The sequence below is a fragment of the Phyllostomus discolor genome, chromosome 9, assembly GCF_004126475.2.
Source record: "Phyllostomus discolor isolate MPI-MPIP mPhyDis1 chromosome 9, mPhyDis1.pri.v3, whole genome shotgun sequence".
Taxonomy (NCBI): domain Eukaryota; kingdom Metazoa; phylum Chordata; class Mammalia; order Chiroptera; family Phyllostomidae; genus Phyllostomus; species Phyllostomus discolor.
This window is the reverse complement of record NC_040911.2, coordinates 89,827,365-89,948,628: the sequence shown is the minus strand read 5'-3', so window position 1 is coordinate 89,948,628 and position 121,264 is coordinate 89,827,365. Positions and strand designations below refer to the sequence as shown.

At 50.4% G+C, this 121,264-nt stretch overlaps 2 protein-coding genes across 2 annotated transcripts; both read right to left on the bottom strand.

The window, feature by feature from the left end:
- Positions 1-6,068: 6,068 nt before the first annotated feature.
- FAM83D (family with sequence similarity 83 member D) lies at positions 6,069-23,599 on the bottom strand. The gene is made up of 4 exons (XM_028524334.2): positions 23,097-23,599; positions 13,427-13,594; positions 9,570-9,694; positions 6,069-7,496 (listed from the first exon to the last, which is right to left on the bottom strand). The coding sequence occupies exons 1-4, from the start codon at positions 23,571-23,573 to the stop codon at positions 6,524-6,526; spliced, it is 1,743 nt and encodes a 580-aa protein (XP_028380135.1). The 5' UTR covers positions 23,574-23,599; the 3' UTR covers positions 6,069-6,523.
- A 2,380-nt stretch (positions 23,600-25,979) lies between these two features.
- On the bottom strand, positions 25,980-115,296 carry PPP1R16B (protein phosphatase 1 regulatory subunit 16B). The gene is made up of 11 exons (XM_028524601.2): positions 115,167-115,296; positions 87,118-87,468; positions 43,654-43,724; positions 39,647-39,792; positions 37,565-37,668; positions 35,916-36,040; positions 34,529-34,654; positions 33,916-33,991; positions 33,051-33,180; positions 32,790-32,958; positions 25,980-30,737 (listed from the first exon to the last, which is right to left on the bottom strand). Exons 2-11 carry the CDS (start codon positions 87,365-87,367, stop codon positions 30,228-30,230), a joined length of 1,707 nt encoding a protein of 568 aa, XP_028380402.1. The 5' UTR covers positions 87,368-87,468; positions 115,167-115,296; the 3' UTR covers positions 25,980-30,227.
- Between the last annotated feature and the right edge of the window lie 5,968 nt (positions 115,297-121,264).

The following is a 121,264-nucleotide window of genomic DNA, read 5'->3' as shown; positions in this document are numbered from 1 at the left end:
AGTTTCGGCCCCTTCGTGGAGCTTCTGTTCAAGGTGGAGGCGACAGTGAATAGTAAATAAATACGTGCTCAGTAAACAGTAGTATTTATTACTATCAGTAAAGAAAACAATGGTAAACGGTATGGAAGGAAGTCTTCAGGGGACTTAAAACGAGTAATGCTGAAAAACGGGGATAAAAAATGGTTTGGACTAAGAGGCTTAAAATGCGTAGACCAGTTGGCTAGGACACTAACCCAGTGTTTCTTACAATCTGATTGGTCATATGATTTGAATGCTAGTTTAAAATACAAGTACTAGTCCCCAGTCCGTTCTTGAGTCAGAATCTTCAGGAGCAAGGCCTGGGAACTTGCATTTTAAAAAGCCCCTCAAATGATTCTTTTTAATCAACAAGCTTGAGAACGAGTTCACTAATGAGAGCTAATCAACTCAAGTAAAGGAATTATTTATGGGTAGGCAACTAGTTGGAAGGGAGAAGCTTCAGAATCTATGCATTTTCAGAGCTAGGAAGAAAATTATGCACTCTTTCAGAGAAATGACATAGCCATGGAAAGATCAAGGGTTGGAGACAAGCAGACATGAATTGGAATCCTAACTTTGCCATTTCCTGCCTCCAGGTTGTCATCTAGTATTTTAAAAGATTGTATTAAAAAGATAACATGTAAAGTACCTAACACAGTATAAATCCTGGCAGGTATTCAATCCATGTTAGCTCTCCTTAACGCAAATAGACCAAATTCACCAAGGCAAATCTAAATTTAAATGCATCCATTTATTTTCCAAATATCTATTCTATTTCTATGATAATGAAAATAGTATGCAGTACCTGATAATCCCTCTGCCTAGAACTCTCATCCACCCTTTAACACATCCTCATAGTGGTCAGCTCAAATTCTCTAAGCTCACTATCTGGCTTAAGCAGACCCAGAACCTGTGTGCTCAATGTATCCCTGCGTGATAAAGCTTGCTTAGTGGAACTACAGTTAATCCCCACTGTTACACTGCAGGCTTCTTAAGGACAAAGACCATGTCACATTCATATTTCTAGCCCAATAACAAAAGTGCCTATTGAGTAAATGTATATGTGAACACATGCTTTATACTTTTTTAAAGTTCTTCATAACATTGATTCCTCCTTGTTTTATTTTTGTCTTATTTCACCAAAGGCTCAAGTACAGAAAACAGTTTGTACATGAGTACAAAGGAAAATGCAATAACTGTCCCTTTTTATTCTGTATTTTATAAATTATTCATATGATTTATATAAAGTCTTCCTATTTACAAAGAGACAGTAAAACTGGAGGAGACTTTAGTCGATGTCTAGTCTGGAAAAGCATTTGAAATCTTGCTCCCCAGTATACATTGTCAGCTTGACTCAAATAAAATCTTATTTAAAATATTTTTTAAAAACATCTAGTCTAAATACTACATTTTATAGAAGAAATCCTGAGGCCCATGGAAGTTGAAAGGACTTGGTCAGAATCGAAGAGCTAATTTTGCATCAGAATTGGAACTTGAACTCAGGCTTTCTAATTCCCTGGATAGTGGTTGGTTTGTTTTTTTCCAACCAATGCACCATTTAAAACTATCAGAGCTTAACTCTCCTAGATGAGAATTAGGTTACCTGTCCCAGAAAGTTCTCAAAATCCAACTGTCCCTAGTGGGTGGTTTTGCTTATAGGTGTCTATTGGAGAAAAAACCTAAGAAATAACCTAGATGTTGATGGTTTGGTTTTACCGTCAGAAACCAGGGATGGTCACTGCAGACTATCTTATCCTGCCTAATTAACTATTGTCAGGAAGAATGGCCTAAAATAACAACTCTAAAATTAAAACCATTATGTCTTGAGATGGCATTCAGAATTTACTTAGTGCATTGCCAACAATTCATCAGTTTGATCATTTTGTTACATAAGGATACATTTTGTAACTTCTGTATGATAATGAAAGATGCTCCTCAAAATCACATTTCATGAACACATGATAGTTTATCTGTGCCTATGGTAACTGGTACTTTCTGCTTTGAACTGTTTCCAGCCCTACCATCTTGGCCCTGTTTAGGAGGCAGATTTAGGCGTTTTTGTCTTTGTGCCAGTAAATGCTTTTATGTAACAAGTCATATTCTCCCTTAAGCGAAAATGGCTCATGTAAAGTCCAGGAGTGGTTCTGACTTGAGACACCGCTGCATTTGTGATCATATTGTTCTGTCCTATAGTGACCCAGGTGTCGTGATAACTACATGGTTGTGTCAGCTGAGCCACCGCATCCTCTCAGCATCAAGGCTTTTTCCAAAAATCCATGGTGAAAGTAATCTGGCCATGTGTCCGTCCACAAATCAGTCACAAGGGCCAATGGCTTACACCTAGGCCACGCTCTACCATAAGACAGGTGTGGTCAGCTTCACTGGAACCACATGGCCTGACTAACAGCTGGGAACAGAGCGGTTCCTTGGAGGGAAATTTGAGGGGGAGTTTCGGAGGGTAAAAGGAAGAAGCAAAAATGACATGTCCACTGTACCATCCTTGTAGCCATGTACTAGAACTCTTGGCTTCCTAAGAAAAACCTCAACTTCCCTGGGATCTACTTCATCAAGCCAGATCAGAGAGCCACCTCCCAGCCTGAGAAGAGGTTTTCCTTTGTAGAACTGCTTCCACTGAATCATACCATACTGGGATTTTCCACTGAGGCTAAGGTGCAGCCCACTGAAAGCTGTAACACATGCCAACCTGTCTGGTTTGCTGGCTTGCACACAAACGCTCGAGTTCCCACATGTTAGCATAAGTGTTTGCTTAGCACCAAGGATGTGGGCATGGAGGTGTGGAGAGATCCACCAGGAAGGAGACCCGGCCTCCAGGGCATTCTGCCATGCTGGGCCGAGGAACACACGCATCTGTGGCATCAGATGAGCCGGGGCGGGCCTGCTGAGGTCAGTCTGGAGCTTTCGGGATGGGAAGACTGCATGCTTCATTGTTCAGACCGGGACACTTGAAAATGAATGGGGTCTTCACAGGCATGAACTGCAACTCTGCCAGGCAAACCAGGACATGTTTCCAGGTGTGGGGCACCAGTGAACCTCGTGTAATAATGTTCCTCCTAACATTTCCAACATAAGGCACATGTTCCACGCTCACACAACACCTGTGAATGCGTCCAAGTCAGTCTGCACAGCCACTCTTGCCGAGCTTACTAGTGTTTGGGCACACCCAGAATAGCTGTCATTGTGTTCGTTGTCAGGATGCTTAACTTTCGTTTTGATAAGAGAACACCTGTGAGAAATTCTTACCTGATTTTTAGTACTGAGGATTGTTCTTCCTGTACCTGGATCTGCCTTCACCTTAGGGACATTGCGAATGGTGGATCCAACCAGGTTTCTCCTTCTGCCCTGGCCACTGAGAGCTTCAGGTTAAATGTGTGGCCTACCCAAGTAGGTGTGCAGGTCCCTGGGCCATGTACCTACAGCCTCATTCCTGACTCGTTCCTCACCCGTGGATTTCTGTCCTGTAAATTTTCATTTACGTGATCTTGTGTCTTTAAGTCCCGTAAGTAAAGTCTAGAGACTCCCCAGCCCAACTACCCACAGAGGTGGGGAAGCCATCTCTTCAGTAGCCGCCCTAAATCTTCCAAGAGAATGTTGACCTTGCAGTCTGATCAGGTTGACCTTGAAGTGTATGGACCTCTGACTCAAACAGAATGACCAAGGAGGAAAAAAATGAGACAACTGCCTTTGAATACTGACCATTGGATAACATGGAGGCATTTTTATCAGAGCTGTTTAGGTGTGATCATGGTGGTGTGGTTACATTTTTCTTCAAGCTTTTATCTCTTAGACAGGTGCTGAAATATTTACAGGCTTGTCAGCAATGGCCAAGTCCAACATTAGATAAAGAAATATAATTCTCTCCTAGGGAGTGGCAACCAATATTCTTGAACCGAATAGTTTCCCACACTCACCATCCCCTCGCCTGGGAGTGAGGCCACTAATCAACACTTTAAACAAGGACCCAGCTAACTCTGATGCAGATGGATCACAGATCTCACCTTGAGAAACTCTGTCCTACAGGGATACTCTCCAGGCAAGTGCCAGAAAAGCTTTGCTTACACTGAGAGGTGGGGCCATTGCCTTAGGATTCCATACTCCTTTTGCTATTTTTAATCACTTCCAGTACTTTCAGAGAATGGAGTTGAGTCCTGTGCACAAAAAAAAGGACTCAGTGGTCAGGGATGCTTGCGATAGGCCCGCCCTCCTCTATGAAGTCAGTGTGCTCATTGCCTCATTCAAAAGTCTGGGCAGTAAAGCATCCCGTTTAAACTTATGTGATCCACCATTTACCAAAGTGAACACAGAACATTTTTTATGAATGCCTGTGCAGAGTCCCACAGAACACATAGAGGTGAAATTTCAGGCACGCCCACATTTGTTTAAAATTTATGTTTGCAATTCACCATGGCATTAACTGCTATTTCTCAAGGCATGCTTCCTTTTTCTATTAAAGACTTTTTTTTTTAAAGATTTTATTTTTTTTTTGTAGGGAAGGGAAGGGAAGGAAGAAGAGAGGGAGAGAAACATCAATATGTGGTTGCCTCTCACATAGCCTGCATTGGGTGCCTAACCTGCAACCCAGGCATGTGCCCTGACTGGGAATCAAACTAGCTTTCATTCAAAGGCGGAAGCTCAGTCCTCTGAGCCACACCAGCCAGGGCTCAAGGCATGCTCCTAATGCCTCCATTACTCTCTGTAAAGACACAGTAGTATTAACAGAATACTGAACCTAGAATCTGAAAACCTATGTTTGTGTTACCATTTATTAGCCATGTGACCTTGTATATGCTACTTAACCTAAGCTTCAGTCTCTTCATCTGAAAATTGGGAATAACGGCTGTCCAATCACTACACTGTCAGGAAGATCAAAAATAACACACAAGAAATTATCTAAATCTGTAAATGGTTTCAAATAACATTATATTTATTCGAGGCTTAGGCCAGAGTTGTTCACAACCAGACATGAACCAGTCGTCACTTCACAGCCCAGATCCTAAAACTAACCCAGCAAATAACCTGGGGACCGTAAGGGAGTCCGGGTGCACACAGGCACATCAGCAGGCGTGTTCCGGGTCTGGGTGCGTCAGCACGTGTCTCTGCGGCAGACGGCACCTTCCCCTGTTACAGACCTCGTTTGCTCCGGCCAGGTCAGGAGAAGGAGGGAGCCACTACTGCACGTTCTGTCTTTTGTCTGCCCATGCAAATGAGACTAGACAAAAACAGGGTTGCACAGCCGCACCACCCCTGATTAGCAGGGTGTAGAAACCAGTTGCAGGGCCTGCTGATGGACTAGGAATCTGGGATAATTGTCAGTGTCCTCTTTGCCCCTGCTGCAGGATTAGATTGCTACATCACTGTCAATACACCCATCTGATGAAATTAAGCCTGTGGGGCCACTGGGGTTAGTATCAGAGATGAATCTCTGCCTTTTGCAGAGAAGCAGAGAACCAAAGTCGCTGTCTAAATAGCTCAAGCTTTTTCTTTGAAAAAAGACAAGCTAAAGGCACACAAAAAGACCTGCAAGTGTTGGCAAGTGTCCTCATTCAAACTATAGGGATAGCAATGTCAATATTCATATTGCCAAGAAAGGGGTAACTCTGCGATCTGCTTTTTTTTTAAAGATTTCATTTATTTATTTTTAGAGAGATGGAAAGGGAGGGAGAGAAACATTGACATGAGAGAGAAACATGGATTGTTGGTTCCATCTTGCACGCGCCCCGACTGGGGATGGGACCTGCAACCCGCAGCCCAGGCACATGCCCTGACCGGGAGCTGAACCGGCCGCCTTTCACTCTGCGGGACGATGCCCAACCAATGGAGCCATGCCAACCAGGGGACACTTGCTTCTTTATGTGCTCTAACTTTTAAGTAAACATTTTCTATTATAATTTGGATCATCTACTTCTTCTCCCCACCATAATGTTTTAAGTTATATAAATAGCCATTAGGTGCATTACTTGTGACACACTCCAAAAAGTTAACAAAGAAAAATGCCTGAAAGCAAAAAAGAAAAACAAAAAGTACTCAAGCAATCACCAAATAAAAGTTGTTTATATTTAGTTAATTCTAAGAACACAGACATCCTAAGAAGAGACGATTAAGAAAGTGTATTCTAAACAGGATTTTAATCATAAAAATTAGTGATTCAAAGAAGTAAAACAGAATACACGAATCCAGAAAAATATATATTTTTATCTCTTATTTGAGAACCACCTAACATTCTCTTTAAGAGATATCAATATTAAAATTGTGCAAAGAAACCGTACCCATAGTGTTTAAACCTTAAAACCCATAACTGGTTTATATATGACAAAAATAAAATTAAAAGCATGGAAAATAATGAACAGTTTACAGAATTCAAAGAAAACCAGGGTGACTAAAGGTCAGGGGAAGGAAAACCAGAGACAGGAGACATCTGGAAAAGTAGCGTGCTCGGCTGCGTCTGCTGCGCGCCTGGACCACCCAGGGTGGCCGGGGCACCCGGCCGTCACTGATAGGAGGGGTAGAGTGCAATATCTCTAGTGGCCAGCAAATTAACTGGTGCTCTGGTGAAATTTCCAGAATTAAGGCCAAGATAGTTTTCGGTGAGAACTGTTCTCCGTGAGAGCATGTTCAGCATGTGGTGGAGCCGGGACCTGATGCCAGAGAAGTGAAACTGCCGCTCTTTATTCAAGTTTCTGAAGGAGTCGAAGTGGGGGGAGCCCCAGTACTTGTAATGGCCAGGAAGGCCGAGGTCGGTGGCCCGGATGGAAGTCTGGGAGCCGATGGAGCTCGCCACAGAGCCTTGGGAAGACAGTGAGGAGTAAGACTTCAAACTGGAAGACCTCGAGACAGACATCTTCGAGACAGGTGACCCTTCTTTAGATTGGGTTCCCTGAGAAAAGAGAACATTCTCGTCCACATCAGTCTGGGTGGTGGCCGACATGAACCGGGTCACGGTTTGGGAGCTTGCAGCCCGGGTGGCCACAGTGGTCTGGGTCCCAACACTGGTTTGGGTGGTGCCGGTCTGTGTTCCAGAGTCACTCACACTCACTGTTGGCACCTCCTCCCCGGGCTCCGTCTGGGTGGCAGCATCAGCCGCCGTCCCACCCTCTGCGGCGTCCCGGTGGCTGTTCAGGTAGTCCTCCTCATCGATGGTGGAGGACTCCGAGTCGTGGCGCCCCACCTCTGCCCTGCTCCTGGCGGGCGCCCCACACTCCGGCTCGGCCCTCCTGGGGGTGCTTGAGAGCCTGGCCAGCCGCTGGCGCAGCAGGTTGCCCAGTGTGAGCCCCCTGGATGGCAGCTGCCGGTCGACTAGATGGTCGAACTTGCCGCTGACTCGGAAGCCAGACAGGAGTTTGGAGCTGATGGGCTTTGATTGCGCATACAGGATGCGGAACTCCAGGTCAAAGTGCTCCACCACTTGGCCGGACAGAATGACCAAGTTACTGCTATTTAATTTGCCATCCGTCCATGTAAAACTTAAGGAGTAAAAAGAAACAAATAGAAACTGCTCAGCATAAGCAATGTTAATGCATTTATTGTCAGTCTGAATAATAAAGCCCAGGCATCCTGCTACCTAAGAGTCATAACTCTAACGACAGCACACCCAGCATGCATTCACCCAGCCTCAGCCTAGACGTGTGGCACACGCGGGTTACTGTGAAAGTAAAAAGGCCGACTGCTTCACCAACACACTAACACCTGCACATCCTCAGCCTCAGAGTTTTTCAAAACTAGAATGGGTCTCTAAAATATTCCAGCCAGCACCCTCATTTTCTCATGATTTCACAGCAGGAAGCTATGGTGGACCCTAGGCCAGGCCCAGTCCCTAAGGATGGCCAGTGCAGTGCTCGGGGCTCCCTCCAGCGCTGCCAATTTCACAAAGGACACTGTGTCATTCTAATGATGGCGTTGTTGCTGGGAGCACATTTAGAGCCGACTAGGCCGTGTCCCTGCCTGTCCAGCATCCCTCCTCCTTCTTCTGGTGACAGAACCCACACCCAACCTAGGCCAAAAGGCCTTCATTTATGCATCCTCTCCAATCTCGGGAGGGATGGGCATGTGACCAGGCTGGCCAGACCACCCTGTGCCCTCTGATATAGGGAGCTACCCAGGGTGGCCCCCGGGGGCCGAGTCACTTTTCCAGGATTGATACCAGCACTACAAGGTATCAAGTCTCTCTCTTTGGGAGACAGCTATTCAAGGCCACATAAGAAAGCCTGGATCTTTGCCTTCAGGCAGAGAGTGTGACTGAGAATGAAGACCAACTAGAGGAAGCAGGACCAGGAGACAGTGTTCTGATAGATGTACTGCCTCCAGGTCAAGAGGAGCTGCGAACCTTTCGACTCCTCTGAATCACCTGAGTCAACAAATCCCACCCGCACAGTCTGAGTTAGCTTTCTGCACTTACAGCCACCCCACTGATAGAGAAGGGAGATTCTTCTGAAAACCCTCAACAAGATCACAAAAACAGACACCTATTTAACACCAGGACTATAACAAGTCCCCAACAAATGAGAGCCATCAACCTCCTCACCCTCAATGGTGGCATATTTCATTTGAGGAGGGTAGTTTTCATATTTTAGAATAGCCAAAAACCAGTTGAGCTAAAGTTGGCTAACAGAGAGAAATCTTCCTTTGGGTGGAAATCCAGTTTCCTCCTGGTATTTAAAAACTTTTCATGGAAGAAGATACAAGGAAGAGGGCACATTCTCCCCAGCACTGGCGGTACTGCTGGAAAAGGCATCAAGACTTTCGTCTCACCGCCTCATTGTCCGCAAATCTCCCCATGTCCACCCTTGCCCAGCGAGGACACATACTGATCACTCAGGAATGTGCGTTTCTTCAAAAATGACTTTTTCACTTTTAAACTCTGAGCCACACCTCATGCACGCCATCAGACAGTCTAACGCAGAGGCGGCAAAGCACTGAAGCCACAGGAGAAAAAAATGGCATGTCTTAACTTCTGGAGATTAGTGCTAACCACTCCACCCTCCATTCAACTTTCCTGCACTCTCCCTTAAGCTGCCTTTGCTAAATGAGACTTCAAAGGCAGGGCCAGAACATGGATTAGCACCTTCTAGACGGAAGCACTAGATTACAAGGCTTGAAGCAAGGTGAAGGATTTAAGTGTGAGCTGACCACTTCGGCTTTGCCAGCTATACAGACGCCCAGGCCTGAGACTGCCCTTACCTTCAAGTGAGCAGGAACAAGGGTTCAAAGTACCCAAGGAATAAGACTCGGACTGTTCATGTCCCTGTTAACCCAAGGGCACTCCATCTGCTGTGGGCCTGGCTGAGGCTCCCTGTGGGGTCTCCGGGCAAACGCCCACCTCTGCACTTCAGTTTCGTGAAGCACAGGGCAGGGGAGGCGATCCCACCCCAACCACCACCTACAGGAGGAGGCTTCGATGAACCTGCTCACACGCAGATGCACCCCTCTCAGAATGTCGGGCTGTACGGCCTTGCGTTGAGAGGGAAAACGCTTTGCCTTTACATGGCATGCGCTTTCTAAAAAGCAGATTAACAAGCAAGGACGGGGGAGGAACGTACCTGTAGGAGCCTGTAGCCACGCGAATGCCATCAATCAGCGTGAACTTTTCATGAACCTTCCCAACAATTTTAGTTCCCGACCTCGCATAGTAGATGTTCCCTGTGATGGTCCGTACTGTCATGAGCTGTTGGCAGGAGAGCGGGGAAGAAAGAAACGAACAGCCTAGTGAACAGATGATTAAGACGAGAGGGTCTAGTTCACAATTCCCGAAGGGACAGACGTTTTGGCCGATGAGTGGTCTGTGGTCACTGTTCAGTGACAAAGCGCCCGGTGCCCTGGCCAGGAGATTCTCAGCGCTCAAGCAGTGCTGCTGCATGTTTTGCCCAGCGTCTCACATGCCTGTTTCTTACATGTATGTTTGAGACCCTCGGTTCATGTGAGCATGTGCCGTAAAAGAAGACTCACTTTTTGGTGAAACTAAACAACTGCCCTGAAATTACTTTTGAAACAAAACGCAGGGGATTAAACTCTCAAAGGGAACATGCTCATAATAAATAGCATCTTAACAAAGGCTTAAAGAAGCTAAGTTGACATTTCTCCTACTTCTTTTGTTTAGTAAGATCAGCAGTAATTAACAGCCCCCACACCGTCGTGGACCCAGAGCACACGGGATGAGCCCTCTCCGGTACAGGCCTCAAAGCAGGAAACTCGCACCTCACACGCCTTAATCGGCAATGGCGCATTTCCCGCAAGTGCGCATTTCCCAGAAAGGTGCCCTGCTCTCCTGCTCTCTCTTTCTTCCCCTGCTCTCCTGAACACACTGGGGCCGTATACTGCCTGTGCATGTGTAATCATCTTTGTAAAGTGACACACATAATGTATATACAATGGTATGCAAAATACTAAGTTAATGCGCATTTAGCTTCTTTGGAGAGCAGTAGCTAAATATCTTTAGATATCTTATACATTCAAATTAAATATTTAAGGTTTTTGTTTGACTCTCATTCATTCCACAAACAAAGTAAGCCCCTAGTATATGCCAAGCCTTGAGACAACAGAGAGATAAGGCATGCTTCTTGCTATAAGGCACACTCCTGACCTGCGAGGACTAGACAGGGGAGAGAAAAGTAATAAATGATTAGAAACTACAGCAAGACTACCATCATCCAGAGAAGTGAAGAGCTATGCCCACACAAAAACCTGTGCGCAGATATTCATCATACTTTACTCACTGTAGTAAAAGACTGCACACCATCCCAATGTCTTCCACTGGGTGAACGGCTGAACGAACTATGGTACAACCATACCATGAGACTACTCAGCAGCTAAAAGGAACACACTACTGATACATACAATTTGGGCAGACCCCAAGGGCTTCATGCAGATGGAAAAAAGCCAGTCTCAAAAGGTCACATACTGCATGGCTCCATTTACATAACACTCTCTAAATGAGAGACGGGGGTGTCTCTCACGGAGACGGGACGGTGGGGACACCGAGAGGGGCCTGGCTGTGACTGTGAAGGTGTGGCACAAGGGCGAGCTCAGTGGTGCAGAGCAGCTCTGCCCCTTGCGGGCGGGGGCGGTTACACACATGCACACGTGAGAAAATGGCACAGAACCACAGACGCACATCGTACCCAGGTCGGTTTCCAGCTTTTGCTATTGTCCTGGAAGTTACACCCGACGTAACCATTGGGGGAAACTGGCCAAAGGATCCAGGGAAACCTCTTTGTATTAGCTTTACAATTTCCATGAATCTATAATTACTTTAAAAATAAAAACAAAAGGCCAAACAGAAAAAACTATGCAAGATGACATCACCTCAGTGGCATTCTTACCAAAACGCACAATCTGAATTTGACCACGAGGAAACACCGGACAAACCCTAACTCTACGGAAACCTGGCTGGGGTTCTTCCAAGTGTCCAGACCCTAAAACACAGCGGGACGAGTGGTTCCAGAGGAGAGGAGGCTGAGGAGACATGACAACTACGCCAGCTCCGGTCCTGGACTGAGTGCTGGACAAGAAAAGGGGCTTTCATGCAATGAGCAGTGAAATGTATAATTAGATCAGATAATAGTATTATATCAAGTTTATTGCTTCATTTTCAAATTTGTACTGAGGTTTGTAAGATGGTCACATTTAGAGAATTTGAGCAAAAAATATTCGTGAATTCCTTATGGGGCTTATATTGCTTTTATAAGTCTTTTGTAAACCATAAATCATTTCAAAATGGAAATTAATTTAAATTTTAAAAAGCTATTAACGTCCACAGAGGAACACATGGAGCTGGCAGGCACGGGCTTCCTGGAGGAGGTGGCGATTCCTCAGCAGAGCCTCCAAGGATCAACGTACAATAAGAAGCATAAAGAAATAGCACTATGAGCAGACTCAGGCGTGCTTTTGTGCATCTTACTCTTCGGCACTTAGCTGAATGTTGTGCAGGCCTCTGTGACTGTGGCCAAAGCATTCTGAGGCCTGCATGCAAATGTGTGACCAAGTTCCTCCAGACAGGACACCGAGCATCTGAACCAGCTACAGGGCCTGGGCCTGGGCCCGGGGGAGGACGTCTGCCCCCACCCGGTGAGAGCACATGTTCCCCAGCACGGACGTGCCCAGGTGAGGGAAGCAGCCAGGGAAGATGGTGTTTCCCCAGGAAGGAGTTAAGACGTGGTGAAAACTGGTGAGGCCAGAGACACAGACCTCCTTTCAGCCCCTCCTACAGAGGATCTGGGCACCCGTAAAGGCACCAGCCAGCAGTGGGCAACTGAGTTCTGCTGAGTTAGATGACTCACAGCCAATCTCCTGATCAAACTTGCTGCTAGAACTGTTCCGTGATTTGCCTGCTGCCAACACACCGCTTTAATTACAGAAAGAGCGCCCTGAAATTAAACAAGGACACCTTCAATTTCTTCACCTGGAGTAGGTGAGCAGTCAGACCGAACGTTGGGCTAGAGGACAATACCCTTTTCCACGCCTGACTTGCACATTCCTGGGGCCCACCTGACCTTGTTTTTTATATGACTGTGGGTCACATGGCTGCTTCATGTCACTGGCTCTCCGAGGCCCAATCCTACCTCCATCATGATTTGCTTTGTAGTACCAGCAACAAGTTAGAAACTACCTAATTAAAACCCAATTCTTGGTTTCCTCATTAGGGAAAACAGCTAACAAGAATTCTGTGGGAGAGTTAAATAGCTAAAATTTTGCAAAACCAAACTGCTTAATAATAAGGTAGTAACTTTATATCCCCTATGCAGTAACCTACAGCATTAAAGCCCAACTTCTTTCCTGGCTTTGCTAACAGCTTTATTTCCAGTACCTAGAACAGCGCACAGTAGGTGCTCATCAGTGATGAGCTAAATTTCACACCCAGAGCAAAGGACACAAAAAGCCTAATTTTATAACAAGGAGACATGAGAGGCACCATGTGACAGTGATGGCAGATGGGGGGTCAAACCCCGGTCGCACCACTGTTCAGTGGCCCTCTGCGTCACCCCTCCTGATCTGACACACAGGGAGGGTGCCACTTACGCAAAAGGGCTTCTATAAGGATTAAGTTGCGTAACATTCGTCAAGAGCCAAGGACAGTGCCCGGGCAGGGCAGGGGCTCCATCGGAAGCCGTCACTACAACCAAAACTGGAGCCTACCAGCACTGCAGTAAAAAGCAGCGGCTTCCAAGGCAGCCTCTGGACATCAACGGTCAGGCCCCTTGTCAGGAGACGGCGTGATGTGAGGCAGGGGCCAAGGCTTGAATCCCGACTCTGCCGTTTCTTTTCTCAGACTTCAGGCACACACATCTCTCTGCTCGTGGCCCCGGCTGCCTCCCTTGTGATGGGGATACGACTACCACCTGCCATGCAAGATGGGTCCTGGTCTCGACCGTGGTGAAACCAGAAACAGTGCAACACCAACCTTTTCCTGCTCGGGATGAACTTTCAGATCCATGCACATGTCCAGAAACTGGGAGAGCAGGGCCTGGTCCAGCAGGATGTACACAGCAACTCCATGTTTCCGACACATCTCCTGCAGGTCTCTGAAGACGTCGATGTCTGTGAACACGTCCATCACCACCGCGATCACCTGCAGGGGCCGGGCGAGGCAGGGGAAGGGCGAGCCGTCAGCTCACAACACCAGCACCTTACGGCTCCTGGTCCAGACTCCGGACCCGACCTCAGAGCCGGGAAAGGATCCCCACCCTACAGCACCCTCCCTTCTCCTTCTGCACTGTCGGTTCTCCCCTCACCGTGAACTCCTCTCTGTCTCCAAAGACTCTCAGGCCACGGTATGCTACAAGTCTGGACTTGGCCCAGCCATCCCTCCCAACTGCCTCCTAGCTGCGCCGCTCCTCCACGCTGGCAAGCTTCTCAGAAACATACAGCAATCCACGGCGCCCTGCCCTCCCCTGAGCCTGTTCCGTTCAGCTCCTCTTCGTTTACTGAAACCCCGGTCTTACAGGCTCGCTCAGACCAGCAATCTGTCTAGGCTCTGTGGCTAACACCCCGTTATCCTAGGCCTGTGGCTTCCCCACCGGCTTCAAACTCCTCCATCTGTAAAAGGACAGAAAACCTTAGATTCTCTCTGAGGTCCCCTCTGAGTATAATATTCTCCAAGTCTGTGATTTTGATTATTGTCTGATTTTGGATCATAAGCTCTGATTTTTTGTCACAATCGATAGGCACACCCCACCCACCCTCAGCTCAGGCCTTGAAACTGATCAAACCAGGCAAGCAGACCCCCCCCCCCCCATTCTGCCTCTCACACGAGTCAGGACGCAAACCAATGGCCCCCACAGCACCAGCCTCCCCCACTCTATGAAAAGTGGTCTCTATAGTTCTTTAGGATCTATGTGCCCGCAGTACAAGCCCACAAGAGCAGGAATACGGAAATACGCATATGTCCTAAGGATTCTGTCCGGAAGCTTGTCCAGTCCTTTCTTCTCCCCCAAAACGTGGCTCCAGCCCCGGCTGATGTGGCTCAGTTGGATGGAGCACCATCCCATGGACTGGAATGTTGTGGGTTTGATTCCCGATCAGGGCACGTACCCAGGTTGTGGGTTCAATCCCCCTTGGGGTGTGCACAACAAGGCAGCCACCTGATCTTTCTCTCTATCTCCCCACCGCCCCCCAAAAAACAATGGGAAAAAAATGTCCTTGGATAAGGATTTAAAAAAATGAAAAACAAAAAGCATGGTCTCCTCCGTGCCTCCTAATCCCTCTTCCACACTTGGCATTCAACTACAGTTAAGAGCTGCCCCAGCCGTGAGTGTCTGCGAAAATTACAGCTACTCTTCAAGGTGTCGGTTTCCTTAGCTGCAAAATAGGCGTGCAGTGAGAACTAAATGACTAGGTTACGTGAAGCGCGCGGTACAAAAGATCCCTTAACTATCTGTTCATTGACTCACTTGACTAGTCCAGGGTTTGCTCCAGACAGCTGAACACGGAGGCACCGCCAGCTCCCCGCCTTCCTTGCTGAAGAGAGGCCGCGCCAGCCACAAAGCCTCTAATCATACCCCTCGCAGGTTTAACCGTGGCCCTCAGCTAACTGCTGGCAGGGCCGTGAGGACGTCAAAACACCCAGGCTCAGACACAAGTCCCCTCACACCACCGAATCAGAAGTGGGGGTGTCAGTTAGCTCGGGAAACTGCTCCCTGAAGCCAAGTTTGGAGCCCTTTTGCAGTCCGCACTCAGGGGCCTCTCTTTCCTCCTAACCTCAACCATAAACACCTGTCTTTTACAATCACATTAACTTTTTTTAACCTTTAGGCAATTTATTACAGGTGTCACGCCTACGGGAGCAGCGGCATTTGAATGGGGCTGATTCCACTCGGTACCCAACAGTCATCATCCCCGTGAGCATTTGGTGGTGGGGGTGGAGGGAAGTCAGACAGGAAATGCAGAGACAGAGGCAACGCTGCTCTTCCTCCAGGAAGCCTCAGCTACGGGGAGGAGGGACCTTGAAATGCCTGCTCCTGGGAAGCCACTGCTCTGAGAGAGGCTGAGAAGATGGATTTCTCTCTCCAGCTGCCTCCCCCTTTCCCTCCCCTCCCCAATCTTGATGAAGCCCCCCCCCCGCCAGCTGTGAGTTATTCTGGGTAAAGGGTACAGTGAAACCCACTGGGCACAGTAATTTAAAAAATAAAAAGTATTCTTTATGAACTGGTGGCATCTTTAGAAGTTTATATCCTCCGATGGGTTTTTATACATCCTCTCTTGACCTGGTATCTGCCCCACTCACACCGTGGCTGAAAGGCAGAAAAGCCTGGGCACACGGAGCCCGGCTCTGCAGGTCACTCGTTGTGTGGCCCTGGGCCAACTGCTGAACGCCCATCCGAGCCTCCGCGGCCTCCTCAGGAAGACACGGACGATACCAGCACCTACGTCAAAGGGCTGTCGTGAGGATTAAGTGAGACAAAGCCTGGAAAGGGCTCAGGCTTGTCCCTGGTGTCCAATCAGGCGGCCGGCACCCCTTCAGAGTCTGCTGTGGGCTGCACCCTTGTACTAGGCAGAATGGCAACTAGAAAGAATTTGACCCAGACCCGACTTATCTGCAAAGAGACAGCAGGGGATGCAGGGACGTACAATGATACACACTGGAGAGGCAATTAGGGGGCACCATGGGGAGAGGGGGCAGCAGAGCACCTGCCCTGCAGTGGTGGGTGCACTACTGGCGTTCACTGTTCACCGAAGAACAGGAGGAGCCCTGAAGAAGAAGGGCATTTGAGCTGAATCACAAGCAAGGACAAGATCTGGACAGGAGAGAAGTGACGGGGAGGACATTCTGGCAGGAGGCCATGCGACGACAGGAAGAGGGAGGAATGATGGGGCAGGTACCAATCTGGCTGGCATGTGGGACATGCAAGAAAGGGAGCAATAGGGCATGACCGGGAGACAGGCGAATGAGTAACATCACAGAAGGCCTTGAATGCCAACCAAGGAAGCAGTATCACGTGGGCAGTGGAGGGAAGGAGTATGGAGTTCAAAGTGAAGACCCCAACAGGACAAAAGAAGCTGATGCTGAGAGAGAGGCAGGGGTAGGCTGGAGGCCTGGCCCCGCCTCCTCCCACACAGGGCCATGCACTCAAGTGCCCACAACACAGCGGGCACTTAGATACTTCTTAGGTTCAGCAAGCATTTAGGAAGATTAAAGAGTGAAAGAAGAAAAATCAGTGATAGAGGCTTTGCCAATGGAAGCAATGAGGGTTAAAGAGGGGGGAAAGGGGTGATGGGAGAGCCAAGCAATGGCCTGCAAGGGCTGGAGGAGGAAGGAAGAGGGAAGGCAGGGAGGGAAGAGGCAGAAGAAGGCTCAGGTTTACACAAGCAGGAAACAGAAAAAGGAAAATTTGAGAGGGAAGCTTCAAAATGGATTTTGAGGTGGCAGTAAAACCTTCATAAGGGGGGTCTACATGCACAGGTTTAAGAATGAGGGTACAGCATCCTGGCTGGTGTGGCTCAGTGGGTCACTGGTTCTACTCCTGGGCACACGCCTGGGTCGTCCCTGGTTGGGGTGCATGAGAGGCAACTGATAGATAATTCTGTCCCTCTCTTTCTCCCTCCCTTCCCCCTCTCTAAAACAAACTTATTTTTAAAACAGGAGTAAAGCTCTCTAGAGGAACACAGACACCTGCTTGCCTCTCTTACATCTCACTATTCCTTCAAATATTCGGTGAGCCCACCATGAGCCTGGCATGCAGCTGCGCACTGAGGACCAGGGTCAATCACTGTCCTTAAAAAACCCCGTCTAATGAGGGATATAGGAGACAAGCCAGGAGTAGCACAGTGTGATAGGGCCCACGGACATGCACTTGGGGTGCCACCAAAATAGAGACCAAGGGGCCGGTAGACGTGCACCCAGGGTGCCACTGGAACTGAGACCAAGGAAGCCAGCCCAGTTGGCATGGCTGGAGAGGGCTGGAGCACTGCTGGGGGCAGGGACCCGGGAGCAGGGTGGTAAGTTTAAATCACCCGCCAAACGGAGTTTGGAGTCACCGCTCCACAGAACGGTTGTACAGACAGTCACTTTGTTAGGTAGTAAGCATCTAATCTGCTGTTGGTTTCACTGTCTGGTTTTCAAGTTTCAACCTTTCCTATGTGCACTAAGATAACTGGATTTGGACGCTGGTCCCCGACACCCACAGGGAGTCTAGAGGATGGACGAGGTGTTTCTTCCCGACTCCCCCTATACCCAACACCGCTCCTCTCTTTCTAGGGCAAGACTCTCACGCCTTCTGTAGAAGGAACAGCACGATCCATGGAAGAAATCAGTAGGAAATCCTTCCTTTCTTCGTTCCTTCCCTCCTTCCTTCTTCCTTCCAGGCTCAAGCCCTCTCCCCTATACTGTCCTCTCCAATCCACCAGCCCCCAAGCAACCACACTCTGCAGAGTTGAACTAGACCTGGGGCTTCTCAAATCTCTGAGGCGACAGTCTCTCCAGTGAGCTGAGCAATGGCCTGGACTCACTCGATGACTAGCCAGCCAAGGCCTGCTTTCCAAGGCCGGACACCTCTTCTGGGTGCTGGTGTCCTCTCTCACGCTGCAGGCTACGGGCCCCACAAGTATACCTGGACTTGCAGAAGTCGAAGAAACCAGCCACTGCTCGCTCCCTGAGGAACAATGTAAGGATGGGCAAAGGAGAGACACATCAGGGAGGTGAGCATCCCAAGGCCATCAAGTGCCCGCATGGTCACGGTGGGCACGGCCCTGCCCAGGCCCAGGCTGCACAGAGCCTGCCCACTTTCTAAGGGCTAGAAAGCTCTGGAAGTGCTGACTTTTGAGAGTCTATTCCAGTGCCAACACCAATCTGAAACTCAGTGCTCCTCAGTCACAATTCCTGGTACCCTACACCAGGGGTCCCCAACACCCCTAGGGCCATGGACCAGTACCAGTCCGGGGCCTGTGAGGAACTGGCCGCACAGCAGGATGTATTCAGCAGGCAAGAGAGCTAGCGAGCCTTCGCTGCCACTACTGCCTGAGCTCCGCCTCCTGTCTCCTCCACCACCACCACCACACCCAGCCCATGCAAAAACTGTCTTCCACAGAAGCAGGCCCTGGTGACAAAAAGGTTTGGGACCACTGCCCTACACTGCTCCCACACTTCTCCAGCCACATCTGGAGCAGCCACACCTGTGTGTCAAGTCCCACGTCATCATCGCAGGTGACAAAACCTAAGCCTTACCCCACCCTACCAACTACCCCTTGCTGGTCTATACCAAGGGGCTCAGAGGTCCTCGTAGTTACAGAGCAGCCATCTTGGTGGTATTCTTGGTCTTTGGGAAGGGTACAAAGCCTGTTCATGCTACTTTTCACAGGACTGGGATCTTTTCTAAGTGTCTTCTTGCACAAGAGCTCTAAAGAGATATCTAGAGATCTCAAAATCCCCATAATTCTTACCCCTGGTTTACAGGTGAGAAAACTGAAGCTTGGAGAGTTTAGGTAACTCGTTAGAAGTGACACACTCAGGCAAATGCAGGAGCTGGAACTTCAGCCCAGGTCTGTGTGACTCCAGAGCGACGTGGGAAAGTGTTAAACTAAGTATTATTTCAAACAAGTCTAATAATGTTCCGTCTTCAAATGACTAGGAACACAAACTAAACCCTGAGAGGATCAGCAGAGTTCATTTCATAAAGTACGTGGGATCAAGCCCACCACAGAGGATGATCACAAATAACACGCGATAATAATTCAGAGTGAATGCGGAGGAAACCTGCAACTCCCCAGGGCAGCAAGGCGCCTCTCCTCTGCCAGCGGCACCGCTCATTCAGAAGGGACTAAATCCGGGTATCTCTGGAAACAAAGATGCAATGCGAACAGGCTACAGAATTAGACCAAGACATGGATCCTGGCTCTTCCACTTTGAAGCACCATGTACACTCTAGCAAGTTACTTAAGTCCTGTTAGCTTCTATAGTGTGCACATAATGCTGCCTGTGTCTCGCAATGTCTGGGGGTTCAGTCAACGAGAGAACCCGTGTAAACATTTGACAGCTCCTGGCATAAAAGGAAGCCTTCACACGGCAGCTAGTCATATTCAGTCCCAATTCTGCCACTATTCCTGGGCAAGTCATTCTACCTGAGCTCAGCATCCTCCGACAGGGCCCCTTCCAGCCCTGGAGTCGGACTCACGCACCTTCCATGGGCTGGCCTGGGCCCTGACCTGCCACGTGGGCAGCCTCCAGGGGCCCCTCGCTCCGTCAGCCGTTCCAGTTCGCATTCCAGTTCTTCCTCCGCGTGATGCGGGATGCTCACATCAGTCACCCCTTCCTGCTGCACCTCAGTTTCCCTCCCTCCCTCCCCACCCACAGTCATGAAGCAAGGACACGTGCGTAACATGCCTGGAATTCTACCCAAGTTCTGCGTCCGTCCGAAGAGGCATCCAGTGGTCAACGCAGCCTGTCTGCTGAGTCCTCACGCTGACCACGTGACACCCAACGTCGCTTTCTCTCAACTCCCTAAGGCCCTTGCCACTTCTTCGGAAGACCCTCTTGCTAAAAAAGCTAAAGATATATTTTCTCCCAATTTTTTACATCTTTTAAGAGACCAGAAATTCTCTCCTTGGAATTTCTTTAAAAATCTTTAACCTATCCTGACATCATCTTCAAGGTTTAAAAACAAAACAAACAAACAAAAAAGAGTAAATTTCAACAGCAAAACCTAAATTTGCTTGTGAGTGTTCTCTCTAGATTTCACAGGCTGTTGTTGCACAGTTAACAATTCAAGCATCAGATTCAAGTGCTGGTAGAGCCTCCATCCGCAGAGTGGCACAGTGCCGCTCCAAGAAGTAGGGGGGCGGCTTCTCAGTGGCCTGGGAAGGGACTGACCACCCACACAGCGGCACTGCCTCTGCGCTGTTCTGGCCAAAAGCAGGTGGGCTGGGCTTTTAAAAAGGGAAGGAAAAGCATCAAGAGGTGTTTTCCTTTTTTTTCTTTGGGGGGTGCTGGAAGGCGGGGGCTTGTCAAGTCTATTATTCTGAGTTATTTTTATTTTATAATTACAGAAAACATCTGCCTGATTCCAAATCCAATCTACGAGACAAGGTACTTTCAGAGACCCTGGATTGCATCCTTGCTCCCTCCCTTTTTCTTCTTTCCCTTCCTCTCTCCTCATTAATATGGTAATTTTAATTAGTTTTTTTTTGCTTATTCTTCCTTTTCTTAAAAAAGATTTTATTTTAGAGAGAGGGGCAGGAAGAGAAGAGGGAAGGAAACACCAATCAGTTGCCTCTCGTAAGCACCTCAAAAACAGGCACCAAACCCACAACCCAGGCCTGTGCCCCTACAGGAATCAAATCGGTGACCTCTCGCTTTGTGGGACAATGCCCAACCAACTGAGCCACACCAGTCAAGGCTATTCTTCCATTTCTTAAAATATAAATAAGTATGTGTATGTATGTATGTAGAACCAGCTGACCTTCTTAACTCTTCCTATACCTTCCCCTTCTTGGCCCTGTCCACTCTCCTGCCCCTCCCTCACTACCCTTCCAGGCCATCGAATGACCGAGTCCTTCAACTCTACCTCAAATTCTTTCCCTGCCCCCACCCCCTGCCCCAGCACAGCCTTAGCACAGACCTCCTTCTAACACACAGATCCCGATGGCCCCCTCCTTCCAACCATCCTGGATCCTGTCTCGCCCCCCTCCAACCCACCCTCCTACTGCTCAGGAACGCCTATCTGATCATGCTCCTCTCCTTCCTCTAAACCTTCCAGTACTGTGCAAAGTTCTCGGCAGTCCAGCCCACATCTCCTTTCAGCCTTCTCCCTTACCACCAACCCTCAGAGACTCTGCTCCAGTCGTGAGAAACTTGGTTGCCTCCCAAACACACCAGGCCACTTCACACTTCGGAGCCAGTTCCCATCCTCTGGCCTGGCGAGCCCCACCCATCCTCCTGATTGCAGCTCTAAACTCGACACCAATGCTGAGGCTGTCTTTCTTCAGCCTCTCCCTTACTGCCTGAAGCAACCTCCTCACAGCTTCCCACCAGCAGGCTGTCAGCTCTCGAGTGCGGGCAAGGATTATGCTCTCCACCTGCGGACCCAACCCCTGGCTGGCACGATGTCTGATACACAGCGGGCAATGAATAAACAAGTATTAAGCATTTGGCAGAAACACTGAAAAGATGTAACTGGACATAAAGGTAAGGTGCCACCTTTATCAGTTCAAATCACCCAGGTTCCAAATACAGAATCTCAAAGATACGAGTGTGTGGCTGGACTAGGGTAAAGAAGGGGACGGGAGGTTCTACTCAGGAGTGTCAGCGTTACAGAATGCCCCCAAGACAAAGGAGAGTCTGACTGCCAGCCTGTTCCAAGTGCCCACGTTCTCATCCTGGAGGTGCGCTTTGGGAATGCACACCTACCCCACAACCGAGCCTTTTCCCATCTTTTTAATCTCTCACTGAAGCCACAAGTGTCTGCAGCATCGAAAGGACCCTCAGCACAGCCGATGACACACTGCAGGACTGATACTGGCAAGCTGGAGCCCACACCTACTCCCCCAAAGGCAAGGCACTAGCCTGTTATATTGCCTACCTGCTGCACCCCCATCATCAGGCAAAGAACAGCCAGCATCAGAACCGCTTGGGGCCTGTTCCTGACTTGGCTAGTTCAACTAGGCTTGATGCATAGATATAACCCACAGTCACACTCAAGTACAATCCCTAACAAGCCTTACCACAGCCTAGGGCTTTCCTGCTACTTCCAAGGCACAGAGCTACGACGCTGAGCACTGCCAGTCAGCAAGCAGGGCGGCAGCGGAGCACGGCTACGGACTAAGGTGTCTGCTCCACTCACCTCGTGTGCTGCATTCCTCCTCCCTGACCCCCAGGGACCCAGCACCCTGCTGCAGTCTCATCCTGGCTGGCATCAAGACAAGACCTCCCAGTGCACCCCAATACCATGTCACACTAAGAGTCAGACAACAGCACCAAAACCCACTGTGAAGAGTTGCCCTGCTGCAGGGGATTTGCACTTTGGGAAGCCACTGCTAACTGAGACATCGCCCAGTCTGCGAAAACCCAACCCCCTGCCCCACCCATTCACAGAAGCAGCAAATTCCCCTCCACTCTGGTATGTATTGCCATTCTCGTATGTATTTGCTTTCTACAATGGGAGACATGAGGGGGTGACTAGTAATTATAGATTCCTAATGCCCCAGAATTGTCTCTGGGGACAATTTTTCAGGGCCTTTCCCCTAGGAAATGAATTTAAGTAAAGCAGCTACTAAGAAGCCCCTGAAAGTGGGATTTAGTGTTGGCTCACAGCCAGGAATATTGGCAGTGGGGTTTGGTTTAACCAAAATTTGAAACTAGAAGTATTTCTGGTTCCTTTCCCCCACGGGCTGGAATGTTAGAAGTTGGGACTCCGACATAATTTACATTCTCGGTGACTGAGATTCCTCCCAACTCTCCCCTACCATAAAAGGAGGGGCCAGGACATCAGGAATCCGAGGGGTGACACGCAGGGTGGGGGCAATCCGGGGATCCCGAGGCCACCGGCCTGCGCTCCCAAAAGGCCTGTTTCCTATTCTTGAAGAGGGTTTCCCGTCTGATCGGACATCCAGGTGTCCCAAGAGGCTGAGACCCGGCCGCTCACCTCTCGCGCTGAACGGAGCTGCTGGCGCAGCGCGTCCTTGCAGCCATAGGGGCCGCCAGCGCCTGTGCCGCGGGGCTGGAAGTGCGCCTCGACGCGCGTGGCACCGCGGTAGGCGCCCTGGTAGAAGGCCGGCCAGCCAAGCTCCAGCAGCGGCGGCTCCAGATCCGACTGCTCGGGGAAGTAGGTGCCGGACGAGCAGTCGTGCGAGGAGCCGAAGGAGTCCTCGGCCTCTCCTACCGCGCCTTCCTCGCGGGGCCGCTCGGCCGTCCGCAGAATGGTGCGCACCTCATCGGGGTTTAGGAAGCGGCCAAGGCGCTCGCGTCGCAGAAAGGCTGCGAAGGCGTCCGCGCCGCCTGCCAGCAGCTCCTCGAGCGCCAGGCGCTGCGTTTCGCTGTACAGCTCCCCTGGATTGGGCGGCCCGCCCGGAGACAAGCAGGCCATGGGCAGCTCGTCCAGTCCCTCCGACAGCAAAGCCATGGTGGTGCTCCGACCCGACCAGGCTGGGCAGAGTGCGCACCCGCAAGCCACTTTATAGGCCCTTTGAATCAAATCGACCCGCGCCATTGGCCGCGCTGCCCCGCCCCGGCTCTCCCATTGGCTGTCTTCCTCTAACGGTAGAGCCTGGACGCTGAGCACGCCGCTACGGCCCGCCCCTTGATGTGCATTGGCTGGCCCGCGGCCGGGCCCCACCCCTCGTTTTTTGCACTGGCGGCCCACGCAGGTTAGCCCTAGCTCTCGTTCCCGGTTTGCTCTTGGAATTTAAATTTGACGATTGTGTCCTGCTCCGACGTTGTCCTGCTCCGCCCTGCGGGGCACTGATCTCCTCAGTCAGCTAAAGATGGGACGGGCCTGATCGGCCGTACCGCCCAGAGTGGCGGCGCGGGCTGCGGAGCCTGAACTGAAGTCCTAGAGCCGTGCACTGCCATCCTAACGCTCCCCCTGCCGGCCGGCCCTCCTAAGGCCCGGAGCGGTCACACCGAGACACTGGGATTTAATCATTCATTCCTTCAAAACCACCGGTCCCTCATAACAGCCAGTCCTTTGATTATACCCTCAGGTAGCATTCTCTTCTCTCACTTTATCGTGTTTTTACCTGGCAAAATCCCAACCCGCTCTCTACCCGCTTCGCCTCTGCACCTGGGCAGCCATGCCGTGCTAGGGAGAAGAAAACACTACCTGGCTGACCGTGCCTTAAATTTCTGATCTCAAGTGCCTGCTAGCCTACATTTCCCTCATTCATTCTACATTTTCTTCTCTCTTATTCTAAGTTTACTTCCTATTTCACTGAGAAAATATAAGCAATCAGAGAAGACTTCCACGTGCTCTGTCCACGTGTATCTACCCACCCTCATCTGTGCCTACACACTGAGTCTTCTGTTACTATTGATCAACTGTCCCTTCCACTTGTGCCCCAGCTGCCCGCCCCTCTGGTACTAACCGGTGCCTCTCCAGCAATTCTGGCTCCTGGATCATCCACTTCCGTCCTTTACTAGTTCATTCCTGTCAGCATTCAAACATGCTGAAATATTTCTCATCGTAACCCTCTCTTGAACCTACATTCCTCCCAGGGGTGTCCCACCCACAGCCCAATGGCTGCGTACAGCCCAGGATGGCTATGAATGCGGCCCAGCAAAATCATAAATTTACTTAAACGTGAGATTTTGTTTGTTTTTTTCATTAGTGTTTGTGGATTTTTAATGTGTGGCCCAAGACAACTCTTCTTCCAATGTGGCCCAGAGACACCAAAACTTTGAACACCCTGTGAGACCTTCCTCCTCATTTCTCTTTGATAGCAAAAAACCTCAAATAAGTTGTGTATACTTGCCGTCTCCAGTTTTCTTCCCATTCCCTCTTGAACCCTGTCTAATCAAGCTCATGCTTCCTTTGCTCTATCAAAACCTTGTCAAGGTCATCGCGAGCTTCACGGTACTAGATCCCATAGTCAATTTTCAGGCCCATTTTCTGTGTGTAAATGAGAAAGCATCTGTACAACTGTAAAGTGCTCCCTACCAGTGAGAGGTTAGCATTATTATTTAGAAACCAATAAACTTTTTAAGGGGATGAATGCCCACCACTGCAACGATACTTCTGTTTTCCCCACCCTCTCCCCAACCCCAGCCTTTTTGTGAAGTTTTTCAGGCCCAAGTGTGGGGCCTTGCATGTGTCCCGGCTCTAGCATCCAGTGTCCTGAATGGTCCAAGAAAGCACTCTTTCCATCTCCTTCTGAGACACAACAAACGTCAGCAAATGACAAAGTCAAGGACCACGGTCTGGGGCTATGCAACCACACAACTTGTCAATGCCTCTATTGCCTGGGGGGGGAGTGAGAATACCCAGGGTCTCACCTGCTGTGTTGTTGTAATAGTGTGAAGTAGTATATAGTATTTTACCTCCTCACTATAGGCTGTATGAGGAAAAGGATTGGAGTGGGGTGGGGAGGGGGAGAGGATGGGACAGGTCAGGGCATGTTCAGAACAGAACACAACAGAATAGAGAGGTAGCCCTGTTATGTATACATATGTCATCAGACAAACCTGTGAAAGTATTATATATATATTTTATATATATAATTATATATACATATATATGGGCTATTATAGAGTCCTATGTTAATTTCAAAAGGAACATAGCCAGAGTGAAGGTCATTCCTACCCATCCATCTTTGCTTGAATTCACCAGGTTTCACTGCCTCCTGGTCTGGAAAGACATCCGCTCCATGTCTGAGACCTCAGAGCCCCCTCTGCATTAGGGGCCCCCTGGGAGAGTCTGCTGTGCTGGGGAGCAGGGACCCTCCACCTCCTATCCCAGGCGTCACCTCTTTGTGAATTCCACTCAGCACAATTCAAGAGCACGCACAGCAATGACCACAGCCACATCAACAGGTGTTATTAAAAGGAATTTAATAATCTTAATTAAAAACTCAACAGCGAATTCCGTCACAGGCCTTGGCAGCTGAAGCAACTCCAGGGTCATGCCCCTTTGGGACGTGGTTGGGCCGAGGTCTTGGACACGGGCCCACCACTGCTGCGTGGCGAGGAGCGACCTGAAAGTTATTTCGATACAATATCAAAGATCCGCGTGGATGTTTTTTTTAAAAAAAGTTTTAAATATATTAGACTCTCTTGATTGCCATTTTTACACAAAGCTGCTGATACAGTATACAGAGTTTTAACTTTTTTTCACATAAAATACATTTTTCTTAAGTGTTCTCTGTACATCAGTGGCTTCTGGTCTGGTGAATTATTGCGGAGGGCTGGGGGTCTGCAGACCTTTCCTGGGTGCGCAGAGCCAGGCCCCGCACTGTGGCACTTGCGTGCCCATGGGAAGCAGGTCCTCTGGCCAACTGGCCAGCAAGAGACTCCTACCAAGGAGAGGGCTAGAGCTTCTGGCAAAGGGATCATTTCTGCGGAGTTATTCACTGACCACACTGCCCTTTGTTCTTATGTGCCCTGGGGGAGGGGAGGCTGTCCCCAGGCTACAATAGCAGGAGTTAAATATAGTCCTTCTGAGCATCTTGTAAGGGGCTCCTCCTGGAAAGTGCCCCAGTATCCTGCTCTGGGAGAGCAGGTGGAAGAGAGAGCTCAAGATCAAAAGGTATCTGACACCGGTAACTCAAATGGTCTTACATTACTACAAAGCCAGCAAACTGTGGTGGGATAGGACAGGGGACGTACCCTTGTTAGCTTTCTAAGGTCATTTAAATTGATCAAACAGTGCAGAGCAGTTTCATCGATGCTGCATAATTGATGGAGAACTATATCCTGAAGTCTTCAGCAGACCTGGGTCTAGATTCACTCAGCTTCCTTGAGCTACTGGCCAGAAACTCACTCTCTGGTGACAGCCACCAATTTTCAATTGTCTGGGGCATAGGGTAGGAGCGAGGGCCAGAGCTCACAGTGAGCCACATGGCACCTGCTCTGGAAGTAGCCTCCTTCCATCTGCCAGGAACTGCCACCAGTGTGGGTCTTGGCAGGAGCTGGGCATCTGGTCAACCTTGCCAGCATTCTCCCAGCTCCTTGATTCATACCTGCCAGGAAGACAGGCAGATTCATGAAGGAAGGCTTCGATGTTAAAGGAGAAGCTCTTTTTCCTCTTGTTGTCCATGGGTGGGGAAGGAAGACTACATAATAAATAGCAAAACTGAGTGAGAGACAGTGAGTTTAAAAACCTGAGATGCATTGGGCAGCAAATTCCAGACTCCTTATTCTTCTAGACACTGACCTCAAACTGCTATGATACAGTACCTCTGAGATGCTGGCCTGAAGGCAGCTAGGAGCCCTGAGGGGTCCACATAGGCTCGGGATGGTGTCAGCCTGGAACCCAAGTTCCAGCATCCGCATTTCGTGGCACATGTCCTCTACAGGTGGCCATGACAGCTGTTTCCTGGCTATAGGGATTCATACTCTAGGGAGTCTAAGAGCTGAAAAGCAAAGGGGTGCTGGACCAGGATGCAGTCACCCAACCACAGACAACTTGGATGGGCTGCTGCCAACACCCATGGTCCTCAAGGGATGGAAACCATAAAAGGCAATCTCCTCACTCTATCTTGTTTCTCCTTTATCCCCAGAACCTAACATAGTGCCTCGGATGTCACAGCTACTTAGCAAACTTCATGAGTGAATAAACAGATGACCTTGGCCCAGCTCGCCCTTCAACACCCATGAGACCTACAGGAAAAGTACCCCAGGTACTAGAAGCCCCAACAGGGAATGGTTTATCCCTGACTGACAACATGAGCTTGTGCTCAAGAGTCTTCAGTTCCCAGCCTTCTGGGTGGAGAAGAATGGCCCAGGAGGCAGGAGGCAAGGGGGGAATGGCCAGAGGGCCTAGAGTAGGCAATAAATGCCTTCAGTCTCTGGGCCCTGAGCAAGCAGATCCCAAAAACCTGCCCAGCTCTCTCCTGAGGAGTATGTGGCTTCCCTGGGCACTGCCAGCTTGCAGCCTAAGTTGGCTCAAGAGGACTTGCAGTGTTAGTCTGATCTGAACACTGTTTTAAAGCCGAAGGTATGTGTGTTTTAGGTCATCCCTGCCCTGCTCCAGCCCCAGGCTGGGATGATGGAGAGCCCACCCTAGACCCCAGGGACACAGGAGGCATCATACACGTATCTGCAGTCTCCTGACCAGCCCTGCCACCCTCTACTGGAACTGCCCTGGAGTTGGGGTGGCAGTGGCCTGGTGCTGTGACCCTCCCTGTACCCAAGAGCCACCAGGGGCACAGGGACTCTCCTGAGGCCCATGCTCTCCTGCCCAGCTGCCCCACTCCTGGTGGAGCATCAGCTGGGCCCCCCTGGGAGCCAGCTCCCTTCCAGGTTATGGGGAGAGGGTGCGGGGCCCACAGTGGGGACTGGGACTAGCAAACAGCAGACCCATCACTAAGGCTGTGGTACAAGGGGAACTTCTCCAGCCACAGCCCCCTGGCCCAGGTTCCCTGCCCCCCACCAACCCCCCTGCCCAGGGAGAATTTTTCATAGGCTCAGAAAGAAGGGGATTAAAGGGAACCCAGATTTGTCCCCCAAGTCACAGAATCTAGATCTAGGGGGCACCGTCAGAGCTCTAAGGAGGTAGTTTTAGGACAAATAAAAGGTGCACAGAGCAGGGAACAAACCTGCTCGTTAGTTACACCAATGGGTTTTGGCTGAGCCGGTGGACAGCACCCATCTCACGGGCAACAGCGTCAAGGGGGCTCATGAGAGAATGCAGTGAGAGTGGTGGGCAGCCTGCCCCTCGGGTGAACTGAATGGGTGGTCACACAGCTGGCTCCTGGCATGGGCAAGGCTGTAGGGAGCAGGCCCGTGTCCGGCCTCCCCAGCATCGGGGAGACTGGGACTATGAAACTGTAGGGCTGGGGTGAGACCGACTCCAGTCCCACCACCACTCTCCTGAATGCAGTTTAGGGTGTTGGCCATGGGCACCTTGGATTTGCAGCCTTGCGGTGCCCCCACTCTGGCAGGAGCAGGCAGGCAGCCCCTGGGCCAGGCAGGAGGAACTCACGAGGGCTGACTGGCAACCTGTTTCACTGGGCATTCCAGGAAAGGCAAAGCTGAGCCTGGGGTCCTAAGCATTCACCCTGGGAGTGCAGGCCAGCGTGGGGCGTACCCAGCGACCCCTCACTGCTCCCTTGGATGGCTCAGTCTGAGGAGGGCTCACCAAGAATTCACCAACACGAATTCACTCCTCTCTTTGGAAAAGCCCTTCCAACTGAAGGCCCTCAAGTTCATTTTTCCCTCACAAGTCAGTAAAACCCAGCGATCATGGCATTATCCATGAAAGCAGTCAAATTCGGTTCCCTCCCGCATAGAGTTTAACAGCCTTCAACAATTCTTGTATCAAATGCACTTTGGGAAACACTTCGTTCCCCCTCCACTTTTTGATGCTTCCATCCAAAAACAGAATGGGATTTGGATTATTCCAGGAATGGAATAGCTTGGTTTTCCACCCCATACCCCGGGTGGTTGCACAGCTAACTCCTGGCGTGGGCGAGGTTGTGGGGAGCAGGCCTGTGCTCATTCTATCTACCCATGTGAGTTCAAGGCTCCCTCTGAACACAGGGAGACCTGCCTGCTCTTGTCAGATGTACATGGTGGCCCAGACCCTGGTAGGACTCTGGGCAGGACTATGGGTCTCAGCTTAGCAGGCCCCCTCCTCTGCTAGGCCACATTGGCAGTGGTGACAAAAACCCTCAGTCATAACCTCAATCCTCTTGGACACAGCCCACAAATTCTGTCCCACCTGCTTCCCATGAGCCCCCCGGTCATTTGTACACATGTTGGTGAAGTGCATGTATGTGTTATGTGACATGCGAGGACTGGTCCAGAGAAGACTTCACCCACAGCTGAACCGGAGCCCAGCCCTCCCTCCCCAAATCATACCGCAGGGCTGGGCGGGAAGCCATGAGGGGCCTTGTTTCTGACGGCAGACGATGCAGCGGGAAGCACTGGGGAAGCGCTGCGGCAGCTGCCCTTGAGCTGCGGGCAGCGGGCTGAGAGGTGGGGTCGGCCTTCCTCTGGAAAGCAGAGCCCATCTCCCCGCCGGGTGCTGCCCTCTGAAGCTTCCCCAACCAGGGCTGCTGGGCTGGCCTGGATTCCAGGGACCCCCCTCCCCAACACATCCCTCTCCTCTGTCATAGGGAGACTAGGAGATCCGGCAACAGCCATGGACCTTCTCCTCCATCTCCTCTATGGGGGCCTTGAACTTCAAGAGCGGGGGGTCGCCGCTGGTGACCGTGTAATACACCGAGGTGCCATTGCTGCTGTATGGTGAAGTTCTGCCTCCGATCAAGGGGGCCTTGCCTTCGCTGCTGCTCTCGCCCGTCCTGGCTATGCCGCTGCCCAGGTGGGTGCTCAGGAAGGGGTGGCTGAGCAGCTTGGCTGCAGCCCGGTGCCGCTTCAGCTCCAAGAGCGTCTGGGAGCTCTGTTCCTTGTAGCCACTCCAGGGCGGGGTGGCGTCCGCCATGCCGGGGTTGCCGTAGACCATGCTGTAGTCGGGCACCTCGTGCACTTTCCAGACATCGCCGTTGGACAGTGCGTACTGGTAGGCGCTGACCGGAGCCCGCAGGCCATTCTCGACAGGCATGTCCATCTCGCTTCGTGGGATCTTGCTAGGAAACTCCGAGAGCAGCACGGGCTTCTCCAGCCGGGGGTTCTGCAAGTGGAAGGGCAACATTACCAGCTGGCTGGAGTGGAGGACCTGGACCCACACCGCACCTGCACCTCTGCTGAGGGCATTTTTGTCTGGACCTGTCCTCCCTCCATGCTCCCTAACTGGGCAATAGGACCTCCATTTTCCTTTGGGGACCTCACCAATCGCTGTGTTTTAGGAGAGCAGACCAAGTCCCGTCCTTGCTCCAAGGGCTGGAACATGACCCCAGGCCTGGACAGCCCACACATTCACTACAGGAATTGGTTCAGAGGGGGGTTCTTTTTTTTTTAAAGATTTTATTTATTTATCTTTTAGAGAGGGGAGGAAGAGAAAAAGAGGGAGAGAGAGAAACATCAATATGTGGTTGCTGGGGGTCATGGCCTGCAACCCAGGCATATACCCTGACTGGGAATCAAACCTGCGACACTTTGGTTTCCAGCCCGTGCTCAATCCACTGAGCTACACCAGCCAGGGCTCAGAGGTGCGTTCTTGACTGAAACTGCTTTGATGAGACCCAACCCTAAGACTTCTGCTACAATGACTGGGAAAGAGGAGGTCTGTTCTTATAGGAACTGTGCGTGGTGACAATGATAGAAGTTGGGGGCTGGGGAGACACCATGTCAAAGGGCCTGCTTCACAGTGAGGCTGACATGAAGGAAGGTGGAAGGAGAGACAGAGAGCGTCCTGGTGATGTGCTTTGAGCCCCTGGATCCAGCAGGGCCCGGCCAGTCCAGCTACCTGGCCTGTCCAATAAATTCCCTTTTTCTGTAAGTCAACTTCGGTTGGTATCTGGTCCCTTGCAATCCTTTCTCCGAATTCCCAGTATATCTCCACACCAAACACTTTCACCCAAGGGTCCTTTCCTCCCAGAAACCCCTGGAAACTAGAGCCGCCTAGAAACTATAAATGAAAAGGCTGATATACTTGACAATAACAAAAATGGAAAGCCTATCTAGGGTCCCATCAAGAGGCGTGGGCACACTGAGCAACCGATCGCTTTGCATCCCGCCAAAGCAACACTCTCCAGAAACGCTTTCAACTGCTCACCGTGTGCCGGTGGAACCAAAAGGGCAGGCCCCTGCTGGGAGGGTCGGCCTCTGCCTTCCCGCCCCCAGCAGCTCTGCTCTGGCCCCAAACTCCTGCCCCGCGTGGGGGACACAGCCAGACATGGACCCCAGTGCATCAGTACGGAGTGGAATAGTGTTCCCCCCAATTCACGGCCACCCCACATCTCTTATCGTGACCTTATTTGAAAGTAGGACCTTTGCAGATGTGGTTAGATTAAGATGGGGTCGTGCCGCATCAGGGTGGGCCCCAATGCAATGACCGGTGTCCCTCTAATAAGGGAAAACAGAGACACAGACACGCGCCCGAGGAAGAAGGCCGTGTGAAGCCTGGGGCAGGGATTGGAGTCCTGCTGGCAAACGCCCAGGAGTGTCCGAGCCACCAGAAGCTGGGCGAGAGGCATGGAGCAGAGTCCCCTCAGAGTCCCCAGGAGGGACCAACCCTGCTGACACCTTGCTCAGGCCTAGGCCACAGTAGAGAAAGAATCCTCTAGGAAAGCCCAGGGCCATTGGCTACTGCAGGGGCAGGCTGCTTGGAGGTCCTGCCAGCACCCTACTCAGTTTTTAAAAAGACCTCTTCGAATCAAATGTGTTCTAGCAAACACAACCCTCAACATTCTGCTCTGCCTCCCCCACCACACCCCGGGAGTTTCAGTGTCCTTAGCTCCCCGGGGTGGCTGCCCTACTGAACCTCTCTTCTGGGAAGCCCAGAATTAGATCAGATACGTCATGAGCAGGCACATGGTGGTCACTCACTGCCTGCTGATTATGAAGCCCTACTGGGTGCCGTAGCTCCCAGCTCCGAGGCAAACACACCCGAGGCTCCCCTCATCAACCACAGTGGCCACCACCACCCACTTGGATCCAGCTGGTTTAAATGCTCTGGCCAGCTAACCTCCTTCTGAAGGTTCTCAGAAGGAGAGGCCAGGCCAGACTGAGCCCCTGTCCCCCTCCCAAGGCAGTGGCTGACACAGGGCATGAGGACACTCACTGGGTCCTTATTCTCCTGGTCTGTCCTGGTCTCCCTGATGTCCCCGTTGTAGGCTGAGGTCCGCTGGTCCTCGGCCGCGCTCCGCTGCTGCCACAGGATGGCCTCGCCCTCATACTCCTTCCTGTACAGGTTGGTCCTGTCCGAGAGGCTGGCTCGACGCACCACCTTCCTGAAGGGAGACAGGGGGTGCTGGGGGCTGCATCCGGGCACCACAGGCAGGAGCATGCGTGGGGACCCCTGGCCGCCTGGCCCCTGACTCACCCACGGCTGCCTGCGCTGGATGTCCTCCGGCTCAAGGACGACTTGTGCCTCAGCTGTGACTTCATGATGACATCATGCTTGTGTTTTAGCTCCAGCAGCAGGACCTTGAACTCCTCTTCTTCGCACAGGTCTGAAAGGACAGGGAAGTCTGTTGTGGGAGGCAGCACAGGGTCCTGTGACCCCCGCCCCCTGAGAGCCCTCCACACCAGAGGGGCTGCCCTCCTAACTGACTGAAAACTCCCAGCATCCTTTGGGGCATGCAGGGAGAGATGAAAACAATGCCACCCTTATTTCCTGGGCTACAACCGAATCCTCAGAGGAGAATAAGAACAGGAAACCCAGGTTCCATGCAGTCACAGCTCCTAAGGTTCCCAGCTATGACTGAAGGAGTCATACACCTTTGATAGTTTCCGGTGGGACTCCTCAACTCATCACTGACATAGGAAGTATCAACAGAAACAAGCAGATACCATGAAGCCCAAGCAAAGATGCTGAAATCATATATCCCCACCCACTCTACCCACCTAATGCTTTCTTTCATCTATCTAGCTCTTCAGTGACCTAGTCATCCTTCCGTAGGTTTGTTCTTTACCCCTCCTCTTATCCATCCATCCACCCATATTTCCTATTCCATCCACACATTCATCCACTTGTCCATACATTACCCATCCATCCCACTTGTCCATCATCTGCCTGTTCACTTATCCACTAATCTGTAGTCCATGAATTTATTCATTCATTCATCATTCGTCCATCTACACACCAATCCAGCACCCATCCTCACCATATATTCATCCATGTATCCTTCTACCCATTGAAAAATTGACAAGATCCTATCGTGGACCAGGTGTTGTGCTGGACTTACCTATTGGCATTTCATCCATGGATGTCCTGGCACTGAGACTGGCCCCATGGGACACCAATAGCTCTGCCATTTGCATCTGAAACACAGGAAGAAGCCCATGTTCCCACTGCCCAGGGTGCAGAAGGCCTAGGAGGTGAAGAGAGCACCCAAGGCCTCTTAGCATGTGACCCAATAGTGGGGCAAAGTTGATTCCCAGGGAAGGCTTCGAACCCTGAGGCCAGGAATCCTGGGATGCAATGGACAGACCCCTCCTCCAGTGTGCCTGGCCCAAGGGACGGAGGAAAAAGGGTCAGTCGTAACTCTAGAGCTGTCAGGTGTCTATGGAAAGGCTGCAGCCGTTGCTATCAGCATTTTGTATCCGGGAAACAGAGGGAGAAACCACTCAAAGCAGAAACTCTGGGAGTGTTCTCACTTGGAAAACTTGATTGTTACCCAACTAAAATACAGCTTGTCAAATGTTTTTGCAAACTCCCCAGGTCTTTTCACATCCCACATACTGGCTGCAGTCAACACCGTGAGGGGGTCTTGTGTTCTTCCCAACCAACTGCCAGGCCAAAGGACAGCAGGTTGATCCTGTGCCAGCCCTGCCCACAGCCCTGTGGGTGCAAACTACCTGTCCCCAGAAGGCAGCCGCGTGCAGGGGCTCCCAGCCATCCCAGTCCTTCACGTCCACGCGCACCCCATGGTCCAGGAGGAGCTCGGCTGCTCGTAGGTATCCATTGGCGCCAGCTATGTGCAGCTGAAGGAGAGGAAAGAAGTGAGCACGCCCTCCCCTGGGAGGCCAGTCCCAGGTTTGGAGGTGGGGTAGCCCCCTCCCTAACCCAAGTCTCAGATCATTTGGGGGCATGTAGAATGGAACAGAATGAGGTGGAAACATCAGCCACATTGCAGAGAATGATTGCATCCGTAGTACAGACCTGAGAGATAAGGCAAAGAGGTGAGCCCTTCTCTCCTGTGGCTGGTCTTAGAGCTCCTGTGGTTAACTAAGGCAGCGGCATTTACAGAGTCCCTACTATACACCCTGAGCCTGTGGAAGCGGCCTCAGGGGTCCAGCAGGGTGGTTTTAAAATGTGTCTATAAATTCATTGACATGTATTCCCTTAAAAGATGGAGTTTAATTGCCCCTTGAATGTGGACCAGATTGAGTAACTCGTTTCTAACGAATAGGATATTGTAAAGGGGCAGCATGTGATTTCTGAGGCTAGGTCATAAAAGGCATTGCTGTTTCCACCTTTCACTCTCTTGGATCAACCACTCTAGAGCAGGCAGACATCTTGTGAGGACACTCAAGTAGCCTTAAAGAGAGGCAGGTCCCAAGGAGGCAAGAAGCTGAGGCCTCCTGCGAAGAGCCAGCATCAATTTGCCAGCCACCTTGGAAGTGGATCTTCCGGCCCCAGTCAAGGCTTCAGGTGACAGCAGCCCTGGCTGACATCTTCACTGTGACCTCATAAACGACCCCCAAGCCACCACCTCTCAGCCAAACTATCCCCGATTCCCTGGCCCACAGAAACTGTGTGCGATAATAAATACCTCATCTTATATTTATGATGATAGTTTTGGGATAGTTTGTTATGTGCAATAGCAACCAACACATCCAGTGAGGGAACGCCTCGTGCTAAGGCCCCAGCCCTTCTGCCTGACACCATCCAAGGCCTCCGATGGCAGATGGCACCTTGCAGACCTTAGTTGCCCCATGTGCTCAATCTCCCAGAAAAAGCATAAAGTACTCAGCACATGGTGGACACCCCGGAAGTGACTAACATTCTTAGAGACCCCTTAGTGCTTGCAAAGTGCACTGGGCGAATGGATAAAAGACTGAAGTGAGGCAAAGAGAAACCAACTGCCCAGCCAAGGTGGGAGACAGAGGTAAGAAAGAGTCCACGGAAGCCAGCAGAAGACTGGCTGGGAGGAGAGAGACGCCCCCATGCAGAGGTGGGGCCCCCACCACGTGCTGGCCCACTGCAGCTCTAGCTGGTCGTCATTCCGGCCCGTGTCCTCACCAGCGTGGCCCCCTGGGCGTCGATCCAGTCAAGGTCCTGGCCGGCTGCGATCATGCAGTGGATGTCCGAAATCATCTGCTGCTCGGGAGCCACCCGCATCTCGTTGATTTTCTCTTGAGTGATGCCTGCAGTCGGGGGAGGAGTTCGGTCAGCACCCCAGGCCAGGTCCCAAGTTGCGGGGAGGAGACACGGCTAGGGGAGGGCAAGGCTCCTGGTCCCGAGGGCCTGCCAGTCAACGGGGTGGACAGACATGCCCACAGGTCATTGTGCTCCAGGCCCCGTAAACACCAACACCATGTGCTGGCCCACAGAACAAAGGCCGCTCTTGCCCGGCACCCAGTGGGCACTGTGATGATATCACCTACTGTTACGTGTGCTGTGCTTCTACATGGAAACCCCTGCCATCCACATACCCCCTCGCACCACGCAAATGGCTGGCTCTGTCTCATCCTCTAGGTCCAGCCTGGCTCACCTGCCTCCCCAGCTACCCTCTCCTGATCCCGCCCTATTGGACCAGGGTCTCCTTGTCAGGATCCCTCATCTGGCCCGCGACGGTTTGTATAGCACCTGGCACAAGGTGCAGGGAATTTTTGTTACAGGAAATGACTGAGTTAGTGAATATACAGGGGTGGGCAAAAGTAGGTTTTCAGTTGCCCGCATGGAATGTAACACCATCATTAGTAAATAAAAACACAAGAATAAACTCTGTGTTTCGCATATTCACAACTGTAAAATTGAGTGCTAAATGAATTGAGGTGGAGGGGCCCAGACAGACACTTCAGGCCCGCAGCAGAATTAGCCGTGCCCTGACATTCGCACCAACCAAAACTAGGTATTAGCATATCGTATCATCTTACCGCTTCATGAAGTAATAGTTTGTATATGACACGTTTAAAACTGTTCTGGTAGCTGTATTTTAATAGAGTTGGTTTCCTTTATAATCCTATGAGTCTGATAACCATATTTAGAAATATTACTCTGAGAAGGGGTCCATAGATTCACAAGACTAGCGTAAAAACTGCTAAGAGCCTCTGCAGAGGGTGAAGTGTTAAAACCTGGGCGTGGGGGAAAGGACACAGCAACTCCGCGGTTACTGCTGGGATCCGAGGGGAACCGCAGGGCAGGGCCCTGGGTAGGACCTACGGCTGCAGTCGGGGGTCTGGGTTTGAGATTTCTCCCTGAGGAGGAGCTTCAGAGTCCGTGTGCTGGGTGATGGGGGCAGGGCGCAGGTCTCTCTGATGGCTACACTTGGTTCCTTTCTGAAGGTCGTTCGTGGCTGAGAACAGCCCACATCTTGTTTATTCCAGCCTCTGGCAGCCAGCGTGGTGCCTGGCAGGCACCCGCGAATGGTTCTGACTTTTTATAATTTTCCGAAATGGGAACACATCTTTATTGTGAATGTTTATTGAATTGTCACAGCTGACGAAGAGAGCAAGGCCAGCTGAGGCCGCCCGCGTGTGGATGTGACACAGAGGAGAACAATACCTCCCTCCTGCACAGCGCATGTCGTCATCTTGTTAATCACACGATGGTAATAATGGGGACCCATCCCATTTCCTGAGCACTGAGCAGGAGGCAGGCAGGTGCGTAAGAGATGCTCACAGCAACGCTGCCCCGAGCCCACTGTATGGCAGGTGCCATGCTCTTACCCTGGTATGCCATGCACGTCTCGATGACATCCAGGGTGGGCTCATCCTCACAGAGATCGTATGGCATGTTCCCATCGGCGTTGACAGCAAGCAAGTCGGCCCCACTGCAGAGAAAGGGCAGGGTGAGGGCCAGGTAGGAGTGACTAGGGTCTGTCTGGCTACCTTTGCCCTCCAGTCTCTCATCCACAAACCCCACAGTGTGCCCAGCACCCACAATGCCACCAAAGTGTGCCCCAACATGGACAGTGACTTCAGGGTTCTTGGACTCTCAAGAACCTCAAATAGTACCACATCCCCCCGCCAAAAAAAAAACCTTGAAAAAGACGACCAAAAATGGAGAACTGACACTTCCTGATTTCAAAACTTACTACAAAGCTACAGTAATCAGAACGGTATGGCACTGACATAAAGGCCCATAGGAATAAAATACGGAACCTAGAAAGAATAGAGAGCCCCTCACATACACGATGTAAGGATTTTGACAAGGATAGGAAAGAATGGTGCTGGAAAAACTGGAAATGATGCAAAAGAATGAAGCTAGATCCTTACCTAACACCATATTAAAAAAACTCACTCAAAAAGGATCAAGATCTTAATGTAAGAACTGAAACTATAAAACTCTTAGAAATATAGGGCAAAAGCCTCACAACATTGGATTTGGCAATGATTTCTTGGATATAACACAGGCAAAAAGAGAAAAAATAGATAAAATAGGCTCCATGAAAATTTTAAAATTTTGTGCATCAAAAGACACTATCAACAGAGTAAAAGGACAACCTACAGAATGGGAGGAAACATTTGCAAATTATATATGTGATAAGGGATTAATATCCAGAATATAGAGAAAACTAAAATTCAGCAACAACAACAAAGAAAAACAACCCCATTCCAAAATCGGCAAAAGACTCTATATTTTTCCAAACATATACAAATGGCCAATAAGCACATGAAATGATGCTCAGCATCACTGATTATTAGGGAAATGCAAATCAAAACTGCAATACGATACCACCTCACATCCATTACGATGGCTACGAGAAAAAAAAAACCAGAAAGCAAGTGGTTGTGGGGATGTGAGGAAATTGGAACTCTTGTGTACTCTTGGTGAGAATGTAAAATGGTACAGTGACTGTGAAAAAAAGTAAGGCAATTCCTCAAAAAAAACCCCCTAAAAATAGAAATACCTATGATCGAGCAATTCCACTTCTGGGTACACACTCAAAAGAACGGAAAGCAGGAACTTGAAACACGTTCTAAGCAGCATTATTCGCAATAGCTAAAAACGCAGAAGCCACCAAGCATCATCCATTGGCGGATGAAAGGATAAGAAAAATGTGGTATGTCCGTATTCAATGCAATATTATTCAGCTTTAAAAAGGAAAGAAACCCTGACATATGTCACTACACAGTGAACCTTGAGGACATTATGCTAAGTGAGATAAAACCAGTCACAGAAAGACAAACACTATGCAATTCCACTTAGATGAGGTGCCTAAAGTAGCCGAAACCACAGAGACAGAGAGTGGAATGGTGGTTACCAGGGGAGGGGGAGGGCAGGAATGGAGAGTTACTGTTAATGGGAACAGAGTTTCGGTTTCGGCAGATGAGTTCTAGAAACAGATGGCGGTGATGTTTGCACAAGGATGGAAATGTACTTACAGCCGCTGAACTGCGCACTTAAAAATGGTTAAGGTGATACATTTCATGTTGGGTGCATTTTACTGCAAGAAAAGTGGGGGCGGGGGAGAGAATGAAGGGAGAGCGAGAGACTGAGTGAAAAAGACAGAGAGAGACCAAGAGTGAAGGAGAGACGGGGATGGAGAGAAAAGGATGAAGGACGCAGAGATGGAGAGGGAGAAAGGGGAACTGAGGGAAGATGAGGAGAGAGGCAAAGGCCAAGAAAGAGGCAGCGATGAAGACGGGATGCAGGGAGAAAGAGAAAGGGACAGGCACCGGGAGACGGAGAAAGGGACAAAAAGAGGGGGGAAAAGAGGAAGAAAAAAAGAGATGAAAACAAAAAAAGCACTTGGAAAAAACCGAAGGCAGGGGCGAGGCTGTTCCTGGGGAAGAGAGGGCACGTACTACTGAACGAGGATTTTCACCAGGTTGATGTGGCCGCAGGTGGCCGCGGCGTGCAGGGGCGTCCACAGCTCGTTGTCCTTGGCATTCACGTTCGCACCGTGGGAAAGGAGCAGCTTGACAATTTCCTCAAAGTTGTCGATGCAGCACTGTAATGGGAACACAGGGGGGTCAGCTCCAGGCAAGGCCCAGGGTCCAGGTGGGGACATACCCAGTTCCCTTGGAGAGGCCACAAGAAGGGACAGTAGAGCCTGAGATTGAATTCAGCTCCAGTATTTATATGCTGTGTGATCTTGAGCAGGTCACTTAACCTATCTGAGCCTTCTTCCTTGTAAGTTAATAACGTACAGGATAAAAATATTGTTTTTGTAAAGGCAGCTATAAAATGCTTTGAAAGTGTTGGTGGAATGAGACAAATTTTTGAATGAGGCTTTAAAACTTTTTAATTCCAAGAAGGCTTTCTTCAAATGAAATTGTATGGAGAACGCTAACTTAGGATAACCAACAGATTCAAGCAGGGCTGCTCAGCTGGAGCAGCAGGCGGGGGGAGCTGGGGAGATATGGGGTTCCCCTTGCCAGCAGTGTAGCCCTAGATCAATCATAGTTTGTAACTTCTGACTTAGAAATTTCTGACTCAGGAGTTCAGTTCTTGGGGAAACCCCTAGTAACCAACCTGCCCCGTTGAGAACCCAGCTCTGCATGAAGGCTGGGGCTGGGGGTGGGGGCTGGAGTCCTGAGACAGTCCTTCCAAGGAGGCAGCCATGTTTGGGCACCTGCCTGCCCACACGTGGGTCAGCTGGCAGCGAGAGGGAAGGCCAGGAACCTGCAGCCCCCACACAGATTCAGGGGTCCAACACCCACAGGAGCCCCCAACTCCAGGGACAGAGGATGAAAGAATCCAAGGGGACAGAGAGGCCTCAAGCCAGGGGGATGGGCAGGGAGAGGCGAGGACAGAGAAGGAAGGCAGGGGCTGGAGGAAGGTCAGGCGGACTACGCCCAGCACTGCCCATCCAGACAAGGGCTTGACCGTCAGTGCAGTGGGAGACGGTGCGGAGTTACCCTGGGAGGCACAGCACAGCCAGATTTGTGCTTTTAAATCCCTCCTCTGGCTGCGTGTGGAGAACAGATTGCAAGTGCAGCAGCTCCTTTGGAAAGAAGAGAGACGGTTGGGAGTAACGTTGATGTCGCCCAGGTGAGAGAGGATGGCGGCCTGGCTTACAGAAGTGACAGCAGGCACCAGGCACGGGGAGGAGTGACTGGATGCCCCAGAATGAGAGGGGCACTTGCGGGAGCCCGCGGCCCCAGGTGGGTGTGGGGATGGGGAAGGGGACAGTGCAGCACCGCAGCCCCAGCCCCACCCCCACTGGAGCCGGGGCTCAGCCCCAGAACACGTAGGGAAAGGAAGAGTCGCTTGCACAGGTGGTGCCAGAGACCCAGGTTCCGCTAGCCAGTCTGGGATTGGCTGGGTCTGCGGGCATCTCTCCCGACAGTGGAGTTCAGGTGACCCAAGAAGCTGGGGTGATGCCTCAGACGGTGGGGAGAAGCCTGCAGTAGCAAGGGACGGCCTACAGAGAGCGCCAGAGGCGGCTGAATGAAGCAGAGGGGAAAGGCCAGATCCCCAGGCTGGAAGTCACTGGGAGATGAGTCAGGGGAGCCCTGGGCCCTAGGGGATGGGGGTAGGAGGGCCGGAGATCCCACCCTCAGGGGCTATAGAAAACATGAGGATGGGGGAGGGAGCCTCAGGTTGAAAGGGGAGAGGATTGTGCACCCAGAATTGCAGTCTTGTGATAGGCTGCACCTGGGAGACCAGGTCTGAGCAAGGGCTGGGTTGGGGGCTGGGCTCAGGGGTGCAGTATAGCTCTCGGGTGCATGGTGGAGAGGGCAGGCCACCCTTCCTGCAGTCCCCAAGGTGGGAAATGGCACCTGGGAGTTGGATGACTCCTGCACCCCCTCACTTCCCATGTCCAGTCTACCACCGGGTGTGGATCCCCTCCCACTGATGCCCCACCCCCCTGCCCTGGCTGAGGCCTGATCGCTCCCCCCCACCCACCACCACCTCCCTGCTGCTCCCCTTCCGGGGAGAGTCTCCTCCTTAATCACACAGGCTGCTCTCAGTTGCCAAGTGAAGGCTCCCTGTCGCCAAGAGGAGCAAACGCACCCCCCTCCGCAGGCACAGGAAGCTCTTCTTAACGTGCTCCTTAGGCACACTGGAGCAATAGTGACAATGACAACGATGATGGAGATGACAGCCCCGGCAACAGTGGTGCTGACGCTAACACGCCGCCTCATCCGTAAGAAGAGCTGACGCTTTCTGCGTCATTGCTGGGGCCGTGCACCTCGCTGACCCTTGCCCAGGCCTCGCCTCGTGTCCTCCTCAGAACACGTCGAGGGCTCGAGAGCCACTGTGGCTGCCGGCCACCACACTGGACACTGCGGGCACACGGGACATGCCATTGCAGAGCTACATGGTGCTGCGCCTCAGTGTCCTGCGCTCTGAACTGGGGTCACGCTTCAGAAAGCTGTTGTGAGAAGCAGCCCACGCCTCACATAAGCGAAGTGCCCTGACACAGAAATAGACCTGGAACAAATTTTAATAATATCTAATATCTATCCAGTATCAAGTGATGCTCACGGGGTTTTTCTGTGAATTCGCTTAAGTGTCGTAACAACCCAGTGAGACAGGGAGTTACTATTCCTCATTACAGACGAGGAAAGTGAGGCACAGAGAGCTTAAGCAACTTGCCCAAGGTCACACAGCTGGAACTTGTGCACCCTGGAAAGGGCAGGAGGAGAAGCTGAGAGGGAGCCAGAGGGCTGCGGGCTGAGGGTGGGGACCAGCCCCTGGGGCTCAGGGGCAGGGCAGTGGCCCATCACTCCTCACCCCTTCCTGCCCTCGGGGAGGGAGACGGAGTGGCTCTCACCGACCCAGGCTCCTGGCCGCCTGGCCTCCCACCTGCTCAGACACCTGGGCCAGGGCACAGAAGGGCTTCCGTGTGTTCGTTCATTAGGTCGGCACGCACACATCAAGCCCCCACTGCATGCCTGCCTAGGGAAGGATGCCGGGATACACCCCTGAGCAGGAGACATGGGCTCTGCCCCGTGCGGCTCAGAGTCTGGGTGGGAGGGCCAGCACCAAGTGACCACACTGATGGATGAGAGGGGAGCCCGGGAGAAAAGGACATGTGTGGAACAGCATAGCTCTCGGGCTCTTGCTGTCGACGGTGGCTAATCAGCACACATGGGAACGTGTGGAAGGAGTCTGCAGAGTGCGGGCCAGCAACCAGAGAGCCATTTGGCTGGAGCTCGGGGAGGAGCCAGGAAGCATGGAGGCTCGTCAGGGCAGACCCCGTGGGGCCCATCTGGTGGGCCATGCCACCAGAGTGCTCTGAGTGACACCAGATTTTTGGCTTCAGCATCCCCGTGGCTGCCGCATGGAGAAGGGATCACGGCAGGGCCCACCAAGTGCTGGGGACCGGTTAGGAGGCGGATGCAGCATACAGGGGAGAGATGACAGCCAATCAGGGGGGCTGAACCCACCCCACTGCCCTAGAAAGAGTATTTGCTGTGCTAGCACATGGCTCACGGCTAGAGTCCGTGACTGTGTGACCTTAAACAGGTCACATAGCCCCTCTGTCAATCACTGTTGTCAGCAGAATGGATGGATGGATGCCACGGTGGCTGTGAACAAATGTGCTTCGTAAACTGTCAAGCTCCAGACAAACTTGCTTTGTTTGCCAGACCCCATGCTGGGCAGTGAGGAGGCAATGGACAAAGGCTCCCTGTCCTCGGAGGCTGTGTGTACGCTGTGTGCGCGTGCACGGGGGCTCTGTGGGTGTGTTTGTGACAGACACACACATCTCCAAAGCCGACAAGAGCCTTTCAGACGGGACAGCTGCGGCTCCCCTTCCCTCCAACCTCCCTGAGGGTGCTGGGCAGGCAAAAGCAGGAAGATGGGGGACCTGCCCAGCTGGGGAGCAGGGGAGTGGGGACTCCCGTCAGCCCAGCCTTACCTGGTGTAGGGCTGTGAGTCCATCCTCGTTGCACAAATCAGGGCTGACCTTGTTCTTCAGAAAGTAGCGCACTGCAACAGAGAGGACAGGAGTGAGCGTCCCGTCACACGTCAGGTGTGCAGGTGGGCAGGGTGGGTGCAGGGAAGACCTCCTCTCCCCAGGTCCTGACACAAGGATGTTGTTTGTTTATACCACTTGGGGCCATTATAAACATTAGCCCCACCACCAACTGCTAGAGCCCTTCCATGGCTCCCCATCACTCTAGGAACAGAGTCGAACACCCTCACCGTGGGTTTATCCCTGCCTGCAGTCCCCATCTTGCATAATTCCAGTGGGTACCACTCACACCGTGGTCTGTAAGACTGGCACCCTTGGGGCAGGGCCGTGCCCAGCCTGCTCAGCTCTGCACAGTGCTCCTACCTACCCACCTCTCCAGTCTCATTTCGTAAACTCCAAACATACCTTCCACAGTGGTCTTTAGTCAGCTACAGAGTTACCATACCTCCCCTGGCCTCTGAGCCTTTGCATAGTCTGTTCCCACTGCCTGGAAGTCATCAGCTCATTCATCACCCATCCACCATCCATCCATCCATCCTCATCTATGCATCCATTTTTAGCACGTTCATGCACACACATGCATACACACCCACACGCAGCTGCCTCACCCCACATCCTTCAGGTCTCAGGTCGAATTCCCCAGATGAGGGTGCACCCCCTGTTAGACATGCCCACCGCTCCTGGGCACCTCAGGCACAGCCTCATCACAACTACAATCATGGAACTAATTGGGTAATTATGGGCTTTGGTTCTGTCTGCCACAGGACGCTAGGCTCCGAGAGGGCAGGACCGTGACAGCACTTACTGCTCTTTCCCTACGGCCTGGTGCACAGTAAGTCCTCAACACCCCTTCCAGGACCCTGACCTCATCAGCAGCCCCCTAGCTCAGCCCTAGGGCACAGTCTCTGGACACAGAGTCTCCCTCTCTAGGCCAAGCAAGCCACCCTCTGGTGGCTCGGGTCTGTGATAAGCAGCATAGCCCATGGTTCCCTTCTGCGGAGCTGTGGGTCACCTGGTAGCTGGTCCCAGCCTAAGCGCCATGAAAAGAGATTATGGCAAAGCCACGGATCGCCAAGGCCCGGCCTGTCTGTGGGCCTGGGAGGGTGCAATGGTCTTTGGAGAGTAGAAGTGGCCATTACATCCCTGTCCGGGAAGGTTCTATTCACATGAACAAGGGTTCAAATCCCACGGGGGCAGGTCTGTCCAGGCTTCCTGTCTGTCCAGAACATACTCTTTGAGGCAGAAATTAAGCTTCAGCTGCCAAAAGCGACTTGTGTGCACAGTAATTATTGGGGTGTCCTCCATGCTGAGTGGGAAACCAAGATATGTAATTACTCCAACGCAGGGCAGTTATTTTCAGTCCAAGAGGTGGGACAGCTCACTCCGTCTCTAAGGAGCCCTTACTACTCACAAGCCACGGTCCTTTCAGTGGTTCTACTTCTGCTCTAGCTCAGAGCCCGTCTCTGGACACAGCTCCCCGGCAAAGACCTGCCACCCAGGGCACAACCAGGCTCTCTGCCTCGAGGGTTCAGCAAGGAAAATGATCCTTCTGTCAACAGTGTCTTCTCACTGAGCCATTCCTATGCACCCAGGTCAAGGCAGAGCCATTCTCTGCCATGGATTCTCATCCGTAATTATTCCCCTTAAGGAGAAGAGACAGAGGGTCAGGGAAGTGCAGCTCACAGTCCCACGTGGCCAAGGGGAGGAAATCGGACCCTCAGACTTCAGAGCCCAGGATGATGGGCACGGAGTGGCCCCGCTCTGCCCCCGAGGCCGGGAAGGGGAACCAGCATGGCTGGGGCCCTGCTGAGTGGCCAGACCTGTGCTGAGAGCTGTGCTGGGGACAGGGGTGACCGGAGAATGGAAGGCAATGTCCCCTTCGTCTTAAGCATCAGAGGCCCTCAGGTCCCAGGCCAAGCCTCCACCCGATAGAAGGGCTTAGGGAATGAGAAAGAGGACAGAAGAAATGTTGCCCGGGGTGGGGGTGGGGCATAGTCATATCTTGTAGGGCCATATTAAGTATAAATCTGTTCCCTCTCATTCTCTGCTTAAAACCCTCTTGTGGCTCCATGTTGCTCTTAGATGAAGTTCAAAATCTTCTGTGGCCTTCACAGGGGTCGTCAGTCTTTGGCCCATGGGCCCGATCTGGCAGGCAGCCTGTGTCTGTAAATTAAGTGTTATTGGGACGCATCCGCACGCATTCATTTACGTATGGCCCACGACCGCCGTCAGCCCACGGCAGCGGAGCTGAGTAGCTACGGCAGAGACCTGTGACCCACACAGCCTGAAATGTCTACTCCCTGGCCCTGTACCAACAAGGTTTGCAGACCCTGGTCCTGTGGGTCCTGCATGGGACGCAGGGTGACCACCTTGCCTAACTCCAGGGAACCTGTGCAGTCGCCGTGTGAATAGCTGGCTGGTTCTGGCGTTGTGCACTGCACGGCCTGCTCAACAGCGCCCAGCGGCCCTGTCTCCCCGCCTCTTCAAGATCATCTCTTGCTCTCCGAGCACCTTGCTCAGGAGAGAAACCTGGCTTGGCAGGGCCTGAGGGGTCGCCTGAGTCTCAGGGAGCACAGAGAGGGGGCAGGCATTCCCCTCCAGCCAGGCCCAGCTACCACTTCTGCTCACTGTCCACACTCAGGTCTGCTCCCTGCCCACAAGCCTGGCCATCCGTTTGCCAGAGTGACCCGTCTGTCCGCAAGCATTTGTTTAGCTGTGGCTTCAGGCAAATTATTCCTCCTCTCTGCGCCTCAGTGTCCTCCTCTGTGAGATGGGGTCACAGCCGCGCCTCCTTTGTGAGGCTGCTATGAGGATAAAGTAAGACAACACCGGAGAGCCACCCCTATCATTCCTTGTAGAAATAAACATAAAGCACAACCACTGAGCTCCTGCGGGATCCCGCCGTGCGCTGGGAGCTGGGAACATAACCACTGACGTGTTGCATTTCTCAAAGCTCTCCAAGCGATCATGAAAGACAGACGCCGTCTCTCTCCAGGGGGCTCTGAGCAGCTGCTGACTCAAGGACCCCAGGGAGCCCGTCTATGTCTCCAAGCCCTCCATACAGGCAAGGCCCCATGGTGACGGCAAAGAGGCGGTTCCCGCCCTCCTCCTGTGCATTGCCGCTCCTGGCGCCAACCCTGCCGCTCTGCCCACACCTCCCTGGCAATCTGGCTGGAATCTGGGCCAGGCAGGGCCATCTGCTCCCCTGCATCTCCAGCTGTAGCGAGTGAGCCTGAACAGGCCCATCTCGGCAGGAAGCTGATGGTGGCTGCTTTGGCGGGGAGAAATCACCGCTGACAAGCGTGTGTTTTCTTTGCACCCTGACCCACTCTGCCGCCTAGAGCAGACTGCCCGACCTCGGGCTGCTCAGCACAAACACAGGTGTGGTTCCTGCTCCTGCCCTGGGGAAGCGGGGACAGCCAGACAGAGGTGGCTGCCCCTGGAGAGGGACCTTGGGGCAATCAATCGACATCTGCCAGGCACCCTGGGGATGAGCGGCTGCCACCTGGCCAGTGACCCACACAGTCACGTTCTCAGGTACCCACTCCCCAGGCCCTCCTCCTCCCTTCCCATCTTGCTTCCTTTCCCGCCCAGCTCCGGGCAATGTGGCCTCCAGGGGGCTGGGAGCCCCTGCTGCCCCTCAGCCCACACCTCCCCCATCATGCCGCCTCTCTCCCCAGTCACTCACCGATTCAGTTACAATGGCTTCATTTCCCAAAACAAAACAAAACGAAACAAAAACAGCTCCTGGAGGCCTTTACACACACACACACACACACACACACTCTTTCTTCCCGTTCTTAAGCCAGCAATTTCCTCTTTATCTTCCAGATTCCAGCCAAAATGCCACCTCCTCGTACAGGCCTTCCCTGATCACACTGATCTTGATCTCGGTGCCTAAGTTCTTTTCTCCCAAATACCCTGCATTTCTGCATTTTTGCTTCACAGCACTGCCTCTCACAGTTTGTAATGACAGGGTGATCAGTTAGTGTGTAAGAATCATGTAATTATTTGTTTAGTTTGGGGGGCTCCACCAGGGCAGGGACATGTCCGTCTCCTTGGCCACCGTCCCCACTGCTCTCCATGAAGCCTGGCTCACAGCAGAGATAAAAATATATATATATGCCTGTTATAGCAGGAGCGCCTGAAATGTACTCTCTTAGCAAATTTCCAGCACTTGACACATTATTATTATTATTATCATCATCATCATCATCTAAAGGTCGCCACGCTGCACCTCAGCTCACTATGCTCATTCGTCCTGCATAACCGCACTGTGCATCTCTGACCGACATCCCAAAAACGGTACCTGTATGGGGCAATGGGTGTGCTAATTAGTTTGTACTAATCATTTCACTACATACACAAACATCATGTTGTCCAGCTTAAATGTCTACATTTTATTAAAAAATAAACATTTAAAAAAATGTTAAAGAAATGCCTATTGTGTGAATGAACTAAGGAAGAGATAAGGGGAAGATGAATGGTCTAGGCCCCCAGGGCTGCTTGCTCCTAGGGCCATGGGCAGTGAGGCCATGGGCAGTGGGGACATGGGACAGTGGGGACATGGGGCAGTGAGGCCATGGGCAGTGGGGCCATGGGGCAGTGAGGCCATGGGGCAGTGAGGCCATGGGCAGTGGGGACATGGGACAGTGGGGCCATGGGCAGTGGGGACATGGGGCAGTGGGGCCATGGGGCAGTGGGGACATGGGGCAGTGGGGCCATGGGGCAGTGAGGCCATGGGCAGTGGGGGCATGGGCAGTGGGGACATGTTCTCCTCTTGGGGACATATGCACAGACCTGCAGATATGAGGCACCGCAAGGAGTGCGACTCCAGGGCTGAAAAGCAACTAGAATGGATTCTGCACAGAAATGAAGCAGCGAATGCCCCTCTCTGGGCCCACGTTGTCGATGCAGCTGGACCCGGCAGCTGACCGTAGGAGTCCCTCAGCCCCACTCCCGGGCTCAGGCACCTGCTGTTCTCCTCCTGCCCAGGGTCCCAGTCCTCACTCCCCCTGCCCTGCACCCTTGTTCTTTATACCACCCAGCACTGACTGTGTGCCAGGCACGATGCAAAGCACTTTATACCCATCAGATCAATTCGTCCTCCTAATGTAGTTATGAGGGTTAATGACCTGCTATTATTAATTAACTGCCTGCTATTATTGTCCCAACTGAGGAAAAAACAAAGCTCAGGTTTGAACCTGCAAATGGCTTGTCCAGGGGCAAGTGACTGAGAACAGCAGAGCTGGGACTCAAACCCAGACCTGGCTGCCTCCACAGGCTGGCCGCCTGACCAATGCGCTAAAATCGTACCAAACAGTTTTAGCAAAGGAAGGAACGTGGGCAGCAAAGAGAAGTGCAGGACGAGATGCAAATGTCAGTGCGAAGAAAGCCACAGAGGTGGCAGGTGGCAAAAAGCTAAAAGAAAGGTCAAGAGCATCAGCTAAGTTCAGTGCTGTACAACACGCCAGGACCATAGAGATAGCAATCGCTAACAGTCACCGAAACAACCGTGCGAGTGTCATTTGCAGACGGGGATGCTGCGGTCAACACCCAGCCTGAGGTCCCACAGCAGCTGCGCGGCAGCCCTGGGGCCGCCTCCAGAGCCTGAGCCTCAGCACTTCTCTACGTGTCTTCCTGCTGCATCTCCGTTCTAGGCAGACTCCATCCCAACCCAGGCCCCAAGAGCTCTGGTGGCCTGCCTGCAGCTGCCACACCCACCCACAGGCTGTGTCTCCTCCGTGGAAAAGCCTGACCACGCCGACCCCATTTCCTCCCCTTCCTCAGGTCCCAGGTCTGCTTTGTACAGAGTTCCATGGGGTCCGGCACCTGCAGCCTGGCCAAACCAGCTCTCTAGCCCTCCTTTGGGTGCTGTCAGGTTGCAGGGGGCCCAGCCTGCTGCTCGGGCAATACCAGAAGGGCCACTCTCAAAAGCTGCCGCTTTATTCTCCTCTCAAGTCAAGGTTGTCCCGAGTCCTCAAATGCACTGCACTTCAAAATCACCCCACTGGGCAATTTCAAATTTTCCACCCACCACTGCTCCTCCCTGGAGCAGAAATAGCCAGAAATAGCTGCTTCCAGAGAAGCCTCGCTGCCTGGGGTTGGGGGTGGGAACTCAGTCAAGTCTAATGGTGGCTTCTGCAGTGGCTGGCACAGGCCAAGCTGATCACCCCAGGATCCCTGGCGATGACTCACCCGTGGTGGAGGGTGGGCAAGGAAGACCTCAGCTTCCCTCAAAGTCACGGCCCCAGACCAGGAAGCTAGTCTCGCTGTTCCCCAGGGTGCCTCTCTCCAGGGCCCATCCGAGAAGAAGAGGCGTCAGACACCAACAAGTGTTGGCAAAGACGTGAGGACATTGGGACCCTCACGCATGGCTGGTGGGGATGTAAAATGGTGCAGCTGCTTCGGAAAACAGCCTGGTGGTTCCTCCAGAAGTAATCATAGACTAGATATATACCCAAGAAGAATGTCCACACAAAAATCGTAAACATTAATCGCAGCATTCTTTAGAATGGCCCCAAAGCGGAAACAAGCCAAATGTCCATCAGTGAGCAGATGAATAAATAAAATGTGTTATAGTCACACAGTGGAATATTACTCAGCCATAAAAAGGGATGAAGGACAGACACAACATGAACAAGCTTTGAAAACATTGTGCTAAGTGAAAGAAGTCACGTGCAAAAGGTCACACATTGTATGACTTCATTGATATGAAATGTCGAGAACAGACAAATCCATAAAGACAGAAAGCAGATTAGTGGTTGTTAGGAGCTGAGAGGAGGGGAACGGGAGGGGCTGTTAATGGGTACAGAGTTTCCTTTGGGAGTGATAAACATGTTCTGGAATCAGATAGTAATAATGGTTATACAACCCTGTGACCACACTAAAGACCACAAATTGCACGCTTTCAAGGGGTGAATTTTGTGGTATGTGAACTGTACCTCAATTTTTAAAGAAGAGGCAGGAGCTCCAAGCTGAGCCTCGAGCATCTTGCTGGGAGCTCATTCTCCGGCCAGCCCAGGAGTGTGTGAGGTCCACCCAGCACCCGTCCCCTTCGTTACTGTGCCCACAGCGCCTGGGACAGTAGCCGGGACACAGCAGGTGCTCAATCATTACTGAATGGAAGGCGAGGGAAGAAGGCCACTGGCCACTTGGTCCCTCTGGGCCCTACGTGATCTGGCCTCTGTCCACCTCCCCTGGCATTATCCCTCTTAATCACCATGGACACTGTCAGGACCACCCATGTGTCACCCTCTCTCGTGCATCTCCAAGTCTTCTTGGGTGCTGTCCTCTCTGCCTGTCCTTCTCTGCCTTCTGTTTACCTGGTTAATTCTTACCTAGCCTCCAGGTCTTAGGTTAAATGCTACTTCCTCTGTGACGCCTCCCCCCACTCGCCCAAGCTGGGCCAGGCGCCCTTGTGCACATTCTGTTCCCTCCCCAGGAACACCCACCCTGTACTGTGGTTGTGTATGGGTTTGTCTGTGCAGGCTCTGGAGGGGTGGGAGGGTAGGAACCATAAACTTTTTAGCTACTGTGACATTGTTCGGGTTCCTGGTTCATATCTGATGACTACAGGGGCAAGAAGAGCCTGTGGCCTCCGCCCAAGTCCCCAGACTGGCCAGAGCAACCTTTCCCGGGCTGTTCTACGCTCCGTCCTCTGGACAGCAATGGGGCACTGACTTCTCCATCTCAGAGAGAATCTTCATCCCTTGCCTTATACAAAGAGGCCAGTTTCTTTCTTAGCATCTCTGATACCCTCAGGACCGTGAGGATGAGATGGCCAAGGGCACGCCTGGCAGGTAGCTATAATCTTCTGCTCTCCAGAACCTCCACGCCCATGACACGTGGCTGTGCTGAACAGGAGTCGTTGACACAGACTGACACTGGCTACCCAGATGCCTCTGCACTTGGGCAGCTTGTATCCAGTATTAGGTACGCTCAGGAGAAGTGATCACAGACCCTTGAGAATGCAACCTCTATGCGGGCAACTCTTGTCCGTCTCCTTATTTAGGGAGTCCAGCACTGAGAGGTAGAGCTCAAGAGACATTTGTGGGAAAAAAATGAACAAATAAAACTTTGTTTTTCTTCTAAGGAAACAAAATAAACATACCAGAGAAATCTAATAGAGTATGTACGAGATCTACATGAGAAAAACTACAAAACTCTGATGGATGACACCCAAGAAAAGTTTTAAAATGGAGAGAAATTCCACGCTCATGGACAGGAAGACTCAGTATCGTCAAGATGTCAGTTCTTCCCACATTGAGGTATAGATCCCATGCAATCGCAATCAAAATCTCAGCAAGCTATTTTACGAATACTGACAAACGGATTCTAAGGCATGTGTGCAAAGGTAAACGACCCAGGATAGCCAACAGAAATCGAAGGAACAGCACGAAGTCAGAGGACTGATGCTACCTGACTGTGAGACTCACTATCAGGCTACAGTGGTGGAGCCAGTGTGAGACTGGTGAAGGAACAGACACATAGGTCAATGGAACAGAATGGAGAGCCCAGGAACAGACCCTCATAAATATAGCCAACTCTCCTTCATTGCTGGCAGGAGTGCCGATGTTGCAGCCATTTTGGGGGGTCTTACAAAACTAAACTCATTTTTTACTATGCAGTCCAGCAACCACGCTCCTTGGTATTTACTCAAAGGAGTTGAAAACTCTGTCCACATGAAAACCTGCCCATGGATGATGGTAGCAGCTTATTCATAATCATCAAAACTCGTAAGTAACCAAGACGTCCTTCAGTAGGTGAATGGATAAACCACAGCACATCCAGATGATGAAATATTATTCAGCACTGAAAAGGAATGAGCCGTAAAGCCATGAAAAGACATAGAAGGAACCTAAATGCATAGTATTAAGTGAAGGAAGCCAATGTGAAAAGACTACATGATGCATGATGCCAACCATATGAAATTCTGGAAAAAAACCAAACCATGGAGACAGTAAAAGAATCATTGGTTGCCCGGAGTTGGGGCAGGGGGAATGGCTGAACAGGCGGGGCGCAGGGGACTTTTAGGGCAGTGAAAATGTTCTGTGTGAGACCCTAATGAAGAAGGGTGCATGTCATTATACATTGTCCAAGCCACAGCACGTGTGTCACCAAGAGTGAGCCGTAAGGTAAACTGTGGACTTAGGGTGATTACGAGGTGTCAACGTGGATAAATGGTGACAAACGCCCCACTCTAGTGGGGACTGTTGATCATGGGGCCGCCTGTGCAAATGGGAGGCCAGGGGTGTAGAGAAAATCTCTGTGCCTTCCCTCAACTTGGCTGTGACCCTACAGCTGTTCTAAAAACACAAAGTCTAAACAAACACGCAAACAGGAAGAAACCAGGGAAGCCTATTACAAAGTAAGCTTCAGCTAACCTTCCAGAGAACTGCACAGCCTTCCTGAAACCGGGGGCGTGGAGGAGGAGTCACTTCCTAATGTGGCGGCGAACGCTTAGGGACTAGATCTCCTCAAAGGGAGGGAGAACTGCACTTAACTCATCTAATGTGGAGAAGACGGGAGTCCGTAGCTTCTCCACTAAAGCTGCACAGACCGAGTCTGTGTGCACTGCCCCCCTCCCTCTCCTCCCCTCCCCTTCTGTCAGGCTACCCCCCAGTAGCTGTCTTGCCCCGCCCCACCACCACTCCCCCCCTTTGTCCAGCAGCACTTTATGTCAGGGTCTCAAGGCAAGGGTGCTGTTGGTCCAGAAACATGACCCTGGAACGTCCCCATTCCTCTTGTGAATACATCAGACCTCCCCTGTGCCGGGTCCCTGTTCCCCACGAATTCTGCTTCCAGAATTCTCCCAGCGCCTCTCCCTGCAGCTTCTGCAGGGACCCAGGAACCCGATCTCCCCTGTGCCCCACAGAGCCCGGCCGCCTGGGAACTCTCCAAGGTATCTGCACCTGTCCCAGCTCCTCTCTCTCCCCAAATGCCCAGCACCCCTCTTCCTGAATTCCTGTGGTTCCCCTAACCTCGTCTCTCTCACCTTACCTCTCTCGTCCTTTTTTTTTTTTGAATAGCCCAATTATCTCATGTCTTCAGGCAAGTCCTAGGTAAAAATATACCCAGCCCCCCAGACAGGAGCCACATACACACAAACACTAAAATGGCTCCACAGCCATCAGTGCCATAGCGAACACGCACCAAGTATCCTCCGAGTGTCGCGGCTCATCCCAGTTCATGCCCACAGCGGCCCTGTGGCCTCGCCACTGTGACCAGCCCATTCCCCAGACAACGTGTACAGTCGGCTCAGGCTCCCTTAGCTAATAAGTGCTGAGACTCGGTTCTCCTCGGGTGGATTCCCGGTACAGCCAGTATTTTAGGCATGGTTAGTGACAGGAGAGTCTCGCTCCAATCCAGCCAAGAATAAAATCTATTCCTTTCGATATTTAGGCAGAGAAAGCAAGTTGCCTGCAGGGTGGAAAATTCCTCCCGCTCTCACCTGCCCACTCTGAACCTTCCGTCTCGCTTCCCCGGTCCCACTCTGCTGTTTCATAACCGCCTCCCCCCCCCCACCCCGCCCTTGCCTATCTGCCTAGTTCTCCGTGTTCTAACGAGGCTGTGACTTGCTTTTCTCTCTCAGCTCAGTGCTGCCCGGGACGGGGCAAATCCCATTCTGGCTCTGCTTGTCAACCCAAGGAGGTCAAACAAGATTTTTTAAAAATGTAAAGGTAATTACCCAAGAAATTGAAATCAGGACTTATACCTTCCCTGTCAATGGAACAGATAAAAGCAAGTAAACAAAGAATTCATCAAAGTCACAACATTTTTTAAAAAATAACATAGAAACATCAACGCTGCAAACCATGAAGGAAGATGACCAAAAACCAAAGCCCTACTATAACAATGCATAAAAGCATTTATCCCCCCTGTAAGGTTGCCAAAAAGACCAAAAGAAATTCAATTATGTGTTGCTTACAAGACATATATATCCCAACAAAACAGCAAGAGAGATTAAGAATAAAGGAATGCTCACACACACAAAAAACAAGCAAATGCAAACACACACAAAAACGGGGGTGGCAACATCATTACTGTGATGCAGAAGGGAATTCAGGGCAAAAAAAAAAAGGAGGAAATCAGCTTTAGGCTGATTTTTAAAAGATGCTTCAAAATGGAATTGCGAACAGAAAGCAGATCCGTGGTTACTTGGGGCTAGCAGGAAGTCATTATCAGGGAGGAAATCTCACAACTGTCATCATCAGTAAAGCAAAATTCAGGAAAACAAAAGCTGTCAGTATAAAGTCAAAACCACAATTTTTCCTAGTAACATTTAGCTCATATACACTAAAAAAAAAAACAGAGGGGAGACAAAGATTTATGGACAAGGATGTTCATAGCAGTGTGGTTTATACACATTGTTTATAATCAAGAAATACTGAAGCCCTGGCTGATGTGGCTCAGTGGATTGAGCACTGGCCTGCAAGCTAAAGGGTCGCCAGTTCGATTCCCAGTCAGGTCACAAGCCTGGGTTGCAGGCCAGATCCTCAGTGGGGGGCGTGCCAGAGGCAACCACACATTGATGTTTCTTTCCCTATCTTTCTCCCTCCCTTCCCCTCTCTCTGAAAATAAATGATAAAAAATCTTTAAAAAAAAAGAAATACTGGAAACAGCCCAGATGTCTAAACCACAGGTGGCAAACACAAGCCCTCCACCTTGTTTTATCCGGCCTGGCACCTTGTTTCTGCCCGGCGGCAGCACCGAGCTCCTTGCCACTAGTTAAGGAACAGTTACATTTGTACAGTCCTAAAATCACATTCGGCCCTTTGAAGGCAATCGTGAGGCTGCCATGGCCCCCGGTGAAAATGAGTTTGACACCCCTGGCAATGGGGGGGACTGATTAGGTGAATGATGGAACATCCAAATAATGGAACATTCTGCAGATGGTACCTCTGAGGAATTTTTAATGACACGGGGAAATGCTTGATAGATAATGTAGAATGGAAAAACAAGAAATAAAACTATACATCCAATGCAATCTCATTTGGAAAGGAAACATTCGTTCCACATGTACATGCACTTCTCATCGGAAAAAATGAAGATATCGACTGTGGTTATCAGTAATTTTTATTTTATCGTCGCCAGAATTTTCCAAACATTTAAAAGTATGGATGTATTACTTTCATCATCGCAACTTTCCAATTGCACTGAAGAACAAAAACCGTCCACAGAGTGACAGCTATGAGGTGTGACCCGTATTTCTGCTGAGATTCTAGGGCAGGAGTGAGTGTGACCACAAGGGAAATGCTGAGGCTGTGATTCCGTGTTGGGCAGGCAGTTAAATAACACAACAATAACCCCTTTGTTTGTATCGTGCGAGGGCTGGCAAACTATACAGTCTAATGGCCAAATCTTGCAACTTTGAACTGCTTCCAAAGGATGGTGTCCATATATATTTTTTTAATGGTTGGAAGGAAAAAAATCAAAAGAGAATAACATTTCTGGCCAGGTGGCTTAGTTGGTTGGAGCGCTGTCCCATACGCCAAAAGGTTGTGGGTTTGATTCCCAGCCATTTCCGTCCCCAGCTGGGGCGCATATGGGAGGCAACCAAACCATGTTTCTCTCTCCCATTGATGTCTCTTTCTCCCTCATCAAAATCAATGAACGTATCTTCAGGTGCAGATTAAAAACATAAAAGAATACTATTGCGTGACACCTGAAAATTATATGAAAGTCAACTGTCAGTGTCCGCAAGTGGAGTTGAACTGGGACACACACCTGTTTGTTCCCGTGCCGCCCATGGCCGCTCTCTCTGCCGTAACCGAGTCTGCGCGGCCCCCGCAGTCCACGGTTGTTTCTTACCTGGCCTTTCACAGCGACAGTGTGCCAGCTCCTGGTGCAGCACTTCATGGCTAACAAAGTGTGTGAAAACCCACCATCATTTCGCTCTCAGGAAAAAAGTCTACAGGTCCCAGGTAGCAGGGGAAGTGATACCTGTATGTTCAAGGTGGACCCCGAGGTTGTGGACAGGAGGGGCATGAACAGTTCGGGCTCAATTTCTTCTCCTGCCAAGGACGGAAGGGGACACAACCCCCACCCCAAGAGCCTGCTATGGCTCCCTTTTCTCCCCACCATCTTACTGCACGCCCCCCCACCCCCCACAACTCAGCTACCTTTCCTTCCAAAAGCAGTCACATTTCCTGCCAAGAGCGTGACCTTCTGCAGCCTGTACGGTGGAGGCCACAGCTGCAAACAGGATGGTATTTTTATCATTTTTGTCTAGCCCCTGTTTCCTGTTTATTGGCTTGGGGGGTGATATTTGCTGGTATTTAGTTGTGTCATTTCTGACACCGACTCGGCTCCCTCGTTGCACCAGAACGGAGACAACAATCTCCAAGCAGAGGCTGCCCGCCACCAGGCCAGCTCCCCCAAGGGCCCCTGATCTTCGCACCCTCCCCTCCTGCTGCACCACTTCGTGTGACAGCAAGATACCCATGCTCTGCCTGCTCAGAAGCAGAAACCACGGAGGCTGGGTGGGCAGAGAGGAAACGCAGCATTTCGACTGCACGAAACGGAAAAATCCACTGGCTGGGCTGGGAGGAGGAGCGAGTTGCAGGCTTTGCAGAGCTCCTGGAACCCACTGTTCTTAGCAGGGCCCGGCCAGGAGCGACCAGGGAAGCTGCTGGGCACAGAGCTCAGACTTGGGGGGCCTTTGCCGGGAATGTCTTCAGCCCAGGGACTGAAGCATCATTTGCGGATGCTCCCAGCAACAGATGAAAATGCACTGCCCTCCACCCTCCTGTCCCCAGCACTCAGCCCGACGGGGGAACAAGAGCAGCTACCTCAGCGTCTAACAAGCCGGTGACAGAAAGAGCTCACGTTTATGGAGCACTTAACCGCAGGCCCAGCACTATGCAGGAACTGTCTCCCCGCAACAGCCCCGGACAGGAGGGAGACAGCCTCTTCCATAGCCCCTAGTTTACAAATGGGGATAATGTGTGGCGAATTTCATTAACTTGCCCCAAACTACCCCGGTAAGAGGCTCCAGTAGTCCCACATTTTGCACTCCATGCTTGCTCCACCATGATGATTTCATTGCACATCTTAGAGCCCCACCTGAGCCCAGGTGTTAGAGCCTGGAGACCTCCCACCCCCTGATGCACCAGCATGCCCGGTGCCAGGCTCTAAACCAGCGGGATGAGAGAGGGCTATCCTGACCTTTGCTCCAAACACTCCCACCCTGGAGAGAGGCCACCAAAACACACCTTGGGGGACAGGCAATCTACCTAAGCACTGCTCCTGGCACAAAAGCACAGGTGTGACGGATAAGAATCCAGACCCCACCATTTCCCAGTGATCTGATCTCAGGTACAGCATCTCCTCTATCTGAGCCTCAGTTTGCCTTATCTGTAAAAGAGGAACTACAAACTCACAAGATTATCTAAGAGGAAGAGGATAGAAAGCACCCCCCCCAAACCCAGTCAGTTGAATTTCCATTAACCAGAGAAATTCTTCGCTGAATCCCACGGCTGACTAAGGGTTTCCGTTCCCACCCACAGCGCTGAAAGCACATCAGTCATCACCAGGTCTCTTCCTTGTTCTGGGGGCATTACCCGGGCTTCTGTGCTATGTGAGAACGGGACCAGGTCTTGAGGCACCCTCCTGAGTTAAGTGTGCCCCTGGCCTGGCTGCAGAGAGGTGGAGAGGAGACTGAAAACCCAGGAGCCACCTAGGGTTTTCTAGGCCACAGACCTGAATGTGCTTCTCTCCTGCTCAAAGGCCTCCCATGGCTCCCCACTGCCTTCCCACTGCTCACGAGCTCACCCAGCGGTTCTCACGGTGCGGTCCCAGCAACAGGAGCATCACCTGAGAGCTGGAAGCGCAAGTCCCGTGGCTGTGCCCTGGACCTGCGGAATCAGGAACTCGGGGGGAAGGCCCAGGAATCTGCGGTTTAACGAGCCCTCCCGGTGATTCTGAGGCCCCAGCCTCTTCTTCTCTCCCCCTTTCCTCCCGAGTCTCCTGTGCTCTAGAAACTCCCAACCTCTCTCCCTCCTTTCCCTCCTCCACAAACATTCGCTGGGCACCCACTCCATGCCCGGCGCAGCACACAGCGCTGAACAAGACAGACACCTGGTCCGCCCTCCTCGAGCTTGCAATCTGCCCCGTTGGTCTGCAGTATTCTTCCCTTGTTCAAAGGGAGACCCCCGCCCAGCAGCCAAACCCCTGCCCGGCCCGGACAGCAGGGCAGAAGACATTCCACAGACACGAGCTCAACATTAAAGGAGCGAAGGGATACATGACTGAACGCACCACCTCAATGACATCTCCCTTGACCCTGAATTGGCTTGTCCTCAGCAGGCAGTGGGCGACTCAGCCAGAGCACCTGTCACCCTTCACCGTGACCTTGAGCAATTGGGGCTGTGGAGCCCTTGACATGTGCATGATCTGGCCTGAGATGCGCTGTGAGTGTACTTTGAAGATTTAGCACCAAAAAAAGATAACAATGGTTCACCCCCGGCAGGTGTGGCCCAGTGGGTTGAGTGCCAGCCTGCAAACCAAAGGGTTGCTGGTTTGATTCCCAGTTGGGGCACATGCTTGGGTTTCGGGCCAGGTCCCCAGTGGGGGCGTGCCAGAGGCAACCACACATTGCTGTTTCCTTTCCTCTTTGTCCCTCTCTTCCCCTTCTCTCTAAAATTAAATAAATAAAACCTTTTTTAAAAACATGGTTCAATTTTTTGTACTGATGACATGTTACAAGAATATATTGGGTTAAAGAAAATGTATTTATACCGACTAATTTCAACTGTTTCTTTTCTACTTCAATATAGCTACTACGAATCTTTTAATTAAATGTGTGTGGTTTATGTTTTATTTCTATTGATCAACACTGAGCTAGTTTGTAAATATGTAGTCACATGACTGTGGGCACAGCTCTGAGCTCTGTGAGGGCATTTCAATCCATCCTCTTCCTTCCTTCCTCCCTCCCTCCCTCCCTCCCTCCCTCCCTCCTTCTTTCTCCTTCTTGGATGTCTTCCGTTCTCTCTCCCACAGACATTGACTGGATATCTGCTCTTGTACAGAGCACCCACCCCCTGCCACGGGGCTTGGCACAGTGTAGGTGTCAATACTTTTTGCTGAATGAATAAACCAACACTCCGAATGCAGACTGACCCAGAAGTGACCCAAAGCAGTTCCCCTCCCATTTAATCCCCCATACTTGTTTGTGTGGGCGTGGTTTTCCCATTTCATTTCAAAAGGAGTCAAATTCCAAAGATGCCCTTATGTAACTGAGGGCTGGGGTCAGTTTTCCTCATGCCTGCGGAGCTCAGGTGCACGCAGGTCCTGGGGCCAGGACTCTGCGTGCAGGACAATTTGTTCTCGAAGCTCCGGGAGGCTGACTGGAGTGTGGATCTGGACTTGGAGCTTTAGCACCAAGTTTTCCAGTGAGGGCAGGGCACCAGGCTGAACCATGCACTGTCCCCCACTCCACCCCCACTGGCCTGAGAGGGTGAGGGTGCATGTGGGTGAGACTCAGGCTCCCCAGCCGCGGGGCCTGGGCGAGGGTCCCTGTGGGTACTGCAGGCCAGTGTCCTGGAATATCAGACTCAGCTGCTCCTGACTGCATCCTCCCCATCCCAGCCCTTCAGTGTGAGAGGCTGCAAGGCACTGGGAGGAGCCACAATATGTTGGATGAGCTGCCCCTTGGAGCCAGGAAGGCAGCAAGAAGGCTGGTATGGTGTGTGACCCTCCCCGTCCCAGGCCCATTCAAAGCTAACACAAGGTTTGGTCCCCCGTACCACCTCCCACCAGCAGTAACAGCCCTCATCCCTTTCCACTGATTTCGCACCCTCCCCCACTCAGCACTGGAGGCTTTCCCTGCCCCAGGGCCCTTGCTCATGCTGTTATTTCTGCCCAGAATGCTCTGCTGTAGCCCAACGTCAATCTTTCCACATGCCTGACCCCTTCTCATCCTTCAGGTCTCCTACGGTCACCTTTCAAAAAGAACTTCCCTGAATGACCTCCCTAAGCACGACACAGACCTTTCTGTCCCTTATCAAAGCACCCCGTCTGTTCCTTCATGGCAAGGGATTTGGGGGTAGGGATGAGGGACCAAGCTATCACTTTTGCATTAAAGAATCTTTTTTTTTTAATCCTCACCCAAGGGCATTTTTTTTTCATTGCTCTAAGAGAAGGGGAAAGGGACAGAGAGAGAGAGAAAAACATCCATGTGAGAGAGAAACATCGATTATTTGCCTTTGTGTACACGCCCCAACTGGGATACGTACCCCGGCCGGGGATCGCACCTGCAACCTGGGTGTGTGCCCTGAACAGAATTGAACCCCGCACCCTTTCAGTCTACAGGACGACACTCCAACCCATGGGTCCACACCAGCCAGGGCTGCCTTCAAGAATCCTATCCCACTGTTTAGTATACTCCATGGGCCATGACACTGCTTTTTAGGCACTCAAACCACACACTTCAAATATCCTCATTTATAAACTGAATAAAAGAAGCCTCACACACAGGAAGTCATGCCATGTGAGATTTCCTAGAGCAAGCAAGACTAAGCACACTTCCCACCCACTAGGGTGGTTATAATAAAAGAGCAGACAATAACAAGTGTTGGCAAGGATGTGGAGAAACTGGAGCCCTCGTGCATTGAAAAACGGTACAGCTGCTGCAGAAAACAGTCTGGCAGTTCCCCATGAAGTTCAACATAGAATTACTGTACGACCCAGCAGTTCCACACCTAGGTAGCTGGGAAATAACAGTAAATATTTATTCCCCAAAATAATTGGAAACAGGAGCTCAAACAACTCTACACACACTCATGCTCACAACAGCACTGTAAGAGCACTATGCACAACTGAAACCTAGCCAAAGGGTGGAAACAACCCCAGTGTGCACATAGACTTGGCCATAAAACAGAAGGAAGGCCTGGTCCAGGCTACGATGGGGAGGAACCTGGAAACGTTATGCTGAGTGAAAGAAGCCAGAGTCAACCCGTTCCATGTTATAGGACTCCGTTACATAAAATGCCCAGAACAGGTAAGCCTGCAGAGACAAGAAGCAGGTGTGTGGTTGCCAGAGGCTGGAGGAAGGAGTGACTGCTAATGCGTACAGGGTTTCCTTTCTGGGTGATAACAATCTTGTGGACCTAGGCAGTGGTGCTGGTTGTACTTAATGCCGCTGACTTGTTTACTTTAAAATGGTTAGTTTTGTGTTTTGTGGATTTCACCTCAAAAGAAAACAAAACCCTAACCTATAGTGGTTAAAAATAAAAAACACATCAGAATAGTTCTTGCCTGGGAGGCAACTGGAGGGCTGACTGGAAACGGGCATGAGGGAACTTTCTAGAATGATGGTAATGTTCTAGATCACTGCTGTCCAATGAAATATAATGTGGGCCACAGACACAATTTTAAATTTTCAGGTAGCAAAATGAAAAAAGAAATGGGTGAAATTTTAAGAATATATCTTATTTAACCCACTATATCCAAATGCCATCAGTTCAACACATCATCAATATTTTTAAAGTTCTATATCTTGACTGTGGTGGAGGTCACATGAATCTACAGCTTCGATTTAAAAAATTTCTTAGAGTCGGATACACACACACACACACACACACACAAGTGCATGAAAACAGGCCACATCTGAGAGAAGCTGGAGAACTGTAGCAACATCAATTTCCTGGTTGTAATATTATTGCATTGTAATACACCGGGGTAGCCTGGGCTAAGGGTAAATGGGTTCCATTTTTTAAAATCTACACATGAATCTAAAATTATGTCGCGATAAAGAGGCACGAGTTCACTCACTTGGGCAGGGCCCTGGACCCCTGAGAAGTGGTATGGATGCGCGGCCATTGACATGGGCTGCGCCAGGCGGATATTCTGGGCTGAGCCAAACACCGCCAGCCCTTGCCTCAGTGGGGGTCACCGGGATGCACGGGAACAAAGATAACCACTCACATGGATGGGACCAAGTCTTGAGGGCACACCGCAGGGACCTGGCCCAGCCAGGGGCTCAGCACGGCCCCAAGGCTGCAACACTAGGGCTGAATGCCGAAGAATAATGAGAGCTTAAAGCTGACGTGTTTTGGAACCTTCCTCTGTGCTAAAGAAAGCCTTCATGTAGTCCTCGGTACAACCCTTTTAAGTGGGTGCCTTATATTGATTTAACCAAAAGAGGAACTGAAGCACAGAAAAGGTGGAGCGGTTTGCCCAAGGTCACCCCATGAGCAGTGGAGCTGGAGTCTGAGCCCAGATGTCTCGCTCCAGAGCCTCGGGTCTGACCCATGCACTTCGGCGAGCCCGGGGCTGGGCCCCACTGGAAGCTGGTCCTCTGGGCCTGGTGGATCTTTAACCACCGCCGCCCCCCGGGAGCATTCCCCGTTGTCCCATCAGCACCAGGCTGGATCTGGGGCAGCAATGTGCTGACGAGGCCACAGCAGCCCTGAGCACCGTGCCCTCTGCCCACCACTGCGGGGGGTGAGCCTCAGCGCGGGCCGGGGCCTGTGTGTGTGCGTGAACATCCCTCAGGGCCCAGCCGTGTCCTCTTCCAAGTCCCTGTTAAATACAGCAGTTTCTCCAGCAAGTGATGAGCAAATAAACCAAATGTGGTATATCCATTCAATGACCATTAGCCAAACATAAAATACATGCTACATGCATGAACTTGAACATAGCATAGTAAGCGAATGAAGTCAAATGCAAAAGGTCACCTTATTACATGATTCCATTTACACGAAGTGTCCAGAACAGGCTAATCCACACAAACAGAAAGCACATCTGTGTTTCCCAGAGCCGGGGCAGGGAAGAAACTGGGGAGTCACTGCTAATGGGCATCAGGATTCCTTTCGGGGTGATGAAAATGTGCTGGAACTAGATAGAGGTCATGGTTACCCAACATCATAAAGGTACCAAATGCCACTGAATTGTATACTTTAAAATGGTTAATTTTATGTTATGTGAATTTCACTTCAAGTTTTCAAAAACCCAGTAGCTTTCAGACTGGGGCACAACTTAACTCCACAGCTTATGGCCCGACTCCTAACATACCCGGGTCGGGAGGTCAACCCTCCACCCCAGGCTGCCCCCTGCACGCCCAGCTGTGCCCTCTCTGGGAAAAACACATACTTTGCCTCCCACCCCGGACGTCCAGAGTGAGGGGCAGCAAGCAGCCCCCCATCCCCATGCCAGGCTCCGTCCGAGAAGCTAGACCCATCAGGAGTACTGGTGAGACACTGCCAGCACCTGTGGCACACCTACTAAGTGCAAAGCACTTTGCTTGTCACTTGTTTCACCCTCAGCAACCCTAGGATACGTCCTGCAGAACGCACAGTTTGCAGACACGGGAAAGAAGCTCAAAGAGATCAAGTTCACTGCTGAAGTTCACCTAGCCAGGAAATGACAGAACCCACGGGCACTCCTCTTCCTGCTGCTGACAGAGGCCAGCACACCCGGATCTGGGAGTTCCTAGTTCCCCAGGGGCCCGCAGCCTGTGTGACCACTCTCCCTCCAAAACCACAAGCAGGACTCAAACACCCCACTCCCCAGGCTTTTGAAACACAGGTGATGGGCGCTGCCTTCCAAACAGAGCCAGCCAGGCTCTGCAGGGCCAGCGGAGATTGCACTGGGCGCCAGGAGAGCTGGAGGTAAGAATCCAGGCACTGCATTCTAGCTGTGTGAAGTGTGAACTTTGGGCAGGTGACAGTCTCTCTGAGCCTGAGTGTCCTTGTCTGCGAAGTCAAGCCCACGTTGCAGAGCTTTGATACAGGGTGATACATGCAAAGGTTGTAACGAAGTGCAGGGCGTGAGGGAGGTGCCCCAGGGCAGCCAGGGCTCTGTGTCATAGCTCCCAGCTGGGACAGGGCAGGGCGCAGGCTGAGGAACCCAGGGAGACAGGGTTGCGTGCGGCGAGCCCCCTGCTTCCCTCCTCCCATCTCCTCACACCCCAGGCCCGTGGGCCGTCTCCTCCTTGCCATGTTCGAGCCAGGTGTTTCCTGGAGTTTTGGCAAGGGTAGGATGTGTCTCACGCTCCAAATCAGAAACTCAGGCCATTCCGAAATCCAGCCTGGCTAAGGGGACAGCGCCCGAGGGACAGATAGCCCCATGGGACAGGGGCTGAGGCCACCGTCAGGATTTCAGGCCAACCCAGCTCATTTAATGGTGTTTTCCCAGCCAGAAGGAGGCCAGGCTAATTAAACGGAATATGCCTGTCTGCACACCGATTCTGCAGCTCCAAGTCAGAGACGGGCCAGAAGCTCCCGAACTAGGTCAGAGCTTCTCGTCTTCCTGTCAGAGCTGGGCTCAGCGCTGGTCCATCTAGGTCCCACACCGCCCCGCCCTGATGCCTGCGTTTGGGTCACTGACCACGGTCTTTCTCTCCAACTGTCCAGCCCACCCCAGTTGGCATTGCACCTCTTCCTGAAGACACTGGTCCCCCGGCTACCCCACAGGCCAGCCTCAGAGGTCCAGGTGAGCCGGAAGTCACACCTGGGGGGGGGGCAGCAAATGGAGAGGGCATGGCCATGTATCATGGTCAAGGCCTCTGGAGCTGGGCCTTCATCACTGAGAACAGAAGAAACGAGCCCCAGACAAAGTCTAACTAGAAGGCCAAGTGGCAACTTGGGAGCTAAAGATTGCCAGCTAGAAGGCCCAGGCTGAGCGGCAGAGCTCAGACAGTTACAGCCATCCCCAGCCATGGCCCACATTGGGCCGGAGATACCCTAGCAGCAATGAAAGGTTCTGCGAGCCAGGAAACATGCCCATGCACTTCACATGCATGTCCTGACTGACACCTTGCAGCATCCTGACAGTGTCCCCATCTCACAGGCGGTGAAACTGAGGTTCAGAGGGATGAAGTGACTTGCCCAGGGCCACAGCAGAGTCAGGGTTGAGGCCCAGGCCGACCCTGAGTCCTTGCTCTCCGCTATCTGCTCATCCACCCCTTCACCCACAGGGAAATCTCACAGTGCGCCCTCAGCAGCCGACTGTCAGCGAGCCTTGGATTCTGATGTGACTCCAAATCCCATGGGCTTTGGCGTGGTGAGCTCCCTGGAGACAGCGCTTCATGCGGTCACCCTGCAGGAGCACCCAAGGCCCAGTGGGGCTGCAGTGAGGGTGCATCCAAAAACAATAAAAGGAGGAGTGAGGCCCCCAGGAGGGCTTGGAGGGCTTGTGAATCCAAGGAAGGCAGTTGAAGCTGGAGGGCAACCTGAGACCCCAGGGGCAAGCCCCCATTCCACCGAGCTGAAGGGGATTTGCGAGCTGAGGATACAGCTGGCTCTGTGTGGACAACTGGGTGGCTCTGACAGGCTGTAGGTGTCAGGCGTGAGAACGAAAGTGAGAATGACAGAGACGGCTGGAGACTGGGAAGGGAAACCTGAGATGTGTAATGGGGCGCTCTGATCAGGCCCTGCTGTAAAACTCCTCTGTCTCCCCTCACAACCCTCAGTACAATCTGCGTGTCTTCCCACTGAGAAAGCACAAGAGCAAAAAAACGGGAACAATGAGAGCCCCTGGTGCTGCCCCCGGGGCCATAGCCCACTCCCCTGTGGCTCCTCCCCTCTGTGGTGCACCCAGTCTGACCTCTGATTGCTGCAAAAGGGGGAGATTAGGGCACAAGCCAGAATGTCTGAGTTCAGTTCCCGAGTCTGCCACTAACTAGCTGTGTGACTTTGGGCAAGTTACTTTACCTCTCTGTGCCTCTGTTTCTACAACTACAGAAGTGAGGTAATAACTGCCTCTCACTGTGTTGTTATGAGGATTGCATGGGTGAATATTTACACATCACTTTATGTTTCTGGCACATAGCAAGTGATATTTTCTTTTCCTCTCCCCAGCTTTTCACTTTTTAAAAAGATGTTATCTATCTATTTTTAGAGAGAGGAGAAGGGAGAGAGAGAGGGAGAGAAGCATCGATCAGTTGCCTCTCATACGTACTCTGACCAAGGACAGAACCTGCAACCCAGGAATGTGCCCTGGCCGGGAATCGAACCAGCAGCCTTTCGGTTTGTGGGATGATGCCCAACCCATTGAGCCACATCAGTCATGGCCCTACCTTTTCATTTTTAAATAGTTTTATTGAGGTATAATTCATATTTCACATAACCCACCTATTTAAAAGGTACCATTCATAAGCCTTTGGTAAACTGTGTCTACAGAGTTGTACAACAATCACCACAATTAATCTTGGGACACCATCACCCCCAAACATTCCCCATACCCATTAGCAGCCACCCCCATTCCCTACGCCCACCCCCCGTCCTAGGTAACCACCCATTTACTTTCCGTCTCTATAGATTTGCCAATTACGGACATGTCACACAAATGGGATCATGCCACGTGTGACTCTTTGTGCCTGACATCTTCCAGTCAGCCTATTTCCAAGGCTCGCCCGTCCACGCTGCAGCACGTCAGCCTCTCGTTCCTTTTTACGGCAGAAGATCCCACTGCAGGGTATGCCACACTCTGTTTGCCCATCCGTCAGCTGATGGACGTTTGGGCTGTTTCCGCTCGGGGGCTAGCGTAAACAATGCGGCTGTCAACATTCGGGCGCAAGGGTTTGTGCGGACATATGTTTCCATCTCTCTTGGGTGCATGCCTAGGAGTGAGTTGCTTCTTCTTTATGTAAGTTTTTGTTAAATAAAACATCCTCCTCTCATCTGGTACCCACCGAGCAGAAAAGATGGGAAATAACTTTCTTGAGCGACTTGCTCTGTGCCAATGACTGTTCTAGGTTTGCTTACATACGCAACTGCACTGGATTTTCCCAAGCTCCTTGAGGTGGCTATTATTGTGACAGCTGCCATTTAGATGGGAAAACCGAGGTGCCAACAAGAAAAGCAACTCCCCCAGGGTCACCCAGCCAATGTGCAGAGAAGCCAGAACATGAACCTGAAAGGGGACTGGGTCTTTCCACCATCTGTGCTAGAGTCAAAGGGAACGGGGGACCTGGGCCGGGGAAGGAGGCGGGGAACCAGTGTCATGGGGCGGTGCTCCTGCACGGAGGGCAACCTGTCAACAGGCCTCTGGGTCCAGGCAGAATGAAGCCAGCCAAGTTCATGTTTCACAGATGAGAGGGGAAGTAACAGGCGCGCCTGGTCTGTGCGGTCAGAAGAGGGTTCTCTCAACAGCAGGAAGTTGTCTCCGGGAACTTCTCCCTTCCCACACGTTCTGTATTCTGTGCTGTGGTTTGTGAGAACAAGACAGGAACTCACATCCAGGAGACTCCTCGTGGGTGTGCTTTTCCAGGGTTAGGAGGCTCAGTCCTCTGTCAGGAGAGCCCAGAAATGCTCTCTGCTTCACGACTCAGAGCCAAGGTCATCTCCAAGCCCCAGGGCACCGAAGACAGCACACTGTATCTGTTGAGTCAGAAGCCAGCTCCTTCCCAGCCACCAGACCCACCACCTACACACCCTCTTTTGAACATCAGAACACCTGAGAGGCTGAACTGGGAACAGGCAGGGGGCTGGGTGAGCCAAGAAGCAGAACAGAGACTCAGGCAGGCTCTGAAGGCCACATTTCATGGAACCTGGAGGAGGGGAAGGCTGGTGGGAGGAGGGGGTGGTGACAGCGGGAGCTCCAAGATGCTGTGCTCTGCTGCTAAACTCTGTGGGTGGGCAACACTGCCCTCTGGCCGCTCACACCCTCCTGAGCACAGTTCTCCACCAGACACATCCTCATTACTCAAATGCTCGCTTCCTCCTTGACCCAGCCAGTCCTTCAGGGCCTCTCAGGGTCACCAACCTCACCCATTACCCTAACGCAGGAGTTTTCCGGACAAAGGGTCAGGCAGTGATTTCACTTCTGGGTCGCAGGGGGTCCTCACTTTACCTCTAGGTAACAGCTATGATCTCCATACACACATTCCCCCAATAAACCAGGTTCAGTCCTTTCCTGGCCTCCAGAAAGTTTCCAAAGATCAGGATTCTCTCCCCAATAATGACACATCCTGAGTCTGCTAGGATCTGGGGACTCCAGAGCTCTTCCAATCATCAGTCAACCTTCCTTCACCATGTCCCGCCCTCGGGAACAACCACCCCCCAGCCTTAGGCAGCCTAGCAGGAAGGATCCCTGCCAGCTGCCCCAGCGCTGCAGAGAACCCCAGAGCCAGCCCCCTTGCCTGACAACAGAAAGTGCCTGCTATGCACTGCACTGTGCCCCCCTCAGATTCCTGTGGTGAAGCCCTACCCCCAGTGTGATGGTGTTTAGAGATGATGCCATTGGGAGATAACTAGCTTTAGATGAGTCACGTGGGTGGGTCTTCATGATGGATTAAGTGCCCTTATAAGAAGAGAAACCAGAGAATTGGCTCTTGGCTCTTGCTCTTGCTCTCGTTTGTTCTCTCTCTCTCTCTCTCTCTCTCTCTCTCCCTGCCATATAAGAATATAGCCAGAAGGCAGCCAGGAAGAGAGTTCTCACCAGAAACGGACCATTCTGCACTTTGAACCTCTAGAACTAAAAGAAAATAAATTCTTGTTGCTTAAGCCACCCAGTCTATGGTACTTTGCTCTGGTAGCCCACGGTGACTAAGACAGTGCCCTCGTGGCCTGGCTGAGGTCCCCAAACCACAGCCACCAGAACGTACTTACGGGCTCACTTGACTTGGGGGATCTGGGCCCCCATCAGCTATGCTCCGAATGACACCTGGGTCAGAGCAATGACAGTCACTGAGTGCCATGAGTCAGAAGCTGTCTATTAGCCAGAGCACACCAAAACCTGAATACATTTGCCAGAATTGGAGTTTTAAGAAATCTACAGAGTTGTGTGGGCTTCTCGAATATATTTTCAACTGAAAAGACAAGATGGTGTATATGACACATCCCCAAACCTACCTACTAAGCTATCTGTATAATAGCCAACCCCCTTCATTAATTAGAGCTTAACCTTAAGTTTCTTCAAGTGAGAAAAACAATTTCACTAACCATGATCCTCCTGGGGTGAATGGCTTCTCTGGGCTTCAGCAGCTTATGAAATAAGGTATCACGTGACATATGACAACGTGATTGCATTACTTTCATAAAATAAGAACAGTCAGTTCTATAGGGCCCAAGTATTCATCTTTTTTGAATTAAAAAAAAATTGCCCTGGCTGGCGTAGCTCAGTGGATTGAGCTCGGGCTGTGAACCAAAGTGTTGCAGGTTCGATTCCCAGTCAGGGTACATGCCTGGGTTGCAGGCCATGACCCCCAGCAACCGCACATTGATGTTTCTCTCTCTCTCTCTCTATCTCCCTCCCTTCCCTCTCTAAAAATAAATGAATAAATAAATCTTAAAAAAACATTTTCCCAAAGCCTGAAACTGTTGCCACATAATGTTTTCCAAGCACCTCGTATCAAAAAATACTTTAAAAAATGTCAGCTGGGCATGACCCTTGACCTAGCATCCGTCCCAAGGCATGCCGAGAAGTACAGAGGAGAGAAGGAAACACTTCCCAAAGGGATAGACTTCTCTTGTTGCCTCATCCTGTACAGAGGATGGAAATTCACCACGGACTATAAATGTCTCAGTGCAATTGAGGTCTCATTGCCGGTGGTGGGTGCGCCTGGGGAAGCCTGGTTCCAAGCTGCGACTTTATCTGACAGGCCTCCTTGGAAATGGGTTTGGAACACGGCTGCCAGGCAGCTGCGCCCACCCCCAGGTGGGGGCCGTGGCCACTGGGCTTGTTCCTTAGGCTCCTTCCACAAGCAGGACATGCCACCTGAGCCCACTCCCAGCCCAGACCTTGCTAAATGCTGTTCCATTGTGCACCAGAGGACTGGGTTTATGTTAAGGGGAAAATGCTCCAGAGTAATGACTCCGTGACTGTGGCAGGAGGCTTAGAGTACAGGTTCTGAAGTCAGCCGGTCTGGTCTCTGCCTCTTGCCCAGGAAAGTGACCAGGACTTTCTAAGCCTTATCCACCTGTAAAAGAGGGCTGCCAATAGTTCTTATTTCATAGAGCTGTGAAGAGGATGCAATGAGATAATGCATGGGAAGGCTTTTAGCATGGTGTCTGGCATTTAACTGCCCATGAAAATGGGTAGAGAGAATGATGAATGTGATGATGGGGCAATGGGAGACTCAGATGTAGGGCATGCTAGGACTCCTGGCAGAAACCTTGCCCATCCTTCAAGGGGCTGAGAGAAGAAATAGCCCCTCCCTAAAAAGAAAATACTCACCCAGCTACATTGCACCCACCCACTACTACCACAACCTCAGCCTTACTCCCAGAGAGCTGCCCCCCTCCACTGGTTTCCAGCAGCCCAGATGCCAGCTCACTGAGAGAGACTTGGACTGAGTTTGCTTCACAGCATCAAGACCTAAGAATGTAAGCCATGCACACGACAGGGAGCAGGGCGGGACGGCCCCGCTCCAGATCCGGGACTTTCCCCTTGTCCCCCTGCAGGACCGCCCTCCTTGTGCTCTACCTTCATTACCCAGTTCCGTTTCCGCCCTCCAGCCACTCCCTCAGGGCCCAGCTTCTCCCTCTCTCTCCCCAGGTACTTCCCCGTCACTTTAGCTGCCCCTTCACTATCCAGCTCCCTGTCGCCCGTTCAGGTGATCACTCATCACCCAGCTCTCCAGCCCTTCTGCCATTCCCCAGCTTCTCTCTCACCCTCATATTACCCAGGGGTATTATCTTTTAATTTAACACCAATTTGGAGCAATCAAGGGAATCTTGGCTTAAGATGGAGCATATATATATATATATATATATATATATATATATGCAAGAAATTGTGTCTTCCTGAACCAAGCAGCTGATGTTTAGAGATGGAATGCTTCCTGCTAATCATCCTGGAGGCCTATGGTCTGGGCTACAGGGAGTGGGGAGGCAGAGGCCACGTGGTACCAGGCAGGGAACACTGCCAGGCAGAGCCAGGAGTCTCAGCCACAGGGGCGGACCCTAGTGGGTCAGATGGCACGGCCCTGTAGCTGGTCTCCCAGCTCCACATGTGATGCTGAGACAAGAGCCCCCTACCCCTCATCAGGCCCCTGCTCCTAATCATCCCTGCAGCTTAAGATGCTGTCTCCCAAAAGCCGAGAGAGCTTCATTATGGATCTGATTCAATATAAGGAATCTTATCCCAAGCTTGCCAGAAAACAAGTTATTTTCAGCATCCGTGGGCAGCAAATGAAGAAGAAAGTCATGAGCTGGAAGGAATGACTATGTAGAAACCTAGCCATTCAGAGGAAGGCTGGCCACCATGTCTCCTTGACAAAGTGTTAGATGCCAAGTAACTTGGGAGAACTTTTGTGAAATAATCTAGGGTGTTTTTTTTAATAACAAGGGAACATATCATATTAACTCTGAAAGGTTAGAGAAAGCAATTTATAGAAGCTAATTAGGGTCCCTCCAAAGAACTCTTGTAATTATAGATGGGTTTTAACATTCAAATAGCTCAAGCCAAGCAACATGAATATTTGTGACTACCCTAAGAAATGATACAGGAAACCAAGAAATCCCAGGTACCTTCAGTTCTATGGCCTCAGTCACAGCCTGAAAGGGTTCTCTAACACAAGCAGGCTTTAAGTGCTACATTATGCAGGGTGGCCAAAGCCTTTCACTTCCCACTGGCTGACAATGAAAATTGCTGTAAAAAAAAAGTTTTAACTCTTTCATACTAAAGTGCAAATGACTACAATCAGAATACTTTTATGTGAATGACTGCTAGGAGGCTGATACTGAGTAAACGAAGAAAGAGAAAATGAGGGTAATTACGGCAATGGGGGTGAGCAGAAGGATTAGAAAGGAAAATGAAGAGATGGTAACCTTGCCTCTGGCCCACTGAAACTGAGGCTAGTGGTAGATGATAGGAACAGCTACTTGCCTATGTTCACTGTCCAGCCTTTATCTCTTTGAATCTTCACAGCCACGCCCCCCAGGCACCCCACCCCCGACTCACACAGTCATTATCCTCTCCACTTACAGATGAGAAGTCTGGGTACAAAGAGATTAAATAACTTGCCTAAGGTCACAAAATGGTGATTAAAATTTAGGTTTTTTCTGAATCATGTTCCTAACTCTCAAGGTCTACTACCTTCCTGCAAAGGGTTCCACCAAGGGCCCCTTTTGATTCCATTTCTCCTCTGCCATCGCATTTTGGGAGATTTTATCTGTTGAGCACACTGCATTTCTGAACTAATAATTTGTTCCATCTGGCTGATGATTATTTTTCTTTCTTGCTTCTGTTTCAACACTGATCCAGACTTTAACACCAATTACCGAGAGTGCACCCTAATATTATGAAATCACATAAATTTCTGCCACGGCTATGCAGCTAATAAGTGATAAAATTAAATAAGCATTAGCACCATTCCCTAGTGCTAAATTCTGACTGCCATGGCTTTACTTTAGTGTCAATGCCAGTCACATGTTTAGCATGCTCGACCCAATGTCCAGGGTTCCCAGACAGAGAAGTCCAGTAGCAGAGTTTGGTCCACCCGGGACATCCCAGACATTCCAGGATATCCACAGGCAACCATAGCGTTTGATCAATGTGGCATGCTCACAGTTATCACACTAGGTCACTAGAATTTTGATCCAGGTCAAAGGATAGAGTGTGTGGTAGATTGTAACAATAATGGCTGCTGATGAATCATGCCATTCAGTACCCAGGTGCTTATGTTGGCCATGCGACTTAGTTAGGCCAATGAGACATCAGCAAGCATGATGCAGGCGAGGATTTGATAAATACCTGTGCATTGGAGCTTGCCTTCTTGGAACCCTGAGGCCACCATGCTGGACGAAGCGCAGGATGAAAGACCATATGGAGAGAAAATCTTAGCCATCCCAGCTAAGACCAGACACTGGCTGACCTTGTAGCTAACTGCAGCCCCAGGAATGAGGCCAGTCAGGACCAGCAGAACCACCTAAGCAATTCAAAGAATCACTGAGCCAGGTAGCTTAGTCGGTTAGAGCATCATCCCAGTATGCCAGCATCGCAGGTTCAATCCCCAGTCAGAGCATATGTAAGAATGAACCAATAAATGCTCTCTCTCTCTCCCCGCCTTTCCTCTCTCTCTCTCTAAAATCAATAAATAAAGTTAAAAAAAGAACTATTGAGAAGTAAATGGCTGTTTTAAGCCACGAAGTGTTTCAGAGTGGTTTGTTATGCAACACTAGGCAACAGATACAGCACAGTTCTCGAGGATGACTCACCCAGAGAACTGCCACTACTACCTTTCTGGTGTCCAGGGAACCGGAGCCCTTAAGCCAAAATGCCCGTGTCCTAGGATTTCTCTTGGAGGCCTGGGAACCACTGATTGGAGGCATCAAGGTCTGGGCTTCATTTAGCTTTTCCTGTGCTAATGACAAAGGTACTACTTCCCTCTCCCTGACCTAGTGGTTTCATATTTCCCTTTCTTTGTGTTCACTTCTGCTCTGCACACATTTTCCCCATCCAATATGGGAGGCAGAGGATGGGGCCGGGAGATCAATTCTGTTTTATTGGTACAAACATGGGATAGATGTGCTGGCAATGCAATACTCTGAGACATTCTGGAGCATTCTGCTATTTGTCAAACCCCAGCCTTCTGCCACATGGTTGTTGGATGACTTTGGCTTTGGTGACTGTTGAGAGATTTAGGTATGTATTTAAAGCGCCTCTGAGTTTCTTTAACAGAAATAATGACCGTTTTCTCACTCCATTAGAAAGGAAGTACTGGTCCCTAGAAGCCAAGCAAAAATAAATCATGCTAGGAAAATCTCACCTATCTGAGAAGTGTCACTAGACTGAGAAATGTCAAATATAGCGAATGCCTGGACTCCGGTGAGCATTTGACAACCCTCTGATGCCTCTCCTCATCAATAACCCTGGGGAAATGGTGCTTGCGTGTCATGGTGTTTTGGGTTTGAGGAGGTTCCAGGAGAGCTCCAGCCGGCCGAATCCCCCAGGATGGCATCACCTGGGTAATGGACCATGGTTTACAAGGCTACCGCCAGTGATTTCTTCCCCCAAGAGGAGTCTCACATGATCCAAGCAACAGGAGGCTGCCAAATAAAACCACAATGCAGTTTCAATGAGACAGAGACTTGTCTGGCGTGCCAGAAATTCATTTAAGCATGGTTAACTCATTCTGTATCTGCAGGCAGACCTGGCCGGAATGTCATTCATAAATGTCATCGTAATCAGAGGTTTACAAGGAGATACATGATCATTGTGTTTAATGTCATTATGTCAAGATGGGTTTCCATAATCACATTGTCCTTAGCAACAGAAGGGTAATTTTCAAAGCTGATGCTCACGTTATCCTCTTCCCAGGACAGAATTTAGATAGCATTGCTCCTGAATCATCTCCTAGCCTCCTTTTCTTAGGCATCTGTTCTTGCCGAGGCTCTCTTTATAACGATATTATCCACTGTGAAGGATGTTGATACTGTGCCCTCATCAGAGTGACTTTGCTAGTGTCTCAGCTCCAACGGGCCTGGCCCCATCTCTCGTTCATTACCAAACGGTCCAGACGTGCAGACGGTGTCCCATGAATGAATGCGCGTGGGTCTCTGCTATAATCTAATCCTCAAAGAGAAATCTTCCAAGATTTTATAGAAAGGACAGGCTCTTTTTTTATATATAATAAAGACTCTTGTTGTTCCCATATATCAACTACAAGCAACAGTAAAGTTCATTTCAGTTAAACAACGATTCCTAACGAGTAATGATTGACTCCAAGACATATTTAAAAAGGAACAACAGGCCTAAGGGGAGGCACTCTGGCGAGGCCACGCCGCCAAACCAAAATGTTGCAACTCACTGTTATTTAAGCCTTTCCCAGGAGGGACACTGTAGACCAATCAGTCCAGAACTGCCTCACCAACACTAGCAAGGTGACCTGCCTGAGAAAGCCCTGTGCCGTCCCCCAAGGACAGGTGCCCTTGTCTGAAATAATGCATCCTTTCAACTTGTGAGTTCCACCCTCTCTCTGCCTATAAAACCTCCCGTTTTGTACAGGTCATCAGACTGCCCTTCTGGGTCGCTGGGTGGGACGCTGCCTGATTCATGCATCGCTTAACAAAGCCAACGAGGTCTTCAAATTTACATGGTTGAATTTTGCTCTTCAATATACATTAACATGGGTTGTGACCCAGGCTCTGTCTTTGGCCATGACCTGTCCAACATTTTCATTAGGGATTTGAAGAGTGGTCTAGAATCCTGTTGTCCAATACAATAGCCTGATAGCCTGTAGTCCACTCACAATTTGCTACTTTTATTATTATTATTATTATTATTATTATTATTATTATTATTTTAATCCTCAACCAAGGACATATTCATCAATCAGAGAGAGAGAGAAACATCAGTGTGAGAGAGAAACATTGATCAGGACGACACTCCAACCAACTGAGCCACAGGGCCAGAGTGCAACTATAAGTTTGAATTGCAGTGAAAAACCAAGAAATTCCAGTGACTCACTTTATTATGGTGTTTTGGAACCAAATCCACAATATCTCTGAGGTGTGCCTGTATAGTAGAAATTGCTGATTAATATTTCACTTAAGGTGGACATTAATTTATGGCCTGGCTGGCATCTATCTTCCCTCCTTCTAGTAACAGCATCCCAACTGTTTTTCAGGTAGGCAGGCAGGACATATCTCCACGTGTCAGTCCATGTGTTTTAGGAGGAAGTGACTCTGGCATACGACTCAGGTCAGACCAATCACAGCATTGCACCCCTGCTCTAGCCCCTGTGATTGGCTCAGAAGCAGGTATATAGCCAACCTTAGCTAAAGAGATTCGATTCTGGGAGTTGATCAATTTGGGACACTGTTGGAAAGAGAAATTACTCTTTTTGAGGTTACTAAAAGGATAGGTTATACACTTTGTGTTGCTGACAGTCACCAACTCAGAAACATTTTTTGGAAGCCCCCTATATACATATGCTTAGCTAGATTAAGTTGGATTTCTGTTGCTGGTAATACAGAAGTCTTAATCTATCATCCAAGAATCCAAAGTTATTTGCGCCTGTGGATCATGGTCTCAACACTCAACAAGATAAATTTAGGGCTTCGACCTCAGCATTGAAAAATCACCCGTGTGTCCGGGAAGGCGTCTGGGTGTGCTGGAGACCTTCTGTGTCTTCACCCGTGGGAGTGCCGGTTACAGGACATGCTCAGCATGGCAAAATGCAACCAGCTTTCCCCTGGTCAGTATGAACTATGTGTTTCAACAAATAATTTTTAAAACATCAATTGCATAAGGACAGGAAGGGGAAGACATAACCTTACTAAGGGGAAACCGACTTGGAGGTTTTAGTTCCCTATAATCCCCCCAATGAGTCAATAGTGGCTGCCCCCAAAGCCAGCAGAAACTGGGGCCACGCTAACAGACCCACCCGACCCAAAGGAGGAAACTGGCAGTTCCATTCACCGTGAGGTCGGCCTGATCGGGCTTTGGGAAAGGGAGAGGCCAAGCAGAGCAAGCCCACCCATCTCAAAGTCGCATCTCCCAAACGTCAGCAGGAGGAACGGGAGTGGTTTAGCCCGGAAAGAAGGGATGGGAGGACAGGCCAAGGGCACGACAGACTCAGGGAGCCCCTGGAATGCACAGACAACCTTACCATCTACAAACCATGTTATTTTCTACACGGGCAACCCCGAAGGGACCTAGGGGGGAACTGAGACTGAGGAGAATTCAGTAAAATGGCTTCCTACAGAATAAAGGTATAAAAACTTAAAAACCCTCCTCTCAAGAAATAAACAGGATTTATAAGGCAAAGCAAAACAGAACTGAAACTAAAACACCTATAGCTTTCCTGAAGGACCTGAAAGAACGCTCACCCAATGGAAACAGGCAACATTTGCCTACTTAGAAAACGCATTATGACAAAGACGTCCACTTACCAAATTAAACATTTAGATTATGCGGTAAAACATAGGGAACATAAAAGTTACCATTTTAACCATTCTCAGTGTACAGTTCAGTGGCGTTAAGCACAATAACAGTTACGCAACCATCACCACCATCCACACTCAGAACACTTTCCATCTTGTAAAACGGAACCCCTGTACCCATGTGCACTGCTCATCAGTTTTGGAGGAAAGGAGTTTTGAGATTTGGAGGCAAACCCTGACCGAGCGATCTTAAATATTATGTGAACAGCTAAAAATAACCAAGAACATTCTGTCAGAGAAGAGCAATATAAGAAAGGACTTTTCCTATCTGATACTAAGCCATAGCATAAAGCTACAAGGATCAAAATAGTATGTACCTGGCACAAAGACAGATTGTTGGAACAGAATAAATAGCTAGGAAAATGCTCCCTTCTCACAGATGAGGCTCGGGTGTGGAGGTGGCGCTGCAAAGTCACGGGGAAGGGAAGGGTAAGATGCTGGGACAGTTGATAACTCTTTGGGGGGGGAAAGAGATATACTTAATATACTACTTTATACTAAAATGAGATTTTTAAAGGATCACATATTTAATTTATTTAACCAAGGCCACAAAAATCTAGAAGAACATGCAGGTGAATATTCACAGCTAGATGAGACACACACAGACCAAGGGTCAGCAGACTTTCTGTAACGGGCCAGAGATGAAGTATTTTCATGTTTGTAGGCTTGATGGTCTCTGTTGCAATGGCCCACCTGCTGCTGTAGCGTGAAAGCAACCATAGACAACACGGCTGTGCTCCAATGGCCGTGCTCCAATAAAACTTTATTTACAAAAACAGATGGTGGGAACATTTGGCCTTCCAGCCATAGTCTTCTGACCCCCGGTTTAGAGGGATAAAGGTGAAGGGCCAAATAATGGGAGAAGGCTGTATGATTTACGTTGACCACATAAAGATGAAGAACTCCAGGGCACTAAAACACTACTCTAAAACTAATGTGAAAACACGCTCACACACACACACGGCAGAAATTTTTGTACCACACATGACAACACAGGGTCGGCATCTCCTCCATGTTCACCCTTTCCCTTTCTCTCCTGCTCTCCAGACTCCTCTTCCATGCATAAACACACACAATCATTAAAATTAATGAGAAAAAGAAACACACTAGTGAAAATGGACAAAAAAAAAGATAACTCAGAGAAAGAAAAAAATGAACAGCAAGCTTAAGAAGAGGTAAGTCTTCAACCTTGAACTTCTCAACTGTATGCAAATGAAGACAGCAGGACTATTTTCCACATGTCAACTGTTGAGCAAAGATATGTTTTCAGTGTCATTGTCGTGCTCATGAGGAAGGCAGTGGCCAAGCAGGCCTGGTCCTCACTGCTGGTGGAAGTGCAGTCTGACCCAAGCTTTCTGGTGACCAGATGAGTTTGCAGACACTTAAATCTTCAAACCTAGTGGACCTCTAGGAATCTGCCCTGACTAAGTAAACAAAGTGGGGGCAAAATGCCTCCCTGCAACGACAATCACCATGGCATAATTTGTAGTAGCAAAAATTGGAAACAACCTCAACATCCACACCCTACCCACGGCCTCCCACCCCAGTCCTTATTTATACCATTATTTTGTGTAGGTTCGTCAAAGCACAGAGTAGATGCCTAATTTTACTGAATTGATACGTGCATGTTAGGGCAAAAAGTTCTTTTGAAAATATACACACACTCCCTCCGTGTTTGTGTGTAGATACAAATGGTTGGAGACAGCTGGGTTGGGTACGCCCCATCTGTCCCTCCAAATCCAGCCTTCTTCGTGGCTGGGGAAGCCCAGCCCCTGGGACTACCTCTAAGGCTGCCCTGCCTGCTGCTTTCTGCTTGGGTTTGGTACCGGGGGGCATGGTGAGAAGGCTGGAGGACAGCTAGGAAAAGACACCACTCCTGCTAGGCAGCCCTCTCTCTACAGTGCCATCCTTAGGGCCTAGCAGGTTCCCCTCCCTTCCCATGGCCCCTTCAGGTGTGGAGATGGTAACAGCACCCACTTTAGCTAGGCCTAGGGTGCTGCCCCATTCCACGTTGGTTCCTGTAAACCCATGTTTCTCAAAGCGGTCCCCAAGACTCTTTCAGGTCATGCAGGAGGTCAAAACTATTTTCATAATGACACTAAGATGTTACTTGCCTTTTTTCATCATGTTGACATTTGTAGTGATGGTGCAAAAGCAATGGCGGAGAAAACCACTGTCACCTTAGCGCAGTCAGGCCAGTGGCACCTAACTGTACTAGTGATCCCCCTATTCCCTGCTTTATGTGCACAGGATAAAAATTAAACCTGAGAAGACACACAGATGGCAAAGAAGCATATGAAAACATGCTCCACATTATATGTCATCAGGGAATTGCAAATTAAAGCAACAACAAGATTGAGCTACGTACCCATGAGAATAAGCAAAGTTCATAACACTGACACCACCAAATGCTTGCTGGGGAGGATGAGGAGCATCAGGGACTCTGGTCGGCTGCTGGTGGGGATGCAAAATGGTACTTGCATTTTCCCAAAATGCCATTTAGGAAAACGGTTTGGTGGCTTCTGACCAAACTAAACATACTTTTACCATATGATCTAACAATCACACTCCTTGGTATTTATTCAAAGAGTGGAAAACTTATGTCCACACAAAATCCTGCAACCGGATGTTTATAGCAGCTTTATTCAAAATTGCCAAAATTATGAATAATTGGCTGCTTAGAAGCAACCATGGTGTCTTTCAGCAGGTAAATGGATAAACGGTGATATATCCAGACAATGGGATATTATTTAGTACTAAAAAGACATGAGCTATAAAACCAGGAAAAGACATGGAAGGATTTAAAGTGCGTATGACTAAGTGAAAGGGGCCAATTTGAAAAGGCTACATACTGTATGACTCCAGCCAAGTGGCATTCTGGAAAAGGCAAAACTATGGACACAGTAAAATGAGCAGTGTCTGCCAGGAATCGGAGGAAGGGGGAAGATGAGCAGGCAGAGCACAGGGGATTTTTAGGGCAGTAAAAACTACTACGATACCCTATATAATACCATCATAATGGATACCAATCAGTATATACTTTTTTGCAATTAACCTTGGGGTGCAGATATCTCTACAAGGTAGAGATTTCATGTCTTTTGGACAAGTACCCAAAAGGGTGTAGCATATTGCTGGGTTACATGGTGGTTCTAGTTTTGATTTTTTGAGGAACCTCCATACTGTTTCCCACAGTGGCTGCACCAGTTGCCATTCCCACCAACAGGCACTGGGGTTCCCTTTTCTCCGCAGCCTCGCCAGCACCTGTCATCCATTACCTCTCAATGACCGCCATCCTCACAGCGTGAGGTCACATCTCATTGTGGTTTTCGTTTGCCTTTCCCTGATGATCACTGATGTTGAGCATCGTTTCATGTACCTGTTGGCCATTTGTACATCTTCTTTGGGGAAAAAAAGTGTCTATTCAGGTCCTCTGTCTATTTTCAATTGGATTTGTAAGAGTTCTGCATATATTGTGGATTTTAACTCCTTATCTGATATATGGACTTGTTTACCTTTATTTTTGTTGCTCATACTTTTGCTATCATATCCACCAAAAAAGTGAACCAATGTTTTCTAACAGACCACAGTGTCATCTTTATTTAAAAAAAGGATGTGTGGACAAAAGACGTACTCAAAAGGCAAGACAGACCAATGGATTTTATCATAACAGTAAGAAAAGCTAAAAACTGATATGGTGTCAGATTCCACATTGCAATTAAACTTCAAGAAACTACTTTTTGTTGGGTTTGATTGGATACCAAGGAATATCCCCAATGATCTGGAAAGGCAATTAAAATATTTCCTCTCTTTTCCAGTTACATATCTGTGTGAGGTAAGATTTGCTTCCTTTGCTTCAACCAAAATAACATATCACAACATATTGAAAGCAGAAGCAATTAAGAGAATCCAGCTGTCTTCTTTTAAGCCAGACCTTTGAAAGATTTGCAAAAATATAAAGCAAGACGACTCTCCTCACAACTTGTTGTTGTTGTTGTTTTGAAAAACGTCACCCTTCAGGTTAACTTGTGTGGTGGTTTTGGACTGTGTTTGCTACAGTCTCCTCCTTTCAAGAGGTGGAGCCTAGCTCCCTTCCCCCAAATAGGAATACAATATGGCAGAAGGGATGGTACGTGCCTTCCAAGGCTGGGAGGCAAAAGACATGTGGTTTCCTCCTGGTTCATGAGTGGGGCTCACGCGCACTGAAGGCAGCCAGCTGCCATGTTGAGAGGACGCTCAGCAGTCCCCTGGGGAGACTCACATGGCTAGCCCCTGAGGCCGCCCGCCGAGAGCCATGTGAGCGAGCCACGTCGGGAGTGGTTCCTCCAGCCCCAGCTAAACCTTGAGGGGACCACAGCCTCTGAGAGGCCCCGAGATAGAGCCACCCAGCTAAGCAGCTCCTGGATTCTTGACCCACAGAAATTGTGTGAGATATGTTTATCGTTTTAAGCTATTAAATATGGAGCTCATCTGCTATGCAGAAACAGATAACTTGTACAACAGATAATAGATTTGATGTTATGTTTTCATAAACAACCCATTTATTTTAATTTCTCAGTTTTAATTTTTAATATGGTCAATATCAATAGGTAGAAACCAATGAAACAAAGGCTCTTTGTTCTGAGGGGTTCTCAGTTTTTAAAAATATAAAGGGGCCCCGAGACAAAAAAATCGAGGACTGTCACCCTAAACTCTGCAAATTTCCTTTTTATTAAACTTTCCGCAAGTTACCCCCTGGGAGAACGGCATTACTTTCCTATCAGGATACTGGCTGATATAACGTTACTGAAACATTATCAGTGGTTGTTGCTGTTTGCTGTGAGGTATGTGTGATTTTATTTTCTTCTTTATGTTTTTTTTCTTGCACTTTTAAGATTTTCTACAACAAGGATGCATTATTTTTATAATTAGGATAAAAGAAACTTCCCCTTCCAAAATTATCAGAAGTGAAAGTCGCAGTGTTTCGTGCAGATGAGTCGATGGTTTCAGGGCGCCTTGCAGAGCTGAGGCACCCAGGGGTGCAGGAGAGGGGTGCGGGGGCGGGGTGGGACAGGAGTGGGGGTGGATGAGGTTCCTGCCCCAACCAGAATAGCTCTTTCATCTGCTTTACATATCGGGTTTCTGCATAATATTTCATCTAAAGAAAAGTTTCCACTGCTTAAAAAAAGAAGAGTTTGAAAACCTTTACCATGAGAACAACAGTCGAAAAGCTAAATTTAGGCTGCAGAGGACTCGCTCAAACTTTTGAATGTGGTAGAGTTTCCATAAAGAAAACCCTACAGATTCTGAGAGAACAGAAGCCCTGACACGTTAACAAATGTTCAGTTGTTTTTGGGGAGGCTGGGCCCACGTGGCCTCGGAGAGAAGTTTCGACTAGGGGATGACAGGCTGACCCAGAGACTCCCAACACAAAGGGCCCAAAAAGCCAGCAGAAACACCAGGGGCCGTCAGACCCAAAGACACAGAGATCAGAACCACGAGTGGGTGGTTCTCTTATTTTCTAGGGAAACGCGAATGCAGGAGGTGCCAGGACCACCTGGCTGTTAGAAGCATGGGCACCTGACTTGCCTTCGGGGACAACTGACCTACCTCAAGTTCCGGGTCTGAGACCTGTGAGGTCTCAGTGAGGGACATGGCCTCTGGGATGAGGAGCTGTAAAATGGGGTTTGAGGAGGTAACAGGATGCAGTCATTTTTGCAAACAGTTTGGCAGTTCTTTAAAAAGTTAAAAATAAATTTCCCACATGACCCAGCAATGCTGCTCCTAGGTGATTCCCAAGAGACACGAAAACACCTGTGCACACAAAGACTTGCACATGCGTGTTCTTAGCAGCACGGCTCATCATAGCAACCCAAGATGGAAGTCACCGAAATGTCGGTCGCCTGCTGGCTGGATAAACAAAACGTGGTCTGTCCGCACATCGGGATACCATGGGACAACACAGAGGAGCGGCATCCTTCCTGCTACGTGCCACACCCCAGGGGTGCCTTGAAAACAGTACTCCGAATGAAGGAGCCATCACGGAAGATCACACAGTGTATGAGTCTGTGTAATGAAAGGTCCGGAAAAGCAAATAAATAGAAGCCGAGAATAGACAGCGGTTGCCTAGGGCTGGGGGTGGGGGTGGGCACCAGGAGTGACTACACATGGACACAAAGTTTCTCTCTGGAGGGATGAAATGTTCTAAAACTCCGGGGTGGTGACAGATGTACAACTGTCAATTTACTGCAAATTATTAAACGGCACACTTTAAAAAGGCACAGTTTATGATGTGTGTATTAAACCTCAGGAAAGCCATTTTTAAAAATGGGCAATGGGAACAGGAGGCTGGGGCTCAGGCAGGTCCGAGGCCCAGGAGGGTTGTGGTGCCTGACCTCGGCCTGAGGGCAACCGGGTGTCTGAGGAGGAAACTCCGTGAGCTCCCCAGCGCTGCCTTTCTGTGGCACGGCTCCCATCACCCTGGCAGGTGGAGGAGGTTGACTCAGCCACTGCTGTGAGCTCAGGGGAGCGGGGGAGCTGCCACCCCACGTTCCCATCCCACTGTGAGCTAACACCCCAGCAGCCTCCCCAACACCAGCTCCCCCGGCACACAGAAGCCATCCTGGCCAGCGGGGAGCAGCGGGCTCCGTCATGCTAGCAGAAAGCTGAGCAAAACCGGGAGAGACTGCGTGCTGACAGATGGCAGCTTCACTTCCCTCCCCTAAAACTCAGCCACCTGTGGCCCTCCAGGGCACCTGCCACCCACCCACAGCCTGCCACGGTGCACAGTGCTCTGGCCCTCCACCCTCTCTCGGCTACCCCCAGAGCTGGGGGGACCAGCCCGTGGGGCCTGGCACTCCCCTCAATCAAATTTAATGTACATGCCCTCGGATCCAGCGCCTCAATTTTTGCCCATCTGTCCTAAGTAAACATTTGCAGGTGTGCACAAAATGTTCACCTTGGCAAAAGCAAAACCACTGAAACCCTTACCTGCCTGTCAGTAAGGAACCGATTCAAAAATCCTAGTGAATGCACACTATGGAATACTGTGCGGAAGTTAAAATAACACAGATCTATTATCCCACTGTAGGTGTACTGGCAGGAAAATACCTCTGAGGCATCTTGTTGGGTGAAAAAAAGGAAATTACGGAACAATGTATCCAGGATGTCATCACCTACACAAACACAAAAACGAAACATCCCAGCCAGCTCTATCCCTCCAAGCCCACAGATACACAGGTAAATGAGAAAAACGCCTGGGAGGAAACACACCAGCCAGCCTTACTAACGACAAAAGGAAGGATGGCAGGGGGGGAGGGAGGAATTTTCACTCTGTACACTTGGGTTTGATTTTTAAAGAGAAGAATGTTTGTGTATATTTGGGTTCTTTAAAAACATTAGAGTCTTAAAGAAAGGAAGGGAGGAAGGAAGAAGGAAGGAAGGAAGGAAGGAAGGAAGGAAGGAAGGAAGGAAGGAAGGAAGGAAGGAAGGAAGGAAACAGAAAGAAAGACAACTGTGCTAAAATGGTCACCGTGCTGGTGCAGGGTTCAGGGGTCACTTTTCAAAGAGCAGTCAACATCCAGGATCTTGTCTAATTCTTGACATACGCCCTTGAGGGCAAGGTTCAACCCCCTACTTTTCAGACTAAGAAACTGGAGTCAGAGAGCTGGAGGTCACACAGTGACCAGGTCACACGCAGGCCTGAGGGGCCAGTCCTGGGTGCTCTTTCTGCCCAGAGCACCCCCGGAAGCCCCACAGCCAGCTCCAGAGCCCCTGCAAAGCCCCTTCAGGGAGGGGGACATGGGACTTTGTCGGGGAAGCAGGGAGTAAAAGATGGAAGGGGAGCTGATGAACTGCATCGCCCACGACAAAAATTAGACATCTGATGTGCCTCCCACTGAGTGGGATGGGCCTGCCACGTCACCTGGCAAATGACACGTGGGAAGAAGCCCCGAGGGGTCATGTCCCTTGAGCCTGGGACTTCATGCCTCTCCCGAGGGGGAGACTCGCCCAGGCTCTCCTCTGAGTGCTCCCAGCAGTGCCTCTCAGCTCATCCCCCAGAGCGCTCTGCAGCCAGCAATGGAACTGTGCTTCTCGGAGGGTTCTAGAACCTGCGGAGCAGCAGGCATAGAACCCAACACCCTCGAGTCACTCTTGCACTAGAGTCCAGTGCAGTAAATGCTGCCATGCCTCAGTTCTCCCATGGACTGTTTAGCACCCAACATGCACAGGGGGTGCAGAGGCAGGAGCCCAGAGGGACCCAGAAAACATGGCTGGGCCCCTCCCGGGACAGCCAGAGAGGATCTGTACACAGAGAGGGGCCCGAGGCTGCCAGGGATGGACACAGAACACCGGCAGAAATCTCGGCCACACCTTGACCAGGTGGGGCCCCTCAGGACGTGCTCACAGAAGAAGGCTTTGGCCAAATCATGGATCCTCCACTCATCCCCATCACAAGAAGCAAACCTACAAAGTCACCAGCCAGTGACAAGAGCTTGAATCCTGGGGGTTCTGATCCTGCTCTGCCATCTTGGTCAAGGCTCTGAACCTCTCTGAGTCTTGGTTTCCCCATCTGTAAAATGGGTGTTTTATACCTGCCTCTTGGGTATTGTGACATCTGGATCATGGGACACATAGTAATGATATAATTAAATACAGTGTAACCAGGACAGGGTATCCATTAAGTGTAGAAACAGATAATATGAGTGTGCATGTGTTTATATGTATTTGTTTATCCACTTTGCGAAGTGAAAATGTCCTAGACAACATTGTGTATATTCTTTTCTCCAGACTTTATAAACATAACTGATTATTTTTATACACATATAAATGCATTCTAGTAATTTATATGTTTATAACATGCTTATAATATATATGGCTTTATATTATATAACTGCTACATGATTCTTGTTTTATTTTATTATTATATGTTTATTATATTAACATTCTATTTTATATCATCATATACATATAATTACATATGTATATAATGAAATATTCAAAAGCTTCACAGGCATGACCTAAATTAACGTTCACAGCAAGCCCTTTAGGAGGATACAATTACTATCCCCATTTTACAGAGGAGGAAATTGAGGTACAGGAAGCAAAGCGACTTGTATACCGCCAGGGTCACACAGGGAATAACTGACAAAGTCAGTTTTAGACCCGCACTGTCTAAGCCTCCCAGCCTGTGCAGTTAGCCACCCCTAGGCCATCTCCCCCTGCAGCAAAGGCTGAAGGGCAGGGACCTGCATGCGGACCCGGCTGCCGTCTGACCCAGAGGAAGGGCCTAAGGAATGAAGATCCAATGAGCCCTGAGCTCTTGGAGGAGAGAGACGGGTCCAACCTGGTCACCAGATAACTAGAATAATAACGTGCAAGGAGTAGGTTGTCAGTAAATATTCGTGACAGGGAAGGAAAATTCTGATGATGTTCATTAGTCAAACACTGGGGTTCTTGTTCCTCCTTGCCCCCCCCGCAAAAAGTGCAAGATAAAAGCGGAGCCTTCCCAAGACGTGTGAGGCTGACAAACTCAGGAGTTGGCCAGAACCCCCAGCCCCAGCCCACACATCTACTGCACAGAATCGGAGCGACCTACCTTCCTCCGCGTCGTTCCGCAGGGACGCCTCCAGCAGGGCCACGCTGGCCTCGAAGGTCACCTTCTTCCGCCGGCCGCCAGTGCTGCGCTTCCGCTCGTGCTTGCGCTTGCGGTGCTGCAGGTCCTGCTCATACTGCGCCCACTTCTTCAGCTGCTGCGCCCGGCGCTTCTGGGCGGCCCGCAGCCGCTCCAGCGTGGGCACCTTCTCCAGCAGCTGCAGCTCCGTCAGCAGGTCCACGTGGCTGGCCATGGCCACCGCGCCTCCCCACGCCCCAGATGGGGGCTAGCACGGTGTGCCCGGGGCCCGGGGAGCGCTGGGGCTGCGGCGGGGCTGGGGCCTCATGATGGGGCCTGTAGCGGGGAGAGAGACACAGGTGCACACGCTCGTCAGGCTCAGAACTCGGATCTGATTCTATCACCTCGCCCATGTTCAAAACACTTTTTTTCTATTTTGTTTTTTCTCTTTATTAAGATATAATTGACCTGTGAATTGTGTAAATTTAAGATGTTGACTTGATACACTTACAGATTGCTATATGATTACCAAACCAATGTAGTGTAAGCTAACATCTCTCGCATCATACCATTTACTGTGGTTATATTGTTGTAACATACAAAGTTGTTACATTGTCATAACATAAAAGGATTTATTGTTGTGACCTATAAGGATTTACTGTTATATTGTTATAACATCTAAAGTGTTTACTGGGGTTATTTCTTTAGATTTTGTTTATTTTTAGAGAGAGGGGAAGAGAGGGAGAAAGAGAAGGAGAGAAACATCAATGTTCGAGAGACACAGCCATCAGCTGCCTTTCACACCCCCAACTGGGGACCTGGCCCACAACCCAGGCATGTGCCCTGACCCAGAATCAAACCATCGACCTTTCGGTTCACAGACCTGCACTCGATCCACTGTGCCACGCCAGCCAGGGCAAGGAGTTTATTGTTAATTTTAAAGGAATTAGTGCTGTATTTCTAATTTCTCAGCACTAATTTGTAATATGCTAAATGATAACAGATTGTAATCCAAAGAAACAAATGCTCTCTGGGATTCTTAATTTTAAGAGTACAAAGGTGGTCCAAGACCAAAAGTTTGATAATTGCTGGATTACTGAGACCTAGAAAATCTTAGTTGAAGTGTTCCTCTTTGATCTTTAAAAACAATTCTTTTTTTTTTTTAAAGATTTTATTTATTTTTTTTTCAGAGAGGGAAGGGAGGGAGAGAGAGAGAGAGAAACATCAATGTGTGGTTGCTGGGGGTTATGGCCTGCAACCCAGGCATGTGCCCTGGCTGGAATCAAACCTGGGACACTTTGGTTCCCAGCCCGTGTTCAATCCACTGAGCTACGCCAGCCAGGGCTAAAAACAATTCTTTAAGTCCCCTCTCTTGCTCTCATTGATTCCTGGACAACAGATTTTCAGATCTGAAGCCCACTGGTCCCTGTCTTCAGACCCCGTGGGCTCTGGAACAAAGAGGGGAAGGGTCTTAAGACAACTTGAACCCCTCTCAGCCTGTTTTCCCACCTATAAAATGTTGTCTCCACCTCCCAGAATTTATAAAATGTTCAAGGGACGGAAAGAGCTGACCACAAATGTTACACACCTAGTGTAGCAGCAGAGAGAAACCAGCTTGGAGGAAGAAGAGCAGGGATCCCCAGTCATCTGGGAACCTGCAGGCGAGGCTGGCGGACTGATGGGTGACAGAGAAAGACCGGCAAAGGTCTACATTCGTTCGCATGATGTGGAAATTTCCATTGTCACAAAGGGAATCAGGATGGCCCTGTGCTTTAGGAAGTGATTGTTATCTCCCGGTTTTCCTGTTTCATTGCCAGCAGGTGGCTGCAGGGTGGATGGAGGTGAGGGGTGCTGCCTGCTCAGCCTTAGCCTGGACCCTTGGGTGCTCAGGCTGGGCCAGATTGTTCTTCAGGTCTGTCCCAGCTCCGAGACTCGAGGGTAGACAGGCAGAGTGCGGAAAGGCTGGCTTGGCAGTGCTCTCAGGACAAAGGTCCAGGGGATCTGAGGACCTGAGCTCAAGGGTAAACATGAGCCAATGGCACGGCTCAGCAGGAAACAGCTAACTGGCTTTCATTGCCTTTTGTTTTGTTTTCGTTTGAATACCTTACAGTGCTTTTTAAATTACTGAATCATACTTTTATTTTTGAGATCACTGTAGATTCACATGCAGTTATAACAAGTGACACAGAGAGATGATGCCATGTACCCTTTATCCCACTTAGCCCAGAGGTAACATCTTGCAAGACAACAGCATAATGTCACAACCAGGAATCTGACACTGATGCAATCTATCGGTCATATTCGGATCCCCCCAGCGTGACACCTGCTCGAGCTGTGCATGTGTGCATTTAGTTCCATGCAGTTTCATTCCACAGGTAGGTTCCACCACCTGTGGAATCCCACCACACAGCCCAGATACAGGCAGATCCATCACACAAGGATCCCTCACCACCCCCCGCAACACACCCCTGTCCTTGCCCCTGGCAATCATGAACCTGTTGCCCATCTCTAGAATTTTGCCATTTCAAAATGTTATGTAAATATGACCAAGCAGTAGGTAACTTCTGGGGATTGGCTTTTTTCACTCAGCACGATTCCCTGAAGATTCATCCAATCACTGCCCGTATCAGTAGTCTGCGGCTCTTTTGTAACTGGGCAGCATTTCATTTCACCGACCTGCCCCGTGCTGTTCACCCATTCATGCACTGAAGAACACCGGGCGGTTTCTAGTTTGTGGTTACTGCCTTCATGCACAGATTATTTCGTGTGAGCGTAAGTTTTCACGTCTCTGGAGTAAATGCCCAGGAGTATGAGTGTTAGCTTGTAGGGTAATCAGATGTCTAGTTTTGTAGGAAACTGTCAGGCTGGTTTCCAGGGGGGCTGCACCATTTTTCCTTCCCACCAGCAACATAGGAGTGATCCAGTTTCTCTGCGAGCACTTACTCTTGTCACTGGCTTCTATTTGAGCCATTTAGATAGATATTTTGGTTGCCTTTTTAAATGGAGCTCGGAAGAGTTGACTTCATAACCACACGGTATCATTCTGACGGTCAGACCTCACTGGGAGCTAGTGAGCTGCTCCTTCTCATGTAATCAGACATTCAGCGAAGACCCGCTCTGTGACGAGCCCTGATTCAGAAGGGTTACGGACCGGCCCTGCCCTCTAGGAAATCCCAGTCTGTCTGTCTGTCTGTCTGTCTACCTATAAATTCATTTAGTCCTCCTGACAAGCTAATGAGGTAGGTACTGTTATCACCCCCACTTCATAGATGAGGAAAGTGAGGCACGGAGCGATTAAGTATCTTCTCCAGCAGCGCACAGCTAGAAAAATGAAAAGGCCGATCTGCCTGGGGTTATCAGGAAAGGTCCTCCAGAGTAAAGGACAACTGATAGTCCTAAAGGATGAGTAGAAAAGAGCTCACCAGGGAAGAGGGAGTAGAGACACGGGCTGAGAGGGAGCTTGGCCATGTTCAAGGGCATGGGGAGGGGCTGACCTTCATGGAAGGGGGTTCTGGAAATAGCACACACACACACACACACACACACACACAGCTTGCACAGGATGGAGCTGCCCCACCCAAAGGGAGCAGAAGAAGTCTCGGGGGGCAGTGGTGAGCAGCTTGTGGCTACGGGCCAGACCCAGCAGAAAGCCCCCTGCGGTCCACAGCACGGTCCACACCATGTTTTACAAAATTATAATTCATTGCTTGCATCTAAGATCTCCATTGCTTAGAGATCTTATCACCAAAATTGAAAGTTCAGCTTTTCCTAGAACATCTCAGTCCTTGGCCACACTGGGCTCGCAAGGCCACAACGAGCAGGAGTGGAGTGGGCCTGTCCTCTTCATACGGGGCACATGCCCTAGAATTCACCGTAGTCCCCATGGCCTCCCATGACTCCCACTTGACCTCCTTCACAAAATAACATCACTCGCTAGCTCCTGTGGTCACCTGAGTTCTCGAGCCTGTCTTAGGCAGAAGTGTCCAAACATCCAGAGGTCCGATCTGCACTAGGACGCAAAGATAATCTGTGAGCCCCCCACCCCAGTGCAGAAGAGGACCGAGGTACAGGGGGGCCGTTGTGTGCACCCCGAGAACAGACTCTGGCCTCCAGAGCTGTCCGACAAACAATTCAACAAGGTGCTTGCGGTCCAGTGGCCATGGACGAGCAATTGTATCCAGGACAGAATGTAATGACATCGTTGTGTTTGCTGTGGACTTGTTTTCCGTTACTGTTTTTTAAAGGTAGTTTATATAAAATTTCCATTTTGAATAAAAACCTACTTCGGTGGAAAGCTAGCAAGTAGGGAGCAAAGAAAACATTAAATAATGATGGTGGTGAGTGTTGGCAAATATTACATGTGACTGAAAACTGGAAAATCCACCTGGCCCCCGACCTTCCAGGATGGCCATCTCATAAGAGAAGCACTTGTATGAGGTCGTCACTTCATCTGACAAATAGTTATTGGGCAGGACGGTGCTGAGGGCTGGGGATGCAGCAGGGTCAAAGGCAGACGCAATCCCTGCCCATTGGACGGATGACAAAACAGAGGCACAAGGGATTGGGCGACGTGCCCCAAGGATACAGAGACTGAGCAGTACCTTGGACCCTGGGCCTGACTCCCAATGCAGTGCGCGGCCCCTGGGCTCCACGGTGGCGACCCCCAGGCAGACCGAAGGCACTCACTGCACGGACCTCCCTGGCTCGGGCCGTTCGCTCGGGGTGGAGGAATTAAGGGCAGTTGCCCAGCCCCCTGGAGAAAAGTGAGGACAACGCCTCCCAAGGGCCAATAAAAGGGGCCAGAGCACATTTTCTCCGACTCTGCTCTCCGTGGCAGCCCCTCCCACCTCACCCCTCTGGGTTCCCTGGAGCTGGGGCTCCAGGACAGCTCCCTCTTGGCTACTGGTTTTCAGGTGACCTAGTTTCCCCCAATAGACCCACACACCTCCTCCCACCCCCGGCCGAGAAAACCCTGCTTGGTCTAATTAAAGAACTGCCACCCTGCTGCTAACACAGCTGGGCGGCTCCCAAGGCAGGGTGCTGGCCTGGGTGCTGGGATAGCCCACAGCAGCCCTGGCTCCGAAGGCCTGGGGACGGGCCTGCTCCTGACACCGGTGCACGTGTGTCTTGTACTTCCGGGGACAGCCTTGGATGGTGACGGGGACACCGCCCAAGCTGCCAGGACTGGGGAGAGCAAGGGCACCATCCATGCTTCAAGGAGATCCCCAAAGACCTCATGGGGAGGAAAACCAGCTCCATGGAGACGTGGAGCCTGGTGTGTTGTGGGAATATCCCAATGGACCGTCCTGCAGAGAACTGGGCACGTGGGGCCACAAGTCAGTGGAGCAGCAGGGCTGGCTGGACAGGTGTGGGAGGGGGTCTGCAGAGGTCAGATGGGCGGCGGGGGGTTAACCAGGAAGTGTGTGTGACATAAGAGAAACCAGAAGCGAGGCGGAATAGGACATGGTACTTAAGTTTTCCAACAAATGGCTGTGTGAGGTCTGGCTGGAGGAACCGAAATAGCCTGCCGGTGGGCAGCAGGAAATCCAAGGCCAAGGCACTTGACCTCAGTGAGGCAGGAACAGGCTGTTGGGTGAGCCTCGATTCAACGCCTGTTGCTATATGACACAGTCGGAGCTGGGTTCCTCTTGCTACATCCACTAACCCTCACTGCCTCCCAGGGGGAAACTGAGTCCGTGAACATCCTCCGTAAGCAGGGCTGCGTTCCAGAAAGCTGAGCCTCGGGGCAGAGGGTGAGGAAGGTGCTGGGGCCTGGGGGCTGGTGGAGGTGGGATGAACAGGATGCACTACAGAATGAAAAGAAGACTATGACAAGAGTGTTGTTTGGGGAATGGCGAGGCCTCTGAGAAAACAAGAAGAGGAAGAAAGGCACCGGTCCTTTGAAAGACAGTTTGATGGCGGTCCTCATGGTTCCATTATCACTCCCTTGCAGAGGCTGTTCAGCAAGGGTCTAAATTCACGCACAGTGATTGGCTGGGGATAGGCACATGACCTAAACTGGCCAAATCAGAAGCTTTTCCTTCACACTGCCAGTAAACCAGAAGCATGGACCCCATTGCTGCTGGACGTGAACTTGGTGCCAGCCATGCCAGAAGCCAGCCTTTAGATGAAGCCAATACTTGGGAGTCAGAGGAGAGAAGCAGGGTCCTTAAATGTAGGGGCCCCTGGGCTTCAGCTCTCCAGGCCAACAAAATACTCTTTATCATTGAAACCAGCTGGATTGAATGTTGTTACTTGTAGCCAGAAGCCCCCTAATAAACAACACTGCCATTTTTCAGAATGCACTGTAGCAAGATGAGTGGCCTCTTGCTGGGGCATACTGCCAGCCACCTCCACTTTCCCCTCTGTGGAGCTGCAGGCACAAGCTGAGGGCCAGCCCTGAGGAAGGGTGAGGAAGCCCAAACCAGGCCCCCGCCTCCTGAGACAGGAGAAGAGGGCCCAGGCCCCGTGACTCCCCAGTCCCAGGGGAGCAGCTGGTTGACACATCCTTGGACTCGAGCCTACTGCCTTGAGAAAAACAACACGAAGGAAGGTGAATTCAAATGAAGGAGGCTTTAAAGTATGAGTCAGACAGTGTCTCAAAGTTCACACTGCTAAAAGAAAACGTTAAGTGTTTTTTTTTTCCCCTGAGCAGCCCACATCCCGTCATGCCAGGTGTCCAGACCTGGGTAGCCATGCATGGAAACCCAGCTGGGCCCCGGCCTCGGTGACAGAGAAGACACAGTGTCCCTCCAGGGCCCCATGTCTCCCAGCCAGTGCAGTCACCAGTGGGACCTGTTGCAGCTCTTCTGCAAGGACAACCAGTGGACCATGTGCCTGTTGTCTAGCTCCAGGAGCACCCGATTCACAACACGGTGCCGTGGACCAGGCCTTGGGGAGCTGCTGGGAAAGACTTCAGATTCAGTGCTGTCTGAGGGCCACGATGAAGGAAGCCGGGCATGCACAGGACGTGGAAGTGCAGCAAGCTGCGGAGTGGAAGAACAAGACGAAGAACCAGCGACTGGGACCCAGCGCAGTTTGCAAAGCTGTGCTGCTCCCTGGCAACTGAACAAGAGCAACTGTTTGAATCGTCAGCGGTTGAGCCAAGAAGAAGAGACAAAGAAGAAACGGACTGAGAACACATTAAGGCTCCATCAAATAATCACTTCCTTGATGAAGCTCATCTTAGAGGCCGGGGAGAAGAGCCAGAGCTCCATCCTGGAGTTGCTTCAGAATCCAAGAGCTCTTTGGACCTTGAAGTTCTGTGCTCCATACACCAGTGATGAAGGAAAGGCTGATGCGATCGATCCCAAAGTGGCTATCAGTTTGGCGGAGGACACAGCTCATCCCAAACTTGTCTTTTCCCGGAAAGGAAGGGACAGGAAACATGGAGCATCAGCCAGTTCTTGGCCATCATTTTCTACAGCATGGAACGACTTCATTGGATAGAGGCAGCCTCGGCAGACCACACATCTAGATCCTAACACTTACCCTGTGCTGCGGTGGGTGGGGGAGCAGTTTTCACTTCGGGGAAGTGAGAACCGAGAGAGATGGCCTGGGAATCGCTGTGCGGGGTATGTCGAGAGGACGTCCTGGGGATTGCTGGTAGTTCAGAAATGCCCCCAAGGTGGGCATCTGGGCTGTGTGTCGGAGCTCCGCTGGCTAAGGGCCCCTAATGAGGTCCCTGTAAGTGCCCCCAAGCCAGAGCCAGCTCTTCGCCTGGTGGGAGTGGTCCCTGCATATCCTGAGGGGGGAGGTGTCTCGTTCCACCGAGCACCTACATAGGTCTTCTCATCCTCTGTCTTACGTCTCTAGCAGGTTTGTTGTGGTTGAGCCCGTTTGCATCTTCAGCGGTCCCAGCAGTGGCTGGTAGGAAATGAGGCTTTTCTTCCCCTGCCCAAGAGTCCCTACCTGGATCCCGGCCCAGGGACATCCATTTCTCGGCCTTCCTCTCTCACTTCACACATATGGATCGTTGGGACGACGTCAGCACCACCCATTCAGACTCCAGTCCACGTTTCGTTCGACTCCCTGCACGTCCTGTGCACTCAGAGATGCCGCCGACCCCCTGCATGGCCGTTCTAGGAGCCACCTGCCCCGCTTCTCTGCTTCTCTTCTGGCTCCTTCTCATTGAGCCAGTTCGTGTGCGCCCTCCAAGTGCTTCGGGAGGAGCAGCCCCACGTGAGGTAGTTCTGGCCAATGATAGGATGGGAAATTTTCCAGGGCGGGGCAACTTGCTGGGGAAAGTTTTTGTAGCTTCTCAAAGAGGCATTTGGGAAGGCAGAGCCCCCTCTCTGCTGTTCCCAGCTGTGTGAGAACTGGGGAGAGTAACGTGACAGTGGGGAGGAGGAAGAAATGGGGTCTTGGTTGGCGTGGTCACACTGCGGGATTTCCCCAATCCCAGACTTCTCATTGTCTGCGATTATTGCTCTCTTTTCGTATCCGGTCATTTCAGTAGTCTCTGGTGACCTGCAGGCTGAAGTATACTAACTGGTGCGATAGGCACAGAGCGTGAACACCTCCCGGTTTAGGCTTATGTCACGTTTTTCTGACACTTGACATGTGTATAGAATCCAAATTCAATCCAGCCATGTAATTCCTCTTTCCAGTAAGCACCGCTCTCCCTCACTTCAGTGGGTCAGAAAACTGAGGCAGTCACCCCTGTCTCTCTCACCTGTCCGGGTCTCAGCCCTCCAGCCTCCATTAAGCTCTCTCCATTCATCAAAGTTACATATTGTATATGCAAGTGTATTAATAGACTGAAGATGTTGACGAGCATGGAAGTGTGTGTATACGCTGTGCTAGCCCCTGCGCACGCTGCTTGCATACGACTCTTATAGCAGCTCAGGGAGATGGAGATTCAAACCCTATTTTTACAAGTGAAAACACAAGCCTGCAGGCTAATTCACTCACCACTGATGAGCTGGCAGCTGGGAGTGTTGGGGTTAAACTCGTGTCTCTTGGAGGTGACAGCCTGCACTTTTCTCCACTCCATGTTTATTAGTGAGCATTTACCGAAGGCCGACTGTGGGTCAGCATCCCCTTTGTTTCTTATTTTCTTACATGTTTTTACCCTACCTATGCGTTTTTCTCACTTTATCTTTCTACTCTCAATTGCACGTGCTCAAGAGGATTGTGAAAGTTACTGGATAGTTATTTTTAAAATAATGGTTGTTTCTCTCGTTATAAACGTTGTGTACTTATTGTAGAAAATTTGGAAGGTACGAAAAGTGTAAAAAAAAAATGAGTCATCAATGATCCAAAAAAAGATTTTTTTTTCTTGCTCTGAAGCTATTCTTCTTCACACAATACTGGCAGCCGCCTAGAGGAAGGCGGCCACTGCTCTCTCCCTGAGCTTCCTGTGGCACCGAGCACAAGGGGAAAAGGAAAACAAAACACAGCCCTGGCTCCCCCGCCCCCCCCACCCCGCCACGTCCCCTCCCCCTCGGATCTCACGTGGGACCTACTTTCTCTCCTAAAGGATGCACGCCCTCGCCCTCCCACAACACACTTATTTGAATGAATAACAGCATTACCCCTCCCCCCGCCCCCAGTATAAAGATGCTTTACTCATGAGCAAAGAGACTTCTGGGGCCCTAGGTGATCCAAATATCTGAATTAGAACTTAGCCTTGTCTCCCTCTACGCCATTCTCACGGGACTTTGTGGACTGACGGTCCGACCCCTGCTGGGATGAACCTTCTAGACTTTGGGGAAGGACCATCTGGTTTTAATTCTGTGGGAGACACGGTTCCCCCGGGGGTCTGCTTCTCAAACCCACCTCTCCCTGCTGCGCTCCTTCATACAGAACCGTAAGTGGTGGCCCTAGAATTGGCTCTGCCTTGTCGCTCTCCCCAGAAAGCCATTTACTGTGACCCAATTGGGGAAGACTTGAGGGTGGGGGCTCAGGAGAGGGTGGCTGGACTTAAAAACCACAAGTTTACCAAGAACAAAGAGTGAGCGAGTGACTCATGTGTCCTGAGCTGTGTCAGGGAAAGAATCATGCCCAGCATCAGATAATAGCCCAGTTGGCCTCTCTCTGAGCTGACTGGGCCATATTGGGAATATAAGGCCAGGCCTTAACAACAGCCAGGAGGGAAAGGATGAACTTTGTTCCAAGTCTCTGGAGAGCAGAGCTGGATCATGGACAGATGAAAGGAAGACACAGGGTTAGGCACGAGGAAAAACTGTCTAATGTTGACAGTTCAACAAAGCCCGGCCATGACATTCTGCTGGGGTCCCCACCACCAAGAACCCCACCGCCACTGATGAGACCGCTGAGAGACAAGGTCCGGGTAGGGGTGTCGGTGAGACTGGCCCAGGGAGCCCCGACGCTGGCCTGGAGGACAGATCATCTGTATGTGTTAGCAGCAAGCTCTCTATCGTGCATACCTGCAGCCCAGCACTCGGTGCCCACCAGGCTAGGCAGCTTGTCGGGACCACTGCAAGCAGATACCGATGGGTGAGGTCCTGGATTTGTCTGCCTGTGAAGGAGAGACAGCTCTCTCAGGCTCAGCTCCAAGAAACCTTCCCAGGAAGCCACAGCTCGAACGGGTGAAGGAAAGCCCATGAGCACACCAGCGTTCCACACGGAGCTTCTCCCCGTGACCCTGAACCCACAGAGAGGCCCACACGCTTGTGGGTGAGAATGCCAGTGTGGGGGAGGCTGCAGGGGACAGAACGGAGGTGCTAAGGATGGGGCGCGCACGAAGCTGAAATGATGTCTGCGAATACATTAGTCAGTCACAGTGACGGTGCTGAACCGAACCGCCAGTCCTCTAAAGAAGCTTATGTAATAGCTGAGCACAGGGAAATGGGAGTCGAATTACACATGCTGTCGCTCCAGGCTTGGGGGAGTGTGGTCCACCCCCTCCTTTTGCAGGGAGACAAATGCTCCCTTTGCAGCTGGAGGGATCGTTTTCCAAAGGGGGCCACCTGTGACCACAGCATGCCCTCCTGGGTTACACATTTATTAGGCTGGGGCCAGCCACTCGCACTGGCTAAGGCTGGAGTGGCCTCTCTTTGTCTCCCCCTCTCCGCATGACATCCTTGGCCAGACTTTGCTCTCAGGTTGTTGCAGCTACTTGGAGCACTGCGAGGCCAGGGGTTATGAGGCCACGTGTGGTAACAGGAGGAATGAGTGTTCTGATTGATTAGTAATGCCTGCCACAGATAAAAGAGTGTGAAGTGGCTGCATGCACCCTGGGCACGCAACCCTGTTGTACGTCATGCTGACCTAAACCCAGGTTTCAGTACTCGCCTTCACTCCATTGTTCAAAACCCTCTAGCCTCAAACACAAACGTCTAGAAAGTTATCAGAGTGAGTGGAAGGGCCCCTCAAATCCCAGTGTATCAGCCAGCCAACAACCCCAGATCGCCATGGCCTCGATGGTAGAGGAGAATCAAGAATCTCTTAGGTTCTCTTGTAATAGGAATTTCTCCAATACCTTGTAGTAGGGTGTGGAATGAAGAACTGTACCCACGCCCTGCAGGTCCTCGGAAGCTGGCATCCTGTGCTTGAGCCAACTCAAACAAGGGAAGGCTGCCCCTGCCGCTGACTGCCACCTCTCCCAACTCTGTCCCTGGAGAGTAGGGAGATAAGCATTCTGCTGGCAAAGGCACCACTACCGGCCAGGGATCACTGTCTTGTCCTTTCTGAGCATGTCGGCCCCGCACTATTACCGACATAAGGGCGAACGGGGACTATGGGCTGCTTCCTAACCAGATCCCTCTCTCCACTTCAGAAGCCCCAAAGATATCCCTGGCAAGTTATCTTTTTCCCTTTAGCCAGGGTGTTCTTAGACACTTAGGAAGTAGTGGGGGTGGGAATTTTTAAAAAAGATTTTTGTATTGTTTGCTCACGGGGGTTCAGAGAATAATTCCAAAGGAACAAAGGACAATAAAAAGCACAGAGCTGGACTCAGAAGAGAAAGCCCTATACCAGAGGAAGAAAGACTGAGGAGGGGAAGAATTAGAGCAACGCAGAGAATGGGCATCAACTAACTGCACGGACAGTGAGTGGTGGGGCTGGGATTTGAACCCAGGTCTGCTTAATCCCAAAGTCTATGTATATAAAAGGAGAAGAAGGCACTAGGAACAACTCTTTTTTTTAAAGTGCTTTAAAAAGATCTTCCTCGTGAAATGCAAGAAGATTTCAGAAAATCTACAGTAGTTATGATCAGGGAGATAAGAGGACATTTCAACTAAGAAACCAGACAGACCAACTTGTTAGAGCAAATAGAACAAATAGAACAAATAGAGCAATAGAACAAATACTTGTTGAAGTCAGTATAGAGTAAAGCATGTGCTTAATGAAGCTAAAGATAAGCATCATAGAACCTATAAAGCATGGAAACGAAATGAGCCCAGAGATAAAGAAGGCGGCTCCTGTGCACAGCACACCTTCCACGTGTCAGGCTCTACCCACATGACACCTCTTGAAACCATTGCACCAGCTCTGTACCAGGCACTGTCTCCACTTCAAAGAGGAGAAAGCTGATGCTCAGAGAGGTTAGGGAATGCATAAGTGGGGCCGACATTCCAGGTGTAGGTGGCCAGCCCCTCTTCTGATTGGCCTGTGCCCATGGAGTAATGGCTAAGTATTTTGAATTGCTCCCCTGCTTGAAAATAAACAAACAAACAAAAGATGCCAGGCAGGGAAGGCGGCCCACAGAAGCACGCTGAGAGCAAGAAGAGGGGCCCCAGAAGGAGAATCAAGGAGACCTGTGCAGAGTGAGGATAACTGAGTCAAGCCATAACGTCCCTTACTGTTGGAGCTGCCATCGCCTTTGGGGGCTTAGCAGCTGTACCTCACCCTCAATTTCATAAAATCTACTTTCCAAATCCCTGTGGGCTCAGCCCCCTTATCCCCTTTTCTTGGTGAGCACTTTCTTATTTCTCTACTTCACCCAGCAGCCCCCAAACCAGATTCATAACAGCAACTGTCCTCTGTCCTCTACTCTCTGGTGATGAAACTGTCAGTAGACTAAATGGCGAAGTCCCCAGATGCTCTGCATTTCGGTGTGAAGTTTCCACCCAATACGCAGTCTTTGAAGTCTCTGAGTGCTGGATCGGTGACCCTCCAGGTCACCATGCAGAGACAAGCAAGCTGTAGTAGACTGCCTTTACATTGCTTCGGTTCCTCCCCTCTTTGATCTCCAGCCAAAGTTCCTTCACTTTGATTCCCTCCCCTTGGCTCCTCTTGGATGTACAGAAATCCAAGCATCCCCTTTGACAAGCTTTATTTCCGTTGACCCTGGTAAATTCTCTGTAAGCCACATTTCCCATCCCATAAAAGTGGTGTTACCGTCACAGCTGAATTGATCTCCTCGTGTTGAAATCTCAGGTTCACTTTGTTAGCCACTTTGCTCTACACTCAGATATCTGGGGTCTTAATAGTCTTTCAGTGATCTCACTCGGCATTTTCTCCAGCAACTTACTGAACACCCTCTCTATTTTATACCTGATGCTACCAATTAACTAGTTTCAGGACATTTTCTCCCCTAATTCACTTTCAGTTTTAATTTAAAGCCACATTCATTCAGTCAATAAATATTTATTGCCACCTACTACATGCTAAGCAATAAAACGGGGAGAGGTGGCTCTGAGGTTCTCTTAATGAGCAAAACTACCGACCAGAAAGGTTCTGCTTATAGTCATGGCAGAACAGCTCTTGCGGGACCTCCCCTCTCACATGTACCTGTTATGAACCCTACACACGCACACACAGACAGCCTATTGCAAGGCACTAGATCTGTTCCATGGAAGGAAAGAAATGACCATAGGGGATGTCTGTATTTTTACAGTTTCTGACCTAAGGGCAGGCCCAAGTCGAGTTGTACATGGTGGCTACAATTTGGATAGAAATCTTCCCTCTGACTGAGGAATTCGAGGACAGAGATCAGGGAACTACAGCTGGAAAGTAAGGAGAGATGTCCCAGGAAAGGGGCACCCCACAGGAGCCCCAAATTCTGACTGTAAATTCTGCCCCGATCTCCCTGAATGATGCATGTAGGGGGCAGGGTCCAAGCAGCCCAACTGAGGCTAGCAGAACTAAATAAAGATGCCAGCTATTTCCCACTCAAGGGAAACTGAGTTTAGAGTTTAAGTTGACTGCCTTAACAAAATCATTTCTGTTTTGAGAAATATAATAGAATCAAGAGTCTCTTCAAGTCTCATGTATAATGTTCAGGATGTAATACAAAATTACTAGAAAAAAAATTAAATAAAACAAGAACATGTGGCCCAAACTCAAAAAGAGAGACAATCAATAGAGATCTAACCCAAGAGGATCCAGATGTTGGAGTTGATAGAGAAGAACGATAAAGTTGCTATTATAATGTTGCTCGAGGGTATAAAGGAAAATATGTTTGTAATAAATGAACAAATAGGAAATATCAGCCACAGCACAGAAACTACAAAGAGAACAAAAACTATGTATTTTTTATTGTTGTTCAAGTACAGTTTTCTGCCTTTTCCCCCCACCCCAGGCCAACACCCAGCCCTCCCTCCCCTGTTTGCACCCCTCTCCCCCATTATTGTCCATGTGTCCTTCATAATTGTTCCTGCAAACCCTTCACGCTTTGAAGGTGAATTTCAAAGGAATTACAGGGAATTTCACCCCTGAAATTCCCTCCCCTCTCCCCTCTGGTCACTGTCAGCCTGAGAACAAAAACTATTAATCAAACCATCTACCTCCCCACCAACACTTTCCTCTGCACTATGTGAGTTGTGCCTTTCACCAGGGACAGTTACACAGTTCTGATATTGACATTATTTTAGCACCTTAAAAGTGGAAGGTATTGGGCAAGCTTTCAGGAGCGAATATACAACACAAAACCTTAAATTCTAGTCACAAAAAAACAGATCTTTTCATCTGACAGCCTCCATCCACAGGTTACAAGAGATTATATACGCCCTTATATATAGGACACTTCTCATGTCCTCCCTTCTCTTTCAGGTCTTAAATCAGTAGAAGAAATTGCAGCCCTGCTATGGCCTCTTTCCAGCTCCCAGATCAGTCCTGATGGAGCCACTTGCCCCACATAAAGCACAGAGGAATGAGGATGAGGGGCCGGTCCTCAGGTTTGATACACCGCCACATGTCTCCTGGAAGGAGAAGTATCCTTCCGCCAACAAAAGTATCCTCCACTAGATGATTAGACAGATCAGTTTTATTGAAAGTTAAAATCTCTGGGTACAGCCTTGGCTGGAGTGGCTCAGTGGATTAAGTGCCAGCCTGACAACCGAAAGGTTGCCGGTTCGATTCCCAGTCAGGGCACATGCCTGAGCTGTGGGCCAGGTCCTCAGTGCAGGGCGTGTGAGAGGCAACTGATCAATGTATCTCTCGCACATTGATGTTTCTCTCCCTCTCCCTCTCTTTCTCCGTCCCTTCCCCTCTTTCAAAAAATAAATAAATAAAATCTTAAAAAAAAAACTCTGGGTGCAGAAATCAAAGGGAGTCTCTAGTCACTGTAACATCTCTTCATCCAGTTTCATTAATAGGTGTTTTGTTTCCTTTCAAAACCTGGTATGGAAGAGGTTCTCAAACTTGGCTACATGTTGGAATCACCTGGAGATGCTGGGAACATATATTAAGATCACAGGGCAAGGCTACTTATATAGCCACCGCAATGGCCAAAAGAAATTGTTTTAAGACAGAAAATAGCAACTGTTGGCAAGAATTCTGACATACTGGGAGTATAAATTGATACAACCACTTTTAGAACTTCTCAGCAATATCTTCTAAAGCTGAACACCCTATAACCCAGCAATTTCATTCCTAGGAATAGACCCAACAGAAATTTCTATACACGCTTACCAAAAGCATTTACAAGAATTGAATAGCACCATTTATAACAGTCCCAAGGTATAAACTGTCCAAAATGCCCACCAACTGTAGTCTAGAAGAGAATTATCCTGTATTCACACAAGGGAACATTGTACAGCAATGAGAATGAGCAATGTACAACTGGACTCTCACAAGGGCAACCAAAACAAGCCAAACACACACACACACACACACACACACACATACACAAATACATGCTACATGATTCCATCTGTGTAAAATTCAGTAACAGGCAATACTGACCTATGTTGTCAATAAGGACAGCGATTTGAGGGTGAGGGTGACTGGAAAATGGGTGCTTCTAGAGTACTGGTAATATTCTGGGGGGGCGGTTAGCTGGATATGGGTTACATAGGCATGTTCAGTTTGTGAACATTTCATTTGCATTGGATTTGCGTACTTTTCTATATGTTTTTACCTTAATTCATTAAAATTTTTTAAACTACTGGTACCTGGGTCCCACCTCCAGAGATTCTAGTTTAATTGATCTGAGGTGCAGCCAGGCATTAAAAACTCTAAATGCCCCCCTGGTGGGCCTCACACACATCCAAGAGCCGCTGTGTTAGAGCTTGGCAACCCTCCTCACTATTTCTTGGAGCAGAAAGTGCTGCTGCCTCTCTAGATATAGAGCAGATGTGTGTGTGAGGGGGGAACACTGGTAGCTCCAGGGGAGGTTTATAGGCATCATATGGAAAAAAAGATCCATCATCAAATGCGTTACTTTTAAAGTCTAATTATCAACTGCATTTCTAGAGCTAAGTACTTTATCTACACCACAGGTGGCAAATGCAAGGCCCATAGGCTAAATCCGGCCCTCCGCCTTGTTTTATCCAGCCCGGTACCTTGTTTCTACCCAGCAGCAGCACCAAGCTCTTGCTTAACTGTGAAGGAGCAGTTACATTTATACAGCCCTACAGTTACATTTGGCCCTTTGAAGGCACCTGCGAGGCTGATGTGGCCCCCAGGGAAAATGAGTTTGACACCCCTGATCTACACTATCTCATTTAATCCTCACAACAAGCCTATGATAAAGGTACTATTAACCCTTATTTTACAGAAGGGTAAACTAAAACTTGGCGGGGTCATTGCCAAGGTCATAGCCCTGTAAGCAACAGGGCTAGGATTCGAATCCACAGTGTCCTTGACACTGAAGCCCCTGCTCTTAGCCGCTGGCCTAGTCTGCCTCTCCAGGCAGTACTTGGCTATAGGACTTGGCAGGCTAATGCAGGTGCTGGTCATACGGCATTTCCCAAAGTGGTTTCTTCGCCTCCGCCCCTTCCCTTCCACCCCACCATCCACAGCTCTGGCAGATTCTTCATTATGAAACCAAGTCTGATTCCATTATTTCCCCTGTAGGGAAGCCTTTAATACTTCTCCATCGCCTATGGAGTCAAGTCTAAATTCTTCAGCCTAATGGGTCAGCCATCCCCTATATGGCCTTGGCATTTTAACTTTATCTCTGGCCATCCTAATATCCCAAACTCACTAACCACTAAATTTACCTGCTCCCTGAACAGGCCCGATGGGTTCACACCTCCACCTTGGTCCCCACCATTTGTTGAGGCCCTGCTATGTGCCGGGGGCTACATACACATAAATTACCTTGAATTCCCACAATGAGCCATTTAAAAGAGGTATCACTGTCTCCAATACATAGATGAGAAAGTGGAGATACATCCTGATGTGCCCAACGTCACCACTCAACAGTGGCAGAACGAGGACTTGAACCCGGATTTAGATTTCTGTGCTACGAAGCGCCGTGTGGCTTTCACCACAGCACACCTACCGCCTCACCCTTACCCACGCGGTTCCACGAAGGGGCAATACCCTGCTTTCCCTCCACCTGGCAAACTCCCCTTTGTCCTTCGAGAGCTAGTGCGAGTGCTATAATAATCATATCGATCATCTCTTAAGTGCTTTCCAGGCACCGTGCTCAACACTTGACTTGCCTTGTCTCATTTACACGACGTCTCAATGCTCTTTTTATTCCCTCTGAATTGTTCTTTATCTGCCCTGTGCCAAATGCATTTCCTTCTCCTCTCTAGTTCTCTTTCATGGTGTGCAACGCTCTCCAGTAATTGTCAGTTTCAGATCTGCCTCTTCCATGGGACTAGGTGCTCTTGAAAGACAAGGCATACGTGTCATGCACCTGGACACCCTGCTGCAGAGCCACCCAGCACATGGTAGGTAAAAAATGAGAGAGAGTGGACAGGAAGGTGGGAGACCAGGAGACTGACAATTCGCTGAGCTGGTTGCATCAGTTCCGTCACAGGGAGTGGCCCTTTGGCTTGGAACCAGAGCTGTGGCATCCAACAGGTGAAACAGAGCTGACTGCTGGGAGAAGAGGTCGCACTGAGGGCCAAACCCAGGACACATGTCACCTGGTCCCCACCTAACCTCCCATGAAAGGCTGGGTTGGGATCCCAGCTAGCTTCACCATCTATTTGACTCTGCAAGCTTGCAATTGGCTCCATATACCCCTGCCCCAGTGAAGCAATGGTTAGGGTCACTCCACAGCACTGTATGAAGTACTCTCAAGTGCTCTTTGCCTTGTGTTGCTCACAAGTTATCCCCAGTGAGTGAAGATCTCCAGGACAGGTGGCCCAGGAAAATGTACAGCAAAGGTGTGGCTCCCCACAGGTGAGTAGATGAGCCGATCATACCCCTTTCTACATAGATCTATTCTTTCTGAGTAGGAGGCCCCTTTACAAGACAGAGACATCTTTGATCCTCACTCATTCACCGAACACCCGTTTGGTGTATTCAGTCTACAATAGGCACTATTCAGACCACAGCTCCTTGTAACCCCTGGGGTAACTGCCTATGCATACCACCCACGTCCAAACACTATGAGCTCCAGGGTGTTGGACTTTTAAGCCAACCTCTGCTCCCTTGCTCTTGCTCTTACTGAACTCACATACATTTGCCCGAGTACAGAGATCAGCGAGTTGTACCCGCTGCAAACCCAGCTGGGTTTCTGCACAGCTCCCCTCCAACACGCCCCATTAGTAAACAGAGACGCCACCAGAGGGACTATTTCAAAATTACTTTTCCCTTCCTCACTGTCCACCTCTTCTGCTGCCCCCACTAGAGGTAAGCTGCATGATTTTTTTGCTTCTAATCAAGTCATTTTTTTGGAGAATTTCAAGCCCACCCCACCCCCATCATAGTGCATACAGTATTTTATTCATTCAGTTGTGATATTCATGGAGACAGAGCCTGTCAAACAACAGGTAGCTGAGTTTATGCATTCCTCTGGCACACTTGAACCACACTGCTCTTCCTCTGATTTTATTTGCCCTCCAGGAGACAGGGATCGGTCTGAGGGCAGAAGCTGGTTGAATCGAATGTTATGTCTTTCGTTCCAAGCATAAAGCCAGGTAAAATGTAGTTCTTAAATATTTAACAATCTTTATGTAGGCACAGTTTAAAGGGTCGAAATTTGAATGGCTGTGGAACCTGACTCAGAGACATCTTTTCTATTTTACTCTATCATACCAGCAAAAGTTGAAGTTCCTTCATACTCAGGGTTGGAAAAGGGAACAGAGAAAGGTGTTCCCATACACTGTTTATGAAATCGAAATTGACTTGGCCTCTTGAGAGGACAGTTTGACAATGTCACAGCTCAAATTGCAGAAACTTTTCCTTATGGATAAAACCACACCAGTATACAAAGATGTAAGCTGTACAAGCAAGGATGTGGCAGCTTCATACATTTAGGGCAGGAAAGAGCTGGAAACGATCTCAAATGTCAGCATGGAAGTAGAAATAAATTATGGTAAGTTTTTATTACTGGAATATCATGTAGCCTTCCAGACCGAGGTGTATCTCTCTGTGTCGACAGGGGCCGAGATAAATTAGCTGAAAAAAGGAAGTTTCAGAGGAGTGATGTATAGTTCTGTTAGAATGAAAAAGGATAAGCATGTCAATGGATATGGATTTGTACATGGAGAGGAAATTTGTGGAAAGACACATGAAACACTCAGGAGTTTCTTCTGGTGAAAGGAATGAGCGGCCGGGGACCATGTTTGGGAAGATGTCAATTTCCATGCTCCACATTTCCATACTGCTTAAATTTTAATAATGAATGTGTATTCTTTGAAAATTAAAAAGCATAAAATATAGCAATAAGAAAACAGAAGCTGGATTTTATATGTTAAAAAAACACACAAAGGAAAGTTTGGAGGAAGTTGTCCCTGTTTCTTTAAAAGACAACAGGTGATGTCTAGAGGGCATCCTTTGCTCTCTGCCCAGCCCGTGGGATGGACCACAGAGTCCCAGAGGGGTCTGGAGACCAAGAGAGTCACCGAGAAGAGCCAAGAGCCCTGAAGAGAGTAAGCGTGAGAATTGTGCCTTTTACTTGCTCTTGGATCGCGGGAAGTAAAACCAGTTCTGACTGAGACGCTGAACCATCCTAGGAGCCAAGAAATTCTGAGAACTCACGAGGGTGGCACAAACACTAGGGCCTCTAACCAGCACCAAGAAGCAAAGGCTAAGGAAGCCCAGGTAAGTAACGACACACGTGACCTGCATGAGCAAAGGAGCTGACCCAGCCACCAGGGACGTCAATGGCACAGGGCTCCGCTCACCTGTCCCCTCTGCTCTGAAGCCATCTGTGGCTCCCAGGGGCTGACTTTGCTGATACTAATGTAGTATCAACAGTTGATATACACCAGATACATCCCATGTGCCAAGCAGAGGCTAACTGGTCAACCATATCATCTCACACTATTATGATTCCTATTTTACATGGGGGGAGATGGGGGCTTAGTGGAGTTAAGCAAGTAACTTGCGCAAGGTTACAGGAAGTGGTGGAGGAGGGAATCCAACCCAGGTCTGACTCCAGAGCCAGCCAAAGTCACTGCTAGCCCTCCCTCCACTTGGGGACGGACTACAAGAAAACACTCCCTCAGAGTAGGGACAGCCCTGGGCAGCACCGAAGCATGTCCATCTAAAGAAAAGCCAGAGAAAACAGGGATCACGTGCAAGTGCTTTGAAGCCAGATGTTGTGAGTTCAAATCTTCGCTCTGCCGCTTACTGGCTGTGTAACCTGCAGAAAGTGGCTGAACATCTCTGTGCCTCACTTTCCTTAGCAGCAAAATCAGTACTAATGCCACCCCTTAGAGTTGCTAGGAGGACTGAAAGAGTTAAATAGACAGCGATGGGCTCATCATAAGTACCAAATACTAATGACTATTATTCACATTAAGAAAAAGACACCCTCTCCTCCAGGCAGATGCAATTCTGCAGAGTACAGATTTTGGCAGATGGAGCAGGCTGGGTTCCAGCCCCTCCCTCAGCCAGGTGCCATCCAGCAGAACACGACTCTACAGCCTCACACCGGGCCTGCTGACCAACTAACTCCCATGCACTGCCAGTTCTTCCTCCTAGCTCTCCCTCCACCGGCCCAGCTGTGAATCAGAACCACCTGGCACACCTTTTAAAAATACAGATTCCCAGGGCCCTGCCTTAGCCGGTTCTAATCCAGGCAGGCTGGGCTAGGGCCCAAGGGTCTATATATTTATCAAGCCGCAGGTGAGTCAGAAAGAATGTGTTCCTGGACACACTTCTCTGGAAGCACCAGAAGCCCCTCAGCCCTTGCTCGGGCTGTTTCAGTGGCCCCATGAGAGCAGGCAGCCCTCCCGACACACTGGGTCCCAGGCCCGGGCCCGGAGAGGAGGAGCATGGTAAATATGTGACTCTGCCAGCCAGCCAGCAGATCAGGTGGCTGTGCGAGCCGGTGCGGCAGGCTGACTTTGCTTTCATGTATCAGTGGACTGTACCAAGCACCCCTCACCTTTACTTAGACTTGAGGTTCCCCAGACCCTTGCCACCCAAAGGGCAGTGGACAGACCAGCAGAATAGCTTCCCCTGGGAGCTCGTTAGAAATGCAGGCTCTCGGGCCCCAGTCCAACTGAATCAGTCTGCTTTCTACAGGAACCCCAAGGGCAGCAAGTCTGAGGTAGACACCTGGGATCTCCCGCCCTGTCTGAGTAAACTCTAACCACTGGGTTCCTCTAACCCATCCAAATGCCCTTTGGGGCCAAACTTTTCCTTCGAACTCCCTAAGAGCCCCCCAAAACACAGTGTGAGCCTTTCACTAGCCCACACCCTTGCTCAGCAGCTAGCCTGGGGCTCACGGCAAACCTTTGCTTTAATAAGTTATTTATTTCAAAGTCCACCTTAAAATGCACCCTCCTAATACACTGAAAAGGAGACAGTGCTCTAACCTTAACAATTCTGGGGCAGAGAACATTCCTTTCTTTTGTACAGAGTCACGACCCCTGCTTCCCTGGCCAAAACCATCCAGAGGTATCGGATGGCCCCCCAAAAACAAGCAATGTCTTCCTGTTGGCCAAGCTTCAGGAGACTGGGCAGATTTCACACTGGAGCTTAACCTCATTAATCCAAGGCCTATCGCATTGCTGTAAATGTCAGTGGAAAATAGCCATTCAGTGGGTTTCCTTCATTCCACCAGAAAGGGAAAAAACAGGAAGCCGACAGCAGCTGCGCCCCAGCTTGGCAGATCCCAAGGGCCCAGCTGACAGGGCGTTCCTTGTCAGCACCTACGGTCCCCTGCCCCGGCCTGCTTGTCCAGATAAAGGTGGGTCCTGTGTCGACATGACCGAAACGCAGTGGTGATTGCTATTCGGATCCTTTAGGCCCCAAAGCACCTGCTTAGGAAAGAAAACAGCGTGGTCTGCATATCTTCGGTCTGAATTACCAATTGGCTTATCGTCACTCAGATTCATCTAAATCTCTTCTTCCCATTCAAAATGTCCCACACGCCAAAGCTCTGGGACTCCAGGGGACATAAGGCGTTCCAAGGCCTCATTCATCTCTTTAATGCATATTGATTGTCTCCTGTGTGCCAGGCATCCTGCTGGGCAGCTGGGGACGCAGAGCTGAATGAACTCGACACAGTCACTGGCCTTCCGCCGGGGCTTACAGCCCAGTCTAAGCTCTCTCAGCCTTGGCACTATCGACATTTAGGATCATTTCATCTCTTGTTGCGGGGGCTGTCCTTTGCTCTGTAAGATACTAACAGCCTCCCTGGCCCCTACCCCGCTAGATGCCATAGCACCCTTCCCCACCTGTGACAGCCAGGCACTGTCTTCAGGCATTGTCAAATGTACTCTGGGGCGCCAAATGGCCCCCAGCTGAGAACCAGTGACGCAGGAGGTGAGACAAACTAAAAGAGTCATGGCCACAGATAACCATGTAATCGCAACTTTACTAAGTACCACAGAGGAGAATATTGTGGATACTACACCACAATAACTTGGACACCAGGCATTTGTGTGTCATTACAAACCCTTATGACAACACTGATGCACACATACATACACACACATATATATATATATATCTGTATTCCAGATGAAGAAACTGAGGCTCAAAGAAATGGAAATTGTCCAGGGCCAAAAAGCCAGTGGAAGGCAGAGCCAGACTTTCAACCCTGGCCTATAAACAGGTAGGGATGAGGTCACGTGAGGCTCTGACCAGCCATCCTGGGTCATCGTGGAGCCCCACCACCACCTGCCACATCAATCAAGCTGCAAACGGACTAAGTGAAGGCACGTGGCTGGGGCACCATCGGGCCGAAGAACGCGACCTAAACTCTGAGACATCCAAGAACACCTCCCCCTCGCCAAGTGCCTGCACACAGGGCCTTCCCAAAAGTCAGGGCAGGGAGAGAATGGGGAAGTCCCCAGGTAACTAGAGCATACTCCACTGTGACTCATCTCCAAAGAGCCTACTGCCCAGCATCTAAGGGAACACAGTGAAAAAAAGCCAGACATTCTGCAGTCAGCTTTCGGTATTCACACGGCGCATAAGTGAGGTGGTACAGGCTAGCACATGACAACTTCGGAGACCCCCTGACATGAATTGCTACCACATTTAAGCTGAATGCCTTTTGCAAATCACCTCATCCTGTGTGCTTTAGTTTACCCCTCCGTGCAATGGGGATAAATACGTCCACTTCAATGAGTTACTATGAGGATTCAATGGCAAGGCAAGTGAAAAGTGCGGACAGTGACCACTGCCCATAAGAGCACTTGGGACAATGTTAAAAGAGCCAGATCATGACACTTTCTCTACCCCCATCCTCTTCCTTTGAATGAAAAACTGAGACCCAGGAAGAAAGAAACTGATACAGAACTATCTCATCTCAGGAAGCATCTCAGGAAGAACGAGGGGACCTCCAGGCTTCCCGGGTAACAGGACGAGGAAGGGACAGTGAATGTATTGGCAAACGAGCACAGCCCAGCCCTTCCTCCCAGGCGGAAGTCAATCCTAGACTTTCTCAGGCGCTACAAACAGACAACCCTCTGTAGGCTGCAGGGCACCTGCTCCAGGTCAGTGAGTGTTCAATCACTCGGGGCCCCTTGGCAGGCAGGCCTCTGCCTGCCTCCCTGGCTTTGCCTGCTGCCCCTGCCTCCATATGCCTTGTGGTGACGGTGCCCCAGCTGCACTCCCCACTGCTCTCAAAGACGCCCGGCCTCCGTGCCTTTGCACAAGCTGTTCACTCTGCTCAGGCTGCCTACCCCTCTGTTACCACCACCTGGAAAATTGTCTCTGAAGGGCTCCAATGGGTTCCCACAGCAAACTTTGCCCACCTGTTATTGGTCATCACAGACTAATAATAACAGCAAGTAACATTTGCAATCACGGATTAATATCTAGAAGCCCTGAGCTAAATTTCTCACCCACGTGGTCTCATTTTTCTCCCCACATCAATACCCTACGCAGGTAGCTTACATGCTTGACAGGTAAGGCATCTATCTGTCCATCACCACCAGCTGCAAGCTGGCCGAGTCCGGAATGAAACCTGTTGGCTGGCCTGAGCCCACCCGTGCATCCATCGCTTTATTCTTCACTCCTCTTCCTGCCAGTGAAACTGTTACCCTTTGCTATCCATTGGGGACAGTAGCCTCACAATCTGTTTCCAGGCCTGCCTCTCCCCTCTAGAGAAAGAACCCTGAGAAAATCTTGAAACCCCTTGCTAAGCACGAGGTCTAAAAGAGAGCAAACATCTGTTGAATAAATGAATGAACCCTGAAAAAAATGGCAGCCAGAGGAGAAGGGCCCAGTAGCAGACTTCCTGAGGACAGGCCCATGCTGCACGCAGATTCCCAGGAGGCAGGACCCCCAGGCGGGGGGGCTTTCCCCGTCCTGGTAGCTAGAGGCAGAAGAGGTCTGACTCCACCAGACCAGAGGTGGTGGGAGCCCTCTGCAAAGGAGGAAACAGCAGTGACAGTGACAAGTATCACTTCCTGTGCTCCTGCCCACACCAGGTGCTGCACTAAGCACTTTCTGGGCTTTCTGGTCTCACAGAATCTTCACAACCCCATGAAGTCAGCATGACTGTCACTCCCATTTCACAGATGAGAAAGCCAAGACTCGGAGAGAGTTAATAATTTATTCAGGACCACAGAGCTGTTAAGCATAGAACCATAATTTGAACTAGACCGGTCTGGTCCCTTGCTCTTCATACGTTGTAATTTTCTGTAGGAGTCAGGCTCATCCAAGCCCTCCGTGAAGCTGTCTCTAAGATGTGCTGAGGATAAAGAAGGTCACCTGGTCTGTGCTGGAAGGAGGCCAGTTGGGACCCACTATTCACCAAATGCTCCAAGTCCTTGGTGCGGGGCGGGGGGTGGCGGTACAGGGGATGGGGGAGTGGAGGGGGTGGTGGCTAAGTGGGGGCAGGGGGGCAAGGTTGGGTGGGGATCCTGAGAATCCAAGCACAGCCCATGAATCCACATATGTGCCTTCTTCGACCTGCAAACCCAGGCTGGCTGCAGCCTCTGGGGGTTAGAGAAACCTCACTCTGGATGATGGAGCAGGTTTTGAGAGGAGCCTGGGGCTCTAGCTTCCAAAGAGTCCTAATGGGCTCTGCAGAGAGGTTTGGCCTTGGGGACCTCCATCAACAACCTCTTAGCCCCATGGCTCAGGCTCCCAAACAGACTTAGCTAAGTGAGGATTTAACCCCAACTCCAGCATCATTACCCGAGAGATGGAGTCTGAGGATGCACTGGCCTTGCCTTCCACGTCCTTCCATGCCAGCGCAGATCCAGAGAGCACAGGGTGGAAGGAGCCCCGATGCATGAGATGCAGAGGATGAACACCACAGCGGGGGCAACCGAAAGAGGGGCAGGAAGGATCAAATGGTCTTCCTGCAGGAAGACATTCCAGAGGCTGGAAAGAGCTGGAACCAGGAGAGGGATCAGGAAGTTTCCAGGGTGGAGGACACTGCTGGATGAACTACAGCTGACAGCAAGGTGCAAAACTGAACATCCAGAGTGGCCCGACTGACCTCTCACCCCCAGCATCCCCATGGCAGGTGGGAGAGAAGGGGCCGGGGAGTTGCGGGGGAAGGCCCCCTGAGCAGGCTGCCAGCTGAAAGGATTCACCAGCGCCCACCGGCCGCCTGTAAGCTGACTCTTTCTGACAAAGCAAGGGAGGGAGATGTGGGAACTCCCCCCGCCCCTGCAGAACCACCCACCAGGGCTCCACTTCTGCTGCTGCCCTAAAGACAGAGGTCCCACTCAAAACCAGTGTGAAAGGCGCCGGCATTTACTTGGGAGCACTCATCGCGCCAGGCTCCACTGCACCAAGCTCTCCCTATGGGTCCTCTCACCCATCCCCCAAATGGGGCTGCTTCTTAGCCCCATTTCCTGCAGGCAACTGAGGCTCCGACAGGCCAAGTGCCTTGCCCTGGGGCAGACGGAGCTAGTCACCAACGGAGCTAAAAAGCCTTATTACCAGCCTAGGAGGAATCCTCCCATATGGAGGGGTGTTCTCGGCGCTGCACCAGCCGCAGGAAATGGCAGGGCACACGGGGAACTACCCCCTCGGGCTGAGGCGGCTACCGACAGGCCCCTTCCCGAGAGAGCCCTGGGGGGAAAGGGCGCCTGGTACCTCAGCGCCCGGGTCCTCCACAGAGGGCGATTCAGAGGCGGCACCTGGTGCCCGCGGCCGCGGGGAGCTGGTGGGCTTTTCTGACAGCGAGAACAGGGGCCCATTATTTAGAATCCAATCACATGGGCGCCCAAGCAGCTCGGCTTTCGTTCTGAGAAGCGCTTAGGCAGCCGCGTCTCTCTCCCTTGGCGCCCGAGGTGCCCGGGAGTGCCTGGTTCCAGGCTCCCGGTAGGGCCAGATTCAAAGCTCCGGAGGCTCAGTTATACGCCAGGGGCTGGGAGCTGCATCATCAGCATCTCCAGTGCAGCCGGGCCCGAGCTTGGGGAGGAGGAGGAGGGAAGGAAGGAGTCTGCATCAGGGAAGGAGGCGGCAGCGAGCGCCTCCGCCTCCTTGCTCTCCACTCGGGGCAGGCGGGCAGCTCAGCCTGGGCGCTCCAGGTGACCTTGGGGAGACCCCCGGCGCGACCTCTCTGGGGCTGGATGAACAGTTTCAGCCCATCCTAGGCGCTCGGGGGAGCTCCTCCGGCCTGAGTCAAAGCGCGGGACTCAAGAAGAGAGGAGCGGTCCGGGCTCGGGGGACCCAGAGGCTGGCGCACGGCGGCCCTTTGAAGAGGCCGGGCGCACCTCTCCCCGGACACAACCACGCGCGGCGTCTCCCCGTGGACAGCGGGCTATGTCAGCGGGATCCCGAAGCTGGATGGGTCGGCACGTGTGGTCTCCTGCCCCTGGGGACCTTTCCCGCCAGAGCAGGAGCGCTCCCTGAGTCTGGCCGCTGCCTGCGGCGACCAAGCGCCGCCACGCGAGGGGGCGGCGCCCCCATGCCGGCCCGGAGGCTAGGTGGCGGGCTCTTTGGTGCAGGTTGTAGCTCCGAATTCCTGTCAAGGAGCCCCGGGGCAGACAGCCACACGAGAATCCAGAACCAACCGAAATCTCCCTGCCCGCCCCAAGATCGGGTCACGGCGACCCCGGCCAACAACCTGCCAATGAGCCCCCCTCTCCCTCCGGCCTCGTCGTTGGCGCGCGAGCCCCGGGAGAACGCTCCAACACCAGCCAGCCTCCCTGGACAGGCGCTACCCGAACCTGCCTTTCCAGTACCCCCTCCCCCCAATTATCTTAAGCCGCCAGCGGGTGGCCAAAGCGCCCCACACACCCCCAGCCAGGCTGTCAGAGGCCGGGACCACCTCCCCGCCTCCATACTCATCCCCCGCCCGCGGGGTCCAGACGCAGAGCGCAGCGGTGAGGCGGCGCCTCCGCGGAACTCACCCTCTCTCCCGAGCCCTGCCCGGGCGGCTCCGGGCCCCGGCTGTGTCTGTCCCCAAGCTGCAGCTGCCGGTGAGGCGACTGAAGCCGGCGCTGCTCGGCCGACTGCCTCCGCACCGCCCCTCGGCTCCTCCCCCAAGGCGGGGCCTGAGCTCCGGGGAAGCGGTGGGCGCGCTCCGCTGGGTCCAGCTGGCTGGGGAGCGCACGGAGGGGTCCTGGCGCTCTAAGGATAGGGGCCCCTCCTTTTAACAGCTGGAAATCGAAGGCAGTAGGGGCACGTCCGGACTTCGGAATAGTTTTCCTTATAGTCGTCCCCCTTTCCCGCCGCCACCACCAGCACCATGAACAGGGGAGCCCAGGACGGCATCCGTGCTCCCATTTAACAGAAGGGCACCACCAGGAAGCCCAGAGAGGGGCACTAACCTGCTAAGGTCACACAGAATTAGTACAGCGCCGGGAATGCCAGTCCCTTTCCTTGAGGGCCTGAGCAGCCCGAATCTGAAGGCTGCAGAGAACGTCAAGGAGACCGGCCAGCCCTTGCCCCGAAGGCAGGTCCGTGGGGGCAGGTCCCCCAGCTGGAAGGCGGAGAGAAGGAGCGAGACAGGGGATGGGGCGGGGGGAGGGGGGGCGGCTGTGACCTGCGACGTGGACTTGTGTCATTTCCTCTTTCTGGGAAGAAAGGAGGTGAGGCGCAGAAGGAAGGAAGTGGTCGTACCTCTGCTGACGTCTGCCATGACCTAGAAAGGGGCTGCCTCCCTGAGATTTAAGGCTAAAAATGGGGGGGGGGATAATGTTTTAAGGCAAACACTCGGTGGCTTCTATCATTGAATTTAAGCCTCTTTCTTGGGCTGAGAGCTCTGAGCTCCACCTTTTCTTTGCAAGGCAAGGGATTTAACTACCTTCAGGCTGCTGTCGAGAGGGCCCTACTCCCCCCTCCCCCACAGGAGGAGGAGAGAAAGTTAACAAAGGGGAAAAATCCAGCGTACAACATTCTCTGGAATCCACGCTCCCTGAGCTCTGGCTGTGGAACAATGGAGTCCTCTTCTCCACAAAGGGCCTTGTTTCCTGAGCTGCCTCAGCCTCCAGATTAGAGCCCTAGGGCCAGCCAGCCGGGTGCAGACAAGGTTTACAGTTTGGTGGGCTTAGGGGTTGTACCCCGTTAATTCAGTTCCCGGCAGGCTTGCGTGAAGAACTCCTTTAGGTTACTACTAGCAATGTTGCCCTGAGGCTGACAGCAAAACCTGAGTTCAGTGATGTTCTGCTTGCTAAGGAAACTCAGTAACCTTTCCTGGGGAGGGGCAAACCTCCGTGCCGGGCTTATCCCTGGCCCCCCACCGGATCCTCTGACAGACCCACCACCCATCTCCTGGCTCGCTCCCAGGTCATTAATAATCCAGCTGTGAACGACACTGTTTCCGTAGGAGCAATCGGAGAGCAGAGGAGGCGGGGAGGGATTAAAATGATGTTTAAAATAACTCGGGGAGGTCCTGGTTCTCCACAGAACATTTCCATGCACTTGTCATGAAGAGCTGTGGGCTGAGGGGGCGGGACTTCATCTCTCCAAGGCAGGAGAAGTCGGGAGTCTGTGTTCCTGAAACGCAGCCTTGAGGATGGGCCCAAGTTCCTGGGCCGTACTGTCCACTCACACCACTCACAGCGTTTGATACCAGAAGTCCGAGTGTGCTCAGAACAAGGTGGAAGACTCACACTTCCTGGTTTCAGAACTTACTCTAGTAACCAAGACAGTGTGATGCACATGTAAGGACAGACATACAGAGCAACGCAATAAACCTGAGAGTCTGGATTATGGAGTCTTACATTTACAACCAGCTGATTTTCAGCGAGAATGCCAAGACGAGTTAATGAAAAAAAAAGAAGCGTCTTTTCAACAAATGGTGCTGGCTGGGACAATTAGGTCCCCACATGCAAAAGAATGAGGTTGGACCCCTTACCTCACACCACGCACAGAAATGAACTCAGAGTGGATCAGACTGAAATGTAGGAGCCAAAGCTGCAAAACTCCCAGAAGAAAACATAGGTGTACACAACAGCCTTGGAGTAAGTGATGGTTTCTTAGACCCGGCCCCTAAAGCACAAGCAACAAAGGAAAAAATAGACAAGTGGGGCTTCGCTAAAACAAACAATCTTTGTGCTTCAAAGGACACCGTCAAAAAAGTAAAGAGAGAACTTGTCTGCTAAATTGTGTGTCCCCCCAAATTCACATCTTGCTGTCCCGAACCCCAGTACCTCAGAATACAAACTGTATTGAAAGATCTTTAAAGAGGTGATTAAACCAAACTGAGGTCCTTAGCATCCTAAGGACCTCCATCCAATTGGACCCTAATCCAATATGACTGGTGTCCTCATAAGGAGACCGGCGTCAGGGATGCACACACGGAGAAAAGCCCCTGTGCAGACACAGGAAGAAGGTGGCCGTGTACAAGTTAAAGGAGAGAGGACTCCGGAGAAACCAAATCTGCAGATACCTTGATCTTGGACTTCTAGCCTCCAGAACTGTGGGGAACAAATTTCTGTTGTTTAAGCCGCCCCACCTGTGGTATTTTGTTATGACAGTCTTTACAAACCAACGCAATAACCCACAGAATGGGAGGATACATCTGCAAATCACATATCTGATAAGGGGCTTGTATCCAGAATATGTAGGAAACTCGTACAATGCAATAATGAAATAGCAAATAACTTGATTAAAAATGGATGAAGAATCTGCATAGATATTTCTCTAAAGAAAATATACAGCCCTGGCAGAATAGCATAGTCGGTTGGAGTGTCATCCCGATACACCAAGGCTGCAGGTTCAATCCCCAGTCAGGGCACACACGAGAAGCAACCAATGAATGCATGGATAAGTGGAACAATCAATCAATGTCTTCCTCCTGCTTCCTCTCTCTCTCCCCCTCTCTTTCTCCCAAATCAATATAAATACATACATACATTCATACATACATATGGCCAACAAGTACATAAGAAGATACTGAACATTATCAACCATCAAGGAAATGCAAATCAATACCACAGTGAGATACACTTTCACACTCACTAGGATGGCTATGATCAAAAAGATAGGCAGTAACCAGTGTTGACGAGGATGTTGCGAAACCGCATATGTTGCTGGTAGGGATGTAAAATGTTAAACGTAGGTTTACCAGATGACTCAGAAATTCCACCCCAGGTATATACCCAAGAGAAATAAAAGCATACACCTGCATGAACTTGTACACAAATGTTCGTGGTAGCATTAAGGATAAGAGCCAAAAAGTGGGAAAGCCCAAATGTCCATCGAATGACAAGTGGGTAAATGAAATGTGGTACGCCTATGCAGTGCAAATTATTCGGCAATCGAAAGGAATGAAGAAGTCCTGATGCATGCCACCACGTGGATGAACCTTGAAAACGTGCGCTAAGTGAAAGAAGCCAGACGCAAAGCTGCATATTGTGTGGCTCCAGTGACATGAAATGTCCAGTGTAGGCAAGTCTACAGAGACAGAAAGTAGACTAGTGGCTGTCTAGCGTTGGCAGGGGGTTGGAGGGGTGAGTGCAGAGTGACAGGTGAAGGGCACCAGTTCCCTTTTGGAATGATGAAAATGTTCTAAAATTGATTGTGGTAGGGGTTGCACAGTGATGAGTATACCAAAACCATGGAATTGTACAGTTTAAATGGGTGAATTGTGCAGGGGGTGAGTGACATCTCAATAAAGTTTGTACCTCCCCAAAGTTAAACTATTCTCTGGTCCTTGAAAACAACACTGACCATGTCCTCCAAATCTCTCTCTTGCCCCCAGGCCATGCATGAGTAGCAAGTCCCCTTATACTGAGGTCATCTGTGATCTGCTAGATATTAGCGGACAATCCACAGCTAATGAACACTCTAATAGACTATGGAAAATATTTGAGAATCTGAAAATAAATGGATTGGCTACAACATATAAAATCTGGAACATTGATGTTTACAAATATAGAATTAAATATCTATATAACTTTAGGTCAACCAGTCAACTGCAATTCAAGTACTCAGAGTTATGTATAAATTGCATGGAAAATAGAATTTGATGAATTACATGGTTATTATGATGCAAGGCAAGGACTGTAGAATAAGGAAAGCCTATTCTTAGAGACTCCGGTATGTAAAAAAATAAAAAAGAGCTAATCCAGCTCTAAGGAATTTATTTTCATGGTTATTTAATCCCCTGGTTTTAATGCCAGCCAGTAGGCAAGTGCGGGGTTGGCTGCATTCAGTCATTCAACAAACAGTCCAATGCCCAGCCCAGGTAAGCCTTGAGAGGCAGCTGCTGCTGCTGGTGAAGATGTTGGTTGGCTCCAGGCCAGGCCCAACCAACGGATGTGCAGGAAGTGCCGAGGGTGCCCCAAGGCCCAAGTGAAAAGGAGCCAAGGGGGGCAAAGACATCCTAGGTAAGAACCCTGGCTCTGCCATGACCCCACTGGGCAGGCATTTCCCCTTCCAGAGCATCCGTTTCCTGGTCTATAAAACTCCAATTGGACAACACTTGCATGTGTTTTTGTGTGCACTTTCCCCCACGTCTCCACACTTTGGAGGGAAGTGACCTCTCTTCAACCTCTGTTGTGTGCTCCCTAAAGAGCACAGGCTGAGCTGTTTGCACCCTCATCCGTGGTGCGGAGGGAGCACAGGTGTTTGTGGGTAGCAGGTGCGCTCAGTCCTGTGATGCTGTGAGTTTAAGAGTAACTCGGTGGGGGCTGACAGATTTTCATTCTTATACTCAGTTAGGAGAGAACCCTCCTATCCTTGTGTCTCTCAATCTTGGCAGGACTTTGGAAACTCAAAGGGATCTTTTAGAAGTGTTGATGCCCAGGCCCTACCCTGAGCCATGCAAATCAGATTCTGGAGGCGGGGCTTGTACTTTTAAACAGACACGCATACACACAGATCAAAAAAGACTCCCCAGGTGAGTTGAAAACGCAACGTGCAGCCAGGCCGAGGATCACTAGCTAAGTATGTGGCTCTCAGACTTCAGGAGCACAGAGTCACCTGGGGGAAGCTAAGGGAAAAGGTGTGAAAAAGTGCTGCTTTCTAGGCCTATCCTTTGTACTCCTTTCTCGTTCCTTGGGGTGGTACGGGAGCTAGGGAAATGCATTTTGACTGATTCCAAAGAGCCGCCTGTCTTAGCTCGTGCCTCCAGCTGCCCTGACAGCACCACCTCATTACCTGGGCTTAAACAGGCTTTCCCAGCTTCCCTGAGGGAAAGAGTCACCTGAGGCCCTTCTTAAAAAATGCAGATTCCATGTTGCAACCACCAATATAATAATCAGTTGAGGAAGCAACGGTCCTCGACAGATGCAAAAGCCATTGAGTGAGAGGCTCGGGGTAACAGAGCAGTCACATGTTTCAAAATGTCACACCACAGATTCTTTTGCTAATGAAAAAGGGGGAAACATACCACAGAGAGACCCCACAGCCTCCACCGGAATTGAGAGCTCAAACCCACATCAGCAGGAGCCGGGCAAGCAGACACTGCGGGCCTCCAATGGGGTGGATGCAGCGGGATGGAGGCGAAATCTTCTCTGTCGGATTCTTGCCAAAAATACTTAACCTGATTTTAATCAGGAGGAGAATTGAGACCTATCTAGAATGTGGGGCATTCCACAAGCCTGGACTGTCTTTTAAAAAGTTAATATATGTTTTTTTTTTTTAAGTCAGGGAGTTAGTCTAAATGAAAAGGGTTAAAGGGATGTAAAACCTATGTGTGGGTATCAACCTCGATTAGACCGTGGATGGAAAAAGTGACTCGCTGTGAAAGAAAGGTTGCAGGCCATTGAGAATTTAAACACTGCTTGTGCACTAGATCATATTATTGCACTAATGCTAGTATCCTGAGACAGGGTGACGGGAATGCAGTTATGGAAGAGAAGGTCCTTCTCTTACTCTTGGGGATGCGTGCTAAAGAGAGGGCCAAGGAAGGGGAAGGAAAGCAGAAAAGCGCCAGGAGACTAACAATCGGTGAATCGAGGTGAAGGGTATTCAAGTGTTCCTTGTACTTTCATTTTGATTTCTCCAGAGGTTTGATATTTTTCAAAATAAAAATGTTTGGGGAGGGTGTGTGCAATTC

Coding starts and splice junctions, on each gene's coding strand:
- FAM83D (XM_028524334.2), bottom strand. CDS start 23,573: ATGGCTTTGCTGTCGGAGGGACTGGACGAGCTGCCCATGGCCTGCTTG. Junction 13,595..23,096: donor AGCTCCGTTCAGCGCGAGAG/GTGAGCGGCCGG, acceptor CGGCCCCTGCAG/GTGATCGCGGTGGTGATGGA. Junction 7,497..9,569: donor GTGGCTACAGGCTCCTACAG/GTACGTTCCTCC, acceptor TTACTCCTTAAG/TTTTACATGGACGGATGGCA.
- PPP1R16B (XM_028524601.2), bottom strand. CDS start 87,367: ATGGCCAGCCACGTGGACCTGCTGACGGAGCTGCAGCTGCTGGAGAAG. Junction 37,669..39,646: donor GTGAAAATCCTCGTTCAGTA/GTACGTGCCCTC, acceptor CTTTCTCTGCAG/TGGGGCCGACTTGCTTGCTG. Junction 34,655..35,915: donor ACGCCCAGGGGGCCACGCTG/GTGAGGACACGG, acceptor CCTCTCCTTCAG/CTGCACATAGCTGGCGCCAA.